A 144,179-nucleotide genomic window follows, 5' to 3' on the forward strand; every position below is an offset into this window, starting at 1 on the left:
CACACGGTAATGCTGGGACCTGTAGTTCTTCTACCACCCATAGGTGAGCTACAGAATCACATCCTCTGGTCATATTTGATACCCAATTAACCACAATACTCTGTAGAGCCTGGATCTGGTGTCAGAAAGGGCATAAGTTGATTCATAACTGAAATATGAAAGTGGACTGGTTTTATGCCCAGAGCTAATTAAGGGCTATTAGCTCTCCTCAAACCAGACCTGGAAATTAATGACGTCACGCTCCAGCCAGGCTTGACAGCGAGCTGATCTTTATCTTATAGGACAGGATGTGCTGGGCCTGGTATAGCCTTTATGACCTTTTATAGCCGGCCTCACAGAGTAGTGGTAATAAAAGTGTCCATCTATATCATACTTGACCGAGGCTTCAGGAAGATGAGAGTTCACTGTTCTTTTACATAGGCCAGAAGCATACAAGATGGCTACCCAGAGGAATAATGTATGTATGCCGGCACACCTCCCTCTTTTAAAAGGTTGCCTGGGGAAATGGCCACAAGCCTATTCTTCAGCAACCCAGCCGTCTCCGGCCGATTCTCCCTGCCGCGACAACCCGTCGGCATTTCCATGTAAACTACCTTTTCTGTGCTGCACGGTGAAGTTGTACTGCTGCAAAATCAGGCTCCATCTCAGCAGTTTCGCATTGTCTCCTGCGAGACGTGCCAACCAGCTGAGGGGATTGTGATCGGTGATCACTGTGAAATTGCGTCCATACAGGTAGTGTTGTAGCTTTTGCAGGGACCACACAATAGCTAAACACTCCTTCTCTATTGTGGAGTAGCTGGTCTCCCTGGCCAGTAACTTACGGCTCAGGTATAGTACAGGATGCTCCTCCCCGGCCTGGTTCACCTGACTCAGGACTGCACCCAGACCAAAGGCGGAAGCATCCGTGTGGACCACAAACTTCCGAGTGAAATCTGGGGCCTGAAGCACAGGAGAACTGGCTAGTGCATCCTTCAGGGCCTGGAAGCCTTGCTCGCATTCCGGCGTCCATGACACCATCCTGGGCAGCTTCTTCTTGGTCAAGTCTGTCAGAGGCTTGGCCAGGGTGCTATAGTTCGGGATGAACTTCCTATAGTACCCGGCCGTTCCCAAGAAAGACATGACCTGTTTCTTGGTGAGGGGTGTTGGCCATCTCGTAATGGCTTCCACCTTCTCTATTTCAGGCCTCAGTGTGCCTCCTCCTACTCTGTGGCCTAAGTAAGTGACCTCATTCATGTCCAGCTGGCACTTGCTAGGCTTAACAGTTAGTCCAGCCGCAGCAAGTTTGTCCAGTACTTGCGACAGGTGCACCAGGTGCTCCTTCCATGTGGGGCTATACACGGCAATGTCGCCTAAAGCACATTCTTCTAGTCCTTCCAGCAAGTCATTCACAAGCCTTTGAAAGGTGGCTGGCGCATTCTTCATCCCAAACGGCATTACAGTAAATTTGTGTAAGCCGAAAGGGGTGATGAAGGCCGACTTCTCCTGAGCCTCCGAGGTCAGGGGAATCTGCCAATACCCCCTGCTCAGGTCCATGATTGTCAGGTAGCTGGCTCCTGCCAACTTATCTAACAGTTCATCAATCCTGGGCATGGGGTAAGCATCCGAGGTTGTGATGGCATTCAGTTTCCGATAATCCACACAGAACCTGGTTGTCTGATCTTTCTTCGGGACCAGAACCACCGGTGAGGCCCAAGCACTGTGGGATTTCTGAATGACCCCGAGCTGCTTCATATCCTCGATCTCCCTCCTGAGGTCTGCCTGGACCTCCATTGAGACTCAGTAGGCGGACTGCTTTGTGGGAGCATGTGTACCTGTGTCCACATGATGGACTGCAAGGTGTGTTCTCCCGGGTCCTGTAAAAGTGTCACGGTGAGCCGTCAACACTTCTAAGAGCTGAGATCTCTGCTGGGACGAGAGTTGAGGGTTGAGGGTTAAGTCCACCTCCAACTCTCGAGTGTCAGCTAGCAGATCTAGTAGGGGGTCGGCCTCCTCCCTTTCGGGCAGGCTGCAAACCGGCATAACATGTGGCGTTCTCTCGTGATGCTCCTTGAGCATGTTGACGTGAAACGTCTTCTGTCTCCTACCTCCCTCTCCAAGGCCCACCACATAATTTACCTTACTCAGACGTTTGACAATGGGGTACGGCCCTTCCCATGCAGCTTGCAGTTTGTTTTGCCGCATCGGCAGCAGGACATAGACCTTCTGCCCCTCCTGGTAGATTCTCTCTCGGGCAGTGCGGTTATACCACTGCTTCTGTTTGCTTTGGGCCTGCACCATATTCTCCTGTACCAGACCTACAAGCGACTCCATTTTGTCTCGGAACCTGAGGACATAGTCTACTACAGAGACTTCCGTTCCGGCAACCTTGCCTTCCCAAGACTCTCTGATTAGGTCTAGGGGACCTCTTACTCGTCGACCATACAGGAGTTCGAAGGGCGAAAACCCGGTTGACTCCTGGGGAACCTCTCTGTAGGCAAATAGCAGGTGAGGTAGATATCGTTCCCAGTCCGTCCCTTGCGCCTCCACGAACGTCTTCAGCATCTGCTTCAACGTCCCGTTGAAGCGCTCACAGAGGCCGTTTGTTTGTGGGTGGTAAGGGCTGGCTACGATATGGTTCACCTGTATTTTCCTACAGAGTCCCTGCATTAGTTCAGACATGAACTGAGGTCCTTGGTCACTGAGAAGCTCAGCTGGGAACCCCACTCTCGTGAAGATCCCCAGCAGGGCGTCCGCAACCTTGTCCGCCCTAATGGAGGATAACGCCACTGCTTCTGGGTAGCGCGTCGCGTAATCCACCAGGGTTAATATGAACCGTTTACCCGAACTGCTGGGGATGGCCAGTGGACCAATCATGTCCACGGCCACCCTCCTGAAGGGTTCATCAATTATCGGTAAGGGATTCAATGGAGCTCGGTGACGGTCTCCTGCTTTGCCAACTCGCTGACAGGTGTCGCAGGACCTGCAGTACTTGGCGACATCTGCCCCGAGGCCAGGCCAGAAAAAATTCTGCATCACCCGGGACTTTGTTTTGGTTATTCCCAGGTGACCAGCTAAGGGGATCTCATGAGCCACTTGCAGTAATTGTTCCCTGAACTGCACAGGTACAATGAGCTGCCTCTTGAGTGGCCCCACCCTACTGTCACTGTGGGAGATGTCCTCCTTATACAGTTTCCCATTGTCCCAACACACTCGGTATTTGTCTCCCTCAGTGGGAGGGCTGGCAGCTAACCCTCTTAGCTGCTCCAAGGTAGGGTCATCTCGCAGGGCCTGCTCAAAGGCGGCACTACAAGTCCCAGCCAGCTGTCCTGTGGCGAACAGGGACAGTGGCTGAGGCTCTGACGCGGTTAAGTCCACGGGGTCCGAACCAGTGGAAGGGGACACTTCCACTTGCTCTTCCCCAATGGAGCGTTCCGCTGCGGCTTTTGCAGCCCTGTGAGTGACGGGCAACACAGGCACAATAATGTCATCACATTTAACATTTGCACAACTTGAATCAGTTAAACACATGTCAGCTACCTGTGTACATACACCCGCCATCCCCTCTACATCTCCTGTCGTAGGAGAACTGCTCCCACACACCCCACCTCCCACCTCCCGCGGTCCATCCCCAAGATTTTCTGATGTTACGCAAACATCCTTGCACAGTACCTCGGTATGTCCAGGGACCTCCATAGGGACGGGTGAGTCCTGTGTGCTTCCAGGGGGCACGTAGCACGAGACCAATCGTCCTAGGTCAGTGCCTAATAAAACATTTGTGGGGATCTCCGCAGAGACTCCCACCTCCCTTACTCCACTCCCAGCCCCCCAATCAAGGAAAACACGAGCTAGGGGAACATTAGGGCTCACCCCCCCAACTCCCGTGATGGTGAGGCTTTTGCCGGGAATAAGGTCTGCATCATCCACTAGTTCAGGCCGAACTAGTGTGACTTCGGCTCCTGTATCGCGGAAGCCTGTGGTGCACCGGTTGCCCACAGTAACCGACTGTAGGTTGTCTGCAGTGTGTCTTGCAGCTCCATTCACCAACAGCACATATGATGGGTTGCGGGCAAGCTTGCCAGGGGGTGCTGTCTTCTTCTCCGGGCACGAGTGGCTGAGGTGTCCTGGCTTGCCGCACGCATAGCACTTGCGCACGTCTGTCGGTGCTGGCTTGACCCCTTCGGGTCTTTGTGCAGGCCTGTGAAAGGGTCGCTGGACCGGAACCGACAAAGCTGGCCGTGAGGAAGAAGCAGATGAAGAGGTTCCTCCCAGGCGGGACAGAGTGTCTTTGAATGCCCGAGTGCTGGGCATGGCGACGTATTCATCGGCTAGCTCGGCCGCCTCCCGCGCACTCTTCGGCTTGTGCTCACATACATATTTTTGCACATCCGTGGGGCAATTTGAGATAAACTGTTCTCGGACCATCAGATCCGCCAGGGACTGCTTGGTGTCCTCTGTGAGGGGATCAGACCACTGTTGGAAGGTGGTCTGCAACTTGCCCAGATGGTCCGTAAAAGTATCTCCGGGCCCTCTCCGCAGGGACCGGAACCGTAAACGGTAAGTCTCTGGAGTCAGCTGGTACTTGACCAGAATAGCCTTTTTGATGACCGCGTAACTGGTACGCTCTGCTAATGGTAGTCCGACCAGGGCCTCCATAGCTTTGCCCTTCAGGGCGGACATTAGATGTCCCGCCCACTGCGGCTCTGGTACCTGGTACTGCCGGCATGAGGTTTCAAAAGCATGCAGGAAAAGATCAATGTCACAGTTCTCAGACTCCATCACAGGCAGTTTTGGCTTGACCATCAGGGATGGGCCTGTGGATGTAGCATGCCGGTCGGACCCCTGAAGCTGTACTCGGGCCATGTCCAGTTCATGCCTGCGGACAGCTTCCCGTTCTGCAGCCTCGCGCTCAGCCTTGCGCTCTGCCTGACGTGCCTCCAGCAGCCGAAATTATAAGTCCGGGTTACTGAGCATTAGTTGGTCCAGACCATTTTGGGATGGCATAGAGACAGAGTTATGTCCAGCTAGAGGACTGCAAGTCCCAGCAGGCTGTCCTCCTCCCAGTTCATCATCCTCATTCTGGAAGGGGTCACCTGGCTCAGGGGCCCCTGAGTGTCCTCCATTCTCTGAATCCTGCAGGGATGACTCTTGACTCCTCCGTGCACATAACTCCTGGATAAGGACAGTCTTATTTTTCCCATATACTTGGATGCCTTTGTGCTCACACAGAGCTGTGATATCAGACACGCTCAGGACGTCATAATTCACGGATTCGGACATTATTGCCAAATAAAAGATAGGACAGAAAACAAGAGAGAGGGGAGGGTACTGTCGTGAATTATTATTCTATCAAAACTAATGCACTGTGCTTCGTCTTCCAGAATTTTTCAATCCTTTAGTACAGAGTTATGGACATAACTTCATGCACTAATATTCTAAGCATACAGAATCCCGTAAGCTGCCACCAGAAAATGTCACGAACTATGGATGCGATCGCTCCGGATCCCACAGCTCTGACGTAGTGGTCTGTGACGGAGTCTGCGCACACACAGACCTCACGTGACCGGGGTATTACCATCCGGCTAACACCCCCCCACTACACTTCGGTAACTGCCACCACGTGGGTTCCCGGTCCACGAGCCGACTATCCGGGTCATTCACTATCACACAGATCAGTGGATGAACCGGATATCACTTACTGACCAACCGCTGTCAATCACCCCCAGCTACAATTCCTAAATGCAATTTAACTAACTACCTGGAAACGTCTCTTCAAAGGCAAGGTACGTTGTTCAGCAGCTTAGAATATGGAAGACTTGGCCACTTAGATTTTATAATCTTTAATAAGAGGTAAAAAGCAGTGCATACAAGTCTAATGAAAATGACTATAAATCCACAGAATAATAATAACAATATAAATAATCACGACAGTTCAAATGAAAGGGAAAAAGATGAAAGAATACTTAGTTTCTCTGGAGGCTTTCAGATGGTCGTTCATATGTCCTTTTTGAATCCTTGCAAACCCCGTTCAGTATGTATCAGGGGAGACCCTCAAAGTTCTTCTGATACAGGGATATGCCGTCAATGTCCAATTAAGTGTCTGGTGATGTTCCATGGGTCTCTCTCCTCTGTCCTTGTGCACAGATTTTTATGAACTCTGCCATGGGCAGGAGACTTACTCCTGTCAGCCAATGGCAGCAGAGTGACTGTGAAGCCTAGGGATTGGCCTCCAAGGGTTTTATGACCCCCATCAAAGTTCAGTTCCTACAATGAGGATTATACTTAAGCCTGTATCTCCCTGATACATCGGCATATTTTTTATACAGAATACATATTTGCGATCCTTATTTATTTACATACAGAATGAGACCACACACGGTAATGCTGGGACCTGTAGTTCTTCTACCACCCATAGGTGAGCTACAGAATCACATCCTCTGGTCATATTTGATACCCAATTAACCACAATACTCTGTAGAGCCTGGATCTGGTGTCAGAAAGGGCATAAGTTGATTCATAACTGAAATATGAAAGTGGACTGGTTTTATGCCCAGAGCTAATTAAGGGCTATTAGCTCTCCTCAAACCAGACCTGGAAATTAATGACGTCACGCTCCAGCCAGGCTTGACAGCGAGCTGATCTTTATCTTATAGGACAGGATGAGCTGGGCCTGGTATGGCCTTTATGACCTTTTATAGCCGGCCTCACAGAGTAGTGGTAATAAAAGTGTCCATCTATAACATACTTGACCCAGGCTTCAGGAAGATGAGAGTTCACTGTTCTTTTACATAGGCCAGAAGCATACAAAATGGCTACCCAGAGGAATTATGTATGTATGCCGGCACACCGGGTGTTTTCTTTGTCTAGGATGTGATGCATAAAGGCTCGGCTTCCATACATCCTGAGACGGAAGAAAGGTTTGAGATTAAGCATTATCTTACGTGGGATTCCTCCTGGGTGATTTATGTGTTATGGGGTCCCTGCAAATTACTGTAGGTGGGAGAAACTACCTGTGATATGGAAACCACTAGAAACAAGAGAAAGGATCTACCAGTATCCAAACATTTTGTAGATAAGGAACATAAAGAGCATGAATGGAGATTTAGGATATTGGATCAGGTGTTGATGCCCAAAAGAGGGGGTGATAGATCATCTATTTTGAAGAAAAATGAGTTAAGATGGATTTTCTGTCTAAATACATTAAAACCAAAAGGTCTGAATGTAGACTTCAGAGTTACAGCGGGCATAATCAATGGAGGTGCCCCTCGATATAGACCCTTGTCATTTCTTCATTCACGTCATTGTAAAAAGTGAATTATTGGTAATATATTTATTTAACTTTGATTTATTAGTATTTCTTCCAGTATTGAGGATACACATCGGTGGAGAGATTCCGTGGCTCACATAGCCAATAACTGAGCACCTTGCTGATCTATTCATGTCTTCCGCAGCAGATGGTGAATACATTTGTAAAACGTATGTGCAAGGGGTTAATATGTCCAAATCTGTCATATATGAGTTTTATATTTAATAAATGTGAAGTGCCTCCTGTTAATATCACTGTCTCCGGGAATATATAGGGAATAAAATGTGGCCAATATGTATAGGTAATGATCGAGTGTCTTTAGTACGATAGACCCGTGAGGGGTTAAATAGTTATATATAGTTATCCTGCAGGGATTATGGCCAGTGATTGTTAGGATATTATCTAGACATAAGTACACATAGATAAGAGTTTGCCCATAGATTTGCCCTTAGACAAGATGGCGCGCGGCATTGCTGAGTGCGTGGGGTGTTGGCGCATGCGCTCTGTGATGAGTGGGGTGCTGGCGTCCGCTTGCGTTGCATAGATCTGCCCTTAAGTAGGATAGTGTGACACAGTGATAAGCAGGTGGGGTATGGACGCATGCACAGTACGGGGAGCAGCACGCTGTGGCCCCCGAGCGGCGTGGTACAGATTGTGGGACTATATTTATAAGGTAATTCAATACTGGTTGTATGACCTGGATGTATTGTCTCTCTTTTAGTATATTTATAATGGCCAAGCGGTTTTTAATATATAATTAATTGGCACTTTTCAATATGAATTATACTCTGAACAAAACTATAAACGCAACACTTTCGGTTTTGCTCCCATTTTGCATGAGCTGAACCCAAAGATCTGAAACATTTTCTACAGACACAGAAGACCCATTACTCTCAGATATTGTCCACAATCTGTCTGAATCCGTGTCAGTGAGCACTTCTCCTTTGCCGAGATAATCCATCCCACCTCACAGGTGTGGCAGATCAAGGTGCTGATTAGACAGCATGAATATTGCACAGGTGTGCCTTATACTGCCCACAATAAAAGGCCACTCTGAAATGTGCAGTTTGGTCACACAGCACAATGCCACAGATGTCACAACGACTGCAGGAATGAGAGCAACGGAGCGGGGTGCAGCATAGCATAGTGTACCCTGACTTAGGGGGAAGTTGAAGGCAGGAAGGGGTTAATGTGTTATCTGGTAGGATGGAGGTGGGACTGGGTATTTGGGGGCTGAGGCACCTCCCACCGGCGTACAGTTTTATTCAGTGAAGTTTCAGGTTAGTCGCATCATGGCATCATTGGACGATTTATTTATGGCTGTGAGGGCAGCAGCAGAACGCCACGGTTCTGAATGGCTGCAGAATAGTCTGCGGGCGGCTTTAGAGGGTCCGGCTGGGCACCCAGCCGCGCCGCCAGTGAGAACTAGGGCCAGGAGGTCGGTGCCACCTGAGCGTTTGAGCCCGGAGGCGACCCCCCGGGTTCTGCGGCGCTTAAGGAGCCCCGTTAGGGACCCTCCTCTGCCGTCGGCTGGGGCTGAACCGGTTAATGCCAGCCGGCACAGCGGGAGGAATCCTGTGCAGCGCTGGGCACTTACGGGAAAAGGACACGCTATCCTGCGTTCTTCGTCCTCAGCACAACGTAGGGGGATGAGGTATGGTGCGGTGTTCCCCCTGCCAGCGTTTTCAGGGGAGGAGCGAGCCGGCGGACGGGCCTTACCTGTTCTGTCTGTGGGTAGCGTTCGGTCCGGGAGAGCGATGGAGCGTGCGGCCTCATCGATGGTCGGTGGGGGCCTTCTTGACAGCGCAGCTGCAGCGGGGGATCGCGTCGCAGCCTACATCCTCTACGAAGCGGGGAATAGCTAGCCGGTGGAGAGAGGCGGTATTGCAGGCCAAGGATCTTAGGTTTCTGTGCTGGCTGTGGATGCAGGCATTGCTCCGCCCACAGTGCAGCAGGGGGGGGAGACGGCAGTGGCACAGATCGATGCGGCTATCAGCTTTCAGGCTGAGGAGCTGGTGTTTCCGCGAAGTTTGGAAGACGGCGGGGATGCGCAATGTCAGCGGCCATCTGGAGGTGGGCCCAGTTTCCCTGACACGTCTGATTTGCAACCTGGCCAGGATGACGTTGGCCGGGGTTCCCTGTACTACCAGGCCTTGGAAGAAGGCGAAGTTAGCCAAGATGAAGGGGAGGCGGACGGCGGCCTTGAGGACGCGGCGGGAGCCGGTCCTTTCACATCATCGGCACAGAGCGGATCGCTGACAGGAGGATCTACGGAGCGTTCGGCGGCTGCTGGGAGGACACCCCAGGCACAGCCAGGTGAGCGATCTTCGTGTCAGCGACAGATATGTGTTAGGTCGTGGTTGGGGGGTGACTTGGGGGGGGTCTGGGTCTGAAGGGTTAGCGCAGGAGTTTTTGTCAGGTATGCTATCACTGGGCGCGCTTGGGTTCTGGTACTGGAGTGTCCCCGGCGGCGGTGTGGGCGCCTGCGCCAGTGGTGGGCACGGGAGTATGTGCTAGTATGGGTAACGTTGAGGGCACGCCGGCTGTCACGGCGGGTGCTTTGGCGGGTGAGGCGGCGGCGTGTGGGGGTACCAGAGTCAGGACGGGGGAAGACGTCAGGCTGGCGGACTATGCGAAAGGGGAAGTTTATGTCTGTTTTGAAGGGCCTCTGGGGGAGCTTTTGAAGGCTGAGGTTAGGGAAAAAATTTGTTGAGACATTCTCGTTGCTTCCGCTTGAAAAGTTTAATTTGGATAGGGGGAAGCCGGACAAAAGTAAAAAGGAGGAGGAGGAGAAGCGGCGGTATAGGTTGATTCCGCGGACATTTTTGAACTGGCTTCAGGCTTTCGCGATTTTTGCGAGTGTGGTGGGTGAGAAGGCGCCGGAGAATAGTTTGGCCTTATTTTGTTATATGGATGCGATTGTGGAGGTGTATAGGACATATGGTGGGGTGGCATGGCTCTGGTACGACAAACAGTTTAGACAGAGAAAAGCGGTGCGGTCGAGTATCAGGTGGGACCACAAGGACATCGGCCTATAGATGCAGCTGAAGTCAGCTCCAAAGGGTGTTAACCAGCCCTTTCGGCCCGGGGCCGGGGGTTCCTCGGTGTCAGAGTTCAATTGCGCGAATAGAAAGGGGTGCTGTTGGCAGTATAACGAGGGTTACTGTAAATACCTCGCCGATTGCCGGTTCAAGCATGAATGTTCAGGTTGCGGGGGGTCCCACAGCTTGTCGCTGCGCACAAAGGGGACGACTCCCGTGATGGTGGCAGAGATGGTACCGTGGCTAAAGACATACCCAAATAGGGAGGCTGCGGAGTTGTTGTTGAGGAGAAGATTGGGAAAGACGTTGCTGCGGGGAGGGTAGCGGGCCCGTTTATTGAATGTCCTTTGCAAGATTTGTGTGTTTCCCCGCTGGGGTTGGTTCCTAAGAAGGAGTCGGGCAAGTTTAGGCTTATTCATCACCTGTCTCTCCCCGCGGGGGGTTCGGTTAATGATGGTATCAGCGATGAGTTATGTTCAGTGTCGTACACATCTTTTCATGAGGCGGTTCGTTGGGTGCGTCGTTTTGGACAGGGGGCCTTGTTGGCAAAAATGGATATTGAGGCAGCGTTCCGTTTACTGCCCATTCATCCGGATCGTTTTCATTTACTTGGTTTTAAGTGGGAGGGGCAGTATTATGTTCATTGTTGCTTACCGATGGGATGCGCTATTTCGTGTTCATTGTTTGAAACATTTAGTTCTTTTTTGGAGAGGGTGGTGAAGCAGGAAGCGGGCTGGAATTCAGTGTTGCATTATCTCGATGATTTTTTGTTTTTGGGACCGGCTGGATCACGGGTTTGCTCGGTTTTGTTGTGAACGATGGAAAGAGTGGCGGCCAGGTTCGGCGTGCCGTTGGTGCCCGAGAAAACCGAAGGGCCTGCTACGACTGTCAAGTTTTTAGGTATTGTAACTGATAGTGTGGCAATGGAATGTTGATTACCGGACGAAAAAGTAGGGGATTTGTTGAGTGAGGTGGTTTTCCTGCGTAAGGCTAGAAAAGTGCAGCTTCGGCGGGTACAGTCCATCTTAGGAAAATAGAATTTTGCTTGTAGGATCTTGCTGATAGGTCGGGTTTTTTGTAGACGCTTGGCCATGGCTACTGCTGGGGACACGGTACCTTTTTTTTTTTTGTGGTTGTCAGCTGAAGTGAGGGCAGACTTGGAGGTCTGGGAGCGTTTTTTGGGCGAATTTAATGGTCATTTAGTATGGATGGAGGCGCCTGTTTCCAGTGTAGACTTAGAACTGTTTACTGATGCTTCGTGGTCGTGTGGTTATGGCGCGTTCTGTCAGGGGCAGTGGAGTGCGGGTCCCTAGCCTGAAGAGTGGAGGGTGGCAATTAGCCTTGTTGGAATTGTTCCTAATTGTTTTGGCAACAGAATTGTGGGGGACTTGCTTACAAATAAACGGGTGCGTTTTTGTTCCGATAATATGGGGGTGCAAGCAGTTAATAGTCAGTCTGCTAATTCCCCTCCAGTGTTGCGCCTGCTGCGCCACTTAGTTCTTAGGGGTTTGAGGTTGAACGCTTGTTTTGTGGCTGTGCATGTTCCTGGTGTTGATAATTCTATTGCTGACTCACTTTCTCGTTCTCAGTGGGATCGTTTTCGCAGGCTGGTGCCAGACGCGGATGCGAAGGGTCTGCCGCGGATGCGAAGGGTCTGCCTTGTCCTCAGTGGCTCTGGAGCATGGCCTTGGGGTCTCCTCAGATCTGATCGGGAGGTCCGTGAGTAGGGGTACATGGTCGGCTTATGCATCTGTGTGGACTCAGTGAGAGCGGTTAATTGATCAGGTGGGGGAGGATTTTCATTCATTGTTGTTGTATTATGTGGGGTTGTCTCTCAGTTCGGGTGTGTCTTTTTCTGTAGCCTCCAAAAGGGTAGCGGCTGTAGCTTTTTGGTTGCGGTTGCGGGGTTGGCCCGATGTGTCTAAGAGTTTTTTTGGTGCGCCAGGCCTTAAAAGGCTATCGTCATAGTGTTGTAAGACAGGACTCTCGCCGGCCAGTCTTGTTTGCTGTGTTGCAGAAGTTGTGGGAGCAAGCTAGTGTGGTGTGTTCATCGGCGTTTGAGGTGAGTCTGTTTAGAGCCGCTTTTTCTTTGGTGGCTAGTAGTCGGTTTGGTGGTGGCGGCTTGTTACGTGAGGACATTTCCTTTGGTTAAGTGGGGTTGCGGTGTGTATTGTGCAGGTCTAAGACTGACCAGGAGAGCAAGGGGGTGAGTATTGTGTTGCGCGCTTTGAGTGGGTCGGTCTTGTGTCCGAATAGGAGTGTGGAGGAATTTTTAAGGGTTAGGCCTTATGTTCCAGGTTAGTTATTGATGCATCGGGATGGATCGGCTTTGGCCAGTTTTTAATTCGTGGCGGTATTTAGAAAATGCCTGTCTGCCGCCGGATACCCGGCACAGGAGTTTGCATCTCATTCTTTCAGGATTGGTGCTGCGACTGAGGTGGCTAGATGGGGTTTGGGCGAGGAAGCTATCAAGCGTATAGGGAGTTGGGAATCGGCGTGTTATCGTTCGTATATTCGCCCTCACATGCTGTAATTCTGTATTGCGTTGTTCCAGTTGTTGGTGATATCCAGTTCAGCAAGTCTAATTGTTTTGTTGTAGGTTCATTACCGTGCTTGGCGTGGATTCTTGGACATTCTTATGTTCATTGGGGAGCGTTTTGGAAGGCAATTGGATTTCCGACCAGATGAATTGCAAGTGCGATGGATTGGTTTGCGGGGGCTCTTATGGGGAAGGGTGCTTCAGGAATTTCATGCTTCGGTTTCTTTTGACAGGGCACCGGATATTTTGGTGTTGCAGGTGGCCGGTAACGATTTAGGGGTTCGTAGTTCTAGAGAGGTGATTCGGGATATTAAACTGGACTTGTTGCGGTTATGGTGTGATTTCCCTGTGTTGTTGGTGGTGTGGTTGCAGGTGGTTGCTTGGAGAGCTTGGCGTTTCGCGCGGTCGGTGGACCGGATTAATAGGGCAAGGGCACAGCTAAATAAGGAAGTGGGGCGCTTTGTGCGGCGTCATGGTGGAATAGTGGTGCGCCATAGGGAATTGGAGGCTGCCTCGCCTCAGTTCCTGAGGGATGACGGGGTTCATCTCAACGATGTGGGTACTGACATGTGGGCTTTGGGGCTTCAGGAGGGCTTGGAGATGGCCCTGAGGGTGTGGCAGGACGCCCTTAGGTGAGGTGTCACCTTTGGTCGTTTGTGGCATGTTAATGGAGGGTCCTGGAAGGCAATGCAAGGCTTAATAGGCATGACAAGTTGGAGCATGCATCGGTAAGCTGGTGGATGGGGCCCCTGTTTGGGCAAAATGTGCCCACAGGGGTAGATGGAACGATAATTTGGAGGATGTGGTGCCCTTGGGTCGGTGTCCGCGGCCAAGGGTAAGGTGGTATTACAAGTGGAGGGGAAGAGTGAAGAATATGGCTTGCCTAGTTGCCTTCTAGGATCCTATTATTCTATTACTAGGTTCGGAATGTTGTTACATTTTGATATGTATTCTGTGTTCATTATTATTATTGGAAAAGTTGGTGAATATGTACTGTTTAAAAAATTGGGCCGTGAAGGCCTCTTTCTCCAAGAATGTATCCTTGTGTCTTAATTTGGGTAGAAGGGAGGGGTAAGTAGGAAGGTACTGAGGATGACTAAAGGGATCTTCCATCCTAGTAATTCATGTCTACCAGAGCTGTTGCCCGTTCAATGAATGTTCATTTCTCTACCATAAGACGTCTCCAAAGACGTTTCAGAGAATTTGGCAGTACATCCAACCGGCCTCACAACCACACCAGCCCAGGACCTCCACATCCAGCATGTTCACCTCCATCATCGTCTGAGACCAGCTACCTGGACAGCTACAGCAACAATCGGTTTGCATAACCAAAGAATTTCTGCACAAACTGTCAGAAACCTCATCTGCATGCTTGTCGTCCTCATCGGGGTCTGGACCTGACTGCAGTTCGTCGTCATAACCGACTTGAGTGGGCAAATATTCACATTCTATGGCGTCTGGCACGTTAGAGAGGCGTTCTGTTCACGGATGAGTCCCGGTTTTCAATGTTATGGGGGAGATGGCAGACAACGTGTGTGGCGTCGTGTGGATGGAGTGGCCCATGGTGGCGGTGGGGTTATGGTATGGGCAGGCGTATGTTATGGACAACGAACACAGGTGCATTTTATTGATGGCATTTTGAATGCACAGAGATACCGTGACGAGATCCTGAGGCCCATTGTTATGCCGTTCATCCACGACCATCGCCTCATGTTGCAGCATGATAATGCACGGCCCCATATTGCAAGGATCTGTACACAATTCCTGGAAGCTGAAAACATCCCAGTTCTTGCATGGCAGCATACTCACCGGACATGGCACCCATTAAGCATGTTTTAGGATGCTCTGGATCGGCGTATACGACAGCATGCTCCAGTTCCTGCCAATATCAGCAACTTCGCACAGAAGAGGAGCGGACCAACATTCCACAGGCCACAATCACCAACCTGATCAACTCTATGCGACGGAGATGTGTTGCACTGCGTGAGGCAAATGGTGGCCACACCAGACACTGACTGGTTTTCCGTGTCCCCCCCCCCCCCCCCCCCCCCAGTAAGGCAAAACTGTGCACATTTCAGAGTGGCCTTTTATTGTGGGCAGTCTAAGGCACACCTGTGCAATACTCATGCTGTCTAATTAGCACCTTGATATGCCACACCTGTGAGGTGCTATGGATTATCTCGGCAAAGGAGAAGTGCTCACTGACAGAGATTTAGACAGATTTGTGAACAATATTTGAGAGTAATTGGTCTTTTGTGAATGTAGAAAATGTTTCAGATCTTTGATTTCAGTTCATGCAAAATGGGAGCAAAACCAAAAGTGTTGCATTTATATTTTTGTTCAGTGTATATACATGGAGCCTCTATATACAGGGTCTATAGATACACATGAAGGTTATATATATATATATATATATACTCACCTAAAGAATTATTAGGAACACCTGTTCTATTTCTCATTAATGCAATTCTCTAGTCAACCAATCACATGGCAGTTGCTTCGATGCATTTAGGGGGGTGCTCCTGGTCAAGACAATCTCCTGAACTCCAAACTGAATGTCAGAATGGGAAAGAAAGGTGATTTAAGCAATTTTGAGCGTGGCATGGTTATTGGTGCCAGACGGGCCGGTCTGAGTATTTCACAATCTGCTCAGTTACTGGGATTTTCACGCACAACCATTTCTAGGGTTTACAAAGAATGGTGTGAAAAGGGAAAAACATCCAGTATGCGGCCGTCCTGTGGGCGAAAATGCCTTGTGGATGCTAGAGGTCAGAGGAGAATGGGCCGACTGATTCAAGCTGATAGAAGAGCAACGTTGGCTGAAATAACCACTCGTTACAACCGAGGTCTGCAGCAAAGCATTTGTGAAGCCACAACACGCACAACCTTGAGGCGGATGGTCTACAACAGCAGAAGACCCCACCGGGTACCACTCATCTCCACTACAAATGGGAAAAAGAGGCCACAATTTGCACGAGCTCACCAAAATTGGACTGTTCAAGACTGGAAAAATGGTTTTTTGAACATGACAATGAGTTCACTGTACTAAAATGGCCCCACAGTCACCAGATCTCAACCCAATAGAGCATCTTTGGGATGTGGTGGAACGGGAGCTTCGTGCCCTGGATGTGCATCCCTCAAATCTCCATCAACTGCAAGATGCTATCCTATCAATATGGGCCAACATTTCTAAAGAATTCTATCAGCACCTTGTGGAATCAATGCCACGTAGAATTAAGGCAGTTCTGAAGGCAAAAGGGGGTCCAACACCGTATTAGTATGGGGGCACTAATAATTCTTTAGGTGAGTGTATATATATATATTATGAGTAACAGTACGATCCAAAGTTTGGGAGGAATGGTAAGATCTGTAGTTTTAGATTTATGATACCATCGGTAATTTGGGAGTCATAGCATAATTCTTATTTTGGGAATCATTGTATGATGCGTAGTTTGAGGGGTATGATATGATCCGTAGTTTAGGAGTCATGTTTTGATCTGTAGTTTTGGAGTTATGGTACAATCTGTAGTTTTGGACACATGGTACGATCCATAGTTTGGGAATTACGGTATGGTACGATCTGTAGTTCAGGAGTCATGATGCGATCTGTCTTTTGGGAATCATGGTACGACCCGATTTAAGAATCATGGTGCGACCTGTAGTTTCGGACATATGGTACAATCCCTAGTTTGGCAGTCAACGTAAGATGAATAGTTTGGGAGTCATGGTACAATCCCTAGTTTGGGAGTCATGGTACAATCCCTAATTTGGGAGTCATGGTACAATCCGTAGTTTGGGAGTCATGGTACAATCCGTAGTTTGGGAGTCATGGTACAATCCCTAATTTTGGAGTCATGGTACAACCCGTAGTTTGGGAGTCATGGCACGATCTGTAGTTTGGGAGTGTTGGTATGATCCGTTGTTCAAGAGTCATGGTACAACCCGTAGTTTAGGAGTCATGATGCGTAATTGGTTGTCATGGTATGATCTGTAGTTTGGGAGTCATTGTACAATCCATAGTTTAGGAGTCATGGTACAATCTGTAGATTTAGACTCATAGTACAATCCGTAGTTTGGGACTTTTTTTTGGAGTCGTGGTACAATCTGTTGTTTGAGAGTCACAGTACAGTCTGTATTTTGGGAGTCATCTCATGATCCTTAGTTTGGAAGTCATTGTACGATCTGTAGCTTGGGAATCATGGTACGAGCCGTAGTTTGGGAGTTGTGGTATGATCCATAGTTTGGGGATCATGGGAAGATCCGTATTTTAACAATCATGGTGCGATCTGTAGTTTGGTAGTTATGGTACGATCCATAGTTTGGGAATCATAGTATGATCCGTATTTTAAGAGTCATGGTACGATCCATAATTTGTGAGTCATTATATATATGATCTGTAGTTTGTGAAGCACGGTGTGATCCGTAGTTTGTGAGGCACGGTGTGATCCGTAGTTTGTGAGGCACGGTGTGATCCGTAGTTTGAGAGACACGGTGTGATCCGTAGTTTGGGAGGCACGGTGTGATCCGTAGTTTGGGAGGCACGGTGTGATCCGTAGTTTGGGAGGCACGGTGTGATCCGTAGTTTGGGAGGCACGGTGTGATCCGTAGTTTGGGAGGCACGGTGTGATCCGTAGTTTGGGAGGCACGGTGTGATCCGTAGTTTGGGAGGCACGGTGTGATCCGTAGTTTGGGAGGCACGGTGTGATCCGTAGTTTGGGAGGCACGGTGTGATCCGTAGTTTGGGAGGCACGGTGTGATCCGTAGTTTGTGAGGCACGGTGTGATCCGTAGTTTGTGAGGCACGGTGTGATCCGTAGTTTGGGAGGCAAGGTGTGATCCGTAGTTTTGAAGGCACGGTGTGATCCGTAGTTTGAGAGGCACGGTGTGATCCGTAGTTTGGGAGGCACGATGTGATCCGTAGTTTGAGAGGCACGGTGTGATCCGTAATTTAGGAGGCACGGTGTGATCCGTAGTTTGGGAGGCATGAGACGGTCTGTAGTTTGGGAGGTACAGCAGAGTCTATCCTATTAATGTGTTCATGGTTGTGCTGCAAAAAATCCCCGACCTCCTCAAATGTAAGAAACACAACAGAATGAAAGTAATAATTTAATATTCAAAAGTAAAACAGCAATAAAGAAAAGAGATGTCACATAGAGAAAAGAGGAATGTCTCTCTGAGGAACCTGCAACGTGTACTTGTGACATCATAACTGTGGAATCTGACATCATATTCAAGGAACAAGACAACATCTGGTAGTGACATCAGAACCAAGGAACATGGCATCATCATCATCCCAGCTGAGAAGTGTGACCTCATTAGGTAGTGGCATCACAGTCAATAAATGTTATATCATGTAAACTAAAGAACATGGAAACATCTGCAACATAAAATCAGACAGTGACATCACCGCCTAGGAATGTGCCATCAACCTTGACATCACAGTGCAGGGATGTGACATTATCTGGTAATGACATCACAGGTACAGAATGTTACATAAAGTGACATCATATCCCAGGAACATTACAGCATCTGGTAGTGAAATCCCAAATCATCGACTAGTGACATCACAGCATGTTGTACGACATAACAGCTAAAAAAATTCTCTATGCCATGTTTATCACAACCTTACAATGATATCGTTTGTTTGTGACATGAGGAGTGAGAAGATGACATCACAGGCAGATTAACCCTCCACCATTGGGTCCTTCAGCTCCTCCAGTAACTCTGACGCCATCTTCCGCAGTTCTGAGTTGGCTGTATGGGACAGCTCCGTGATGCGGGGCAGGCATTGCTGGACTTCTTCCCATAACATGTGCAGAACATCCGGCTCAAGAACCAAGGACTGGATGAGACGCAGGGTGTGGAGACAGACTTCATTGTCAGGATCTAGGAGGAAGAGACAGGTCATTCCCAACCGAACACGTCTGACCTACTCTGTCTATAATGTAAGGAGCACAGAAGTAACGGATCTGGGAAGACAGGGATCCCATGGAGCAGAAGATACTCCACAGGGGTTCACTAACTCAATAAGAAAGAGTCAGCCCTTCTAATTGCAGTTCTTTCTGCATATTGTATTCCATGTCAGATATACAGTAATATGCCTGTGATGCAGCACTTGTAACACAACTAGTAGGGAGGAAGCCCTTCTTCAGGCTCAAAGGCAGAAAAAAGGCAAAGCACCTCGTAGAGCGGGGATGTTATGTGCGACATGGAATATGCAAAAAGATATCCCAGATATTGGATTTATGGGGTTTGATAAGCAATGGTGGTGGTCATCCTTTGGGAGGAATTGGGTCTGGAAGGGGGTAGTGGGTTGGGCAGATACCCTCCTGTTTATGTTCAATGGAATCATGAGAACTATAGTCTCTGCAGGAGGCTTGTTATGTGCAGGGTTATCCTGGTACCCTGTGCTGACGTCAGGATATACAGGGGTGCATGGACCTTGTGTCATGGAGAAGTTAGACTTAGGGTTAGTTGGCACTAGAACCTCTGTTGAGCATACTTGAATAAAGCACTTGAGATGAGATATAGCACTATTAGCTGTAATACTGTCTACCCATACACTACATATGGAGATAAGAGATCCTGCTCCCTAACTCTCAAATAGAAGCACCATATTGGACATTATAGAGAGGTACTGAGCAGTATAGATGTGAATAAAGCACTTGAGATGACATATAGCACTATTAGCTGTAATAACGTATCCCCATTGACTACATATGGAGAGAGTATATTCTGCTCCGTATTTCTCACTCAGAAGCTCTATATGGGACATAATAGAGAGGTACTGGGCAGTATAGATGTGACTAAAGCACTTGGGGTGAGATATAGCACTTACAATTAGCTGCAATAATGTCTCCCCTTAGGCTACAGAGAGAAAGTAGATCCTGCTTCCTCCGTACAGGACATTATAGGGAGGTAAATGGAGGGGTGGCCATGCTTGTGCCCTGTGGAAATAGCCTAGTGCACTCAATCTGCTTTTTTTGGAAGTTCCATAGAAAGAAATGGAGAGCACGCTACACATGTGCAGTCTGCTCTCCTTCCTTTTGTGGGCCCTGTTCTAGAGATAGGTGCAGGTCTCACCTCTGGGACCTGCACCTATCAGACATATCCTAGTGATATGCCACCAAAGTGCAAGATGGGCCAAGACCTTTAAGGATATGTTATTGTTAGAGGTTCTTGATTTGGGTCTCCTTGTAGTAAAGTTTTAGCAATAATCGAAGTATCTGTGACTGCTGTAGGGGTGCCGACTCCTCAACACCCACATCACGGCCACTCACTGACTACTCTTCCATGCTCTGTGAGGCTAAAGGGACATGTGTAGAACATTTCACTTTGCAGGGAATATGCTCTCTTTCTGCTACAAGTCATAGATGTCAGACTGCGCAGTGGCAATCTGCTGACGTCTCTGTCTAATGTTTTATTTTGTGGCGGTCTCTCTAAATTCCACTCTGGGAGGTATGTGGTGGGATGAATCCTGAAGACTGTGGGGGAAGGGGAATCGGCTGCAGCCTGCAAGAAAATTGCCTAAGGGGAGAAGATTTATACAAGTGCAAGAGAACACCCTGAAACATAAAAGGAAGTTACAGAGGACTCCCCAAGACGACCTGTCAGCAGAATGCTCCTCTTCTGTTATTCCACACAGAGGATGATAGAATTTTAAGCAGCTCAGTGGTTAACACTGTACGGGAGAATGGTGGCTCAGTGATCAGCACCGGTGGACAGCATAGTGACTCACTGGTTAGCACTGGGATCCTGTGTTCCAATCTGATCAAGGATAACATATTCACTGAGTTTCTATGTTCTCCCTCTGTTTGCGTGTGCGTTCCTCCCACAAAATGAGCTCCACTGGGGAAAGCGAGTGATGATGTCTGTACAGCGCTGTGGAATATGTCAGTGATATATAAGTGATGGGAATGTCTGTACAGCGCTGTGGAATATGTCAGTGATATATAAGTGATGAGAATGTCTGTACAGCGCTGTGGAATATGTCAGTGATATATAAGTGATGAGAATGTCTGTACAGCGCTGTGGGATATGTCAGTGATATATAAGTGATGAGAATGTCTGTACAGCGCTGTGGAATATGTCAGTGATATATAAGTGATGAGAATGTCTGTACAGCGCTGTGGAATATGTCAGTGATATATAAGTGATGAGAATGTCTGTGGAATATGTCAGTGATATATAAGGGATGAGAATGTCTGTACAGCACTGTGGAATATGTCAGGGATATATAAGGGATGAGAATGTCTGTACAGCGATGTGGAATATGTCAGTGATATATAAGTGATGAGAATGTCTGTACAGCGCTGTGGAATATGTCAGTGATATATAAGTGATGAGAATGTCTGTACAGCGCTGTGGAATATGTCAGTGATATATAAGTGATGAGAATGTCTGTCTGTACAGCGCTGTGGAATATGTCAGTGATATATAAGTGATGAGAATGTCTGTACAGCGCTGTGGAATATGTCAGTGATATATAAGTGATGAGAATGTCTGTACAGCGCTGTGGAATATGTCAGTGATATATAAGGGATGAGAATGTCTGTACAGCGCTGTGGAATATGTCAGTGATATATAAGTGATGAGAATGTCTGTACAGCGCTGTGGAATATGTCAGTGATATATAAGTGATGAGAATGTCTGTACAGCGCTGTGGAATATGTCAGTGATATATAAGGGATGAGAATGTCTGTACAGCGCTGTGGAATATGTCAGTGATATATAAGGGATGAGAATGTCTGTACAGCGATGTGGAATATGTCAGTGATATATAAGTGATGAGAATGTCTGTACAGCGCTGTGGAATATGTCAGTGATATATAAGTGATGAGAATGTCTGTACAGCGCTGTGGAATATGTCAGTGATATATAAGTGATGAGAATGTCTGTACAGCGCTGTGGAATATGTCAGTGATATATAAGTGATGAGAATGTCTGTACAGCGCTGTGGAATATGTCAGTGATATATAAGGGATGAGAATGTCTGTACAGCGCTGTGGAATATGTCAGTGATATATAAGGGATGAGAATGTCTGTACAGCGCTGTGGAATATGTCAGTGATATATAAGGGATGAGAATGTCTGTACAGCGCTGTGGAATATGTCAGTGATATATAAGGGATGAGAATGTCTGTACAGCGATGTGGGATATGTCAGTGATATAGAAGTGATGAGAATGTCTGTACAGCGCTGTGGAATATGTCAGTGATATATAAGTGATAAGAATGTCTGTACAGCGCTGTAGAGTATGTCAGTGACATATAAGTGGTAAGAATATCTGTACAGCGCTGTGGAGTATGTCAGTGATATGTGTAAGGCCGATTCATTGGCCTGTATTTGTGGGAGGGGCTTGGCTGCCTACTTCAACGGCCAGCGCCCCTCCCACCTTGTACGACGTCGCAGAGTTTCCTGCAAGCACGATCGTACCTGGAGGTTCAGTCGTCAGGCGGGGGTAAGAAGCTGCTTCAGCAGCATGCAGGATTCCTGTCCGGCCGGCGGGGTCGGCCCCCTAAGCAAGGGGGGGCTTACACTCACTGGAGCATTGTGCCAGAGTGCCGCTCGGCTCTCCACGTGGCATCGACTTCAGCCGGCGGGGGGCGGGGCCCATGATAGGAGGGCTCCCCCTTCCCCCGGTCTAAATGCGGCGCCCCACGCGGCATCGTTCAGGTACCGGCGGGGGGCGGGGCCCATGAGGAGTTAGGGGCTCCCCCTACGCCGGTTCTCAGAGCCAGGGGGCTGCGCTGCTCCCCACGTGGTAGGCGTGCCCAGCCGGCGGTGGGTCGGCCCCCTAGGCGAAGGGGGGGCACCCCCGCACTGGGCACTCTGCCAGGGAGCTGTGCGGCCCCCCACGCGGCAACATTCATTAACCGCTGGTGGGCGGGGCCCAGGATGAAATAAGGGCTCCCCCTACCCCAGTTCTCTATGCCAGGGGGCTGCGCTGCTCCCTACATGGTAGGCGTGCCCAGCCGGCGGTGGGTCGGCCCCTTAGGCGAAGTGGGGCACCCCCGCACTGGGCACTCTGCCAGGGAGCTGTGCGGCCCCCCAAGCGGCAACGTTCACTGACTGGTGGGGGCGGGGCCCATGATGAAATAGGGGCTCCCCCTACACCGGTTCTTTTGCCAGGGAGCTGCGCTGCTCCCCACGTGGTAGGCATGCCCAGTCGACGGCGGGTCGGCCCCTTAGGCGAAGGGGGGCACCCCCGCACTGGGCGCTCTGCCAGGGAGCCGCGGGAGCTCCCCACGTGGCACACGGGCCGTGTTGGTGAGGGGCGGGGGCCACGGTGTAGTAGAGGGCTGCCCCGGTTCACGATGCCAGGGAGCTACGCTGCTCCCCACGCGGTTATCGTGGAAGGGTGCGGGGGACGCCGTGGCCCCGTTCCTCACCTTCATTAAAGTCTGGCACGGGCCGCCGTGCCGTGTAGATAGGCAGGGATCCGTGACGATAACACCAGGCTCGGTCAAGGGGAGTAAATGTAGCTTCCTTCTGCCGGCCGTACATAGGGTTGCCAGCTCATGTTCCATCATTCATATCTTACTTATTCGTACGGTTCCTTACAACGCGTGCACAATCCAGGGTTGATGCTTTAATTGTTTTGCTTCTAGGTCCTAATTTTGTCTTGATTACATCCTGAGATTGTGGCTTGTCGGCAAGGTAGTAGGGGTACACGTTGGGGAGGGGGGAGGAGAGCACTCACTAGCGGGGTTGTGTCTCATGCACTGTCTCACGTCCAGGTTGTGCTGTTTTACAAGCTTTCCGCGGTGGTCAGTCCATAGATTTTCTGAGCGGGTAAGTGCACCATATTTCCTCTGTGTGTTACTTTCTGGGTGTCGGTTTCCTGGCCACTCCTTCACGGTCCTCCTGTGGTTAGTGTGCAGAGCTGCACGGGGGCGGGGCACTTTTCCAGGCACTATTGAAAAAAAAAAAAAGGGCAGGTTTACTGGTGCTGGTGGTCGCCCAGTTTAGCCGGTCAATTTACGTTACTGTTTCCACAGCTGTGATGTCACACGCATCGGATATCGTTGAGGCATCTATGGACGAGAATGTGGCAGGAATGTCCGAAGGGGGCAGTATACCGTCCCTGCGAGCATGGACTATCCCTAAGCTTATGTCGGAACTTACGAAGAGGGGTATCCCTTTCCCGGCTGCCGCCAGGAAGGCGGAATTATATCGGCTGTGGAAAGACTCTGTGGCGCCAAGTCAAGATGATCTCCCCATGACCACGGTGCAAACATCGCTCGCTCAGTTACATGTCATGCTGAACAGCCTAACATCAGCTGTCACTTCAATGCAAGCGAGGTTGGAGTCAGTCGAGTCTCGAGGCTCGGTCATTCCTGTTTCTCCCCCTGAGGTTCCGGTCGCCACCACCTCCGCTGCGGGGGAAACTCGTACTACCCTGGCCGTTCCCAATGTGTCTCCTGCTCATTTCGTTCCGGCCAACGTCAGGAAAGATATCTTAGAGGGTAGGGATGTTAACCTTGCTTCTTTACTGATAGCCTCCAGGGACTTGTCCGACAATAAAGTTATAGCTTGCAGGGAAGTCTCGGTTTTGCTGAGAGGCCGTGACCACAGGCTCAACCGCAAGTTGACCATCCCAGAGTTCGTCATGGCGTTCAGCCTTTTCAGAGATGTAATATGTTCTGTTAGGCCTGACAGGAGGGAGGAACTCGATCTGTACCTTTTTCGAGTTACAGAGTTGGGATATAAGTACGGAGGGTGTTCGTTTTACGATTACCATTGTTCTTTTGCAGCCAAAGCAGCGGCAGCGTTAACGCAATTTCAATTTGTTACAAATTGGTCCAACTTAGACACAGAATTGTTTTGCAGGCATTTTGCGGGTCTGAAAGCTCCCTCCTGTTCCGCTTGTCAGTCCATCTTCCACTCTACCGAGTGGTGCCATAAATCAGCCGCCAGTACGCCGTCCTACCCTTCCGGTTCGTCGGCCGGGCCACTCAATGTCTTCAGGGCACCTAGTTCAGTTGACAAGTTAGGCCGGCCCATTGTTCAGTTGGGTAGGGCCCAGATTTGTAATAATTATAACTTCGGATCTTGTAATTTTGGTCAATGCCGTCTGCTGCACATCTGAACCAATTGCTTTAGGGCCCATCCCAGAGTCGCATGCTCATTAAAATCAGTTAAAGCCTACATGAGTGTGGTCAATACCGATTGTTTACGGGGGTATTTGCAAGGTCATCATAATCCAGGGTTCGTGCAGTTTCTGATTTCAGGATTCTGCGGGGGCTTTCATACAGGGTTAATCATGACACCAGAATACACGTATAAGTGCAAGAACCTTCAGTCTGCCGAGAGGAATCCTGATTCTGTAGACAAACTAATAGAGTCCGAGTTGGGTAAGGGTTTCTTGATCGGTCCCTTCAAAGTGCCCCCCCTTTCAGCGGTGGAGAGTTAGTCCCGGTGGAGTGGTCACGGGCAAATTTAGCAAGAAGGAGAGACTTATCATCGACCTGTCAGCCCCACATGGTTCCCATGTCCCTAGTCTTAACGCCCTCATTCCTTCAGAGGAAGTGGGCATGAGGTATTCTTCTATTGACCAGGCCATCGCCATTATCACGCAGTTAGGACCCGGATCGATGTTGTCTAAGGCGGATATATCGGACTCCTTTAAGTTATTCCCATTATGCCAGCGCTCTGGCAGTGGCACGGCATTAAGTGGAAGGACCAATACTATTTTTCCACCAAACTCACCTTCGGTTCTAAGAGCAGCCCGTGGCTCTTTGATTAGTTGGCTCAGGCCCTCCATTGGGTTTTAGAACATAAGGTCCGCTGTGAATTTGTTGGGGAAGTTATTGAGGTGTTTCTCCCAGTTAGGTGTCCCGGTCTCCCCCAAGAAAGTAGAAGGCCCGTCCACAGTCATCACCTTCCTGGGCATCGAACTGGACTCGCAGGACATGTTAGCCAGGTTACCATCGGACAAACTAGTTAGAATTAGGGAAGTCATTCACAGGTTTTCTGTCACAACCGTGGTCACCAAGGCGGATTTACAGTCGCTACTGGGTATGTTGAATTTCGCCATGTGTATCATTCCGCAAGGCAGGTCGTTCATCTCCCGCTTGCTGGTGCTCCTGACCACGGCCCCGGAACAAGACAGCCCAGTGCGTCTGAATAGTCAGGCCTTAGCTGACCTTCACATGTGGGACCACTTTCTTTGCCAGTGGAACGGGGTGTCTTTGTTTATACCCGAGTTGTCTAGCCAATCCCCTGTAGTCTTTTCGGACGCGGCTGCTAGCTCAGGTTTTGCTGCTATTTTTGGCACCCACTGGGTCGCAGACGAATGGCCTGCTGAGGTGAGACAGATCCCAGGTTTCATACAAACCTCAGCGCTGTTCGAACTGTACCCCATTGTGGTGGCCGCCCACGTGTGGGGCAGTCGCTGGGTAAATCGCTCTGTTTTGTTCGTAACTGATAACGCTGCGGTGGTAGATATTTTAAATAGTGGGTTGTCTAAATCCTCTTATGTCATGTGTCTCTTGAGACGGTTAGTTCAACTCTCCCTACATTATCATTTCTGTGTCGCATAGTACGCATGTGCCAGGTCCGCAAAATGTGGCTGCTGACGCTTTATCGAGGGCTAATTTCTCCCTTTTCTTGCAGGTCATGCCAGAGGCAGATGTTGTGGGCGCTACCGTCCCCCCTCACGAGTCACTAATACTAGTGTGATCGGTCACCTAGAGACGGCCCACGCTTTACTAGCCAAGTCCCTTTCACCAAACACGACCAGGGCATATAACACCGGGTAGAGGGCGTTTTGCAGGTTTCAGGGGGAATGTCCTCAGGGAGAGTCCAGTTTTGTGGAGTATATCCTTGCTTTCATTGGCTACTGCCACTCGGAGCTCAAGCTGTCCCACAACACAGTGAAGTCATACTTGTCGGGGGTGCAGCATTTCCTCTCTGTCAGTCATCCTGAACGGGCATCAGTGTTTTCTATGCATGCTGTCAAAGCTACGTTGAGGGGTCTGAGCAGATGTGGATCCGGAGGCAAAGTGCGCAGACAAGCTGTTACTGGGCTCCTTTTCCGTAACCTGTCCGACATCCTGGATCCTTTCGGGGTTTTGCCCAGCCTGGTGCTCAAATCCGCTGTTTATTTAGCCTTCTATGGCTTCTTGAGACCTGGGGAGTTTACTTGTTCTCCTGGTAGTGGCAAGTTTCTCACAGTCGGCCAGTTGGTCCAGAGCGCCGAGGGTTACGTGCTACTACTCAGGACGTCCAAGACCTCGCAGATGGGTCCCCCAGTCCCAGTGTCCTATTTCCCCATGTCTCATCAATGGTGCCCTGTCACAGTCTTCCGTCAGTTGCAATCAGCATTAGCTGGGTTCGGGCCAGATAGTCCTCTATTGCCGTTCGGGGTGGTACCACTCGCTACTCATCAGTTCGTGTCCCACGTACGCTCCTTAGTGGCCAGTTTGGGCGGTGACCCAGCTGCGATCTCAGGACACTTATTTCGCATAGGTGCCGCATCCGCGGCCTCCAAGAATCAGGTACCAGCGCATGTCATCCAGAAGTTAGGGTGTTGGCGCTCCGCGTGTTTTAGCCGTTATATACCTCACCCCAAAACTGAGATGTCAATGGCTTTCCAAAGTTTGGTTTTGTGAGTTATGTTGTATTAAATTACTCCTGCTAATCAGTGTGTCTTTTGCCCTCTTTCAGGCGTCCCTACTACGGCGCGGTTGCGGCATAACTCTAACCGCTTAGGGGCAGGGTAATTAGGTAGGACGGGGTGCGTTCTCTTGGTTGCCACGACCACAAATAAGTGATGAGAATGTCTGTACAGCGCTGTGGAATATGTCAGTGATATATAAGTGATGGGAATGTTTGTACAGCGCTGTGGAATATGTCAGTGATATATAAGTGATGAGAATGTCTGTACAGCGCTGTGGAATATGTCAGTGATATATAAGTGATGAGAATGTCTGTACAGCGCTGTGGAATATGTCAGTGATATATAAGTGATGAGAATGTCTGTACAGCGCTGTGGAATATGTCAGTGATATATAAGTGATGAGAATGTCTGTACAGCGCTGTGGAATATGTCAGTGATATATAAGGGATGAGAATGTCTGTACAGCGCTGTGGAATATGTCAGTGATATATAAGGGATGAGAATGTCTGTACAGCGCTGTGGAATATGTCAGTGATATATAAGTGATAAGAATGTCTGTACAGCGCTGTGGAATATGTCAGTGATATATTAGTGATGAGAATGTCTGTACAGCGCTGTGGAATATGTCAGTGATATATAAGTGATGAGAATGTCTGTACAGCGCTGTGGAATATGTCAGTGATATATATGTGATGAGAATGTCTGTACAGCGCTGTGGAATATGTCAGTGATATATAAGTGATGAGAATGTCTGTACAGCGCTGTGTAATATGTCAGTGATATATAAGTGATGAGAATGTCTGTACAGCGCTGTGGAATATGTCAGTGATATACTGTATAAGTGATAAGAATGTCTGTACAGCGCTGTGGAATATGTCAGTGATATATAAGTGATGATAATGTCTGTACAGCGCTATGGAATATGTCAGTGATATATAAGTGATGAGAATGTCTGTACAGCGCTGTGGAATATGTCAGTGATATATAAGTGATGACAATGTCTGTACAGCGCTGTGAAATATGTCAGTGATATATAAGTGATGAGAATGTTTGTCCAGCGCTGTGGAATATGTCAGTGATATATAAGTGATGAGAATGTCTGTACAGCGCTGTGGAATATGTCAGTGATATATAAGTGATGAGAATGTCTGTACAATGCTGTGGAATATGCCAGTGATATATAAGGGATGAGAATGTCTGTACAGCGCTGTGGAATATGCCAGTGATATATAAGGGATGAGAATGTCTGTACAGCGCTGTGGAATATGTCAGTGATATATAAGGGATGAGAATGTCTGTACAGCGCTGTGGGATATGTCAGTGATATATAAGTGATGAGAATGTCTGTACAGCGCTGTGGAATATGTCAGTGATATATAAGTGATGAGAATGTCTGTACAGCGCTGTGGAATATGTCAGTGATATATAAGTGATGAGAATGTCTGTACAGCGCTGTGGAATATGTCAGTGATATATAAGTGATGAGAATGTCTGTACAGCGCTGTGGAATATGTCAGTGATATATAAGTGATGAGAATGTCTGTACAGCGCTGTGGAATATGTCAGTGATATATAAGTGATGAGAATTTCTGTCCAGCGCTGTGAAATATGCCAGTGATATATAAGGGATGAGAATGTCTGTACAGCGCTGTGGGATATGTCAGCGATATATAAGTGATGAGAATGTCTGTACAGCGCTGTGGAATATGTCAGCGATATATAAGTGATGAAAATTTCTGTACAGCGCTGTGGAATATGTCAGTGATATATAGTGATGATAATGTCTGTACAGCGCTGTGGAATATGTCAGTGATATATAGTGATGAGAATGTCTGTACAGCGCTGTGGAATATGTCAGTGATATATAAGTGATGAGAATGTCTGTACAGCGCTGTGGAATATGTCAGTGATATATAAGGGATGAGAATGTCTGGACAGCGCTGTGGAATATGTCAGTGATATATCAGTGATGAGAATGTCTGGACAGCGCTGTGGAATATGTCAGTGATATATAAGTGATGAGAATGTCTGTACAGCGCTGTGGAATATGTCAGTGATATATCAGTGATGAGAATGTCTGTACAGCGCTGTGGAATATGTCAGTGATATATAAGGGATGAGAATGTCTGTACAGCGCTGTGGAATATGTCAGTGATATATAAGTGATGAGAATGTCTGTACAGCGCTGTGGAATATGCCAGTGATATATAAGGGATGAGAATGTCTGTACAGCGCTGTGGGATATGTCAGCGATATATAAGTGATGAGAATGTCTGTACAGCGCTGTGGAATATGTCAGCGATATATAAGTGATGAAAATTTCTGCACAGCGCTGTGGAATATGTCAGTGATATATAGTGATGATAATGTCTGTACAGCGCTGTGGAATATGTCAGTGATATATAGTGATGAGAATGTCTGTACAGCGCTGTGGAATATGTCAGTGATATATAAGTGATGAGAATGTCTGTACAGCGCTGTGGAATATGTCAGCGATATATAAGGGATGAGAATGTCTGTACATTGCTGTGGAATATGTCAGTGATATATAAGGGATGAGAATGTCTGTCTGTACAGCGCTGTGGAATATGTCAGTGATATATAAGTGATGAGAATGTCTGTACAGCGCTGTGGAATATGTCAGTCATATATAAGTGATGAGAATGTCTGTACAGCGCTGTGGAATATGTCAGCGATATATAAGGGATGAGAATGTCTGTACATTGCTGTGGAATATGTCAGTGATATATAAGGGATGAGAATGTCTGTCTGTACAGCGCTGTGGAATATGTCAGTGATATATAAGTGATGAGAATGTCTGTACAGCGCTGTGGAATATGTCAGTGATATATAAGTGATGAGAATGTCTGTACAGCGCTGTGGAATATGTCAGCGATATATAAGGGATGAGAATGTCTGTACATTGCTGTGGAATATGTCAGTGATATATAAGGGATGAGAATGTCTGTCTGTACAGCGCTGTGGAATATGTCAGTGATATATAAGTGATGAGAATGTCTGTACAGCGCTGTGGAATATGTCAGTGATATATAAGTGATGAGAATGTCTGTACAGCGCTGTGGAATATGTCAGCGATATATAAGGGATGAGAATGTCTGTACATTGCTGTGGAATATGTCAGTGATATATAAGGGATGAGAATGTCTGTCTGTACAGCGCTGTGGAATATGTCAGTGATATATAAGTGATGAGAATGTCTGTACAGCGCTGTGGAATATGTCAGTCATATATAAGTGATGAGAATGTCTGTACAGCGCTGTGGAATATGTCAGTGATATATAAGTGATGAGAATGTCTGTACAGCGCTGTGGAATATGTCAGTGATATATAAGTGATGGGAATGTCTGTACAGCGCTGTGGAATATCTCAGTGATATATAAGGGATGAGAATGTCTGTACAGCGCTGTGGAATATCTCAGTGATATATAAGGGATGAGAATGTCTGTACAGCGCTGTGGAATATGTCAGCGATATATAAGTGATGAGAATGTCTGTACAGCGCTGTGGAATATGTCAGTGATATATAAGGGATGAGAATGTCTGTACAGAGCTGTGGAATATGTCAGTGATATATAAGTGATGAGAATGTCTGTACAGCGCTGTGGAATATGTCAGTGATATATACAGTGGGATGCGAAAGTTTGGACAACCTTGTTAATCGTCATGATTTTCCTGTATAAATCGTTGGTTGTTACGATAAATCTATCATATCGGAGACACACACAGTGATATTTGAGAAGTGAAATGAAGTTTATTGGATTTGCAGAAAGTGCTATAATTGTTTATACAGAATTAGGAAGGTGCATACATTTGGTCACTGTTGTTGTCATTTTGTTGATTCCAAAACCTTTAGAACTAATTATTGGAACTCAAATTGGCTTGGTAAGATCAGTGACCCCTGACCTACATACACAGGTGAATCCAATTATGAGAAAGAGTATTTAAGGGGGTCAATTGTAAGTTTCCCTCCTCTTTTAATTTTCTCTGAAGAGTAGCAACATGGGGGTCTCAAACCAAATCTCAAATGACCTGAAGACAAAGCTTGTTCACCATCATGGTTTAGGGGAAGGATACAGAAAGCCGTCTCAGAGATTTCACTGTCTGTCTCCACAGTTAGGAACATATTGAGGAGATGGAAGACCACAGGCTCAGTTCAAGTTACGGCTCGAAGTGGCAGACCAAGAAAAATCTCGGATAGACAGAAGCGACGAATGGTGAGAACAGTCAGAGTCAACCCACAGACCAGCACCAAAGACCTACAACATCATCTTGCTGCAGATGGAGTCACTGTGCATCGTTCAGCCATTCGGCGCACTTTACACAAGGAGATGCTCTATGGAGAGTGATGCAGAGGACGCCTTTTCTCCGCCCACAGCACAAAAAGTGCCGCCTGAGGTGGGCTAAAGCACATTTGGACAAGCCAGCTTCATTTTGGAATAAGGTGCTGTGGACTGATGAAACTAAAATTTAGTTATTTGGCCATAACAAGGGGCGTTATGCATGGAGGAAAAAGAACACGGCATTCCAATAAAAACACCTGCTACCTACAGTAAATATGGTGGTGGTTCCATCATGCTGTGGGGCTGTGGGGCCAGTCCAGGGACTGGGAATCTTGTCAAAGTAGAGGGACGCATGGATTCCACTCAGTATCAGCAGATTCTGGAGACCAATGTCCAGGAATCAGTGACAAGGGCTGGATCTTTCAACAAGACAACGACCCTAAACACTGCTCAAAATCCACTAAGGCATTTATGCAGAGGAACAAGTACAACGTTCTGGAATGGCCATCTCAGTTCCCAGACCTTAATATAATTGAAAATCTGTGGTGTGACTTAAAGAGAGCTGTCCATGCTCGGAAGCCATCAAACCTGAATGAACTAAAGATGTTTTGTAAAGAGGAAAAGTCCAAAATACCTTCAACCAGAATCCAGACTCTCATTGGAACCTACAGGAAGCGTTTAGAGGCTGGAATTTCTGCAAAAGGAGGATCTACTAAATATTGATTTCATTTTTTTTTATGGTGCCCAAATTTATGCACCTGCCTAATTTTGTTTGAACAATTATAGCACTTTCTGTAAATCCAAAAAACTTCATTTCACTTCTCAAATATCACTGTGTGTGTCTCCTATATGATATATTTAACTGACATTTTTTATCGTAACAACAAACGATTTATACAGGAAAATCATGACGATTAACAAGGTTGCCCAAACTTTCGCATCCCACTGTAAGTGATGAGAATGTCTGTACGCCTCTGTGGAATATGTCAGTGTGTCGGGATTCGAACCCGTGACCAGCCACATCCCAGGCGGTAGCCCTGCTTACTAGGCTACCGTCCTCTCTGGACATACCTCCCTGAAGCCTATTAGTTAACCTCAGTCTTGCCAAGCCTTGCTCATTACCCTTGATTCCCCACACCTGGTACTTCCCTATATAAGTCCAGCCCCTTGCACTCCAGTTTGCTGATTATTGAGCTCCTGAGCCTTGATCAAGCTTCTCCTCATCTGCTGCTCTTGCTACTGCTGGAAGTCCACTGCTGACCAGGAATTGCCTACCGACTACTCTTCTGCTTTGTCCCTACCTACTGAACTGCTACCACCGTTGCCATCTGCATTGTCTGACCACGCTTACTGCCGCCTGCCCTGACCCACCGCCTGCCTGCTGACTACTCTTCTGCTTTTTCCCTACCTACTGAACTGCTTCCACCGTTGCCATCTGGATTGTCTGACCACGCTTACTGCCGCCTGCCCTGACCTACCGACTACGCCTCTGCCAGACTTCCTGCACCTACTACCTGCCTGCGGTCCTTGCCACTGGGCTCCACTCCTACCTCCAGCAAGCGGTCCTCTGACTCAGGTGAGCCTGTAGGACTGTTACAGAATAATCAGCCACACTATGGAGTCCGCAATGGCCACTCTGCGTAAGCAGGTCTCCGAACTTCAAGAATTTGGTACTACATATCAGGAGAAATTTGCCCAGCTCCAAGGCGTAGTCCAAAGCCAGCAAAGGGAGATTATTGAACTACAGAGGCAACACCTGGACGTCCGCGGTGCGGCCGCAGACACCCGCATGCCACTCCCATCAAGATTCGGCGGCGACAGACGCCAGTATCGGGGGTTTCTAAACCAATGCCGCATCTATTTTCAGATGTACCCGGGCCCCTTCACCACCAAGAAAAAGAAGGTGCTATTCATGGTCAATCTCCTGACGGAAGAAGCATTAGCATGGGCATCACCTTACGTGGAGACTAACAGTCAGCTCCTGGACAACCTAAACAACTTCATCACCGCCATGAGCCAAGTCTTCGACGACCCCAACCGCTGTGCGACAGCTGAGGCGCGACTACATGGTCTGCGGCAAGGGAGACGCTCCGTCGCCAAATACACCGCCGAGTTTCGCCGTTGGGTCACGGACACCACCTGGAACCCAGCGGCACAGAGGAGCCAATTCCGGCGAGGCCTGTCAGAATTAATAAAGGACGAACTCGCCAGAGTTGAGGCCCCGGACGATCTGGATGACTTCATTCAGTTATGCATCTGGATAGATCAAATACTCTCCGAGAGGAAGAAAGAAAGACTCTGGTCCTCGGACCACAGACCCACTTACTCCTTCTCTTCCAACGCCCAGCGCGACCCCCAATCAGCAACTGAACCTATGCAGGTCGACGTTCTACGTAGGTCTCTATCCACAGCTGAGAAGGAGAGACGGCTGGCCGAAAACCTCTGCCTCTACTGTGGGGAGCCGGGTCATTTTGCCATCAAATGTCCTCATAAGATCCGAAAGACTATTGCCGTCACGGAACTAAAGGAGCAACCACAGACTCCAACCCCGCCAGCAGCCCCGGAAAATAACAACACGGCGGCTCATGGATCCCACTTCATCGTTCCCATCGTCATCGACATTGAGGGGCGCCAACTCCCCTGTTCAGCGATGTTAGACTCCGGGGCGGGAGGCAACTTCATGGACCTAACCTTCGCCCGCGAAAAGAACATTCCACAATCAAGGCAGCCCCCGTTGACCTGTGTAACGGATCCCCTTCCGTTAATGGACGCTTCCTAGCTTGCGCCGAGGACCACAAGCACCGCACTGGACACCACGACCACCGCAGACTCCACAACCGCCGTAGCTTAACTGGAGCCGCGCCGTCTTCCTTCCACCCTGAATGAACCTCCAGCATTCAGGACCGTGTGGGAAAGATCTCTCCTCCAGGGAATATGCAGAGCATAGCAATCCCCAGCGTGATACAGCAATTCCCTCCAATAACGAGACAAGGCTGCGTTTTGAAGGGTTAGAAAAACATGAACTGAACTGAACTCTTTATTGAGGGCTACCCGCCAGTATTTATGCAGGTCCCCACAATGCATCATGGTTTCCTCCTCTCTGCCCTGGAGACACCCGAAGAGTAATTCAATTATCTCTCAGGACAAAGGGAAATCACCAATACACATGTGGGAACAATAGGAGAGGAATCACCACCCAAATACACAAAATCCTCCCTTCTGTCTGGGATATAATTATGGATTAACATAACTATCACAGACAGTAAAAATACAGTTTTTAAACATACACTGTAACTTTAAAACCATACATTCCATCTCCATAAAAATTACATATTTAAACTCAGCATACATCAAACATAAACACTTCCAAAAATCACACAAATCCCTCCAGCGGATCAAAAGTTAAGTGGAAGTCCTTTATGACCGACCGCAAGCACAATTTCCTGCCCAAAACAGTTCCATAGATTTGGGCTGTGCGGTCGGTCAATTTCATGCAGAAAAACGACTAAGTCCCATCTTCGAACGGGACTTAGTCTCTGGAGCTGAAAGTTCAGTATGGAAGAAGGTAAGGGTCAGCGGTGTTCGTGTATTTGCGCATCCGATTTTAGTTCCACAGAATCTTTAGTATACACCGCTGACCGCGTTCGGACCTATTAACAGTCCAGACATGCAGCATAGTTCTGTTCTTGAAGGGTAATATGTCCCGGGGCCATAGTCGTAGGGCAGGAGGCTAGCCATAAGTTTTCTATAATGCCTAGTGGCAAATGGCAGTTTGTCACAACCTGGAAACCGTCGACGGATCCCCACTCTCCTCGGGGCCGGCCACTCATGAGACCACCGAACTACAACTCCACATAGAACCCAATCACCGCGAAAAGATCCACTTCTCGCTGATTGCTTCCCCGAAGTTCCCGGTGATCTTGGGCATCCCGTGGTTGGCCACCCACAACCCCTCGGTGGACTGGGAAACCCGCTGCATACGATTCCCGTCCGAGTTCTGCTCGCTAAATTGCTCCCACAAACCCGTCCTTCCACCCGAAGACACCACCATCTCAAAACTATCCGTCAAGGATCTGCTAGCCCCTCAATACAGCGAGTTCCAGGATGTCTGCGACAAGAAAAACGCAGAGAAGCTGCCACCACACCGACCCTACGACTGCCATATAGAACTGTTGCCCAGGGCCGAAATACCCTTTGGCAGTATCTACCCCCCTCTCAGAGCCTGAACTTAAGGCTCTGAAAGAGTACCTGGACGAGGACCGGAGGAAGGGGTTCATCCGGCCCTCTACCTCCCCAGCGGGAGCCCCCTTTTTCTTCGTAGTGAAAAAAGACTACTCCCTGCGTCCCTGCATAGACTACAGAAAGCTTAACAACATAACCGTAAAAAAACGGTACCCGCTCCCACTAATTTCAGAACTCCTCGAGAGACTCCGGGCAGCGAAGATCTTCGCTAAACTCGACCTTCAAGGGGCCTACAACCTCGTCCGAATCCGCCCTGGGGACGAATGGAAGACCGCCTTCCGGACACGTTATGGTCATTTCGAGTACCTGTTCATGCCTTTCGGACTCTGCAATGCTCCCGCCACCTTCCAGCACTTCATTAACAATGTCCTCAGGGACATGCTGGATCTGTTTGTAGTCGTTTACCTGGACGACATCTTGATCTTCTCTGAAGACCTCGAGCAGCACCGCGAACACGTCCGCAGGGTACTGCAGAGACTCCAACAGAACTCTCTCTATATCAAGCTAGAGAAATGCGAGTTTGAGCGAACCACCACTCAGTTCCTCGGATACATCATCTCCCCTGAGGGCCTAAGTATGGATCCGGGGAAGGTCCAATCTGTGATGAACTGGCCCGTTCCGAGAAACGAGAAGGAGATACAAAGATTCATTGGCTTCGCCAACTTCTATCGGAAGTTTATCCGGAACTTCTCCAAGGTCATAGCACCAATCACCCAACTCACCAAGAAGGCAGTCCCCTTCTCCTGGACACCTGAGGCCCAGGAAGCCTTTACTAAGTTGAAACTCCTCTTCACTTCTGCTCCAATCCTAATCCACCCGAACCCCGAGCTTCCATTTACAGTCGAAGTGGATGCATCAGACTCCGCGGTGGGGGCAGTTTTGTCACAACGGACAGGGGAGAGGATGCTATTACACCCGTGCACATATTTCTCCCGCCAGATGTCCCCCTCCGAGAAGAACTATGACATCGGGAACAAAGAACTACTGGCGATCAAGGATGCCTTCTCCGAGTGGAGACACCTGCTGGAGGGAGCCCCCAACCCCATAATCGTACTAACTGACCACAAGAACCTCGAGTTCATCCGCAGCGCTAAGAGACTCTCAGCCAGACAGGCCAGATGGAGCCTATTCTTTTCCCGCTTCAACTTTCTCATCACCTATTGCCCCGGATCAAAAAAACGGCAAGGCTGACGCCATCTCCAGAATGTTTTCCGAGCGCTCACATAGTAACAAGGGCCAAAATAACATCCTACCCGAGAGAAGGGTCGTAGGGGCCACCTACTCTAAAGAACTCCTGGGCACAATCAAAGAAGGATATGAAAATGACCCCTTCCTCTCCCACCCCACAGGGAATGTCAGCCTTACGTTTAAGAACGGTCATTGGTTTCATCAGGACCTACAACTATATGTACCAGAAATCGCACGGCTCGAAGTGCTCAAACTCAACCATGACTCCAAGGTGGCCGGCCATTTTGGCACAAGAAAGACCCAGGAGCTTCTCTCCCGCTCCTTCTGGTGGCCAACATACAAGGAGGACATCAAGAGGTACATCTCCTCGTGCACGGTCTGTGCCCGCAATAAGACTCCTCGTTCCTCTCCCGTTGGTCTGTTACAACCACTCCTGATTCCCTCCCGCCCCTGGGGCTCGATCTCCATGGACTTTGTGGTAGACCTTCCTCCTTCAAAAGGGATGAACACCATCCTGGTCGTGGTCGACCGTCTCACCAAGATGGCCCATTTCATCCCCTACAAAGGCCTACCCACCGCCAAACAGACGGCCGATCTTATTCTCAGAGAGGTCTTCAGGCTGCATGGGATCCCGGACGACGTGGTCTCCGACCGAGGCGTACAATTTGCCTCAAATTTCTGGAAGAACTTCTGCCTGGCGCTCGGGGTTAAAGTGAACCTGTCCTCTGCTTTCCACCCTCAGTCAAACCGGCAGACGGAGAGAACTAATCAGACCCTAGAGCAATACCTACGCTGTTTCAGCTCCCACCTGCAGGATGACTGGCTTGATCATCTCCCCACGGCCGAGTTCGCCTACAACAATGCTGAGCACAGCTCAACCAAGCACAGCCCCTTCTTTGCTAACACAGGCTAGCACCAGGTGTTCATTCCCCACCTACCCGTCGCCTCCACCCTCCCAGCAGTGGCCGAACGCCTAACAACCCTACAGGAGGCACAAAAGAACATTATAGACAACCTCCAGCTTGCCCAGAGGCGCTTTAAACAGGGAGCAGACAGACGTCGCAAACCCACCCCGGGCTTCCATGTGGGAGACAAGGTGTGGCTGTCCACCAGGAACCTCAGATTGAAGGTCCCCTCCAAAAAATTGGCCCAAAGATACATGGGTCCGTTCCGGATCACCGCACAAATCAACGAGGTCACGTTCCGGCTCGACCTTCCGGACTCCATTAGGGTGCACCCTGTCTTCCATTGCTCTCTCCTCAAGCCATACGTGGAGAACACCTTCACAGGCCACCACTCGCCCCCTCCACCACCCGTGAGGGTACAGGGTGAAGAAGAATACGTTGTCGCAAAGATTCTCGACTCCAGGATCCACCGGGGTAAAACTACAATACCTAATTGGGTGGGAGGGTTACCCTTCCGAGGATAACTCCTGGGAGCGAGAAGAAAATGTTCACGCCCCCAGACTGGTAAAAGAGTTCCACCAACGGCACCCCGGTAAGCCTGCCCCTGCGGTGCCCAGAGGTCACCTTGGAAGGGGGGGAGTACTGTCGGGATTCAAACCCGTGACCAGCCACATCCCAGGCGGTAGCCCTGCTTACTAGGCTACCGTCCTCTCTGGAAATTCCTCCCTCAAGCCTATTAGTTACCCTCAGTCTTGCCAAGCCTTGCTCATTACCCTTGATTCCCGACACCTGGTACTTCCCTATATAAGTCCAGCCCCTTGCACTCCAGTTGATTATTGAGCTCCTGAGCCTTGAGCAAGCTTCTCCTCATCTGCTGCTCTTGCTACTGCTGGAAGTCCACTGCTGACCAGGAATTGCCTACCGACTACTCTTCTGCTTTGTCCCTACCTACTGAACTGCTTCCACCGTTGCCATCCGAATTGTCTGACTACGACTACGCCTCTGCCAGACTTCCTGCACCTACTACCTGTCTGCGGTCCTTGCCACTGGGCTCCACTCCTACCTCCAGCCAGCGGTCCTCTGACTCAGGTGAGCCTGTAGGACTGTTACACAGTGATATATAAGTGATGAGAATGTCTGTACAGCCCTGTGGAATATGTCAGTGATATATAAGTGATGAGAATGTCTGTACAGCGTTGTGGGATATGTCAGTGATGTATAAGTGATGAGAATGTCTGTACAGCGCTGTGGAAAATGTCAGTGATATATAAGTGATAAGAATGTCTGTACAGCGCTGTGGAAAATGTCAGTGATATATAAGTGATAAGAATGTCTGTACAGCGCTGTGGAATATGTCAGTGATATATAAGGGATGAGAATGTCTGTACAGCGCTGTGGAATATGTCAGTGATATATAAGTGATGAGAATGTCTGTACAGCGCTGTGGAGTATGTCAGTGATATATAAGGGATGAGAATGTCTGTACAGCGCTGTGGAATATGTCAGTGATATATAAGGGATGAGAATGTCTGTACAGCGCTGTGGAATATGTCAGTGATATATAAGGGATGAGAATGTCTGTACAGCGCTGTGGAATATGTCAGTGATATATAAGTGATGAGAATGTCTGTACAGCGCTGTGGGATATGTCAGTGATATATAAGTGATGAGAATGTCTGTACAGCTCTGTGGAATATGTCAGTGATATATAAGTGATGAGAATGTCTGTACAGCGCTGTGGAATATGTCAGTGATATATAAGGGATGAGAATGTCTGTACAGCGCTGTGGAATATGTCAGTGATATATAAGTGATGAGAATGTCTGTACAGCGCTGTGGGATATGTCAGTGATATATAAGTGATGAGAATGTCTGTACAGCGCTGTGGAATATGTCAGTGATATATAAGTGATGAGAATGTCTGTACAGCGCTGTGGAATATGTCAGTGATATATAAGGGATGAGAATGTCTGTACAGCGCTGTGGAATATGTCAGTGATATATAAGGGATGAGAATGTCTGTACAGCGCTGTGGAATATGTCAGTGATATATAAGGGATGAGAATGTCTGTACAGCGCTGTGGGATATGTCAGTGATATATAAGTGATGAGAATGTCTGTCTGTACAGTGCTGTGGGATATGTCAGTGATATATAAGTGATGAGAATGTCTGTCTGTACAGTGCTGTGGAGTATCTCATCCGCAAGATATGGGGAACAGGCACGGATCAAAAGCCAAGAAAAGCACTGCCGTACAGGGAGCAAAGCACTCACCTACTGAGAGCGCTGCAGTACAGGGTATGGAGCTGTCACCTACTGAGAGCGCTGCAGTACAGGGTATGGAGCTGTCACCTACTGAGAGCGCTGCAGTACAGGGTATGGAGCTGTCACCTACTGAGAGCACTGCAGTACAGTGGATGGAGGTGTCACATAAAAATTAGAGCGCTGCAGTACAGTGGATGGAGGTGTCACATAAAAATGAGAGCGCTGCAGTACAGGGAACGGAGCTGTCACCTAATGACAGTGCTGCAGTACAGGGGACAAAGCTGACACATAAAAATGAGAGAGCTGCAGTACAGTGGATGGAGGTGTCACATAAAAATTAGAGCGCTGTAGTACAGGGGACAGAGCTTTCACTTCTAATGCGAGCGCTGCAGTACAGTGGACGGAGGTGTGTCACATAAAAATGAGAGCGCTGCAGTACAGGGGGCAGAGCTGTCACTTCTAATGAGAGCGCTGCAGTAAAGGGGGTGGAGCTGTCACTTCTAATGAGAGCGCTGCAGTACGGGGGGCGGAGCTGTCACTTCTCTAGAGAGAGCGCTGCAGTACAGGGGGCGGAGCTGTCACTTCTAATGAGAGCGCTGCAGTACAGGGGGCGGAGCTGTCACTTCTAATGAGAGCGCTGCAGTACAGGGGGCGGAGCTGTCACTTCTAATGAGAGCGCTGCAGTACAGGGGGCGGAGCTGTCACTTCTAATGAGAGCGCTGCAGTACAGGGGGCGGAGCTGTCACTTCTGATGAGAGCGCTGCAGTACAGGGGGCGGAGCTGTCAAACACCTGCCCTGACATGCCCCCTGCACACCGATTTTTTCCGCTCACCCGTCAGAAGCTGCTGAAGCTGAGACATAATTCCCGGATACCGACTCATCCACAGAAGACCGTCATGATGAATGGAGACATTGTAAAGAGACATCAGGATGAGACTGCAGAGAGACAGCAGAGATCAGCACCATATCCAGCAGTGACGTCCCTGGTATCTGCAGGCACTCACACTCTCAGCTGGCAGTGGCTCCCGGACCGGATCTCTCTGAGAAGCAGGATCCACTTCTCCATCAGATCTCTGCAGGAAGACATCAGGAAACTCCGTCCACAGGACACAGCAGCCACGTCTGGAAGGAAGAGAGAGGAAAGGTGAGGAATCAGCAGAAGATGTCCCCTCATACAAGACCCCCACCCCATGTCCTCCAAAGACAAGACTGTCTACATGGCGGGTGTGGACCTACTATACAGTACATTCTGACTGACTGCAGCCACCACTAGAGGGAGCTCACTACATACAGATTTTATTACAAGACCCGGAGGCTCGTATTGCTATTCTCCTTCTTTACTCTGACCAATAGCAGCAAAGACAAAAATATTGAAACATGTGATCAGCCCCTCCCCATAGTCTCCCTATAACAGGCCACACTTCCTGTAAATCCTCCTCTTTCTTTGCTGCTGACCGCAGAGATAAGTACCTATGATATATGTGGGATTATTATTACTATTATGTAGTTTTTTCCCCCCCCTTTTTTGGGTTATGGGATATACTGTTGTTTCAAGTTTGATTTACAGGCTCTCCCCTGTTTCTTGTGCCGTTTAACCCCTTGACACAGCTCTGGTGTCCCTGTTATTCAGGAGAACCCCCCTATATACCGATTATTTCCTTATGGGGTTATGTATCCCCTTCTGTCTGTCCTTTCCTAGTCGGTGATTGTCTTTTTTGGCTCTGACTGAGTTTTTCCTCAGTCCCTTCAATCTGCTTACTCCCCCACGGTCCCCCCTCCTCCCTCGGCTGTTTTCGCGCCGCGGCTCACCTCCTATCTTGCCGCGGGCTCTCCTGCTTGCTGCGCTTCGCTCCGCCCGAGATCTCGCGAGATCTCGGGCGCTTCCGCTTCCGGTTTCTCAGTGCGGCGCTCCGGAGTCTCGGCGACACTGCCTGCATCTGCTCCGGCTCCTGTGCATCGGCGGCCTCTGCTGCTCTCCGGCTCCTTCCTCTTAAGGTTTTTCAATCCCCACTTTAGCTTCTCCCTGGCTGGGGAAAATCCTCACCAGCGGAGCTCATAGGGTAGGATTCTATTTATAAATTAACCCTATCACTACCAATATCGAGGCAGGCTGTGTTATCATGCCTAATACAAGCCACAGTGGGCAAGGCCCTAGTGAGGAGGACATGCCTCAAGTTGATTTAACCCCTTCTGGGGAGGTTTGTGACACAGTGATGTCCCCTGTGGATCAATCCCTGGCTTTTCAAAACACATTATCAAATGTGATTGCTGCGGCTATGGGATCAATGACCTCAGTCATTTCCCAGTCCATTGCCCAGGCCCTTGCTACCCATCCAGCTGCCTCTCCCACCCCACAGCCCGCTACGGTTTCTAAACCAGCCGGGCCAGGGCCATCAGCCTCCAGAAAACGCATGACTGGTGACGATGTTTCCACCAATGTTGGCGCGCTAGGTCCGCGCAAAAGAGCCTGCACGCGTCAAGCAGAACGTACGCGAAACTGGAAATGTGCTAGAGCACAGCAGGATACAGCTTCCGACTCTGAAGTCGGTTCTGATGAGGAGGCTTTAGATGACGCCTATGAGGAGGCAGAGGACGACCCTTCTGGGGTCATAGATTCTAACCCCTTACCTGGGTGTAGCTCCATGGTTTCGGCAGCAGATGTTTTCCCTGCTTCGTTGACAGATCCCTCAGGGGAACCTCTGTTTGACCCGGATTCCCTCCACCACCCTCGGTCGGCGGAGTGGTTGCCAATGGATCACGTATCCAAATATTTGGAGGCCCGCGTGCGTTGCCCCCTCTCCAAAGAGGCGCGCAACAAACTTAGGGCAGAATGCCCCAGGCCCATAGTTCCCAACAGGGTTTGTGAGACTCCAGCGGTAGACCCCAAAATGACCCAATTCCTCACCAAATCTGGGTGGAATCCGAGGAAGGGTTTGGAGTCGGCTCTGCGCGCTTGTCAGGACAAGGTCCTGGACATATTTGGCCCCCTGGCAAAGATCTTCGACTTGGCCGAAGCTGCCAAGGCTGAGGGTAGGCAGGTAGACCCTCTAGAGCTGCGCGAGTGGGTGCAGCGCGCAATTTGCGTAGCAGGAAACGTGAACACGTCCCTGGCTATTGAACGGCGCAAGGCCATCCTTTTTAAAATTGAGCCAAAACTCTCCAACTTGGCGCTTACCGAAGCCGGTAAGGAGGCCCAGGGCTTGCTCTTTGGCGAGTCCTTTATCAAGGACTTAGGACGATTCGTCTGTGCTTTTACTGCACTCGACAAAGCCCAAAGTTCAATGAAACGGGTGTTTCATGGTAGGGTCTCTACCAGGGCCGGCAGTTTCAGGGGCCGCCTGTCCGGCCGTGCCCACTTTCAAGCCCGTGGTTCGGGCCGAGGCTCCTTCGCCCAGAGACCTGCATTCCAGGACCAAAGGCGAGAGACACCATCCTTTTTCCCTTCCCGGGGAGGATCCTGGAGACCTAGAGGATACAGAGGACACCCTGGTTCCAGACGTCCCTACGGTAAGACCAATGCCTCATGTCAATTCTTTAACTGTTTGCGTAGGGGGCAGACTCCGGCTCTTTTCTCAAGCTTGGTCACGTATCACCTCGGACCAATGGATTCTATCCACGGTCAGGGGTTTCCACATAGAGCTGACATCCTCTCATCTACCCATTACGCCCCCACACCCTGCAGTGCTGTCGGTAGAAAGCCGCTTACTGGTGGACTCAGAGTTATGAGATCTCTTCCGCAAAGGGGCCATAGAGCTGGCACCGGCATCCCCGGGTGCGATAATCAGCAACATCTTCTTGGTGGCGAAAAAAGGGGGCCAGCTGCGGCCCGTCATCAATTTACGCGCCCTCAACGCGTTCGTCAGGTACCGCCATTTCAAGATGGAAGGCATCCATCTACTTCGGGACCTCCTTCAGGTGGACGATTGGATGGTCAAGTTGGACCTGAAGGACGCTTATCTTACCGTCCCTGTCGAGGACGCGTCCAGGAACCTTCTATGCTTCTCTTGGAAGGACAGGATTTGGCGGTTTACTTGCCTCCCTTTCGGCCTCTCTTCAGCTCCATGGTGCTTCACCAAGCTGATGCGCCCGGCCATGGCCTGGTTACGCAGTCGGGGAGTTCGCCTCATCGTCTATCTGGACGACATCCTGATCATGGCACAGGACCATTCGGTGTTACTGAATCACCTTCGCTGGACAATGGATCTCCTGTCGGATCTGGGTTTCCTCCTCAATCAGGAGAAGTCCTGTCTCACTCCGGCGCGCAAGATGGAGTTCCTGGGGTTTCTGGTGGATTCCACAGCAGGAACTCTCAGCCTACCACCGGCCAAGGTCCGGTCCATACGGAAGGAATTGGGCAGAGCCAAGTCATCTTCCCAGATCCCTTTGCGCCAACTAGCAAGGATCATAGGCCTTCTGGCCTCATCCATTCAGGCGGTCTTCCCGGCCCCACTACATTACCGGGCTCTCCAACGACTGAAGATCTCCCACCTGCGGACGGGGGCTTCCTATGCGGATTGGATTTCCCTGGACGAGGAAACCAAGGAGGAGCTATCCTGGTGGATCCTCAATTTGCAGGCTTGGAATGGCAAGGCCATTTTCGGTCATCGTCCGGACTTCGTGGTAGATTCGGATGCCAGCCTGTCGGGCTGGGGTGCTCATTGCGAGGGGATCTCAACCGGAGGCGGTTGGTCAGCGGACGAAGCGGGATTCCACATCAATGCGCTGGAACTGTTGGCAGGTTCGTTTGCAATCAAGAGTTTCACGAGAGACACGGCCAAAGCCTGCATTCAACTTCGCATGGACAACGTGTCGGCAGTGCGTTACATCAATGGCATGGGCGGAACCCGTTCCACCATTCTATCTCGGTTGGCGAAGGATTTCTGGGACTACTGCCTGGACAAGGAGTTGATTGTCTTGGCAGAATATCTTCCAGGCGTCCAGAACTTTCGGGCGGACTGGAGCTCTCGATATCTCTCCGACTCCAGCGACTGGCAGTTAGATCCAGCGGTGTTCCGTTCCTTAACATCTCTGTGGGGTCCTTGCTGTATCGACCTGTTTGCCTCCCGCCTGAACACGCAGCTGCCACGTTTCTACAGTTGGCGCCCGGACCCGGAGGCCGAAGCGGTAGACGCGTTCCTACAGGATTGGTCCAGGGGCCTGCTGTACACATTTCCTCCTTTCCAGCTGATTCCCAGGACCCTGATTCAAGTACGCCGTCATGCAGCGGATCTGGTTCTTCTGGTCCCGTTTTGGAATTCCCAGTCGTGGTTTCCTCACCTTCTGGAGATGATGATAGAGACCCCGTGCCTGCTCCCGACATCTCAGACTCTCCTCCGAGGCCCGAATCACCAACCACACCCTCTTCTCCTGGACGGATCCCTCCGCCTGTTGGCATGTCGAATTTCAGGGGACCCTGGGAGGTCCCGGGAGTTTCGGGAACAGCTAGAGTCCTCTTGGAGAACGCTTGGGCCCCAGGAACCAGAAGATCTTACAGATCTGCCTGGGGATCTTGGGATCGCTGGTGCGTGGCTAGGGACTTGGATCCCGTTTCGGCACCTGTGACGGAGATTTTGCATTTCCTGTCTTCTCTTTTCGACCAGGGTAAGGCCTATCGCACGATCAGCCTTTTCAGATCGGCCATTTCTGCGTCCCATCAGGGATTTGATGGTACTCCCGCGGGCCAACATCCTTTGGTATGCCGTCTCTTGCGGGGCTCTCGGATGTCTCGTCCTCCTAGGCCTAGATTTTCTTCTACTTGGGACGTGTCTTGTGTCCTTTCCTTTTGTCTTCTTGGCCTCAGAATACAGACCTTTCCTTAAGGCAACTGTCGGCGAAGCTTGTCACTCTTTTCTGTCTAATTTCCTGCAAGCGGGTGTCCGACGTCCGGGCTTTGGATTATGATGCCCGCTCGTACACTCCGGAGGGGGTCTCTTTTGACATCTCTAGGAGGACCAAGACTCACATTCGTTCAGTCGCTTATCCTGCCTTCCCGGCCTCGCCTTCTCTTTGTCCGGTGGAATGCCTCAAGGAATATGAAGCTCGCACGTCACTTCATCGTTCGCGAGAATTTTCTCATCTCTTCCTCTCTACCATTCGTCCTTTTGCCCCAGTGACCACTCCCACGCTGGCTAGGTGGATGAAGTGGATCATGGAATTGGCGGGCGTGGACACTTCTATTTTTTCGGCGCATTCCGCTAGGGGGGCATCTGCTACCTCTTTGGCGGTTTCTGGCTCCAGACTGGAGGACATTTTAAAATTGGCGGACTGGTCCAGAGTATCCACGTTCAGGGAATTTTATTTTCGGCCAGGTCCTCACGTTTTTTCATCGATCATTGAGAATTTATCTTAAACTTTGAACTTGCAATACGAGCCTCCGGGTCTTGTAATAAAATCAGGTGATTTTCCTATTTCATGACGTAAAGTCATGATTTTATTAAAGACACGGAGGCGAGTATTGCCCACCCTATGGTCCCTCCCTATATGTATGTTTATTATTATGAAGGATGTTTTTTCCGAAAGATATTATTGATTTGTGGTCATAATGCATGTTGTTTTAACTCTATGAGTTTTTCCTGAGTAGGTTTGTCGCAACCAGTTGATTTTGGATACCATGTCCCTATTGGTTTCTATCATTCTCTGTTTTTTCACCTTTTCAGGTTGAGACCGGCCTGGTGTGCTGCATCCATTTGTTTACGTCGTCGACAGTTCGGTTCCAGACGATCGTTTGATATGGACAGGACGAGGAGCATCCTGCGGTGTTGTTCCAGTTTCGCTTCCGGACGGAAGGCGGTGGTTGTTCCTTGATGTTCTGGGACTCTTGGTTTTCCGGTTCAGTTGGAATTTCGGTTTCGTGTTACAAAGAAAGAGGAGGATTTACAGGAAGTGTGGCCTGTTATACTAGGACTATGGGGAGGGGCTGTTCAAATGTTTCAATATTTTTGTCTTTGCTGCTATTGGTCAGAGTAAAGAAGGAGAATAGCAATACTCGCCTCCGTGTCTTTAATAAAATCATGACTTTACGTCATGAAATAGGAAAATCACCTGATTATACAGCCACCACTAGAGGGAGCTCACTGCATACAGATTATACAGTCACCACTAGAGGGAGCTCACTACATACAGATTATACAGTCACCACTAGAGGGAGCTCACTACATACAGATTATACAGCCACCACTAGAGGGAGCTCGCTACATACAGATTATACATCCACCACTAGGGGGATCTCACTGCATACAGATTATACAGCCACCACTAGATGGAGCTCACTACATACAGATTATACAGCCACCACTAGAGGGAGCTCACTACATACAGATTATACAGCCACCACTAGAGGGAGCTCACTACATACAGATTATACAGCCACCACTAGAGGGAGCTCACTACATACAGATTATACAGCTACCACTAGAGGGAGCTCGCTACATACAGATTATACAGCCACCACTAGAGGGAGCTCACTACATACAGATTATACAGCCACCACTAGAGGGAGCTCACTACATACAGATTATACAGCCACCACTAGAGGGAGCTCACTACATACAGATTATACAGCCACCACTAGAGGGAGCTCACTACATACAGATTATACAGCCACCACTAGGGGGAGCTCACTACATACAGATTATATAGCCACCACTAGAGGGAGCTCACTACATACAGATTATACAGCCACCACTAGAGGGAGCTCACTACATACAGATTATACAGCCACCACTAGAGGGAGCTCACTACATACAGATTATACAGCCACCACTAGAGGGAGCTCACTACATACAGATTATACAGCTACCACTAGAGGGAGCTCACTACATACAGATTATACAGTCACCACTAGAGGGAGCTCACTACATACAGATTATACAGCCACCACTAGAGGGAGCTCACTACATACAGATTATACAGGCACCACTACAATGAGCTCACTACATACAGATTATACAGCCACCACTAGAGGGAGCTCACTACATACAGATTAAACAGCCACCACTACATACAGATTATACAGCCACCACTAGAGGGAGCTCACTATATACAGATTATACAGCCACCACTAGAGGGAGCTCACTACATACAGATTATACAGCCACCACTAGAGGGAGCTCACTACATACAGATTATACAGCCACCACTAGAGGGAGCTCACTACATACAGATTATACAGCTACCACTAGAGGGAGCTCGCTACATACAGATTATACAGCCACCACTAGAGGGAGCTCACTACATACAGATTATACAGCCACCACTACAGTGAGTTCACTACATACAGATTATACAGCCATCACTAGAGGGAGCTCACTACATACAGATTATACAGCCACCACTAGAGGGAGCTCACTACATACAGATTATACAGCCACCACTAGAGGGAGCTCACTACATACAGATTATACAGCCACCACTAGAGGGAGCTCACTACATACAGATTATACAGCTACCACTAGAGGGAGCTCGCTACATACAGATTATACAGCCACCACTAGAGGGAGCTCACTACATACAGATTATACAGCCACCACTACAGTGAGTTCACTACATACAGATTATACAGCCATCACTAGAGGGAGCTCACTACATACAGATTATACAGCCACCACTAGAGGGAGCTCACTACATACAGATCATACAGCCACCACTAGAGGGAGCTCACTACATACAGATTATACAGCCACCACTAGGGGGAGCTCACTACATACAGATTATACAGCCACCACTAGAGGGAGCTCACTACATACAGATTATACAGCCACCACTAGAGGGAGCTCACTACATACAGATTATACAGCCACCACTAGATGGAGCTCACTACATACAGATTATACAGTCACCACTAGAGGGAGCTCACTACATACAGATTATACAGTCACCACTAGAGGGAGCTCACTACATACAGATTATACAGTCACCACTAGAGGGAGCTCACTACATACAGATTATACAGCCACCACTAGAGGGAGCTCACTACATACAGATTATACAGCCACCACTAGAGGGAGCTCACTACATACAGATTATACAGTCACCACTAGAGGGAGCTCACTACATACAGATTATACAGTCACCACTAGAGGGAGCTCACTACATACAGATTATACAGCCACCACTAGAGGGAGCTCACTACATACAGATTATACAGCCACCACTAGAGGGAGCTCACTACATACAGATCATACAGCCACCACTAGAGGGAGCTCACTACATACAGATCATACAGCCACCACTAGGGGGAGCTCACTACATACAGATTATACAGTCACCACTAGAGGGAGCTCACTACATACAGATTATACAGCCACCACTAGAGAGAACTCACTATATACAGATTATGAGAAATAAGAAAAATAAGAAAAAACGTTACAATATACTGTAGTAAACTTAACCAAATCAAATAACAAAAAAAAAGTGACAAGGTGTTATATGCTCGACATTACATCACAAGAATAATAAAACTTTGTTGAATTGGGAGATGAGCCAGTTATGCCACTTAACTTTGAACTTGACTAGTTTATTGGAGGCTGAGGCGTGGATCATCTCATGGAGACAATTGTCATTAACAGAGTTCATAATTTTCATTAACAGGGAGGGTTTGGATTTTTCCAGTAGTGGGCAGTTTTCATTCTGGTTGCTATGACCAGATGAATTATGACTGTTCGGAAAGAATCTGGAAAGGAATCCAGATTAATAGAAAGTAGGGCTTTGTGCCATTGATAAGGAAATGGGAGTTTTACATATTTGAGTTAGGATTATGTTGATTGAACTCCATCCAGGTTTGCATTCCCACTGTATGTGCTCCATATCCGCTTCTGGTGACGAACATCTCTAGCAGACATGAGGGGATGAATGGTACTGTGGCGGAAATAACCTCGCCACTGGGTTTTGGAGGGGCCTCTTGCCTCAGGATTATGGCCCATACTAACTTTGAAGGAGAAGACAGACCGGCCGCACAGCCTAAATCTGTGGAACTGTTTTGGGCAGGAAAGCCATGCTTGCGGTCGGTCAAATGTGACTTCCATGGAATTCGGGAACCCCTGCTCGGATCTGGGTGATTTCTGGATTTGTTGTTCGCCCAGATCAGAGCTATCCAGGTATGTATAACTTATGGGGATATGTGGGGCTTTGGAGTGTTTTCTGTGTTTTGGGGAAAAATGTGTGTTTTCTGCCTGTGAGTGATTTAAATTAGCCCATTGTGTTTGGTAATTGTATCACAGGCAGAGCCCATTGTGTTTGGTACTTGTATCACAGGCAGAGCCCATTGTGTTTGGTAATTGTATCACAGGCAGAGTCCATTGTGTTTGGTAATTGTATCAAAGGCAGAGTCCATTGTGTTTGGTAATTGTATCACAGGCAGAGTCCATTGTGTTTGGTAATTGTATCACAGGCAGAGCCTATTGTGTTTGGTAATTGTATCACAGGCAGAGCCCATTGTGTTTGGTAATTGTATCACAGGCAGAGGGGGGGGGGGGGTTGTGTACAATTGCTAGGAATGTTTCCATACTGTAAATGCATGTGATTGGCTAATGTAAAAACTGTCTCAGTCTTCCACAAGGTCCCCAGGGGAGTGTCCCTTACTGGAAGACCTGTATAAAAGGCTGACATGTAGCCCTATTAAAGAGTTCCTGTTTTACCCTCAACATAGAGCTTCGTCTCATGTGTGTGGGGAAAAGGCTGCATCTACACTGGGGAATGCTATATACGCTGTATATTCCCCTGGCTATAATCGCTAAGCTCTTAAGAGCTTGTTCCTGCATCGCTCTCTGAAGTAAGCGAGGTTCACCCACTGGAGCCTGGAGCCTTGTCGTAGGTCCAGGGTGGGTAGGAAGCGGCGAGATCCCAACCAAGCTGCGGCGGTTCGTGGGGTCGGCAGTGCTGACGGTGTCAAGTGGAGTGCTTGGAGCCCTCGGGAAGCACTAGGAGCGTCCATCAACGGAGGTACCCAGTCGGGGTGCCAGGAAATCCGTTACAGGTACATTTTAGATAATCTAGTATAACACCATCTATAGAGAATTTTTCTGGAGTTTTCCAGATGGTTGACACATTTAGAAGAGGCACACATGATGGAGAATGCAGACTCCCATTGCTCTCGGGTTATACGATTGTTTGATGCTGTTTCCCATTTTCGAAGTAATGGAGACAATGGCGAGTCCAGTCTCCCCGTCATGATATAATAACTGAGAGATAAGGGTTTAATATTAACGGACGGGTTACATATCAATCTCATCATTTGGGAGGCATTCGTGTCATTAGTAAAAAGATCTCCCAGTTTTTTGATTCCCAGGTCAATCCAATTCTGAATGTACATTTCCCCATGACCGCTAGAGGGATATCAGAAAGGGTGATGTTGAGAAAGCTTAATTTAGTTGATAATAAGGTACACACTTCTGTGCCCTTGAGATCCCTCCTACAACCCAAGTGGAAATTGAAGTTGTTTTGTAAGGACATGGTGTACAAAAGCACCTGGGGGTCTGATACCCATTAGGTAGTTCTCAATCGAGATCCAGTGTTTGTTAGAATTGTTTATCCATAAGGATCTCATTTGCTCAAAAATACAAGCTCTATAGTATCTAATAACGGATGGGCCCCCCTTCGATATAGGTAAGTAGAGTATTTCTGCTTGGACTCTCGGTCTTTTATCCTGCCAGATGTTTTTTAGGAGTATTCTTTGGATTATAGGGATAGAGATTGATAAAGGATTTGTGGGATAATAAACATTTTCAGAGCTGAAATCCTCCCCATCCACGGGATTTCATGCTTTTTCATTTTATTCTTGAGTTCTGAGGTTAGGAGATTGCCAATTGTTGGGGTCAGTTGGATTCCTAAATATGTAACATATTCGGAATTCCAATTAAAGGAGAAACTAGCTTTCAATGAAATAAGGTCTGAATCTTTCAGGTCAAGATTAAGAACAGTGCCAATGTAATATTGTAACAGTATCAACTGTTGGCGACGTTCTTCTCCCCTAGTAAGATTGGCGCTGTAGAGCTGCTCCAGCGACTTCCAAGCCGAGTTGTGATTCCCAGTAGCTGTGCAGCTCTTACAAGAGCTAGTAGTGATATAGCTGTTCCTTACAACATGAGACGAGGCTGCGAGTTGAGGGTAAGAAGATTCACCTTTATTGGTGCCACACTTGGTCTTATATACAAGTCCCCATGCAAGGGGACCTCCCCTCTGGACCTGATGGAGAACTGGGTGACAAACACACAGACCAATGGAAATAACCACACAATCTGGGACACTCCCACACAATACCTCCCCTCTACCTGGGAGATGATTAGGTCAGAAACTGTATGTAACCCAATCATCTCCAGACAGTAAAACCCCATTGCTTATAAAAACTCCCGTACAGGACACACAATGCCTCCCCTCTGCCTGGGAGATAATTAGGTCAGAAACTGTATGTAACCCAATCATCTCAAGAGACAAACAGAGGGCTTCTGTTACATGGCTCCCTCTTAGTGGAACACGCTGGCAGACCAGGGCTGTCCAGTCTCTGTTATTCAGGGTTGAGATCAGTCTGCCGGGATAACCCATCCGCGTTGCCATTCTGTTTTCCGGGCCAGTACTGAATGGTAAAGTTGTATTGTTGGAGTCAATTTCTTTAAGGCCCACACCAGGGCTAAGCACCCTTTCTCCACCGCTGCGTAGCTGACCTCTCGGGGAAAAAGCTTTCTGCTAATGTAGCCGACAGGATGCTCTCCTCCATCTTCTCCCACCTGGCCCCCAGTCCAAACATGGAGGTGTTTGGGTCTCCCGAGTTGGTGAACTGGTCCGTTCAGTTCTAGCTTGTGCCCGGGTCGTCACAGGGTGTGCAGCTGCTGTAGAGGTGGGGACGTAGGCAGAAGTGAGGGGGCCCAAATCGTTGCCCAAAAGGACTTCGGCAGGTAAGTTATCCATTATGCCGACTTTTACTACACCGGATCCGGCTCCCCAGTCTAGGTGAACGCAGGCGGTAGGCAGGCAAAATACGAATCCCCCAGCCACTCGAACAGCTACGGGTTGGCCCGTATGCTTATGGGCTGGAACCAAGTGCCTCTGTACCAGTGTAAGGGTAGCGCCAGTGTCCCCTAATCCTTGGGCGACCTGTCCATCGAGTTTGACCTCTTGTTGGTGCTGCAGTCTATTATCCCCGGAATCAGCCTGAATAGGATTGACCTCATACAATACTCCCAGATATTCCTCAGGCTGAGTGTCCGTGTCCACGCAGTGGACAGCCGGAGTACGGGATGCAGCAGAGGTTGACACAGGGGGTGAGTTGTTCCAGGAACGTCGGGGAGGTCCAGCAAAACAAGGGGGGCCGGGCGGAACAGGGGCCCTAAACTCCGGTCGTGGAGAGAGTCTGGATACAAGGGGGACCCGGGTATCCGCTCGAGGATTAGGTCGGGATAACGCTAGGTCCAGTCGCCTGGAATCAGTATACTCATCGGCCAGGCGGGCCGCTTCTGTGAGGTCTCTTACCCAGTTGCTTAAGTCCTGTAGTAGATTATTGAAGAAATGCTTCAAGTGAAAAAGCTGTAGCACCTCCTCGGCAGATACAGCCTGGCATCCATGAATCCACTGGGTAGCGGTGCGGTGCAACCTGTTAGCCTATTCCATGTGGGTGTCACATCCCCGTTTTTTGGTATCTCGGAATTTCCACCAGTATGCCTCAGGAGTTATGGCATACTGTTTAAGTAAGGTGTATTTGATAAGGTGGTATTGTTTTACCTCGTCCTCTGGGACTGCTCTCCCGGATAGAATGGTAACCCAATCCTCTGGGGGTACACTGCCTGTCAAAGGCCACCAAATGGCAGTCAATCTTCCCCTCTGCCTCCCGGAACTGTTTAAATGCAGCAAATGGTACCTTTCAGTTTTCTGTGATGGCCGGAGTAAGGGCGACTGGGGGTGGCGCTGGAGGTCGCTGGGTAATAATTAGTTGCAGCTCGTATTCCATCCGTTCTCGTGCTTCCGCTGCTACCTGGTTGAAAATCTGTGCAAATCGTTCCTCCGAGGGGTCTAGCCCATAGATCGCCAACCGCTCCCTCACTATGCGAGTTGTTTCATCTCCAGACGGGGAAGGGGTTTCAGCCATAGCAGAATTCCAATCCAGCTGCTGTAACTCCGCAATCAGCTCACTCTTAGGTCGGTTGCGGGCAGTCCCTCCACGGCTTTCCAGTAGATTCTTGAGGGTCATCCTTTTTAGCTGTTCATATCGGCTTTCCCTTCGACCTGCAGAAGGACCATCCCACTGCTGCCACCAGTGTAACGGTATCAACCGTTGGCGACGTCCTTCTCCCCTGGTCAGTGTGGCGCTGTAGAGTTGCTCCAGTGAATTCCAAAGCCGAGTTGTGATTCCCAGTCACTGTGCAGCTCTTACAAGAGCTAGTAGTGATATAGCTGTTCCCTACAACACCAGACGAGGCTGCGAGTTGAGCGTAAGAAGATTCACCTTTAGTCTGGCACACACTTGGCCTTATATACAAGTCCCCATTCAAGGGGACCTCCCCTCTGGACCTGATGGAAAACTGGGTGACAAACACACAGACCAATGGAAATAACCACACAATCCGGGACACTCCCACACAATGCCTCCCCTCTACCTGGGAGATAATTAGGTCAGATACTGTATGTAACCCAATCATCTCCAGACAGTAAAGCCCCATTGTTTATAAAAACTCCCGTACAGGACACACAATGCCTCCCCTCTGCCTGGGAGATAATTAGGTCAGAAACTGTATGTAACCCAATCATCTCCAGACAGTAAAGCCCCATTGTTTATAAAAACTCCCGTACAGGACACACAATGCCTCCCCTCTGCCTGGGAGATAATTAGGTCAGAAACTGTATGTAACCCAATCATCTCCAGACAGTAAAGCCCCATTGTTTATAAAAACTCCCTTACAGGACACACAATGCCTCCCCTCTGCCTGGGAGATAATTAGGTCAGATACTGTATGTATAATCAAAATACAGCTAAATATATGTACAAGGTACACGTCCTAAAAATATGAGAAACAAAAATATTGAAAAGGACGCTAAAATGGAGCAAAATAATAATGGTTTTATTAGTGCTCATAGGAAGGGGGGTGAAACCTATATGAATCAAAATAAGACTGATCCGTCTATCCTGATTGGTCTAACCTCATGTGGATTCATTGACACTACCTAATGTATATATAGGAGGTCTATAGAAGGTATCATGAGGGGATAGTCGGACTGAAATATCTAAAAAACCGCCGCACTGACACACGGATATGATGCTCCGACCGGCAAGGTAATGCCGGTGTAATGTGCTGACGGAGATGGATACTGTGTGTGTATAATCCCTGGGGAACTGGGATTCCCAAAGTTATTCACAGGAATTGACACACACTGCAACCAAATGACTGACCAGTGACCACATGTCACTGAGCAGAGGCGGTTAGAGTGAGGAGCGGCTGTGCACTATGCCGACTCACAGACACTATCCACCAAGTAGGTGAGTTAACTACATAGACCACCGCTGATGCCGGCTACCAAACCGCACCGGCAGCAGCAGGTCTACACACACTGAGCTACGGCTCTACGCGTTTCTGTGCAAGTTGGTACATGCACGTCATCAGGAGCCAGGTAGCCACTACACCTAACTGCCTAACGCCGATAGCAGAGGTTTGAAATCGGCTTGCTAACAGTGTTTGTCACGCTGCACCGAATCCTGGTGTGGGAGACGGTGTACTGATAGTTGCATATAGTCTCGGCTCTGTACTGTCCGCGAAGCGGCCAGGCAGACGCCGTGATTTAAAGAGGAACACCACGCCCCCAAGAACACGCCTCCTGCCGGCAGCCAATCCGCCAGATCAAACAATTATATTGGGCTGGTCCACTGACGGCTATGGAGGAATGAGGATGCGTTCAGGGGGGGTCAGCGCAGCAGCGCTGTATCATAACAAAATAGCAGGGACATATCAGCGGCTTACTATATGACAGGCAGCAATATTAAAGGAGCAAAATCGGAAGCCCTAAAGGTAAGCAAGCAGTATCAAATAATGGTTAAAGTTATAGAGAATGACCGTACTGAACTGTATGGAGGATATCCATATACATATTATGATGAATAGTTAAAGTGAAGGTAATATTGCAGAAGATGACATATATTGATAAATATATGATGGATGTCCAAATGTATGTTGCAGTGAATCATCATCAACACATATCAATGGATGAACATGTCACCCTCTCACAATGACAGATCAATGCCAACATGTCTATCGACTAGATATCATCAAATAAAGGACGCACATAGTCAAATAAACGGAACATAGGAGATGGCATCATTTAGACCACGGCGGTTTTTAGATATTTCAGTCCGACTATCCCCTCATGATACCTCCTATAGACCTCCTATATATACATTAGGTAGTGTCAATGAATCCACATGAGGTTAGACCAATCAGGATAGACGGATCAGTCTTATTTTGATTCATATAGGTTTCACCCCCCTTCCTATGAGCACTAATAAAACCATTATTATTTTGCTCCATTTTAGCGTCCTTTTCAATATTTTTGTTTCTCATATTTTTAGGACGTGTACCTTGTACATATAATTAGCTGTATTTTGATTATCCTTAATTGTTCATTCTACCTAGGGAATGGCAGGTTTCTTGTCAGGCAGCATCAATACTGAGCAATGGACGGGTGACCCTGGAGAGGTTTTTTCTGAAAAGGAGATCACCTTCTCCTCTCAAGCAATCAGTATCTCCTCAGCTTTTAAGCAAGTGACCCGCATTTACAAAAATGTTGTCAGATCTTGGTGGGAGGTACAGTCCTTAGAGGTCTATCTGAAAAATAAAATTGTTCCCAGAGGTTTGCGTAATCCCATTATACCTGCCTTTCGGTTAAGATCTCCGGATTTTATAAAAAAGTGGGAAAAAGAATCTGTGGAATCTTCTCTGCGGCTGATGTTATTACTGTTAGAGGAAGAGAGAAAGGTTCTGACTTTGGCAGAAAATGAGCTAAAAGAGAACATTGAGACAGTTAAAAAATTCAATAGCCACTCTGACTTTGTCAAGAAGGAAGCCCTCCTTCAGTCATATATTGAAAAATCTACGGCCCAATTAAAAGAGAAAAAACATTCTCTCTTTAATAGAGATATTAAAGACTTTAGAGAGGGCAAAATCTTTGACTACAGTGTTAAGCACTCAGATGCCTTAGAGCTGGACACTGATGTTTCTTCTTCTGAGTGTGACACTGAACAGGAAACATCAGATAGAGTAAATTCCACTCAGTCATACAGGAGACAAGGTACAGGTAGAGGCGGAGGTAGAGGTAAGGGACGGAATAAGGGTAGAGGTGGGAACACTGGTGGAAGGGTTGGTTTTTTAGACAACACTCCCCCAGTGTCTCAGTACCTACTTCGGAACAAAAATTCCACAAACATCAGACCCTAGCTTTACCACAAGCGTCCTCTGCCAGTAATTTGGAAGAACTACAGGTTATCAACCTTTCACCTCGTCCCCTTACCCCTCTGGAAATACAAGTTCTTCGGAAGGGTTTATCATTTGTACCCATCCGCAGATTTGACCTATTTGGTTGGGTAAAGGACCTGCACCTCTTTGCTCGTAAGTTGAAGTGGCGTAAATTCTTTGCCACTCATGATCGACGCAAATGTGAGGAATTAGGGATAGATCCGTCAGATCTCCCTGAAGTGCAGATTTTGTCAGACCTATACTCTGAAGCCCTACGAAATCCCGGCGAGGGTCCTTTTACGGATTTACGACCTCCTTCCAAGAAAATGCCTCCACTAAATGATAACACACCCATTGACATTTTCGTGTCTGTGGTGACTAATAAGCTCCGTCAATTGGACATACCTAAGGGTAGTGCTGATAATTTGGGTTGGCCCGAAAGGGAGGCCCTTAGAAAACTGCAGATGGATACTGAATTGGTCATTAAACCATCTGATAAAGGTGGCAATATTGTGGTGATGGGACATGATAAATATCAGCAGATGTGTCTGAACATCCTTAGTGACCAATCCACATATAGGAAGCTTCCATCTGATCCATCTGAAGGGTTTAGACTCGAACTACGAGACATCTTAATGAAAGCGTTGGCGAACAAATTGATTAATAAAACGGAATTTGCTTTTATGCTTCCTGATTTTCCGGTTCTCGCCACTCTATATAGCCTACCGAAAGTACACAAAGGCCTTGAGCCTTTGAAAGGTAGGCCAATTGTCTCGGGTACAGGTAGTCTCACTGCTAACATCAGCACCTATGTGGATACTATTTTGAGACCTTTCGTAACCAGCCTGCCGTCCCATGTTAGGGATACCATGGATGTACTGGCAAGGCTCAATGGTATCCACTGTGATAAGGGTACTAAATTGGCCAGTTTAGATGTGGAGGCCCTCTACAGTTCGATTCCCCATCAATTGGGCTGTAGAGCGGTCCTCTCATTTCTCCAACAGAGGGGTGAACACCTGCTAGGCCATAATGCCTTTATCATGGAACTCCTTGAGTTCATATTGACGCGCAATGTGTTTTTGTTTGATGGTAAGATTTTCCACCAGCTCAGGGGAGTCGCAATGGGCAGTCCCTGTGCCCCTACTTTTGCGAATCTCTTCCTGGGCTGGTGGGAAAGGGAGCTGGTTTTTTCTGATGACATGGAGCATTTCGTTGGAGCTGTCCCCCTGTGGATCAGATACATAGATGATGTGCTGATCCTCTGGGGGGCCAGTTCCACTTTGTTCCATGAATTTGTGGCAGCTCTGAATAACAATGAGCTGGGTTTATTTTTCACCTCGGAAATAAATGAGAGTCAGATTTCATTCCTGGATTTGACCATTAAACTTAATACGTCTGGTGATATTGTAACCAGTATGTATAGAAAAACCACGGCTACAAATAGCCTACTCAGATGGGAGAGTGGTCATCCAAAAGCTCTCAAACGAGGGATTCCTAAGGGACAATATTTAAGGGCCCGCAGGAATTGTTCCCAGCTATCGGATTTCAGAAAAGCTGCTGGTGACCTTCAAGATAGATTTCTATCTCGAGGTTATCCTTCCCAATTACTCAAGGAAGCTTACCATCACTCTTTGAGTCTCAACAGAGATTCGCTAATATCTCCCAAATCAATTCCATCAGGGATGGAGAGTGTGCGGATCATCGGCACGTTTGATAGCGCTCATGATCAAGTGCGCAACGTGCTATCTGAATATTGGGACATCCTCAGATCCGATACGGATATTGGTCATCATATCCCGGACAAACCAGCAATTACCTTCCGTCGCAGCCAAAATTTGCGGGACATTTTGGTTCATAGTATGTACCAGAGTCCTAGACAACATACCTGGTTACATAATCCCATTTCGGGAATGTTTCCTTGTGGCTCTTGCAAGTTTTGTGGCTATATCAACAAGAACAAATCATTCTCTGGTTATGCATCTGACAGAACATTCTTCATTAGACCATTCGTGAATTGTAAAACTACTGGCGTGGTCTATTTGATGACATGTAAATGTAGCCTGAAATACGTTGGCAAAACGATACGGGAGCTAAGACGGCGGATAGGGGAACATGTATCTGATATCAACAAATGTCAGGACACACCTATCGCCCGCCATGTGGTTGAATGCCATAGCGGTAATGCTTCCGTTATCAAATTTCAGGGCATTGACACCGTGAAGAGATCACCGCGAGGCGGTGATTTGGACCGCATTCTTTTACAAAAGGAGGCACAATGGATTTTTAGGCTGGGTACCATCAAACCGTCGTGGTCTAAATGATGCCATCTCCTATGTTCCGTTTATTTGACTATGTGCGTCCTTTATTTGATGATATCTAGTCGATAGACATGTTGGCATTGATCTGTCATTGTGAGAGGGTGACATGTTCATCCATTGATATGTGTTGATGATGATTCACTGCAACATACATTTGGACATCCATCATATATTTATCAATATATGTCATCTTCTGCAATATTACCTTCACTTTAACTATTCATCATAATATGTATATGGATATCCTCCATACAGTTCAGTACGGTCATTCTCTATAACTTTAACCATTATTTGATACTGCTTGCTTACCTTTAGGGCTTCCGATTTTGCTCCTTTAATATTGCTGCCTGTCATATAGTAAGCCGCTGATATGTCCCTGCTATTTTGTTATGATACAGCGCTGCTGCGCTGACCCCCCCTGAACGCATCCTCATTCCTCCATAGCCGTCAGTGGACCAGCCCAATATAATTGTTTGATCTGGCGGATTGGCTGCCGGCAGGAGGCGTGTTCTTGGGGGCGTGGTGTTCCTCTTTAAATCACGGCGTCTGCCTGGCCGCTTTGCGGACAGTACAGAGCCGAGACTATATGCAACTATCAGTACACCGTCTCCCACACCAGGATTCGGTGCAGCGTGACAAACACTGTTAGCAAGCCGATTTCAAACCTCTGCTATCGGCGTTAGGCAGTTAGGTGTAGTGGCTACCTGGCTCCTGATGACGTGCATGTGCCAACTTGCACAGAAACGCGTAGAGCCGTAGCTCAGTGTGTGTAGACCTGCTGCTGCCGGTGCGGTTTGGTAGCCGGCATCAGCGGTGGTCTATGTAGTTAACTCACCTACTTGGTGGATAGTGTCTGTGAGTCGGCATAGTGCACAGCCGCTCCTCACTCTAACCGCCTCTGCTCAGTGACATGTGGTCACTGGTCAGTCATTTGGTTGCAGTGTGTGTCAATTCCTGTGAATAACTTTGGGAATCCCAGTTCCCCAGGGATTATACACACACAGTATCCATCTCTGTCAGCACATTACACCGGCATTACCTTGCCGGTCGGAGCATCATATCCGTGTGTCAGTGCGGCGGTTTTTAGATATTTCAGTCCGACTATCCCCTCATGATACCTTCTATAGACCTCCTATATATACATTAGGTAGTGTCAATGAATCCACATGAGGTTAGACCAATCAGGATAGACGGATCAGTCTTATTTTGATTCATATAGGTTTCACCCCCCTTCCTATGAGCACTAATAAAACCATTATTATTTTGCTCCATTTTAGCGTCCTTTTCAGATACTGTATGTAACCCAATCATCTCCAGACAGTAAAGCCCCATTGTTTATAAAAACTCCCGTACAGGACACACAATGCCTCCCCTCTGCCTGGGAGATAATTAGGTCAGAAACTGTATGTAACCCAATCATCTCCAGACAGTAAAGCCCCATTGTTTATAAAAACTCCCGTACAGGACACACAATGCCTCCCCTCTGCCTGGGAGATAATTAGGTCAGAAACTGTATGTAACCCAATCATCTCCAGACAGTAAAGCCCCATTGTTTATAAAAACTCCCGTACAGGACACACAATGCCTCCCCTCTGCCTGGGAGATAATTAGGTCAGAAACTGTATGTAACCCAATCATCTCCAGACAGTAAAGCCCCATTGTTTATAAAAACTCCCGTACAGGACACACAATGCCTCCCCTCTGCCTGGGAGATAATTAGGTCAGAAACTGTATGTAACCCAATCATCTCCAGACAGTAAAGCCCCATTGTTTATAAAAACTCCCGTACAGGACACACAATGCCTCCCCTCTGCCTGGGAGATAATTAGGTCAGAAACTGTATGTAACCCAATCATCTCAAGAGACAGACAGAGGGCTTCTGTTACAAATATTATCCGCGAACAGTCTCATTTTGTGATTCCTATTGCCAAACTTTATACCCGTAACCTGTGAATGAGCCCTGATACTTTCCGCTAAAGGTTCTATTAACGCAAAAATAATAGGAGAAATGGGGCACCCCTGTCTTGTTCCGTTATTAATTGGGAACGGGTTGGATATCATTCCATTAACAAAGAATTTAGCTGAGGGTTTCGAGTAGAGTGCCTATACTCCAAACTTCGACAATACTTCCTCCAAGGACCCCCAATGCACCCTATCGAGCGCCTTCTCATCACTTGACCTTGCCACAAAAATAAGGTCTATTATGCGTCTAGTACCATCTAATGTTTGTCCGGATTTAACAAAGTCATGATGGACCAGGGAGGAGATTAGGGGGGATAGTCTATTGTCCAATAGTTTAGAGTAAATTTTAAGATCAGTGTTCAAAAGAGCGACGGGTCGGAAATTCCCTGGTTGGTCAGGAGATTTTCCTGGTTTAGGGAGGGCCACTTTAGTGGCTTTGAGCATTTCAGGTGGTATACCACATTTCAGATGTGGAGAGAGTATTTTTTCAAAGGTTTTGAACTATTCGTTGGTTAACCCGCCTGGACCTGGAGATTTATTGTTTTTGGATGATTTGCTCATCTGTGATATTTCTGTAAGCTCAGTTGGCTTATTGGTCGGGAGACAGTTTAGGCAGCGAGATATCGGATAGGAATTTATTAATGAGGTCAGGGGTCGGTTGGGGCAGTGAGTTATTATCTTTGAGATTAAAGAAGTCAGACTAATAATCAGCAGACGTATTGGATATTCCTTGAGGGTTAATAATCTTTTCTTTGCGTGAATTATAGATAATCGTTAGTTTCTTTCTATTATGGGTGACTTTAATTTTATTGGCCAAGATCGTACTCGCTGTATTTCCTTGTGAGTAATATTTGGCCTTGGATTTCCTCAATTTCCTCGAAACCACTTTGAAAAAGTTGGTATAGTTCGAAATGTAAGTCTTTACGTTGGTTAAATGTAATTTGGTAGGGTTTTTTTGTGCATAGTTTTTCTAGGTCAGGGTTTCTATGGAGTCGTGTGAGGGGTTGATTTTTTATGGGACGACTTGTAGCTTTCATTGGTGTCATTTTAGAGTAAATTACACTTTTTGATCGCTTGTTATTAAGTTTTTTCAATGGCAACTATAATTAGCAATTCTTTTTTTTATATACCGGTATATTTTTTACAGCGTTCCCCGTAGGGGATAATTTACATGATATTTATGTAGTCCGGGTCGTTACGGACGCGGTAATACCAAACATATGGGGGAGATTATTTTTTTTCATTGAACAGCATATATTTTTTTTACTTACATTTTTTTATTTAATAAATGTTTTTTTTTTCTTTTTACCACTTGCTAGTCCCACAAGGGGACTATAACCGACACATTCTGATTGATTTTAACCCTTAGGGTACTGGAGGTTTTCATTTTTCTTCCCTATCTTCCTGAAGCCATAACTTTTTTTATTTTTCCGGTCACATAGCTGTGTGGGGGCTTATTTTTTGTTGGACAGGCTGTACTTTCTAATGCCACCATTTAAAATGGCATAAAAATGTAGTGTGAAGCGGGGAAAAAAAATCCAAATGGGGTGGAATTTGAAAAAAACGCAATTCCTCCACCGTTTTACGGGTTTTGTTCCCATGGCGTTCCATTTGCGGCAAAACAGACCCGTGCCCTTTATTCTCTGGGTCAGTGTGATGACAACGATACCCCACATGTGTAGGTTTTTATGTCTAAACACCACTTTGGAGTGTGTGACTTTTTAATCACATTTTATTACATTTTGTTTGGGTAAGAGAAGCGATGAAAAAATGGCAAATTGGGTATTTTTACGCTTTTTTCCGTTACACAATTTGCCATATTGGAAAAATATTTTTATTTTTAAATAGTACGGGTGCTTTCAGTCTCAGTGATACCCGGGATGTTTATATTTTTGTTATATATGTAAGTATTTTTTTTATAATACGGAAAGGGGGGTGATTTAAACTTTTAGATTTTTTTTATGTTTTATATATTTTTTTAAAGTTTTTTTTACTTTTTGGCAGTGATTTTGAAGCTGGTACTTGAGCCTACAAAATAATTTTTTATTATTTTTTAATTCTGAACAATCATGGATTTTTTAAATGGATTTATTACTGAGAATTGCTCATTTCTTATGTTGACCTGCCACCTGGTGGCCAAAATTAGAATTGCATCTTAAACGCCCTAAGCCTCTTCAGCGAGGCTGAGTGTATTGAAATCAATTATCGCCATCCTCACTGGCCGCAGACGATGCCTGTAAGAAGCCTGGAAGTGTGAGCTTCTGGGTTTTTCACCCTTTAGATGCCGTGATCTCACTTGATCATGGCATCTAAAGGCTTTAATAACTGCGATCGGCATTAATGCCATTCGAGGTAATTAGCCGCGGGTCTCTGTTGTTTGAAACAGAGGAGACCCGCCGGCCATGACGTCCACTGCACTTGCGAGCGGGCGCCATGTTTTCCTATCGCTCCAGTGCATTGCATTTTAATGTCAGTGCTGGAAACTACTCAAGGCAGGCTTAGGGCCTACATCAGACCCCATTCAGCCTTTACATGCATCAGCACCCCACGATCGCATTTGCGGAGTGCCGATGGGAGGCAGAGGGAGTCCGTTCCCTCTGTCAGCGCTTTACATGTGAAGGGCGCCATTGCCCGTAGCATGTAAAGTGTTAAACATCCCTTATTGTCACTCTTGCCGGTCCAGGCTGTTAGAGCAGGACTGCGGTTGTCATGCGAGAACCGGGGCCCCGTTCCCCGCTGCACAGGGGACCTGTGCAGTGCTTAGACTGGGCCGCCATGAAAAAGCGGCGGCCCAGCCTGAGGCCCCATATGGGTGGTCACTAAGGGGTTAAGAAAAATCAAAAATCAAAATAATCGAAATAATAAATAAAAAATAAATTGCCCCGCTAGACAAAATGACTACGCGTTTCGGAGCCCGGGCTCCCTCCTCAGTAGCCGTGAATACCGTAGTCATGTAATGACATTTTTGGATGGTTTTATAATCCAAAAGTAATCGATAAAACACAAACTACTTTAAGGAAAAACATAAAAAAACATCATCCTCACGCATCCAGGCTTGGTTCATTTTGACAAAAGAGATGTTTTGGGCACTGGCGGAAGACAACTTGATCCGTTTAGGGGCCCCCATGCCCCATCATGCTGAAAACCCTCTCCAAGAGGACATTGGAGGCCGGGCAAGAGATAGAGAGCGGGCTGTGCCTGCCCAGAAATCCATGGGCTCAGGGAACTCAGTAGCCAGATAGGAGAGTCCAGGTAGGACTGAACCTTGGTGTTGAGGCGGTAGGTCTTACATTTATTTAAAGGGGTTGTCCACTTTATTTACATTGATGACCTATCCCCAGGATAGGTCAATATCAGATCGTCGGGGGTCCGATGGCGAGCAGGTATACAATGAAGGGAAGGAAGTGCTCGAACGAGCGCCAAAATCGGCTCCCTGATGATCTGATATTGATGACCCATCCTGTGGAGAGGTCATCAATATAAATAAAGCGGACAACCCCTTTAATGTCTGAGGGGGCTTCCAGTATGCATGTTGGTCGGTGGGTTCTGACCTCCACCAGAGGACTCATCCTGTTATTAGGCCTACTTCTTCATACTATAAGACCTGACCACCAAGCTGACAAGAATTCTCCTCACCTTCATGATAGGTGACGACTGCTCCTTCTATACATTTCCAATAATACATTTTTATGGCAGGTCAAAAGTCTCACGTCGGTGGGGTAGGGGTGGTGCACTGCAGTGACCTGTCATGAGTCCACAATGGGAAGATTTCAGTGGATTTCTCTTCCGGGGAAGTGTTATATTTAGTGGTGGGTTTGGGATATGTTTGACAAACATGATCTCCACATTAACGTTTCTAGATGATAAACTGAAATTAATGGGCTTAGGTTTGACCATGGTGTGTCCAGGGTCAGTCAGACCCCTGCACTTACTTGTGATGGTACCCGCCAGACCAAGGACAAAGCGACTTTCTTCTGTGTCTTCATTCTGATCGACTGCAAAGGACTCCACAAACCTGCTCACAGTCTGCCCGGCCAAGCTGAAGAACTCGGCGGTCGTATCCTGCCAGAAAAAAAGACATAACTAGAGAGGAGAACGGGTACCAAGAGAGGATACTAACCACCATACTACCTATAGGTATGTGGGATGACTATCCCCTTACGTGTCCCCACCCTTAACTCACTTACTGAAGTCCTGGTTTAAATTAGCCCTCAGAACCCGTATAGTCATAGTTCCTGGACCACTTACTCCTCTAAGTGATCATCCTGATTTACCTCCAGGACTTCAGGGTTCATTTTCTCATCCGTCTCCAGGCAGAGGCATAGTCAGAATACGGGACGTGTGGACTATCTCTGGCCTTCACCTCCTGCAGACCCCTCTGACCCTTTTCCACAGTCATTAGTTCTTTGGTTTCATTATTTTCCAGCTTGGAATGCCCTCTCCTCCGCTGCACCTAGTTCGCAACTCAGTGGTGAACTGACCCAATGTGAGAAGCTATATCTACCTCCGCTCCTAGACATGCTATATCCATGATGTACAAAATCACGCGAACCGAGGAGCTAGGGGACAGGCGATCGGCACCATAGACTCAGCCCCAGATACATGTCTACATGGCAAAGGGAACTGGGCTCTGGTCTATCTGCAGATCCGTGTAAGGCGACTTTCACACTAGCATTTTTCTGGATCCGGCAGGGTTCAGCAAAAACGCTTCCGTTACGGATAATACAACCGCATGCATCTGTCATGAACGGATCCGGTTGTGTTATCTGTAAAATAGCCAAGACGGATCCGTCATGAACTCCACTGAAGGTCAATGGGAGACGGATCCGTTTTCTATTGTGTCCGAGAAAACGGATCCGTCCCCATTGACTTACATTGTGTGCCAGGACGGATCCGTCTTTCTCCGCCCCACATGCTTGCAGTATTATTCTGTCCACGATGGGAGAGCAACCAATCCGAACAGAATTCATTCTGGGGACTCTGTTTCGTTCAGTTTTGTCCCCATTGACCCTATGACGGATCTCAATAGCGGAAAGGGAAAGCACAGATGTGAAAGTAACCTACAGTTGCAAGAAGAAGCATGTGAACCCTTTGGAATGATATGGATTTCTGCACAAATTGGTCATAAAATGTGATCTGATCTTCATCTAAGACACAACAATAGACAATCACAGTCGGCTTAAACTAATAACACACAAAGAGTTAAATGTTACCATGTTTTTATTGAACACACCATGTAAACATTCACAGTGCAGGTGGAAAAAGTATGTGAACCCTTGGATTTAATAACTGGTTGAACCTCCTTTGGCAGCAATAACTTCCACCAAACGTTTCCTGTAGTTGCAGATCAGACACAACGGTCAGGAGTAATTCTTCACCATTCCTCTTTACAGAACGGTTTCAGTTCAGCAATATTCTTGGGATGTCTGGTGTGAATCGCTTTCTTGAGGTCATGCCACAGCATCTCCATCGGGTTGAGGTCAGGACTCTGACTGGGCCACTCCAGAAGGCGGATTTTCTTCTGTTTAAAGGGATTCTGTTGTTGATTCACTTCTATGCTTTGGGTCGTTGTCCTGTTGCAACACCCATCTTCTGTTGAGCTTCAGCTGGTGGACAGATGGCCTTAAGTTCTCCTGCAAAATGTCTTGATAAACTTGGGAATTCATTTTTCCTTCAATGATAGCAATCCGTCCAGGCCCTGACGCAGCAAAGCAGCCCCAAACCATGATGCCCCCACCACCATACTTCACAGTTGGGATGAGGTGTGACAAACTGCCATTTGCCACTGGGCATTGTAGAGGACTTATGGCTAGCCTCCTGCCCTACGACTATGGCCCCGGGACATGTTGCCCTTCAGGAACAGTGTGACAGAACTGTGCCGCATGTCTGGACTGTTGGTGGGACCGAACGCGGTCAGCGGTGTATGCTGGGGATTCTGTGGAGCTGGAATCGTATGCGCGGATACACGAACGCCGCTGACCCTTACCTTCTTCCATACTGAACTTTCAGCTCCGTTCGAAGATGGGACTTAGTCGTTTTTCTGCATGAAATTGACCGACCGCACAGCCCAAATTTATGGAACTGTTTTGGGCAGGAAATTGTGCTTGCGGTCGGTCATAAAGGACTTCCACTAAACTTTTGATCCGCTGGAGGGATTTGTGTGATTTTTGGAAGTGGTTATATTTGATGTATACTGAGTTTAAATATGTAATTTTTATGGAGATGGAATGTATGGTTTTAAAGTTACAGTGTATGTTTAAAAACTGTATTTTTACTGTCTGTGATAGTTATGTTAATCCATAATTATATTTCAGACAGAAGGGAGGATTTTGTGTATTCGGGTGGGGATTCCTATCCTATTGTTCCCACATGTGTATTGGTGATCTCCCTTTGTCCTGGGAGATAATTGAATTGCACTTCAGGTGTCTCCAGGGCAGAGAGGAGGAAACCATGATGCATTGTGGGGACCTGCATAAATACGGGCGGGTAGCCCTCAATAAAGTGTGTTCAGTTCATGTTTTTCTAACCCTTCAAAACGCAGCCTCGTCTCGTTATTGGAGGGAATTGCTGTATCACGCTGGGGATTGCTATGCTCTGCATATTCCCTGGAGGAGAGATCTTACCCACACGGTCCTGAATGCTGGAGGTTCATTCAGGGTGGAAGGAAGACGGCGCGGCTCCAGTTAAGCTACGGCGGTTGTGGAGTCTGCGGTGCTTGTGGTGTCCAGTGCGGTGCTTGTGGTCCTCGGCGCAAGCTAGGAAGCGTCCATTAAAGGAAGCGGATCCGTTACATGGGGTTTTGAGGTTGGTGTGCTGTGCCTCTTTTTCTCCACACATAATGTTGTGTGTTTCTTCCAAACAACTCAACTTTGGTCTCATCTGTCCACAGAATATTTTGCCAGTACTGCTGTGGAACATCCAGGGGCTCTTGTGCAAACTGTAAACGTGCAGCAATGTTTTTTTGGACAGCAGTGGCTTCCTCTGTGGTATCCTCCCATGAAATCCATTCTTGTTTAGTGTTTTATGTATTGTAGATTTGCTAACAGGGATGTTGGCATATGCCAGAGACTTCTGTAAGTCTTTAGCTGACACTCTAGGATTCTTCTTCACCTCATTGAGCAGTCTGCGCTGTGCTCTTACAGTCATCTTTACAGGACGGCCACTCCTAGGGAGAGTAGCAGCAGTGCTGAACGTCCTCCATTTATAGACAATTTGTCTTACCGTGGACTGATGAACAGCAAGGCTTTTGGAGATACTTTTATAACCCTTTCCAGCTTTATACAAGTCAACAATTCTTAATCGTAGGTCTTCTGAGAGCTCTTTTGTGCGAGGCATCATTCACATCAGGCAATGCTTCTTGTGAAAAGCAAACCCAGAACTGGTGTGTGTTTTTTATAGGGCAGGGCAGCTGTAACCAACACCTCCAATCTCATCTCATTGATTGGACTCCAGTTGGCTGACACTTAGCTCTTGGAGATGTCATTAGTCTAGGGGTTCACATACTTTTTCCACCTGCACTGTGAATGTTTACATGGTGTGTTCAATAAAAAAATGGTAACATTTAACTCTTTGTGTGTTATTAGTTTAAGCAGACTGTGATTGTCTATTGTTGTGACTTAGATGAAGATCAGATCACATTTTATGACCAATTTGTGTAGAAATCCATATCATTCCAAAGGGTTCACATACTTTTTCTTGCAACTGTAACTCACAAGTTATCAGGGTCATGTGGCTGTCGCACGAGGTGGTGCAGAGCCCTCACTACCAAACACTTGCTCAGCAGTAGGGACGATGCTTCACATTGGGAGTGGCTCCTCTATGGCAAGAGATGTTCTCCATACATGACTCTCTTCTCTGGGCTTCTGTATCTGCCTCACCTGAGATCGCTTGGTTGTCTATGTTCTCTGGACCCATTTCCAAGATCAAAAGAAGGGATTCTCCGATTTTTTTTATTTAGCAATGAGACAAATTATCCCTTCTAGATGGAGATCAAATGAGACCTTGCATACAATGTCCTGGGCAGCGGATGTGATCAGACGTATGGGGGAGCTCAGAGCCGAAGACCAGAACTCCACTTCAGCCTTCACCCAGCTTTGGTCTTCAGATACGACGCTCCCCAGTGTTCTCTGTAGGGCACACAAAGGGTAGTCTCCCTTCTCCAGATCCATAACATGGTTACGGTACTCCTTTCCACCCCTTCCCTCACTCCACCCTTTTGTCCAGTCCTTGTCAGATTTGTTCTTTGTTTTTTTTATTTGACCTACATATAACGCCATATTGTATTGGCTCTATAACTCATCTTTACTACATTGCGTTTTTTTTTATATACCTACCTTTGTATTATGTCTTTGCTGTAGATCACATGCTGGAATTTCACTGATGTGCTCAATAAAAACTGTTTGAGCCCATAATCATCGATGGTGGAGCTTCTACCATTTCTAGTAGTGGTGGTCCACATCTCCCGGAAATCTACCATGTCCAGCTCCAACTGCCCACATTCCCTCTCTGCACCCAAAAGACATCTGAGACAAGGGTGTCCTCTGCTCTCCACTACTCACCATTCCTAGGATGCTCCTTACTGTCTCCTCCCTGTTAGAGACTCCCCACAACAATGTGCAGAGCGCAGACCCCATCTCAGAGCAGAAGTCAACCTGCTGGACATTCTGTTCTCGGAGCTCAGTCACCTGGAGAAGCAGAGACAGATTCTCCTGCACAAATAAGGAGAGCAATGTAAGCCGTGCAGTCCACAAGTGCCCACCGCCACCACCAAACCACACGGAATCCATCCCTGCTACTGCTCACACCAGCTGCACACCCCGACATACACGCTACATGGCCTGCCACACCTGACACCTCCTCCTGACATACGCTCCATGTTCTGCCACACCTGACACCTCCTTCCGATACACACCCCACACCTGACACCACCTTCCAATACACACCCCACACTTGACACCTCCTTCTAATACACACCACACACCTGACACCTCCTTCCAATACACACCCCACACCTGACACCTCCTCCTGACACACACTCCATGTCCTGCCACACCTGACACCTCCTCCTGACACACGCTGCATGTTCTGCCACACCTGACACCTCCTCCTGACACATGCTCCATGTCCTGCCACACCTGACACCTCCTCCTGACACACCCTCCATGTCCTGCCACACCTGACACCTCCTCCTGACACACGCTGCATGTTCTGCCACACCTGACACCTCCTCCTGACACACGCTCCATGTCCTGCCACACCTGACACCTCCTCCTGACACACGCTCCATGTCCTGCCACACCTGACACCTCCTCCTGACACACGCTCCATGTCCTGCCACACCTGACACCTCCTCCTGACACACGCTGCATGTTCTGCCACACCTGACACCTCCTCCTGACACACGCTGCATGTTCTGCCACACCTGACACCTCCTCCTGACACACGCTGCATGTTCTGCCACACCTGACACCTCCTCCTGACACACGCTCCATGTCCTGCCACACCTGACACCTCCTCCTGACACACGCTGCATGTTCTGCCACACCTGACACCTCCTCCTGACACACGCTCCATGTCCTGCCACACCTGACACCTCCTCCTGACACACGCTGCATGTTCTGCCACACCTGACACCTCCTCCTGACACACACTGCATGTTCTGCCACACCTGACACCTCCTCCTGACACATGCTCCATGTTCTGCCACACCTGACACCTCCTCCTGACACACGCTGCATGTTCTGCCACACCTGACACCTCCTCCTGACACATGCTCCATGTTCTGCCACACCTGACACCTCCTCCTGACACACGCTCCATGTCCTGCCACACCTGACACCTCCTCCTGACACACGCTGCATGTTCTGCCACACCTGACACCTCCTCCTGACACACGCTGCATGTTCTGCCACACCTGACACCTCCTCCTGACACATGCTCCATGTTCTGCCACACCTGACACCTCCTCCTGACACACGCTCCATGTCCTGCCACACCTGACACCTCCTCCTGACACACGCTCCATGTCCTGCCACACCTGACACCTCCTCCTGACACACGCTGCATGTTCTGCCACACCTGACACCTCCTCCTGACACACGCTGCATGTTCTGCCACACCTGACACCTCCTCCTGACACATGCTCCATGTTCTGCCACACCTGACACCTCCTCCTGACACACGCTCCATGTCCTGCCACACCTGACACCTCCTCCTGACACACGCTGCATGTTCTGCCACACCTGACACCTCCTCCTGACACACGCTCCATGTCCTGCCACACCTGACACCTCCTCCTGACACACGCTGCATGTTCTGCCACACCTGACACCTCCTCCTGACACATGCTCCATGTTCTGCCACACCTGACACCTCCTCCTGACACACGCTCCATGTCCTGCCACACCTGACACCTCCTCCTGACACACGCTGCATGTCCTGCCACACCTGACACACGCTCCATGGCCTGCCACACCTGACACCTCCTCCTGACACACGCTGCATGTTCTGCCACACCTGACACCTCCTCCTGACACACGCTCCATGTTCTGCCACACCTGACACCTCCTCCTGACACACGCTCCATGTTCTGCCACACCTGACACCTCCTCCTGACACACGCTCCATGTTCTGCCACACCTGACACCTCCTCCTGACACACGCTCCATGTCCTGCCACACCTGACACCTCCTCCTGACACACGCTGCATGTTCTGCCACACCTGACACCTCCTCCTGACACACGCTGCATGTTCTGCCACACCTGACACCTCCTCCTGACACACGCTCCATGTCCTGCCACACCTGACACCTCCTCCTGACACACGCTCCATGTTCTGCCACACCTGACACCTCCTCCTGACACACGCTGCATGTTCTGCCACACCTGACACCTCCTCCTGACACACGCTGCATGTTCTGCCACACCTGACACCTCCTCCTGACACACGCTCCATGTCCTGCCACACCTGACACCTCCTCCTGACACACGCTGCATGTTCTGCCACACCTGACACCTCCTCCTGACACACGCTGCATGTTCTGCCACACCTGACACCTCCTCCTGACACACGCTCCATGTCCTGCCACACCTGACACCTCCTCCTGACACACGCTCCATGTCCTGCCACACCTGACACCTCCTCCTGACACACGCTGCATGTTCTGCCACACCTGACACCTCCTCCTGACACACGCTGCATGTTCTGCCACACCTGACACCTCCTCCTGACACACGCTCCATGTCCTGCCACACCTGACACCTCCTCCTGACACACGCTGCATGTTCTGCCACACCTGACACCTCCTCCTGACACATGTTCCATGTTCTGCCACACCTGACACCTCCTCCTGACACACGCTCCATGTCCTGCCACACCTGACACCTCCTCCTGACACACGCTCCATGTCCTGCCACACCTGACACCTCCTCCTGACACACGCTCCATGTTCTGCCACACCTGACACCTCCTCCTGACACACGCTCCATGTTCTGCCACACCTGACACCTCCTCCTGACACACGCTCCATGTTCTGCCACACCTGACACCTCCTCCTGACACACGCTCCATGTCCTGCCACACCTGACACCTCCTCCTGACACACGCTGCATGTTCTGCCACACCTGACACCTCCTCCTGACACACGCTGCATGTTCTGCCACACCTGACACCTCCTCCTGACACACGCTGCATGTTCTGCCACACCTGACACCTCCTCCTGACACACGCTCCATGTCCTGCCACACCTGACACCTCCTCCTGACACACGCTGCATGTTCTGCCACACCTGACACCTCCTCCTGACACACGCTGCATGTTCTGCCACACCTGACACCTCCTCCTGACACACGCTGCATGTTCTGCCACACCTGACACCTCCTTCCAATACACACCCCACACCTGACACCTCCTTCCAATACACACCGCACACCTGACACCTCCTTCCAATACACACCCCACACCTGACACCTCCTTCCAATACACACCCCACACCTGACACCTCCTCCTGACACACACTCCATGTCCTGCCACACCTGACACCTCCTTCCAATACACACTGCACACCTGACACCTCCTTCCAATACACACCCCATACCTGACACCTCCTTCCGATACACACCCCACACCTGACACCTCCTTCCAATACACACCCCACACCTGACACCTCCTCCTGACACACGCTGCATGTTCTGCCACACCTGACACCTCCTCCTGACACACGCTGCATGTTCTGCCACACCTGACACCTCCTCCTGACACACGCTGCATGTTCTGCCACACCTGACACCTCCTCCTGACACACGCTCCATGTCCTGCCACACCTGACACCTCCTTCCAATACACACCCCACACCTGACACCTCCTCCTGACACACGCTCCATGTCCTGCCACACCTGACACCTCCTTCCAATACACACCCCACACCTGACACCTCCTTCCAATACACACCGCACACCTGACACCTCCTTCCAATACACACCCCACACCTGACACCTCCTTCCAATACACACCCCACACCTGACACCTCCTTCCAATACACACCGCACACCTGACACCTCCTTCCAATACACACCGCACACCTGACACCTCCTTCCAATACACACCGCACACCTGACACCTCCTTCCAATACACACCCCACACCTGACACCTCCTTCCAATACACACCCCACACCTGACACCTCCTTCCACTACACACCCCACACCTGACACCTCCTCCTGACACACACTCCATGTCCTGCCACACCTGACACCTCCTTCCAATACACACTGCACACCTGACACCTCCTTCCAATACACACTGCACACCTGACACCTCCTTCCAATACACACCCCACACCTGACACCTCCTTCCAATACACACCCCACACCTGACACCTCCTTCCAATACACACCCCACACCTGACACCTCCTCCTGACACACACTCCATGTCCTGCCACACCTGACACCTCCTTCCAATACACACTGCACACCTGACACCTCCTTCCAATACACACTGCACACCTGACACCTCCTTCCAATACACACTGCACACCTGACACCTCCTTCCAATACACACATCACACCTGACACCTCCTTCCGATACACACCCCACACCTGACACCTCCTTCCACTACACACCGCACACTTGAAACCTCCTTCCGATACACACCGCACACCTGACACCTCCTTCCAATACACACCGCACCTGACACCTCCTTCCACTTCACACCGCACACCTGACACCTCCTTCCAATACACACCGCACACCTGACACCTCCTTCCAATACACACCGCACACCTGACACCTCCTTCCAATACACACCCCACACCTGACACCTCCTTCCGATACACACCGCACACCTGACACCTCCTTCCAATACACACCGCACACCTGACACCTCCTTCCAATACACACCGCACACCTGACACCTCCTTCCAATACACACCGCACCTGACACCTCCTTCCGATACACACCCCACACCTGACACCTCCTTCCGATACACACCGCACACCTGACACCACCTTCCAATACACACCCCACACCTGACACCTCCTTCCAATACACACCCCACACCTGACACCTCCTTCCACTACACACCGCACACCTGAAACCTCCTTCCAATACACACTGCACACCTGACACCTCCTTCCAATACACACCCCACACCTGACACCTCCTTCCAATACACACCCCACACCTGACACCTCCTTCCACTACACACCGCACACCTGACACCTCCTTCCAATACACACCACACACCTGACACCTCCTTCCGATACACACCGCACACCTGACACCTCCTTCCAATACACACCGCACACCTGACACCTCCTTCCAATACACACCCCACACCTGACACCTCCTTCCAATACACACTGCACACCTGACACCTCCTTCCAATACACACTGCACACCTGACACCTCCTTCCAATACACACTGCACACCTGACACCTCCTTCCAATACACACCCCATACCTGATACCTCCTTCCGATACACACCCCACACCTGACACCTCCTTCCAATACACACCCCACACCTGACACCTCCTTCCACTACACACCCCACACCTGACACCTCCTCCTGACACACGCTGCATGTTCTGCCACACCTGACACCTCCTCCTGACACACGCTGCATGTTCTGCCACACCTGACACCTCCTCCTGACACACGCTCCATGTCCTGCCACACCTGACACCTCCTTCCAATACACACCCCACACCTGACACCTCCTTCCAATACACACCCCACACCTGACACCTCCTTCCAATACACACCGCACACCTGACACCTCCTTCCAATACACACCCCATACCTGACACCTCCTTCCAATACACACCGCACACCTGACACCTCCTTCCAATACACACCCCACACCTGACACCTCCTTCCAATACACACCCCACACCTGACACCTCCTTCCAATACACACCCCACACCTGACACCTCCTTCCAATACACACCCCACACCTGACACCTCCTCCTGACACACACTCCATGTCCTGCCACACCTGACACCTCCTTCCAATACACACTGCACACCTGACACCTCCTTCCAATACACACCGCACACCTGACACCTCCTTCCAATACACACCCCACACCTGACACCTCCTTCCAATACACACCCCACACCTGACACCTCCTTCCAATACACACCCCACACCTGACACCTCCTCCTGACACACACTCCATGTCCTGCCACACCTGACACCTCCTTCCAATACACACTGCACACCTGACACCTCCTTCCAATACACACTGCACACCTGACACCTCCTTCCAATACACACTGCACACCTGACACCTCCTTCCAATACACACATCACACCTGACACCTCCTTCCGATACACACCCCACACCTGACACCTCCTTCCACTACACACCGCACACTTGAAACCTCCTTCCGATACACACCGCACACCTGACACCTCCTTCCAATACACACCGCACCTGACACCTCCTTCCGATACACACCCCACACCTGACACCTCCTTCCGATACACACCGCACACCTGACACCACCTTCCAATACACACCCCACACCTGACACCTCCTTCCAATACACACCCCACACCTGACACCTCCTTCCACTACACACCGCACACCTGACACCTCCTTCCAATACACACTGCACACCTGACACCTCCTTCCAATACACACCGCACACCTGACACCTCCTTCCAATACACACCTGACACCTCCTTCCGATACACACCCCACACCTGACACCTCCTTCCACTACACACCGCACACTTGAAACCTCCTTCCGATACACACCGCACACCTGACACCTCCTTCCAATACACACCGCACCTGACACCTCCTTCCGATACACACCGCACACCTGACACCTCCTTCCAATACACAACTCACACCTGACACCTCCTTCCGATACACACCTGACACCTCCTTCCGATACACACCGCACACCTGACACCTCCTTCCAATACACAACTCACACCTGACACCTCCTTCCGATACACACCTGACACCTCCTTCCAATACACAACTCACACCTGACACCTCCTTCCGATACACACCTGACACCTCCTTCCAATACACACCCCACACCTGATACCTCCTTCCAATACACACCCCACACCTGACACCTCCTTCCAATACACACCGCACAGCTGACACCTCCTTCCAATACACACCGCACAGCTGACACCTCCTTCCAATACACACCCCATACCTGACACCTCCTTCCAATACACACCGCACACCTGACACCTCCTTCCGATACACACCGCACACCTGACACCTCCTTCCAATACACACCGCACACCTGACACCTCCTTCCAATACACACCGCACACCTGACACCTCCTTCCACTACACACCGCACAGCTGACACCTCCTTCCAATACACACCCCACACCTGACACCTCCTTCCAATACACACCGCACAGCTGACACCTCCTTCCACTTCACACCGCACACCTGACACCTCCTTCCAATACACACCCCACACCTGACACCTCCTTCCAATACACACCGCACACCTGACACCTCCTTCCAATACACACCCCACACCTGACACCTCCTTCCAATACACACCCCACACCTGACACCTCCTCCTGACACACACTCCATGTCCTGCCACACCTGACACCTCCTTCCAATACACACTGCACACCTGACACCTCCTTCCAATACACACCGCACACCTGACACCTCCTTCCAATACACACCCCACACCTGACACCTCCTTCCAATACACACCCCACACCTGACACCTCCTTCCAATACACACCCCACACCTGACACCTCCTCCTGACACACACTCCATGTCCTGCCACACCTGACACCTCCTTCCAATACACACCGCACACCTGACACCTCCTTCCAATACACACTGCACACCTGACACCTCCTTCCAATACACACTGCACACCTGACACCTCCTTCCAATACACACATCACACCTGACACCTCCTTCCGATACACACCCCACACCTGACACCTCCTTCCACTACACACCGCACACTTGAAACCTCCTTCCGATACACACCGCACACCTGACACCTCCTTCCAATACACACCGCACCTGACACCTCCTTCCGATACACACCCCACACCTGACACCTCCTTCCGATACACACCGCACACCTGACACCTCCTTCCAATACACACCCCACACCTGACACCTCCTTCCAATACACACCCCACACCTGACACCTCCTTCCACTACACACCGCACACCTGACACCTCCTTCCAATACACACCGCACACCTGACACCTCCTTCCAATACACACCGCACACCTGACACCTCCTTCCAATACACACCTGACACCTCCTTCCGATACACACCCCACACCTGACACCTCCTTCCACTACACACCGCACACTTGAAACCTCCTTCCGATACACACCGCACACCTGACACCTCCTTCCAATACACACCGCACCTGACACCTCCTTCCGATACACACCGCACACCTGACACCTCCTTCCAATACACAACTCACACCTGACACCTCCTTCCGATACACACCTGACACCTCCTTCCGATACACACCGCACACCTGACACCTCCTTCCAATACACAACTCACACCTGACACCTCCTTCCGATACACACCTGACACCTCCTTCCAATACACAACTCACACCTGACACCTCCTTCCGATACACACCTGACACCTCCTTCCAATACACACCCCACACCTGACACCTCCTTCCAATACACACCCCACACCTGACACCTCCTTCCAATACACACCGCACAGCTGACACCTCCTTCCAATACACACCGCACAGCTGACACCTCCTTCCAATACACACCGCACACCTGACACCTCCTTCCGATACACACCGCACACCTGACACCTCCTTCCAATACACACCGCACACCTGACACCTCCTTCCAATACACACCGCACACCTGACACCTCCTTCCACTACACACCGCACACCTGACACCTCCTTCCAATACACACCCCACACCTGACACCTCCTTCCAATACACACCGCACAGCTGACACCTCCTTCCACTTCACACCGCACACCTGACACCTCCTTCCAATACACACCCCACACCTGACACCTCCTTCCAATACACACCGCACACCTGACACCTCCTTCCAATACACACCCCACACCTGACACCTCCTTCCAATACACACCCCACACCTGACACCTCCTCCTGACACACACTCCATGTCCTGCCACACCTGACACCTCCTTCCAATACACACTGCACACCTGACACCTCCTTCCAATACACACCGCACACCTGACACCTCCTTCCAATACACACCCCACACCTGACACCTCCTTCCAATACACACCCCACACCTGACACCTCCTTCCAATACACACCCCACACCTGACACCTCCTCCTGACACACACTCCATGTCCTGCCACACCTGACACCTCCTTCCAATACACACTGCACACCTGACACCTCCTTCCAATACACACTGCACACCTGACACCTCCTTCCAATACACACTGCACACCTGACACCTCCTTCCAATACACACATCACACCTGACACCTCCTTCCGATACACACCCCACACCTGACACCTCCTTCCACTACACACCGCACACTTGAAACCTCCTTCCGATACACACCGCACACCTGACACCTCCTTCCAATACACACCGCACCTGACACCTCCTTCCGATACACACCCCACACCTGACACCTCCTTCCGATACACACCGCACACCTGACACCACCTTCCAATACACACCCCACACCTGACACCTCCTTCCAATACACACCCCACACCTGACACCTCCTTCCACTACACACCGCACACCTGAAACCTCCTTCCAATACACACTGCACACCTGACACCTCCTTCCAATACACACCGCACACCTGACACCTCCTCCTGACACACACCGCACACCTGACACCTCCTTCCAATACACACCTGACACCTCCTTCCGATACACACCCCACACCTGACACCTCCTTCCACTACACACCGCACACTTGAAACCTCCTTCCGATACACACCGCACACCTGACACCTCCTTCCAATACACACCGCACAGCTGACACCTCCTTCCACTTCACACCGCACACCTGACACCTCCTTCCAATACACACTGCACACCTGACACCTCCTTCCAATACACACTGCACACCTGACACCTCCTTCCAATACACACTGCACACCTGACACCTCCTTCCAATACACACATCACACCTGACACCTCCTTCCGATACACACCCCACACCTGACACCTCCTTCCACTACACACCGCACACTTGAAACCTCCTTCCGATACACACCGCACACCTGACACCTCCTTCCAATACACACCGCACCTGACACCTCCTTCCGATACACACCCCACACCTGACACCTCCTTCCGATACACACCGCACACCTGACACCACCTTCCAATACACACCCCACACCTGACACCTCCTTCCAATACACACCCCACACCTGACACCTCCTTCCACTACACACCGCACACCTGAAACCTCCTTCCAATACACACTGCACACCTGACACCTCCTTCCAATACACACCGCACACCTGACACCTCCTTCCAATACACACCTGACACCTCCTTCCGATACACACCCCACACCTGACACCTCCTTCCACTACACACCGCACACTTGAAACCTCCTTCCGATACACACCGCACACCTGACACCTCCTTCCAATACACACCGCACCTGACACCTCCTTCCGATACACACCGCACACCTGACACCTCCTTCCAATACACAACTCACACCTGACACCTCCTTCCGATACACACCTGACACCTCCTTCCGATACACACCGCACACCTGACACCTCCTTCCAATACACAACTCACACCTGACACCTCCTTCCGATACACACCTGACACCTCCTTCCAATACACAACTCACACCTGACACCTCCTTCCGATACACACCTGACACCTCCTTCCAATACACACCCCACACCTGACACCTCCTTCCAATACACACCCCACACCTGACACCTCCTTCCAATACACACCGCACAGCTGACACCTCCTTCCAATACACACCGCACAGCTGACACCTCCTTCCAATACACACCGCACACCTGACACCTCCTTCCGATACACACCGCACACCTGACACCTCCTTCCAATACACACCGCACACCTGACACCTCCTTCCAATACACACCGCACACCTGACACCTCCTTCCACTACACACCGCACAGCTGACACCTCCTTCCAATACACACCCCACACCTGACACCTCCTTCCAATACACACCGCACAGCTGACACCTCCTTCCACTTCACACCGCACACCTGACACCTCCTTCCAATACACACCCCACACCTGACACCTCCTTCCAATACACACCGCACACCTGACACCTCCTTCCAATACACACCCCACACCTGACACCTCCTTCCAATACACACCCCACACCTGACACCTCCTCCTGACACACACTCCATGTCCTGCCACACCTGACACCTCCTTCCAATACACACTGCACACCTGACACCTCCTTCCAATACACACCGCACACCTGACACCTCCTTCCAATACACACCCCACACCTGACACCTCCTTCCAATACACACCCCACACCTGACACCTCCTTCCAATACACACCCCACACCTGACACCTCCTCCTGACACACACTCCATGTCCTGCCACACCTGACACCTCCTTCCAATACACACTGCACACCTGACACCTCCTTCCAATACACACTGCACACCTGACACCTCCTTCCAATACACACTGCACACCTGACACCTCCTTCCAATACACACATCACACCTGACACCTCCTTCCGATACACACCCCACACCTGACACCTCCTTCCACTACACACCGCACACTTGAAACCTCCTTCCGATACACACCGCACACCTGACACCTCCTTCCAATACACACCGCACCTGACACCTCCTTCCGATACACACCCCACACCTGACACCTCCTTCCGATACACACCGCACACCTGACACCACCTTCCAATACACACCCCACACCTGACACCTCCTTCCAATACACACCCCACACCTGACACCTCCTTCCACTACACACCGCACACCTGAAACCTCCTTCCAATACACACTGCACACCTGACACCTCCTTCCAATACACACCGCACACCTGACACCTCCTTCCAATACACACTGCACACCTGACACCTCCTCCTGACACACACCGCACACCTGACACCTCCTTCCAATACACACCTGACACCTCCTTCCGATACACACCCCACACCTGACACCTCCTTCCACTACACACCGCACACTTGAAACCTCCTTCCGATACACACCGCACACCTGACACCTCCTTCCAATACACACCGCACCTGACACCTCCTTCCGATACACACCGCACACCTGACACCTCCTTCCAATACACAACTCACACCTGACACCTCCTTCCGATACACACCGCACACCTGACACCTCCTTCCAATACACAACTCACACCTGACACCTCCTTCCGATACACACCTGACACCTCCTTCCAATACACAACTCACACCTGACACCTCCTTCCGATACACACCTGACACCTCCTTCCAATACACACCCCACACCTGATACCTCCTTCCAATACACACCCCACACCTGACACCTCCTTCCAATACACACCGCACAGCTGACACCTCCTTCCAATACACACCGCACAGCTGACACCTCCTTCCAATACACACCGCACACCTGACACCACCTTCCGATACACACCGCACACCTGACACCTCCTTCCAATACACACTGCACACCTGACACCTCCTTCCAATACACACCGCACACCTGACACCTCCTTCCACTACACACCGCACAGCTGACACCTCCTTCCAATACACACCCCACACCTGACACCTCCTTCCAATACACACCGCACAGCTGACACCTCCTTCCACTTCACACCGCACACCTGACACCTCCTTCCAATACACACCGCACAGCTGACACCTCCTTCCAATACACACCGCACACCTGACACCTCCTTCCAATACACACCGCACACCTGACACCTCCTTCCAATACACACCGCACAGCTGACACCTCCTTCCACTTCACACCGCACACCTGACACCTCCTTCCAATACACACCCCACACCTGACACCTCCTTCCGATACACACCGCACACCTGACACCACCTTCCGATACACACCGCACACCTGACACCACCTTCCAATACACACCGCACAGCTGACACCTCCTTCCAATACACACCGCACAGCTGACACCTCCTTCCACTTCACACCGCACACCTGACACCTCCTTCCGATACACACCGCACAGCTGACACCTCCTTCCAATACACACCGCACACCTGACACCTCCTTCCAATACACACCGCACAGCTGACACCTCCTTCCACTTCACACCGCACACCTGACACCTCCTTCCAATACACACCCCACACCTGACACCACCTTCCGATACACACCCCACACCTGACACCACCTTCCACTACACACTGCACACCTGACACCTCCTTCCGATACACACCCCACACCTCCTTCCGATACACACCTGACACCAGCTGGACATCCTGAAATACACGCTCCATGTCTGACCACACATTGACCACCTGATACCAGTTGCATTTTCTACAACACCACTTCCACCTCCACATCTGACACTGTTGACAGCTTTGTCACAGGTTAATCATGTGAAATATTCTGTTGAGGGTCTTTACTTACTTCTTTGGCTCTTAAACATTCATTCTGAGTCGCCTGTAATCGGGCCTGGATATGTTCACAGTCCTGTTCTCTCTCCTCCAAAGCTAAGGATAGAACCACAAAGTAAACAAAACCAAGGGGTCAGTGCAGCAGTGGAAGAAGAACAAGGCAGGCAGCAAAATGGCAAAGCACCAAAACAGTACCAGGTCACAGTAGAAGACCTACTACATACCCGAACCAGAAGACAGACAGAAGACCAGCACCATAGATAGAGATAAGACTCCACCACAACACAAAAATGTGGGAAGGAACCCCTGTCCTCAATACCACAGACACAAAAACAAAACAACTCCCACCTTGTGACAGTACACCCTGTAACACCACTGAGCCGGGACCCAACCACCACTAAGTGAGTGTCTACCCACCACAAGGGTCATGACCACTGCGAGAGTACACCCCACCGCCAGAGTCAGGACTCAATCTCCACTGAGAGAGCACACCCTCCACCACAACAGAGTCAGGACATACCAGCCACATAGACACAGCTCCGTGGCCTCTCGCCTCTCTATCTCTGCTATCATACAAGGATAGTAGTACTCCCCTATGTGGCATGTCTCCACCTTATTCATGGAATAGACTGATGAATTTCAGACTATTTGGAGACCACAAATGAAGGCACAAATGCTGCTGCTCCACATGATGCCACAGCCCACAACTGGGCTTATTACTTTCCTTCCTGATTTCCAGCCCTCATCACTGCACTGGGGATTTCTGAAGATAAACCACTGGGGCAGAGCAGTGATGGCGGCTGCTGTCAGTTCTGTGTAGTGTGTGAGGAGATTGCCTCTGAAGAATGTCCACACTGTATTTCACCATCATATTATCTACTGGAGACATGCAAATGGCATAGTATATGGAGCAGGACATTTGAGGCTGCTGTACAAGGAGAAGATGGAGGTCACCTCCACCCACTGTACCCCCTCCAGCCAATTTTCCAGTATAAGGAGAAGCTGGAGGTCACTCACTGCTCTCATCCACCTCCACCCATTGTACACTCCCCAGTAGATCCTCCAGTAGAAGGAGAAGCTGGAGGTCACTCACCACTCTAAGCCACTGTACACTCTCCAGCAGATCCTCCAGTAGAAGGAGAAGCTGGAGGTCACACCACTTTCATCCACCTCCACCCACTGTACACTCTCCAGCAGATCCTCCAGTAGGAGAAGCTGGAGGTCACACTGCTCTCAGCCACCTCCACCCACTGTACACTCTCCAGCAGATCCTACAGTAGGAGAAGCTGGAGGTCACTCACCACTCTCAGACATTGTACACTCTCCAGTAGATCCTTCAGTAGAAGGAGAAGCTGGAGGTCACTCACCGCTCTCAGCCACTGTACACTCTCCAGCAGATCCTCCAGTAGAAGGAGAAGCTGGAGGTCACTCACCGCTCTCAGCCACCTCCACCCACTGTACACTCTCCAGCAGATTCTACAGTAGGAGAAGCTGGAGGTCACTCACCACTCTCAGCCACCTCCACCCACTGTACACTTTCCAGCAGATCCTACAGTAGAAGGAGAAGCTGGAGGTCACACTGCTCTCAGCCACCTCCACCCACTGTACACTCTCCAGCAGATCCTACAGTAGGAGAAGCTGGAGGTCACTCACCACTCTCAGCCACCTCCACCCACTGTACACTTTCCAGCAGATCCTACAGTAGAAGGAGAAGCTGAAGGTCACTCACCGCTCTCAGACATTGTACACTCTCCAGTAGATCCTTCAGTAGAAGGAGAAGCTGGAGGTCACTCACCGCTCTCAGCCACTGTACACTCTCCAGCAGATCCTCCAGTAGAAGGAGAAGCTGGAGGTCACTCACCGCTCTCAGCCACCTCCACCCACTGTACACTCTCCAGCAGATCCTACAGTAGGAGAAGCTGGAGGTCACTCACCACTCTCAGCCACCTCCACCCACTGTACACTTTCCAGCAGATCCTCCAGTAGAAGGAGAAGCTGGAGGTCACTCACCGCTCTCAGCCACTGTACACTCTCCAGCAGATCCTCCAGTAGAAGGAGAAGCTGGAGGTCACTCACCGCTCTCAGCCACTGTACACTCTCCAGCAGATCCTCCAGTAGAAGGAGAAGCTGGAGGTCACTCACCGCTCTCAGCCACCTCCACCTGGTTCACACCCTCCAGCAGATCCTCCAGTATAATAAGCTGGAGATTACTCACCGCTCTCAGCCACCTCCAGCCGCTGTACACTCTCCAGCAGATCTTGATTAAGGATCTTGGGCAGAAACTCCTTCATCTGCATCACTTCCGTGGTCAGACGCTCTAAGTCCCGCCTTCTGATTAATAAAAACTCTGACTCCAAGGGTCCAGACATCACTAACATCAGCCAAACAAACCTGTGAGGATAATTATAGGCAGGATAATACCTGAATTACATCAAGATATGCAGACTATTAGAATACATAGCTCAGCTCATGATAGAGGTCAATGTATCACACATGATAGGCTTAGATACATAGCTCAGCTAATGACAAAGTACAGAGTATCACACAACATGCTTACCCACACGGGTCAGCTCATGATGGAGACGTAGTCCTGTGTAGCTCAGTGTAGGGTATTCCATATTTTTGGCTTTTATACACCAGCTAGGCAGACCGGAGATGATGGGAGTAAGGGGTTTCCATTATCAGTTCTGAATAGGGCAAAACCCCAAGGGCTTTGGATGTGTGTGGAGGAAAGGTTTCATTACAGGAAGGGTTATACCTGGGAACAATCCAGGGCTTTGGCTATATGTGAAAGTATGATTTTATGTTGTGGATTCTCTAAGCTGCATATAGGCCAACATAGGCTAGACTGAGGTGCACAGTCTATGGAATCGCCTGGTCTGCCCCCTCAAACCTTGCAAGGGGGGGGGGGGGGTCAACTTACTGAAAGAGGATTCCCATCTTTCAGTCCCCAGATCTGTCGCTGCTTGGTGCTGGCCATGCTGACAGGCATGGTTTGGAATGAAGACAAGTGTTGTCACAAACAGATCAATCTGAATGTTACAGGTCAGAGGATAACCCAGGAACACAGTAAGGTGATAGCCAGAAGTCAGAACCAGGAGTAGAACAACAGGTACCAGGCAAACATGGCAAAGGACCAGGCAGTAGTGTAGCCAGGAAAAAGGCCACAGCCAGGATCAGAGCCAGTAGTTGAAATGCTTATAGCCATATACAAACTGGATTCCAAAAAAGTTGGGACACTAAACAAATTGTGAATAAAAACTGAATGCAATGATGTGGAGATGGCAAATGTCAATATTTTATTTGTAATAGAACGTAGATGACAGATCAAACGTTTAATCTGAGTAAATGTATTATTTTAAAGGAAAACTACGTTGATTCCAATTTTCCCGGTGTCAACAAATCCCAAAAAAGTTGGGACAAGTAGCAATAAGAGGCTGGAAAAAGTAAATTTGAGCATAACGAAGAGCTGGAAGACCAATTAACACTAATTAGGTCAATTGGCAACATGATTGGGAATAAAAAGAGCTTCTCAGAGTGGCAGTGTCTCTCAGAAGCCAAGATGGGTAGAGGATCACCAATTCCCACAATGTTGCGCAGAAAGATAGTGGAGCAATATCAGAAAGGTGTTACCCAGCGAAAAAGTGCAAAGACTTTGCATCTATCATCATCAACTGTGCATAACATCATCCGAAGATTCAGAGAATCTGGAACAATCTCTGTGCGTAAGGGTCAAGGCAGTAAAACCATACTGGATGCCCGTGATCTCCGGGCCCTTAAACGACCCTGCACCACGAACAGGAATGCTACTGTAAAGGAAATCACAGAATGGGCTCAGGAATACTTCCAGAAACCATTGTCAGTGAACACAATCCACCGTGCCATCCACCGTTGCCAGCTGAAACTCTACAGTGCAAAGAAGAAGCCATTTCTAAGCAAGATCCACAAGCTCAGGCGTTTTCACTGGGCCAGGGATCATTTAAAATGGAGTGTGGCAAAATGGAAGACTGTTCTGTGGTCAGACGAGTCACGATTCAAAGTTCTTTTTGGAAATCTGGGACGCCATGTCATCCAGACCAAAGAGGACAAGGACAACCCAAGTTGTTATCAACGCTCAGTTCAGAAGCCTGCATCTCTGATGGTATGGGGTTGCATGAGTGCGTGTGGCATGGGCAGCTTGCATGTCTGGAAAGGCACCATTAATGCAGAAAAATGTATTCAGGTTCTAGAACAACATCTGCTCCCATCCAGACGTCATCTCTTTCAGGGAAGACCCTGCATTTCTCAACAAGATAATGCCAGACCACATTCTGCATCAATCACAGCATCATGGCTGCGTAGGAGAAGGATCCGGGCACTGAAATGGCCGGTCTGCAGTCCAGATCTTTCACCTATAGAGAACATTTGGCGCATCATAAAGAGGAAGGTGCAACAAAGAAGGCCCAAGACGATTGAACAGTTAGAGGCCTGTATTAGACAAGAATGGGAGAGCATTCCTATTTCTAAACTTGAGAAACTGGTCTCCTCGGTCCACAGACGTCTGTTGAGTGTTGTAAGAAGAAGGGGAGATGCCACACAGTGGGGAAAATGGCCTTGTCCCAACTTTTTGGGGATTTGTTGACACCATGAAATTCTGATTCAACATATTTTTCCCTTAAAATTGTACATTTTCTCAGTTTAAACTTTTGTTCCGTGATTTATGTTCTATTCTAAATAAAATATTAGAAGTTGGCACCTCCACATCATTGCATTCAGTTTTTATCACGATTTGTATAGTGTCCCAACTTTTTTGGAATCCGGTTTGTACATGGACAAGAGCAAGACTCTCAATCACCAAGCAGTATTGCATATAAAGGCCCCTTTAAGGGATCGGCATAATCCTCTGGTGCCAATAGCCTTGGAAACCTGACAATGAGATATAGAAACAGAAATCTGGAGAGAAGTTGCCAGAAGTGTCTTGGTTACTCAGTATCTGGAAGGGCCCAATGAAACATGGTGCAAACTTATAGGACAGAACTCTAAATTGGTTGTTCTTTCTGGAAAGCTAGACTCGATCCTCTGGAACAGTTTTGGGACCTGGTGTCAGTGTCTATAAGCCATACGGCTAATGGTTTCCCGTTTAAGGTCAAATATAAAATATAACATTTATTAAGTATTCTTTAAAATGAACGGGAAGATAGAAAAGAAAAGGTATCTAAAATTAAAGTGCTCTAGTGCTTGGTGACAGTGTACACTTCTTTTGTTAATGGTTACTGCTTTTATTTGCAGTCTTTCCCATAGTGTGTCTCAGTCCTGAGGAGTAGATCCTATTATGTTTCCCTCCTCCGGTCTAATAGGATTGTGACGAGATGTGAACTCTCTGTCAGCCCTGCACCGGGGTGAATGGAGTACGTATAACTCTATCCCTAAGTTCCTCATTAAGGACTGAGTATAACTGTTCAAATCGGTTAGCCCAGTGTCTGCAGCGCACCAGGGGCCGATCACCATGCACTCTACACTAATCTAAAACCTAAACTTGCAGCTCCCCCGACATGTTTCACCACGGATGTGGCGTCTTCAGGGGCAATGGAGCTACTATCAACAAGACCGCCCTGCAAATCGGCCTTTATATATCGTCTGGGTGGTTCTTTCCCTTCCCTTATTGCCAATGAATTGCCGGCGATCGATTGATAGTCACTTGATTTGGCCAATTAGAATCTATTTGATTGCCTGTCAGTCACGGATTCGCCAGTATTTGTGACGAGTATATACCTAGGTGTGGACTTGTAATTTTTGTTCCGCCTACCTTTTCGGGTTCCGATGCGTGTCCAGCTGGGATGATTTCTCCGTACCGATGCTAAGTCTAGGCGCATGCGCTCAACTCTCCACATCGCTTCCTTCCAGATACTAAGTCTGGGCGCATGCGCTCCAATCTTCATATCGCTTCCTCACGATTTCTCCCTACTGCGCATGCCCACACACTTAGTTAATAAGTCTCTAGAAATACACGATCAAAGTATCAATGCGCATGCGTCCACACTCAGAAATCCTTGACATCTATTTCTACTTTCGGCTTCTTCTTTCAATTACAAGTCGGGACGCATGCGTCTATACTCTAATAGTATTTGGTGAGTGGTTCCTTCTGCGCATATTCAGCCACTTAGGCTCGCAATTGTCAAAACTCTCCCAAATCCATACTCAGATATACTTTGTATCCCCTTTCTTAGAGATTTCCAGTACATACTTCCCATCTCATATATTCCCCTTCCGATCCCCTCAACCCATAATTATCTCCACATATATTTGATGGATTTAGAGATTTATTATACTTGTTCTCCCTTTTATTCTCATATGGAGTTAAAATAACTCCAAAATATGGATGGAGACTCATACAGGTTTACCTGAATATGGGAGAGGGGGAAAAAAGAAGGAGGAAGAGAAAAGGGGAAGGGGGGGGATAATGAGATGTTTTGTGTTCCATAAGGAGTTCAAAGAACATCCTCTTCTGGATGAATATTATTGCTGCTATTTCTATTATATTTTATATTCTACAGGAGAAATTCGCCCACTCTATTTAAAGAGACATACTCCTATACAACTTTATAGAGTATAACCACATATGGTCCCAGTCCTAACTCAGACCTATTTGATATATATTTTTTATTTTATAAGTTGCCTATATATATTTTATATTTTATAATTTTCTATATATCGGTTATTTAATTACTGGAAATCCTATGTGTGACACCAACCTAGATGATAATTGGCCTTACTTCCTTTCTAAAATTCTTCCTTTTATTCCTTGTATTTTAATTTATTTGAATATATATCTATATACTGAAGTATATTAGGTTTCCTTTTTATATACAAGTATAGTTTATGCTAGATGAATGCTGCGAATGAAAAGCCTTCATTCAGTCCATAAGGACTCATAGTGTTTAGTCTATCAATTCACCGGGCTTCCGATTGTCACAATTTTTTGTCTAGATTCCCTCCTCTTGGTCCCATGGATATTTTTTCTATTCCCCAGAATCTTAATATAGAACTCTGGTTCCCATGTATATATTTAACGTGTCTTGCCAGAGGGGTATCTTTATCTGTTTCAATAGTACTTAAGTGGCCTGAGATCCGGCGTCTCAGCTCTTGTATGGTTTTACCCACATACAGTTTTGGGCAGGAAGCTATATAAATAACTCCTTGTGTTCTACATGTTATTAGTTGTCTAATTTCATATTCCTTTTTGTCTCCAGGGTTCATGAATTTCTTGATGCGAGGTATGTATTTACAAAAGGAGCAGCTCCCATATGGTGATGATCCCTTGTATTTTTCCTTTTTCCCTATAGGTTGGATCTTATCTTCTCCCAGGTGACTATGCACCAACTGGTCCTTGAGATTCGGACCTCTCCTGTATGTTATAGATGGTTATGGGGTAAGAACCATCCCTAGGTCTCTGTCAGATCGTATTATGTGCCAATATTTTTTAATTATACGGCATATCTCATCATTGTATCCATCGTAAGTACCAATACACCTGATCACTTCACTTTTTTTGTGAATTGTTGTTTTCAATAATTCTTCCCTATTCAGGCTTTTAGCTCTATTATAAGCCTTCTTTAGGGGTCTGGTCGGGTAACCTCTCTTCTTAAACCTCTGAAATAGTTGTTCACTCTCTCTATCAAAGGAGATTTCATCCGAGCAGTTCCTACGTGCCCGCAAGTATTGGCCAGTAGGTATCCCTCTTTTCAGGGGGGGTGGGTGCCAGCTGCTCCAATGCAAATAACTGTTAGTTGCCGTCGCTTTTCTATGAACCTCTGTAAAAAGATGACCCTCTTCTGATTTTTTTATTTTGAGATCAAGGAATATTATTTCTTCATTCTGAACCTCAAAGGTGTATCTCATCCCTATATCATTGTTGTTCAGTCTCTGAGTGAATTCCTGAAACAATACGTGACCGCCATCCCATAATATGAGAATGTCGTCAATATATCTGCCCCAGAATAAAATGTGGCAGACATATGACGACATCTCATCTGTGAAAACAAAATTATTTTCCCACCACCCTAAAAATAAATTTGCATACGTCGGGGCACATGACGTCCCCATCGCAGTCCCATTTATTTGGTGATAGTAGTGTTCCTGAAACATAAAGTTTGGAGCACAATTACTTTATGTTTCAGGAACACTACTATCACCAAATAAATGGGACTGCGATGGGGACGTCATGTGCCCCGACGTATGCAAATTTATTTTTAGGGTGGTGGGGAAATAATTTTGTTTTCACAGATGAGATGTCGTCATATGTCTGCCACATTTTATTCTGGGGCAGATATATTGACGACATTCTCATATTATGGGATGGCGGTCACGTATTGTTTCAGGAATTCACTCAGAGACTGAACAACAATGATATAGGGATGAGATACACCTTTGAGGTTCAGAATGAAGAAATAATATTCCTTGATCTCAAAATAAAAAAATCAGAAGAGGGTCATCTTTTTACAGAGGTTCATAGAAAAGCGACGGCAACTAACAGTTATTTGCATTGGAGCAGCTGGCACCCACCCCCCCTGAAAAGAGGGATACCTACTGGCCAATACTTGCGGGCACGTAGGAACTGCTCGGATGAAATCTCCTTTGATAGAGAGAGTGAACAACTATTTCAGAGGTTTAAGAAGAGAGGTTACCCGACCAGACCCCTAAAGAAGGCTTATAATAGAGCTAAAAGCCTGAATAGGGAAGAATTATTGAAAACAACAATTCACAAAAAAAGTGAAGTGATCAGGTGTATTGGTACTTACGATGGATACAATGATGAGATATGCCGTATAATTAAAAAATATTGGCACATAATACGATCTGACAGAGACCTAGGGATGGTTCTTATCCCATAACCATCTATAACATACAGGAGAGGTCCGAATCTCAAGGACCAGTTGGTCCATAGTCACCTGGGAGAAGATAAGATCCAACCTATAGGGAAAAAGGAAAAATACAAGGGATCATCACCATGTGGGAGCTGCTCCTTTTGTAAATACATACCTCGCATCAAGAAATTCATGAACCCTGGAGACAAAAAGGAATATGAAATTAGACAACTAATAACATGTAGAACACAAGGAGTTATTTATATAGCTTCCTGCCCAAAACTGTATGTGGGTAAAACCATACAAGAGCTGAGACGCCGGATCTCAGGCCACTTAAGTACTATTGAAACAGATAAAGATACCCCTCTGGCAAGACACGTTAAATATATACATGGGAACCAGAGTTCTATATTAAGATTCTGGGGAATAGAAAAAATATCCATGGGACCAAGAGGAGGGAATCTAGACAAAAAATTGTTCCAATCGGAAGCCCGGTGGATTGATAGACTAAACACTATGAGTCCTTATGGACTGAATGAAGGCTTTTCATTCGCAGCATTCATCTAGCATAAACTATACTTGTATATAAAAAGGAAACCTAATATACTTCAGTATATAGATATATATTCAAATAAATTAAAATACAAGGAATAAAAGGAAGAATTTTAGAAAGGAAGTAAGGCCAATTATCATCTAGGTTGGTGTCACACATAGGATTTCCAGTAATTAAATAACCGATATATAGAAAATTATAAAATATAAAATATATATAGGCAACTTATAAAATAAAAAATATATATCAAATAGGTCTGAGTTAGGACTGGGACCATATGTGGTTATACTCTATAAAGTTGTATAGGAGTATGTCTCTTTAAATAGAGTGGGCGAATTTCTCCTGTAGAATATAAAATATAATAGAAATAGCAGCAATAATATTCATCCAGAAGAGGATGTTCTTTGAACTCCTTATGGAACACAAAACATCTCATTATCCCCCCCTTCCCCTTTTCTCTTCCTCCTTCTTTTTTCCCCCTCTCCCATATTCAGGTAAACCTGTATGAGTCTCCATCCATATTTTGGAGTTATTTTAACTCCATATGAGAATAAAAGGGAGAACAAGTATAATAAATCTCTAAATCCATCAAATATATGTGGAGATAATTATGGGTTGAGGGGATCGGAAGGGGAATATATGAGATGGGAAGTATGTACTGGAAATCTCTAAGAAAGGGGATACAAAGTATATCTGAGTATGGATTTGGGAGAGTTTTGACAATTGCGAGCCTAAGTGGCTGAATATGCGCAGAAGGAACCACTCACTAAATACTATTAGAGTATAGACGCATGCGTCCCGAATTGTAATTGAAAGAAGAAGCCGAAAGTAGAAATAGATGTCAAGGATTTCTGAGTGTGGACGCATGCGCATTGATACTTTGATCGTGTATTTCTAGAGACTTATTAACTAAGTGTGTGGGCATGCGCAGTAGGGAGAAATCGTGAGGAAGCGATATGAAGATTGGAGCGCATGCGCCCAGACTTAGTATCTGGAAGGAAGCGATGTGGAGAGTTGAGCGCATGCGCCTAGACTTAGCATCGGTACGGAGAAATCATCCCAGCTGGACACGCATCGGAACCCGGAAAGGTAGGCGGAACAAAAATTACAAGTCCACACCTAGGTATATACTCGTCACAAATAGTGGCGAATCCGTGACTGACAGGCAATCAAATAGATTGTAATTGGCCAAATCAAGTGACTATCAATCGATCGCCGGCAATTCATTGGCAATAAGGGAAGGGAAAGAACCACCCAGACGATATATAAAGGCCGAATCACAGGGCGGTCTTGTTGATAGTAGCTCCATTGCCCCTGAAGACGCCACATCCGTGGTGAAACATGTCGGGGGAGCTGCAAGTTTAGCTTTTAGATTAGTGTAGAGTGCATGGTGATCGGCCCCTGGTGCGCTGCAGACACTGGGCTAACCGATTTGAACAGTTATACTCAGTCCTTAATGAGGAACTTAGGGATAGAGTTATACGTACTCCATTCACCCCGGTGCAGGGCTGACAGAGAGTTCACATCTCGTCACAATCCTATTAGACCGGAGGAGGGAAACACAATAGGATCTACTCCTCAGGACTGAGACACACTATGGGAAAGACTGCAAATAAAAGCAGTAACCATTAACAAAAGAAGTGTATACTGTCACCAAGCACTAGAGCACTTTAATTTTAGATACCTTTTCTTTTCTATCTTCCCGTTCATTTTAAAGAATACCTAATAAATGTTATATTTTATATTTGACCTTAAACGGGAAACCATTAGCCGTATGGCTTATAGACACTGACACCAGGTCCCAAAACTGTTCCAGAGGATCGAGTCTAGCTTTCCAGAAAGAACAACCAATTTAGAGTTCTGTCCTATAAGTTTGCACCATGTTTCATTGGGCCCTTCCAGATACTGAGTAACCAAGACACTTCTGGCAACTTCTCTCCAGATTTCTGTTTCTATATCTCATTGTCAGGTTTCCAAGGCTATTGGCACCAGAGGATTATGCCGATCCCTTAAAGGGGCCTTTATATGCAATACTGCTTGGTGATTGAGAGTCTTGCTCTTGTCCATGTACAAACCGGATTCCAAAAAAGTTGGGACACTATACAAATCGTGATAAAAACTGAATGCAATGATGTGGAGGTGCCAACTTCTAATATTTTATTTAGAATAGAACATAAATCACGGAACAAAAGTTTAAACTGAGAAAATGTACAATTTTAAGGGAAAAATATGTTGAATCAGAATTTCATGGTGTCAACAAATCCCCAAAAAGTTGGGACAAGGCCATTTTCCCCACTGTGTGGCATCTCCCTTCTTCTTACAACACTCAACAGACGTCTGTGGACCGAGGAGACCAGTTTCTCAAGTTTAGAAATAGGAATGCTCTCCCATTCTTGTCTAATACAGGCCTCTAACTGTTCAATCGTCTTGGGCCTTCTTTGTTGCACCTTCCTCTTTATGATGCGCCAAATGTTCTCTATAGGTGACAGATCTGGACTGCAGACTGGCCATTTCAGTGCCCGGATCCTTCTCCTACGCAGCCATGATGCTGTGATTGATGCAGAATGTGGTCTGGCATTATCTTGTTGAGAAATGCAGGGTCTTCCCTGAAAGAGATGACGTCTGGATGGGAGCAGATGTTGTTCTAGAACCTGAATACATTTTTCTGCATTAATGGTGCCTTTCCAGACATGCAAGCTGCCCATGCCACACGCACTCATGCAACCCCATACCATCAGAGATGCAGGCTTCTGAACTGAGCGTTGATAACAACTTGGGTTGTCCTTGTCCTCTTTGGTCCGGATGACATGGCGTCCCAGATTTCCAAAAAGAACTTTGAATCGTGACTCGTCTGACCACAGAACAGTCTTCCATTTTGCCACACTCCATTTTAAATGATCCATGGCCCAGTGAAAACACCTGAGCTTGTGGATCTTGCTTAGAAATGGCTTCTTCTTTGCACTGTAGAGTTTCAGCTGGCAACGGTGGATGGCACGGTGGATTGTGTTCACTGACAATGGTTTCTGGAAGTATTCCTGAGCCCATTCTGTGATTTCCTTTACAGTAGCATTCCTGTTCGTGGTGCAGGGTCGTTTAAGGGCCCGGAGATCACGGGCATCCAGTATGGTTTTACTGCCTTGACCCTTACGCACAGAGATTGTTCCAGATTCTCTGAATCTTCGGATGATGTTATGCACAGTTGATGATGATAGATGCAAAGTCTTTGCACTTTTTCGCTGGGTAACACCTTTCTGATATTGCTCCACTATCTTTCTGCGCAACATTGTGGGAATTGGTGATCCTCTACCCATCTTGGCTTCTGAGAGACACTGCCACTCTGAGAAGCTCTTTTTATTCCCAATCATGTTGCCAATTGACCTAATTAGTGTTAATTGGTCTTCCAGCTCTTCGTTATGCTCAAATTTACTTTTTCCAGCCTCTTATTGCTACTTGTCCCAACTTTTTTGGGATTTGTTGACACCGGGAAAATTGGAATCAACGTAGTTTTCCTTTAAAATAATACATTTACTCAGATTAAACGTTTGATCTGTCATCTACGTTCTATTACAAATAAAATATTGACATTTGCCATCTCCACATCATTGCATTCAGTTTTTATTCACAATTTGTTTAGTGTCCCAACTTTTTTGGAATCCAGTTTGTATATGGCTATAAGCATTTCAACTACTGGCTCTGATCCTGGCTGTGGCCTTTTTCCTGGCTACACTACTGCCTGGTCCTTTGCCATGTTTGCCTGGTACCTGTTGTTCTACTCCTGGTTCTGACTTCTGGCTATCACCTTACTGTGTTCCTGGGTTATCCTCTGACCTGTAACATTCAGATTGATCTGTTTGTGACAACACTTGTCTTCATTCCAAACCATGCCTGTCAGCATGGCCAGCACCAAGCAGCGACAGATCTGGGGACTGAAAGATGGGAATCCTCTTTCAGTAAGTTGACCCCCCCCCCCCCTTGCAAGGTTTGAGGGGGCAGACCAGGCGATTCCATAGACTGTGCACCTCAGTCTAGCCTATGTTGGCCTATATGCAGCTTAGAGAATCCACAACATAAAATCATACTTTCACATATAGCCAAAGCCCTGGATTGTTCCCAGGTATAACCCTTCCTGTAATGAAACCTTTTCCTCCACACACATCCAAAGCCCTTGGGGTTTTGCCCTATTCAGAACTGATAATGGAAACCCCTTACTCCCATCATCTCCGGTCTGCCTAGCTGGTGTATAAAAGCCAAAAATATGGAATACCCTACACTGAGCTACACAGGACTACGTCTCCATCATGAGCTGACCCGTGTGGGTAAGCATGTTGTGTGATACTCTGTACTTTGTCATTAGCTGAGCTATGTATCTAAGCCTATCATGTGTGATACATTGACCTCTATCATGAGCTGAGCTATGTATTCTAATAGTCTGCATATCTTGATGTAATTCAGGTATTATCCTGCCTATAATTATCCTCACAGGTTTGTTTGGCTGATGTTAGTGATGTCTGGACCCTTGGAGTCAGAGTTTTTATTAATCAGAAGGCGGGACTTAGAGCGTCTGACCACGGAAGTGATGCAGATGAAGGAGTTTCTGCCCAAGATCCTTAATCAAGATCTGCTGGAGAGTGTACAGCGGCTGGAGGTGGCTGAGAGCGGTGAGTAATCTCCAGCTTATTATACTGGAGGATCTGCTGGAGGGTGTGAACCAGGTGGAGGTGGCTGAGAGCGGTGAGTGACCTCCAGCTTCTCCTTCTACTGGAGGATCTGCTGGAGAGTGTACAGTGGCTGAGAGCGGTGAGTGACCTCCAGCTTCTCCTTCTACTGGAGGATCTGCTGGAGAGTGTACAGTGGCTGAGAGCGGTGAGTGACCTCCAGCTTCTCCTTCTACTGGAGGATCTGCTGGAAAGTGTACAGTGGGTGGAGGTGGCTGAGAGTGGTGAGTGACCTCCAGCTTCTCCTACTGTAGGATCTGCTGGAGAGTGTACAGTGGGTGGAGGTGGCTGAGAGCGGTGAGTGACCTCCAGCTTCTCCTTCTACTGGAGGATCTGCTGGAGAGTGTACAGTGGCTGAGAGCGGTGAGTGACCTCCAGCTTCTCCTTCTACTGAAGGATCTACTGGAGAGTGTACAATGTCTGAGAGCGGTGAGTGACCTTCAGCTTCTCCTTCTACTGTAGGATCTGCTGGAAAGTGTACAGTGGGTGGAGGTGGCTGAGAGTGGTGAGTGACCTCCAGCTTCTCCTACTGTAGGATCTGCTGGAGAGTGTACAGTGGGTGGAGGTGGCTGAGAGCAGTGTGACCTCCAGCTTCTCCTTCTACTGTAGGATCTGCTGGAAAGTGTACAGTGGGTGGAGGTGGCTGAGAGTGGTGAGTGACCTCCAGCTTCTCCTACTGTAGAATCTGCTGGAGAGTGTACAGTGGGTGGAGGTGGCTGAGAGCGGTGAGTGACCTCCAGCTTCTCCTTCTACTGGAGGATCTGCTGGAGAGTGTACAGTGGCTGAGAGCGGTGAGTGACCTCCAGCTTCTCCTTCTACTGAAGGATCTACTGGAGAGTGTACAATGTCTGAGAGTGGTGAGTGACCTCCAGCTTCTCCTACTGTAGGATCTGCTGGAGAGTGTACAGTGGGTGGAGGTGGCTGAGAGCAGTGTGACCTCCAGCTTCTCCTACTGGAGGATCTGCTGGAGAGTGTACAGTGGGTGGAGGTGGATGAAAGTGGTGTGACCTCCAGCTTCTCCTTCTACTGGAGGATCTGCTGGAGAGTGTACAGTGGCTTAGAGTGGTGAGTGACCTCCAGCTTCTCCTTCTACTGGAGGATCTACTGGGGAGTGTACAATGGGTGGAGGTGGATGAGAGCAGTGAGTGACCTCCAGCTTCTCCTTATACTGGAAAATTGGCTGGAGGGGGTACAGTGGGTGGAGGTGACCTCCATCTTCTCCTTGTACAGCAGCCTCAAATGTCCTGCTCCATATACTATGCCATTTGCATGTCTCCAGTAGATAATATGATGGTGAAATACAGTGTGGACATTCTTCAGAGGCAATCTCCTCACACACTACACAGAACTGACAGCAGCCGCCATCACTGCTCTGCCCCAGTGGTTTATCTTCAGAAATCCCCAGTGCAGTGATGAGGGCTGGAAATCAGGAAGGAAAGTAATAAGCCCAGTTGTGGGCTGTGGCATCATGTGGAGCAGCAGCATTTGTGCCTTCATTTGTGGTCTCCAAATAGTCTGAAATTCATCAGTCTATTCCATGAATAAGGTGGAGACATGCCACATAGGGGAGTACTACTATCCTTGTATGATAGCAGAGATAGAGAGGCGAGAGGCCACGGAGCTGTGTCTATGTGGCTGGTATGTCCTGACTCTGTTGTGGTGGAGGGTGTGCTCTCTCAGTGGAGATTGAGTCCTGACTCTGGCGGTGGGGTGTACTCTCGCAGTGGTCATGACCCTTGTGGTGGGTAGACACTCACTTAGTGGTGGTTGGGTCCCGGCTCAGTGGTGTTACAGGGTGTACTGTCACAAGGTGGGAGTTGTTTTGTTTTTGTGTCTGTGGTATTGAGGACAGGGGTTCCTTCCCACATTTTTGTGTTGTGGTGGAGTCTTATCTCTATCTATGGTGCTGGTCTTCTGTCTGTCTTCTGGTTCGGGTATGTAGTAGGTCTTCTACTGTGACCTGGTACTGTTTTGGTGCTTTGCCATTTTGCTGCCTGCCTTGTTCTTCTTCCACTGCTGCACTGACCCCTTGGTTTTGTTTACTTTGTGGTTCTATCCTTAGCTTTGGAGGAGAGAGAACAGGACTGTGAACATATCCAGGCCCGATTACAGGCGACTCAGAATGAATGTTTAAGAGCCAAAGAAGTAAGTAAAGACCCTCAACAGAATATTTCACATGATTAACCTGTGACAAAGCTGTCAACAGTGTCAGATGTGGAGGTGGAAGTGGTGTTGTAGAAAATGCAACTGGTATCAGGTGGTCAATGTGTGGTCAGACATGGAGCGTGTATTTCAGGATGTCCAGCTGGTGTCAGGTGTGTATCGGAAGGAGGTGTGGGGTGTGTATCGGAAGGAGGTGTCAGGTGTGCAGTGTGTAGTGGAAGGTGGTGTCAGGTGTGGGGTGTGTATCGGAAGGTGGTGTCAGGTGTGGGGTGTGTATTGGAAGGAGGTGTCAGGTGTGCGGTGTGAAGTGGAAGGAGGTGTCAGCTGTGCGGTGTGTATTGGAAGGAGGTGTCAGGTGTGCGGTGTGTATTGGAAGGAGGTGTCAGCTGTGCGGTGTGTATCGGAAGGAGGTGTCAGGTGTGCGGTGTGAAGTGGAAGGAGGTGTCAGCTGTGCGGTGTGTATTGGAAGGAGGTGTCAGCTGTGCGGTGTGTATTGGAAGGTGGTGTCAGGTGTGCGGTGTGTATCGGAAGGTGGTGTCAGGTGTGCGGTGTGTATCGGAAGGAGGTGTCAGGTGTGGGGTGTGTATTGGAAGGAGGTGTCAGGTGTGCGGTGTGAAGTGGAAGGAGGTGTCAGCTGTGCGGTGTGTATTGGAAGGAGGTGTCAGGTGTGCGGTGTGTATTGGAAGGAGGTGTCAGGTGTGCGGTGTGTATTGGAAGGAGGTGTCAGCTGTGCGGTGTGTATTGGAAGGAGGTGTCAGGTGTGCGGTGTGAAGTGGAAGGAGGTGTCAGCTGTGCGGTGTGTATTGGAAGGAGGTGTCAGGTGTGGGGTGTGTATTGGAAGGAGGTGTCAGCTGTGCGGTGTGTAGTGGAAGGAGGTGTCAGGTGTGCGGTGTGTATTGGAAGGAGGTGTCAGGTGTGCGGTGTGTATTGGAAGGAGGTGTCAGGTGTGCGGTGTGTATCGGAAGGAGGTGTCAGGTGTGCGGTGTGTATTGGAAGGAGGTGTCAGCTGTGCGGTGTGTATTGGAAGGAGGTGTCAGCTGTGCGGTGTGTATTGGAAGGAGGTGTCAGGTGTGGGGTGTGTATTGGAAGGAGGTGTCAGGTGTGGGGTGTGTATTGGAAGGAGGTGTCAGGTGTGTATCGGAAGGAGGTGTCAGGTGTGAGTTGTGTATTGGAAGGAGGTGTCAGGTGTGTATCGGAAGGAGGTGTCAGGTGTGAGTTGTGTATTGGAAGGAGGTGTCAGGTGTGGGTGTGTATCGGAAGGAGTGTCAGGTGTGAGTTGTGTATTGGAAGGAGGTGTCAGGTGTGCGGTGTGTATCGGAAGGAGGTGTCAGGTGCGGTGTGTATTGGAAGGAGGTGTCAGGTGTGCGGTGTGTATCGGAAGGAGGTTTCAAGTGTGCGGTGTGTAGTGGAAGGAGGTGTCAGGTGTGGGGTGTGTATCGGAAGGAGGTGTCAGGTGTGGGGTGTGTATTGGAAGGAGGTGTCAGGTGTGGGGTGTGTATCGGAAGGAGGTGTCAGGTGTGCAGTGTGTATTGGAAGGAGGTGTCAGGTGTGCGGTGTGTATTGGAAGGAGGTGTCAGGTGTGCAGTGTGTATTGGAAGGAGGTTTCAGGTGTGCGGTGTGTAGTGGAAGGAGGTGTCAGGTGTGGGGTGTGTATGGAAGGAGGTGTCAGGTGTGGGGTGTGTATTGGAAGGTGGTGTCAGGTGTGCGGTGTGTATCGGAAGGAGGTGTCAGGTGTGGGGTGTGTATTGGAAGGAGGTGTCAGGTGTGCGGTGTGTATCGGAAGGAGGTTTCAAGTGTGCGGTGTGTAGTGGAAGGAGGTGTCAGGTGTGGGGTGTGTATCGGAAGGAGGTGTCAGGTGTGATGTGTGTATTGGAAGGAGGTGTCAGGTGTGCAGTGTGTATTGGAAGGAGGTGTCAGGTGTGCAGTGTGTATTGGAAGGAGGTGTCAGGTGTGTATTGGAAGGAGGTGTCAGGTGTGGCAGGACATGGAGTGTGTGTCAGGAGGAGGTGTCAGGTGTGGGGTGTGTATTGGAAGGAGGTGTCAGGTGTGGGGTGTGTATTGGAAGGAGGTGTCAGGTGTGGGGTGTGTATTGGAAGGAGGTGTCAGGTGTGCGGTGTGTATTGGAAGGAGGTGTCAGGTGTGCAGTGTGTATTGGAAGGAGGTGTCAGGTGTGGCAGGACATGGAGTGTGTGTCAGGAGGAGGTGTCAGGTGTGGGGTGTGTATTGGAAGGAGGTGTCAGGTGTGGGGTGTGTATTGGAAGGAGGTGTCAGGTGTGGGGTGTGTATTGGAAGGAGGTGTCAGGTGTGGGGTGTGTATTGGAAGGAGGTGTCAGGTGTGTATTGGAAGGAGGTGTCAGGTGTGCGGTGTGTATTGGAAGGAGGTGTCAGGTGTGGGGTGTGTATTGGAAGGAGGTGTCAGGTGTGCGGTGTGTATTGGAAGGAGGTGTCAGGTGTGGGGTGTGTATTGGAAGGAGGTGTCAGGTGTGGGGTGTGTATTGGAAGGAGGTGTCAGGTGTGTATCGGAAGGAGGTGTCAGGTGTGCGGTGTGTAGTGGAAGGAGGTGTCAGGTGTGGGGTGTGTAGTGGAAGGAGGTGTCAGGTGTGGGGTGTGTATTGGAAGGAGGTGTCAGGTGTGGGGTGTGTATTGGAAGGAGGTATCAGGTGTGGGGTGTGTATTGGAAGGAGGTGTCAGTGTGTATTGGAAGGAGGTGTCAGGTGTGCAGTGTGTATTGGAAGGAGGTGTCAGGTGTGTATTGGAAGGAGGTGTCAGGTGTGGGGTGTGTATTGGAAGGAGGTGTCAGGTGTGGTGTGTATTGGAAGGAGGTGTCATGTGTATGTGATTAGGTGTCAGGTGCGGTGTGTATTGGAAGGAGGTGTCAGGTGTGCGGTGTGTATCGGAAGGAGGTGTCAGGTGCGGTGTGTATTGGAAGGAGGTGTCAGGTGTGCGGTGTGTATGGAAGGAGGTTCAAGTGTGCGGTGTGTATGGAAGGAGGTGTCAGGTGTGGGGTTGTATCGGAAGGAGGTGTCAGGTGTGTATTGGAAGGAGGTGTCAGGTGTGCGTGTGTATTGGAAGGAGGTGTCAGGTGTGCAGTGTGTATGGAAGGAGGTTTCAGGTGTGCGGTGTGTAGTGGAAGGAGGTGTCAGGTGTGGGGTGTGTATTGGAAGGAGGTGTCAGGTGTGGGGTGTGTATTGGAAGGTGGTGTCAGGTGTGCGGTGTGTATCGGAAGGAGGTGTCAGGTGCGGTGTGTATCGGAAGGAGGTGTCAGGTGCGGTGTGTATTGGAAGGAGGTGTCAGGTGTGCGGTGTGTATCGGAAGGAGGTTTCAAGTGTGCGGTGTGTAGTGGAAGGAGGTGTCAGGTGTGGGGTGTGTATCGGAAGGAGGTGTCAGGTGTGATGTGTGTATTGGAAGGAGGTGTCAGGTGTGCAGTGTGTATTGGAAGGAGGTGTCAGGTGTGCAGTGTGTATTGGAAGGAGGTGTCAGGTGTGCAGTGTGTATTGGAAGGAGGTGTCAGGTGTGCGGTGTGTAGTGGAAGGAGGTGTCAGCTGTGCGGTGTGTATTGGAAGGAGGTGTCAGGTGTGGGTGTGTATCGGAAGGAGGTTTCAGTGTGGGGTGTAGTGGAAGGAGGTGTCAGGTGTGGGGTGTGTATTGGAAGGAGGTGTCAGGTGTGTATTGGAAGGAGGTGTCAGGTGTGCGGTGTGTGTCAGGAGGAGGTGTCAGGTGTGCGGTGTGTATTGGAAGGAGGTGTCAGGTGTGCAGTGTGTATTGGAAGGAGGTTTCAGGTGTGCGGTGTGTAGTGGAAGGAGGTGTCAGGTGTGGGGTGTATTGGAAGGAGGTGTCAGGTGTGGGGTGTGTATTGGAAGGTGGTGTCAGGTGTGCGGTGTGTATCGGAAGGAGGTGTCAGGTGTGGGGTGTGTATTGGAAGGAGGTGTCAGGTGCGGTGTGTATTGGAAGGAGGTGTCAGGTGTGCGGTGTGTATCGGAAGGAGGTTTCAAGTGTGCGGTGTGTAGTGGAAGGAGGTGTCAGGTGTGGGGTGTGTATCGGAAGGAGGTGTCAGGTGTGATGTGTGATTGGAAGGAGGTGTCAGGTGGGAGTGTGTGTATTGGAAGGAGGTGTCAGGTGAGCAGTGTGTATTGGAAGGTGGTGTCAGGTGTGCAGTGTGTATTGGAAGGAGGTGTCAGGTGTGGCAGGACATGGAGTGTGTGTCAGGAGGAGGTGTCAGGTGTGGGGTGTGTATTGGAAGGAGGTGTCAGGTGTGGGGTGTGTATTGGAAGGAGGTGTCAGGTGTGGGGTGTGTATTGGAGGAGGTGTCAGGTGTGCGGTGTGTATTGGAAGGAGGTGTCAGGTGTGTATTGGAAGGAGGTGTCAGGTGTGGCAGGACATGGAGTGTGTGTCAGGAGGAGGTGTCAGGTGTGGGGTGTGTATTGGAAGGAGGTGTCAGGTGTGGGGTGTGTATTGGAAGGAGGTGTGTCAGGTGTGCGGTGTGTATTGAAGGAGGGGTCAGGTATGGGGTGTGTATTGGAAGGAGGTGTCAGGTGTGCGGTGTAGAAGTGGAAGGAGGTGTCAGCTGTGCGGTGTGTATTGGAAGGGAGGTGTCAGGTGTGGGGTGTGTATTGGAAGGAGGTGTCAGCTGTGCGGTGTGTAGGGAAGGAGGTGTCAGGTGTGCGGTGTGTATTGGAAGGAGGTGTCAGGTGTGTATTGGAAGGAGGTGTCAGGTGTGCGGTGTGTATCGGAAGGAGGTGTCAGGTGTGCGGTGTGTATTGGAAGGAGGTGTCAGCTGTGCGGTGTGTATTGGAAGGAGGTGTCAGCTGTGCGGTGTGTCAGGAGGAGGTGTCAGGTGTGGGGTGTGTATTGGAAGGAGGTATCAGGTGTGGGGTGTGTATTGGAAGGAGGTGTCAGGTGTGTATCGGAAGGAGGTGTCAGGTGTGAGTTGTGTATTGGAAGGAGGTGTCAGGTGTGAGTTGTGTATTGGAAGGAGGTGTCAGGTGTGCGGTGTGTATCGGAAGGAGGTGTCAGGTGTGTATCGGAAGGAGGTGTCAGGTGTGAGTTGTGTATTGGAAGGAGGTGTCAGGTGTGCGGTGTGTATCGGAAGGAGGTGTCAGGTGCGGTGTGTATTGGAAGGAGGTGTCAGGTGTGCGGTGTGTATCGGAAGGAGGTTTCAAGTGTGCGGTGTGTAGTGGAAGGAGGTGTCAGGTGTGGGGTGTGTATCGGAAGGAGGTGTCAGGTGTGTATTGGAAGGAGGTGTCAGGTGTGCGGTGTGTATTGGAAGGAGGTGTCAGGTGTGCAGTGTGTATTGGAAGGAGGATTCAGGTGTGCGGTGTGTAGTGGAAGGAGGTGTCAGGTGTGGGGTGTGTATTGGAAGGAGGTGTCAGGTGTGGGGTGTGTATTGGAAGGTGGTGTCAGGTGTGCGGTGTGTATCGGAAGGAGGTGTCAGGTGTGGGGTGTGTATCGGAAGGAGGTGTCAGGTGCGGTGTGTATTGGAAGGAGGTGTCAGGTGTGCGGTGTGTATCGGAGGAGGTTTCAAGTGTGCGGTGTGTAGTGGCAGGAGGTGTCAGGTGTGGGGGGTGTGTATCGGAAGGAGGTGTCAGGTGTGATGTGTGTATTGGAAGGAGGTGTCAGGTGTGCAGTGTGTATTGGAAGGAGGTGTCAGGTGTGCAGTGTTATTGGAAGGAGGTGTCAGGTGTGGCAGAACATGCAGTGTGTATTGGAAGGAGGTGTCAGGTGTGGCAGGACATGGAGTGTGTGTCAGGAGGAGGTGTCAGGTGTGGGGTGTGTATTGGAAGGAGGTGTCAGGTGTGGGGTGTGTATTGAAGGAGGTGTCAGGTGCGGTGTGTATTGGAAGGAGGTGTCAGGTGTGCGGTGTGTATTGGAAGGAGGTGTCAGGTGTGCAGTGTGTATTGGAAGGAGGTGTCAGGTGTGGCAGGACATGGAGTGTGTGTCAGGAGGAGGTGTCAGGTGTGGGGTGTGTATTGGAAGGAGGTGTCAGGTGTGGGGTGTGTATTGGAAGGAGGTGTCAGGTGTGCGGTGTGTATTGGAAGGAGGTGTCAGGTATGGGGTGTGTGTTGGGAGGGAGGTGTCAGGTGCGGTTAGTGAAGTGGAAGGAGGTGTCAGCAGTGCGGTGTGTAATTGAAGGAGGTGTCAGGTGTGGGGTGTGTATTGGAAGGTGTCAGCTGTGCGGTGTGTAGTGGAAGGAGGTGTCAGGTGTGCGGTGTGTATTGGAAGGAGGTGTCAGGTGTGCGGTTGTATTGGAAGGAGGTGTCAGGTGTGCGGTGTGTATCGGAAGGAGGTGTCAGGTGTGCGGTGTGTATTGGAAGGAGGTGTCAGGTGTGGGGTGTGTATTGGAAGGAGGTGTCAGCTGTGCGGTGTGTATTGGAAGGAGGTGTCAGCTGTGCGGTGTATTGGAAGGAGGTGTCAGGTGTGGGGTGTGTATTGGAGGAGGTATCAGGTGTGGGGTGTGTATTGGAAGGAGGTGTCAGGTGTGTATCGGAAGGAGGTGTCAGGTGTGCAGTGTGTATTGGAAGGAGGTGTCAGGTGTGTATCGGAAGGAGGTGTCAGGTGTGAGTTGTGTATTGGAAGGAGGTGTCAGGTGTGCGGTGTGTATCGGAAGGAGGTGTCAGGTGTGTATCGGAAGGAGGTGTCAGGTGTGAGTTGTGTATTGGAAGGAGGTGTCAGGTGTGCGGTGTGTATCGGAAGGAGGTGTCAGGTGCGGTGTGTATTGGAAGGAGGTGTCAGGTGTGCGGTGTGTATCGGAAGGAGGTTTCAAGTGTGCGGTGTGTAGTGGAAGGAGGTGTCAGGTGTGGGGTGTGTATCGGAAGGAGGTGTCAGGTGTGTATTGGAAGGAGGTGTCAGGTGTGCGGTGTGTATTGGAAGGAGGTGTCAGGTGTGCAGTGTGTATTGGAAGGAGGTTTCAGGTGTGCGGTGTGTAGTGGAAGGAGGTGTCAGGTGTGGGGTGTGTATTGGAAGGAGGTGTCAGGTGTGGGGTGTGTATTGGAAGGTGGTGTCAGGTGTGCGGTTGATCGGAAGGAGGTGTCAGGTGTGGGGTGTGTATCGGAAGGAGGTGTCAGGTGCGGTGTGTATTGGAAGGAGGTTGTCAGGTGTGCGGTGTGTATCGGAAGGAGGTTTCAAGTGCGGGTGTAGTGGAAGGAGGTGGTCAGGTGTGGGGTGTGTATCGGAAGGAGGTGTCAGGTGCGGTGTGTATTGGAAGGAGGTGTCAGGTGTGCAGTGTGTATTGGAAGGAGGTGTCAGGTGTGCAGTGTGTATTGGAAGGAGGTGTCAGGTGTGCAGTGTGTATTGGAAGGAGGTGTCAGGTGTGGCAGGACATGGAGTGTGTGTCAGGAGGAGGTGTCAGGTGTGGGGTGTGTATTGGAAGGAGGTGTCAGGTGTGGGGTGTGTATTGGAAGGAGGTGTCAGGTGTGGGGTGTGTATTGGAAGGAGGTGTCAGGTGTGCGGTGTGTATTGGAAGGAGGTGTCAGGTGTGCAGTGTGTATTGGAAGGAGGTGTCAGGTGTGGCAGGACATGGAGTGTGTGTCAGGAGGAGGTGTCAGGTGTGGGGTGTGTATTGGAAGGAGGTGTCAGGTGTGGGGTGTGTATTGGAAGGAGGTGTCAGGTGTGGGGTGTGTATTGGAAGGAGGTGTCAGGTGTGGGGTGTGTATTGGAAGGAGGTGTCAGGTGTGCGGTGTGTATTGGAAGGAGGTGTCAGGTATGGGGTGTGTATTGGAAGGAGGTGTCAGGTGTGCGGTGTGTATTGGAAGGAGGTGTCAGGTGTGGGGTGTGTATTGGAAGGAGGTGTCAGGTGTGGGGTGTGTATTGGAAGGAGGTGTCAGGTGTGGCAGGACATGGAGCGTGTGTCAGGAGGAGGTGTCAGGTGTGGCAGAACATGCAGCGTGTGTCAGGAGGAGGTGTCAGGTGTGGCAGAACATGCAGCGTGTGTCAGGAGGAGGTGTCAGGTGTGGGGTGTGTAGTGGAAGGAGGTGTCAGGTGTGGGGTGTGTATTGGAAGGAGGTGTCAGGTGTGGGGTGTGTATCGGAAGGAGGTATCAGGTATGGGGTGTGTATTGGAAGGAGGTGTCAGGTGTGCAGTGTGTATTGGAAGGAGGTGTCAGGTGTGCAGTGTGTATTGGAAGGAGGTGTCAGGTGTGCAGTGTGTATTGGAAGGAGGTGTCAGGTGTGGGGTGTGTATTGGAAGGAGGTGTCAGGTGTGCGGTGTGTATTGGAAGGAGGTGTCAGGTGTGCGGTGTGTATCGGAAGGAGGTGTCAGGTGTGTGGTGTGTATTGGAAGGAGGTGTCAGGTGTGCGGTGTGTAGTGGAAGGAGGTGTCAGGTGTGGGGTGTGTATTGGAAGGAGGTGTCAGGTGTGGGGTGTGTATTGGAAGGAGGTGTCAGGTGTGCAGTGTGTATTGGAAGGAGGTTTCAGGTGTGCGGTGTGTAGTGGAAGGAGGTGTCAGGTGTGGGGTGTGTATTGGAAGGAGGTGTCAGGTGTGGGGTGTGTATTGGAAGGTGGTGTCAGGTGTGCGGTGTGTATCGGAAGGAGGTGTCAGGTGTGGGGTGTGTATCGGAAGGAGGTGTCAGGTGCGGTGTGTATTGGAAGGAGGTGTCAGGTGTGCGGTGTGTATTGGAAGGAGGTGTCAGGTGTGCGGTGTGTATTGGAAGGAGGTGTCAGGTGTGCGGTGTGTATCGGAAGGAGGTGTCAGGTGTGGGGTGTGTATTGGAAGGAGGTGTCAGGTGTGCGGTGTGTATTGGAAGGAGGTGTCAGGTGTGCGGTGTGTATTGGAAGGAGGTGTCAGGTGTGCGGTGTGAAGTGGAAGGAGGTGTCAGGTGCGGTGTGTATTGGAAGGAGGTGTCAGGTGTGCGGTGTGTATCGGAAGGAGGTTTCAAGTGTGCGGTGTGTAGTGGAAGGAGGTGTCAGGTGTGGGGTGTGTATCGGAAGGAGGTGTCAGGTGTGATGTGTGTATTGGAAGGAGGTGTCAGGTGTGCAGTGTGTATTGGAAGGAGGTGTCAGGTGTGCAGTGTGTATTGGAAGGAGGTGTCAGGTGTGCAGTGTGTATTGGAAGGAGGTGTCAGGTGTGGCAGGACATGGAGTGTGTGTCAGGAGGAGGTGTCAGGTGTGGGGTGTGTATTGGAAGGAGGTGTCAGGTGTGGGGTGTGTATTGGAAGGAGGTGTCAGGTGTGGGGTGTGTATTGGAAGGAGGTGTCAGGTGTGCAGTGTGTATTGGAAGGAGGTGTCAGGTGTGCAGTGTGTATTGGAAGGAGGTGTCAGGTGTGGCAGGACATGGAGTGTGTGTCAGGAGGAGGTGTCAGGTGTGGGGTGTGTAGTGGAAGGAGGTGTCAGGTGTGGGGTGTGTATTGGAAGGAGGTGTCAGGTGTGGGGTGTGTATTGGAAGGAGGTGTCAGGTGTGCGGTGTGTATTGGAAGGAGGTGTCAGGTGTGGGGTGTGTATTGGAAGGAGGTGTCAGGTGTGCGGTGTGTATTGGAAGGAGGTGTCAGGTGTGGGGTGTGTATTGGAAGGAGGTGTCAGGTGTGGGGTGTGTATTGGAAGGAGGTGTCAGGTGTGCGGTGTGTATTGGAAGGAGGTGTCAGGTGTGGGGTGTGTATTGGAAGGAGGTGTCAGGTGTGGCAGGACATGGAGCGTGTGTCAGGAGGAGGTGTCAGGTGTGGGGTGTGTATTGGAAGGAGGTGTCAGGTGTGGCAGGACATGGAGCGTGTGTCAGGAGGAGGTGTCAGGTGTGGCAGAACATGCAGCGTGTGTCAGGAGGAGGTGTCAGGTGTGGCAGAACATGCAGCGTGTGTCAGGAGGAGGTGTCAGGTGTGGCAGAACATGCAGCGTGTGTCAGGAGGAGGTGTCAGGTGTGGGGTGTGTATTGGAAGGAGGTGTCAGGTGTGGGGTGTGTATCGGAAGGAGGTATCAGGTATGGGGTGTGTATTGGAAGGAGGTGTCAGGTGTGCAGTGTGTATTGGAAGGAGGTGTCAGGTGTGGCAGGACATGGAGTGTGTGTCAGGAGGAGGTGTCAGGTGTGGGGTGTGTATTGGAAGGAGGTGTCAGGTGTGGGGTGTGTATTGGAAGGAGGTGTCAGGTGTGCGGTGTGTATTGGAAGGAGGTGTCAGGTGTGTGGTGTGTATTGGAAGGAGGTGTCAGGTGTGGCAGAACATGCAGCGTGTGTCAGGAGGAGGTGTCAGGTGTGGCAGAACATGCAGCGTGTGTCAGGAGGAGGTGTCAGGTGTGGCAGAACATGCAGCGTGTGTCAGGAGGAGGTGTCAGGTGTGGCAGGACATGGAGCGTGTGTCAGGAGGAGGTGTCAGGTGTGGCAGAACATGCAGCGTGTGTCAGGAGGAGGTGTCAGGTGTGGCAGAACATGCAGCGTGTGTCAGGAGGAGGTGTCAGGTGTGGCAGAACATGCAGCGTGTGTCAGGAGGAGGTGTCAGGTGTGGCAGGACATGGAGCGTGTGTCAGGAGGAGGTGTCAGGTGTGGCAGAACATGGAGCGTGTGTCAGGAGGAGGTGTCAGGTGTGGCAGAACATGGAGCGTGTGTCAGGAGGAGGTGTCAGGTGTGGCAGAACATGGAGCGTGTGTCAGGAGGAGGTGTCAGGTGTGGCAGGACATGGAGCGTGTGTCAGGAGGAGGTGTCAGGTGTGGCAGGACATGGAGCGTGTGTCAGGAGGAGGTGTCAGGTGTGGCAGAACATGGAACATGTGTCAGGAGGAGGTGTCAGGTGTGGCAGAACATGCAGCGTGTGTCAGGAGGAGGTGTCAGGTGTGGCAGGACATGGAGCGTGTGTCAGGAGGAGGTGTCAGGTGTGGCAGAACATGCAGCGTGTGTCAGGAGGAGGTGTCAGGTGTGGCAGAACATGCAGCGTGTGTCAGGAGGAGGTGTCAGGTGTGGCAGGACATGGAGCGTGTGTCAGGAGGAGGTGTCAGGTGTGGCAGGACATGGAGCGTGTGTCAGGAGGAGGTGTCAGGTGTGGCAGAACATGCAGCGTGTGTCAGGAGGAGGTGTCAGGTGTGGCAGAACATGCAGCGTGTGTCAGGAGGAGGTGTCAGGTGTGGCAGGACATGGAGCGTGTGTCAGGAGGAGGTGTCAGGTGTGGCAGAACATGCAGCGTGTGTCAGGAGGAGGTGTCAGGTGTGGCAGAACATGCAGCGTGTGTCAGGAGGAGGTGTCAGGTGTGGCAGAACATGGAGCGTGTGTCAGGAGGAGGTGTCAGGTGTGGCAGGACATGGAGCGTGTGTCAGGAGGAGGTGTCAGGTGTGGCAGAACATGCAGCGTGTGTCAGGAGGAGGTGTCAGGTGTGGCAGAACATGCAGCGTGTGTCAGGAGGAGGTGTCAGGTGTGGCAGGACATGGAGCGTGTGTCAGGAGGAGGTGTCAGGTGTGGCAGAACATGGAGCGTGTGTCAGGAGGAGGTGTCAGGTGTGGCAGAACATGGAGCGTGTGTCAGGAGGAGGTGTCAGGTGTGGCAGAACATGGAGCGTGTGTCAGGAGGAGGTGTCAGGTGTGGCAGAACATGCAGCGTGTGTCAGGAGGAGGTGTCAGGTGTGGCAGGCAATGGAGCGGTTGTCAGGTGTGGCAGGACATGCAGCGTGTGTCAGGAGGAGGTGTCAGGTGTGGCAGGACATGGAGCGTGTGTCAGGAGGAGGTGTCAGGTGTGGCAGAACATGGAGCATGTGTCAGGAGGAGGTGGTCAGTGTGGCAGAACATGCAGCGTGTGTCAGGAGGAGGTGTCAGGTGTGGCAGGACATGGAGCGTGTGTCAGGAGGAGGTGTCAGGTGTGGCAGGAACATGCAGCGTGTGTCAGGAGGAGGTGTCAGGTGTGGCAGGACATGGAGCGTGTGTCAGGAGGAGGTGTCAGGTGTGGCAGAACATGGAGCATGTGTCAGGAGGAGGTGTCAGGTGTGGCAGAACATGCAGCGTGTGTCAGGAGGAGGTGTCAGGTGTGGCAGAACATGCAGCGTGTGTCAGGAGGAGGTGTCAGGTGTGGCAGGACATGGAGCGTGTGTCAGGAGGAGGTGTCAGGTGTGGCAGGACATGGAGCGTGTGTCAGGAGGAGGTGTCAGGTGTGGCAGAACATGGAGCATGTGTCAGGAGGAGGTGTCAGGTGTGGCAGAACATGCAGCGTGTGTCAGGAGGAGGTGTCAGGTGTGGCAGAACATGCAGCGTGTGTCAGGAGGAGGTGTCAGGTGTGCAGGACATGGAGCGTGTGTCAGGAGGAGGTGTCAGGTGTGGCAGAACATGGAGCATGTGTCAGGAGGAGGTGTCAGGTGTGGCAGAACATGCAGCGTGTGTCAGGAGGAGGTGTCAGGTGTGGCAGAACATGGAGCATGTTGTCAGGAGGAGGTGTCAGGTGTGGCAGAACATGCAGTGTGTGTCAGGAGGAGGTGTCAGGTGTGGGGTGTGTCAGGAGGAGGTGTCAGGTGTGGCAGGACATGGAGCGTGTGTCAGGAGGAGGTGTCAGGTGTGGCAGAACATGCAGCGTGTGTCAGGAGGAGGTGTCAGGTGTGGCAGGACATGGAGCGTGTGTCAGGAGGAGGTGTCAGGTGTGGCAGAACATGCAGCGTGTGTCAGGAGGAGGTGTCAGGTGTGGCAGAACATGCAGCGTGTGTCAGGAGGAGGTGTCAGTGTGGCAGAACATGCAGCGTGTGTACAGGAGGAGTGTCAGTGTGGGCAGGACAGGAGCGTGTGTCAGGAGGAGGTGTCAGGTGTGGCAGACATGGAGCGTGTGTCAGGAGGAGGTGTCAGGTGTGGCAGGACATGCAGCGTGTGTCAGGAGGAGGTGTCAGGTGTGGCAGACATGGAGCGTGTGTCAGGAGGAGGTGTCAGGTGTGGCAGGACTGGAGCGTGTGTCAGGAGGAGGTGTCAGGTGTGGCAGGACATGGAGCGTGTGTCAGGAGGAGGTGTCAGGTGTGGCAGAACATGCAGCGTGTGTCAGGAGGAGGTGTCAGGTGTGGCAGGACATGGAGGGTGTGTCAGGAGGAGGTGTCAGGTGTGGCAGGACATGGAGCATGTGTCAGGAGGAGGTGTCAGGTGTGGCAGAACATGCAGCGTGTGTCAGGAGGAGGTGTCAGGTGTGGCAGGACATGGAGTGTGTGTCAGGAGGAGGTGTCAGGTGTGGGGTGTGTATTGGAAGGAGGTGTCAGGTGTGCGGTGTGTATTGGAAGGAGGTGTCAAGTGTGGGGTGTGTATTGGAAGGTGGTGTCAGGTGTGGGGTGTGTATCGGAAGGAGGTGTCAGGTGTGGCAGAACATGGAGCGTGTGTCAGGAGGAGGTGTCAGGTGTGGCAGGCCATGGAGCGTGTATGTCGGGGTGTGCAGCTGGTGTGAGCAGTAGCAGGGATGGATTCCGTGTGGTTTGGTGGTGGCGGTGGGCACTTGTGGACTGCACGGCTACATTGCTCTCCTTATTTGTGCAGGAGAATCTGTCTCTGCTTCTCCAGGTGACTGAGCTCCGAGAACAGAATGTCCAGCAGGTTGACTTCTGCTCTGAGATGGGGTCTGCGCTCTGCACATTGTTGTGGGGAGTCTCTAACAGGGAGGAGACAGTAAGGAGCATCCTAGGAATGGTGAGTAGTGGAGAGCAGAGGACACCCTTGTCTCAGATGTCTTTTGGGTGCAGAGAGGGAATGTGGGCAGTTGGAGCTGGACATGGTAGATTTCCGGGAGATGTGGACCACCACTACTAGAAATGGTAGAAGCTCCACCATCGATGATTATGGGCTCAAACAGTTTTTATTGAGCACATCAGTGAAATTCCAGCATGTGATCTACAGCAAAGACATAATACAAAGGTAGGTATATAAAAAAAAACGCAATGTAGTAAAGATGAGTTATAGAGCCAATACAATATGGCGTTATATGTAGGTCAAATAAAAAAAACAAAGAACAAATCTGACAAGGACTGGACAAAAGGGTGGAGTGAGGGAAGGGGTGGAAAGGAGTACCGTAACCATGTTATGGATCTGGAGAAGGGAGACTACCCTTTGTGTGCCCTACAGAGAACACTGGGGAGCGTCGTATCTGAAGACCAAAGCTGGGTGAAGGCTGAAGTGGAGTTCTGGTCTTCGGCTCTGAGCTCCCCCATACGTCTGATCACATCCGCTGCCCAGGACATTGTATGCAAGGTCTCATTTGATCTCCATCTAGAAGGGATAATTTGTCTCATTGCTAAATAAAAAAAATCGGAGAATCCCTTCTTTTGATCTTGGAAATGGGTCCAGAGAACATAGACAACCAAGCGATCTCAGGTGAGGCAGATACAGAAGCCCAGAGAAGAGAGTCATGTATGGAGAACATCTCTTGCCATAGAGGAGCCACTCCCAATGTGAAGCATCGTCCCTACTGCTGAGCAAGTGTTTGGTAGTGAGGGCTCTGCACCACCTCGTGCGACAGCCACATGACCCTGATAACTTGTGAGTTACAGTTGCAAGAAAAAGTATGTGAACCCTTTGGAATGATATGGATTTCTACACAAATTGGTAAAATGTGATCTGATCTTCATCTAAGTCACAACAATAGACAATCACAGTCTGCTTAAACTAATAACACACAAAGATTAAATGTTACCATTTTTTTATTGAACACACCATGTAAACATTCACAGTGCAGGTGAAAAAGTATGTGAACCCCTAGACTAATGACATCTCCAAGAGCTAAGTGTCAGCCAACTGGAGTCCAATCAATGAGATGAGATTGGGGTGTTGTTACATCTGCCCTGCCCTATAAAAAACACACACCAGTTCTGGGTTTGCTTTTCACAAGAAGCATTGCCTGATGTGAATGATGCCTCGCACAAAAGAGCTCTCAGAAGACCTACGATTAAGAATTGTTGACTTGTATAAAGCTGGAAAGGGTTATAAAAGTATCTCCAAAGCCTTGCTGTTCATCAGTCCACGGTAAGACAAATTGTCTATAAATGGAGGACGTTCAGCACTGCTGCTACTCTCCCTAGGAGTGGCCGTCCTGTAAAGATGACTGTAAGAGCACAGCGCAGACTGCTCAATGAGGTGAAGAAGAATCCTAGAGTGTCAGCTAAAGACTTACAAAAGTCTCTGGCATATGCAACATCCCTGTTAGCGAATCTACGATACATAAAACACTAAACAAGAATGGATTTCATGGGAGGATACCACAGAGGAAGCCACTGCTGTCCAAAAAAACATTGCTGCACGTTTACAGTTTGCACAAGAGCCCCTGGATGTTCCACAGCAGTACTGGCAAAATATTCTGTGGACAGATGAACCAAAGTGAGTTGTTTGAAGAAACACAACATTATGTGTAAAAGAACAGCACACCAATCCCATGTAACGGATCCGCTTCCTTTAATGGACGCTTCCTAGCTTGCGCCGAGGACCACAAGCACCGCACTGGACACACAAGCACCGCAGACTCCACAACCGCCGTAGCTTAACTGGAGCGCGCCGTCTTCCTTCCACCCTGAATGAACCTCCAGCATTCAGGACCGTGTGGGTAAGATCTCTCCTCCAGGGAATATGCAGAGCATAGCAATCCCCAGCGTGATACAGCAATTCCCTCCAATAACGAGACGAGGCTGCGTTTTGAAGGGTTAGAAAAACATGAACTGAACACACTTTATTGAGGGCTACCCGCCCGTATTTATGCAGGTCCCCACAATGCATCATGGTTTCCTCCTCTCTGCCCTGGAGACACCTGAAGTGCAATTCAATTATCTCCCAGGACAAAGGGAGATCACCAATACACATGTGGGAACAATAGGATAGGAATCCCCACCCGAATACACAAAATCCTCCCTTCTGTCTGAAATATAATTATGGATTAACATAACTATCACAGACAGTAAAAATACAGTTTTTAAACATACACTGTAACTTTAAAACCATACATTCCATCTCCATAAAAATTACATATTTAAACTCAGTATACATCAAATATAACCACTTCCAAAAATCACACAAATCCCTCCAGCGGATCAAAAGTTTAGTGGAAGTCCTTTATGACCGACCGCAAGCACAATTTCCTGCCCAAAACAGTTCCATAAATTTGGGCTGTGCGGTCGGTCAATTTCATGCAGAAAAACGACTAAGTCCCATCTTCGAACGGAGCTGAAAGTTCAGTATGGAAGAAGGTAAGGGTCAGCGGCGTTCGTGTATCCGCGCATACGATTCCAGCTCCACAGAATCCCCAGCATACACCGCTGACCGCGTTCGGTCCCACCAACAGTCCAGACATGCGGCACAGTTCTGTCACACTGTTCCTGAAGGGCAACATGTCCCGGGGCCATAGTCGTAGGGCAGGAGGCTAGCCATAAGTCCTCTACAATGCCCAGTGGCAAATGGCAGTTTGTCACACCTCATCCCAACTGTGAAGTATGGTGGTGGGGGCATCATGGTTTGGGGCTGCTTTGCTGCGTCAGGGCCTGGACGGATTGCTATCATTGAAGGAAAAATGAATTCCCAAGTTTATCAAGACATTTTGCAGGAGAACTTAAGGCCATCTGTCCACCAGCTGAAGCTCAACAGAAGATGGGTGTTGCAACAGGACAACGACCCAAAGCATAGAAGTGAATCAACAACAGAATCCCTTTAAACAGAAGAAAATCCGCCTTCTGGAGTGGCCCAGTCAGAGTCCTGACCTCAACCCGATGGAGATGCTGTGGCATGACCTCAAGAAAGCGATTCACACCAGACATCCCAAGAATATTGCTGAACTGAAACCGTTCTGTAAAGAGGAATGGTGAAGAATTACTCCTGACCGTTGTGTCTGATCTGCAACTACAGGAAACGTTTGGTGGAAGTTATTGCTGCCAAAGGAGGTTCAACCAGTTATTAAATCCAAGGGTTCACATACTTTTTCCACCTGCACTGTGAATGTTTACATGGTGTGTTCAATAAAAACATGGTAACATTTAACTCTTTGTGTGTTATTAGTTTAAGCCGACTGTGATTGTCTATTGTTGTGTCTTAGATGAAGATCAGATCACATTTTATGACCAATTTGTGCAGAAATCCATATCATTCCAAAGGGTTCACATGCTTCTTCTTGCAACTGTAGGTTACTTTCACATCTGTGCTTTCCCTTTCCGCTATTGAGATCCGTCATAGGGTCAATGGGGACAAAACTGAACGAAACAGAGTCCCCAGAATGAATTCTGTTCGGATTGGTTGCTCTCCCATCGTGGACAGAATAATACTGCAAGCATGTGGGGCGGAGAAAGACGGATCCGTCCTGGCACACAATGTAAGTCAATGGGGACGGATCCGTTTTCTCGGACACAATAGAAAACGGATCCGTCTCCCATTGACCTTCAGTGGAGTTCATGACGGATCCGTCTTGGCTATTTTACAGATAACACAACCGGATCCGTTCATGACAGATGCATGCGGTTGTATTATCCGTAACGGAAGCGTTTTTGCTGAACCCTGCCGGATCCAGAAAAATGCTAGTGTGAAAGTCGCCTTACACGGATCTGCAGATAGACCAGAGCCCAGTTCCCTTTGCCATGTAGACATGTATCTGGGGCTGAGTCTATGGTGCCGATCGCCTGTCCCCTAGCTCCTCGGTTCGCGTGATTTTGTACATCATGGATATAGCATGTCTAGGAGCGGAGGTAGATATAGCTTCTCACATTGGGTCAGTTCACCACTGAGTTGCGAACTAGGTGCAGCGGAGGAGAGGGCATTCCAAGCTGGAAAATAATGAAACCAAAGAACTAATGACTGTGGAAAAGGGTCAGAGGGGTCTGCAGGAGGTGAAGGCCAGAGATAGTCCACACGTCCCGTATTCTGACTATGCCTCTGCCTGGAGACGGATGAGAAAATGAACCCTGAAGTCCTGGAGGTAAATCAGGATGATCACTTAGAGGAGTAAGTGGTCCAGGAACTATGACTATACGGGTTCTGAGGGCTAATTTAAACCAGGACTTCAGTAAGTGAGTTAAGGGTGGGGACACGTAAGGGGATAGTCATCCCACATACCTATAGGTAGTATGGTGGTTAGTATCCTCTCTTGGTACCCGTTCTCCTCTCTAGTTATGTCTTTTTTTCTGGCAGGATACGACCGCCGAGTTCTTCAGCTTGGCCGGGCAGACTGTGAGCAGGTTTGTGGAGTCCTTTGCAGTCGATCAGAATGAAGACACAGAAGAAAGTCGCTTTGTCCTTGGTCTGGCGGGTACCATCACAAGTGAGTGCAGGGGTCTGACTGACCCTGGACACACCATGGTCAAACCTAAGCCCATTAATTTCAGTTTATCATCTAGAAACGTTAATGTGGAGATCATGTTTGTCAAACATATCCCAAACCCACCACTAAATATAACACTTCCCCGGAAGAGAAATCCACTGAAATCTTCCCATTGTGGACTCATGACAGGTCACTGCAGTGCACCACCCTACCCCACCGACGTGAGACTTTTGACCTGCCATAAAAATGTATTATTGGAAATGTATAGAAGGAGCAGTCGTCACCTATCATGAAGGTGAGGAGAATTCTTGTCAGCTTGGTGGTCAGGTCTTATAGTATGAAGAAGTAGGCCTAATAACAGGATGAGTCCTCTGGTGGAGGTCAGAACCCACCGACCAACATGCATACTGGAAGCCCCCTCAGACATTAAAGGGGTTGTCCGCTTTATTTATATTGATGACCTCTCCACAGGATGGGTCATCAATATCAGATCATCAGGGAGCCGATTTTGGCGCTCGTTCGAGCACTTCCTTCCCTTCATTGTATACCTGCTCGCCATCGGACCCCCGACGATCTGATATTGACCTATCCTGGGGATAGGTCATCAATGTAAATAAAGTGGACAACCCCTTTAAATAAATGTAAGACCTACCGCCTCAACACCAAGGTTAAGTCCTACCTGGACTCTCCTATCTGGCTACTGAGTTCCCTGAGCCCATGGATTTCTGGGCAGGCACAGCCCGCTCTCTATCTCTTGCCCGGCCTCCAATGTCCTCTTGGAGAGGGTTTTCAGCATGATGGGGCATGGGGGCCCCTAAACGGATCAAGTTGTCTTCCGCCAGTGCCCAAAACATCTCTTTTGTCAAAATGAACCAAGCCTGGATGCGTGAGGATGATGTTTTTTTATGTTTTTCCTTAAAGTAGTTTGTGTTTTATCGATTACTTTTGGATTATAAAACCATCCAAAAATGTCATTACATGACTACGGTATTCACGGCTACTGAGGAGGGAGCCCGGGCTCCGAAACGCGTAGTCATTTTGTCTAGCGGGGCAATTTATTTTTTATTTATTATTTCGATTATTTTGATTTTTGATTTTTCTTAACCCCTTAGTGACCACCCATATGGGGCCTCAGGCTGGGCCGCCGCTTTTCATGGCGGCCCAGTCTAAGCACTGCACAGGTCCCCTGTGCAGCGGGGAACGGGGCCCCGGTTCTCGCATGACAACCGCAGTCCTGCTCTAACAGCCTGGACCGGCAAGAGTGACAATAAGGGATGTTTAACACTTTACATGCTACGGGCAATGGCGCCCTTCACATGTAAAGCGCTGACAGAGGGAACGGACTCCCTCTGCCTCCCATCGGCACTCCGCAAATGCGATCGTGGGGTGCTGATGCATGTAAAGGCTGAATGGGGTCTGATGTAGGCCCTAAGCCTGCCTTGAGTAGTTTCCAGCACTGACATTAAAATGCAATGCACTGGAGCGATAGGAAAACATGGCGCCCGCTCGCAAGTGCAGTGGACGTCATGGCCGGCGGGTCTCCTCTGTTTCAAACAACAGAGACCCGCGGCTAATTACCTCGAATGGCATTAATGCCGATCGCAGTTATTAAAGCCTTTAGATGCCATGATCAAGTGAGATCACGGCATCTAAAGGGTGAAAAACCCAGAAGCTCACACTTCCAGGCTTCTTACAGGCATCGTCTGCGGCCAGTGAGGATGGCGATAATTGATTTCAATACACTCAGCCTCGCTGAAGAGGCTTAGGGCGTTTAAGATGCAATTCTAATTTTGGCCACCAGGTGGCAGGTCAACATAAGAAATGAGCAATTCTCAGTAATAAATCCATTTAAAAAATCCATGATTGTTCAGAATTAAAAAATAATAAAAAATTATTTTGTAGGCTCAAGTACCAGCTTCAAAATCACTGCCAAAAAGTAAAAAAAACTTTAAAAAAATATATAAAACATAAAAAAAATCTAAAAGTTTAAATCACCCCCCTTTCCGTATTATAAAAAAAATACTTACATATATAACAAAAATATAAACATCCCGGGTATCACTGAGACTGAAAGCACCCGTACTATTTAAAAATAAAAATATTTTTCCAATATGGCAAATTGTGTAACGGAAAAAAGCGTAAAAATACCCAATTTGCCATTTTTTCATCGCTTCTCTTACCCAAACAAAATGTAATAAAATGTGATTAAAAAGTCACACACTCCAAAGTGGTGTTTAGACATAAAAACCTACACATGTGGGTATCGTTGTCATCACACTGACCCAGAGAATAAAGGGCACGGGTCTGTTTTGCCGCAAATGGAACGCCATGGGAACAAAACCCGTAAAACGGTGGAGGAATTGCGTTTTTTTCAAATTCCACCCCATTTGGATTTTTTTTCCCCGCTTCACACTACATTTTTATGCCATTTTAAATGGTGGCATTAGAAAGTACAGCCTGTCCAACAAAAAATAAGCCCCCACACAGCTATGTGACCGGAAAAATAAAAAAAGTTATGGCTTCAGGAAGATAGGGAAGAAAAATGAAAACCTCCAGTACCCTAAGGGTTAAAATCAATCAGAATGTGTCGGTTATAGTCCCCTTGTGGGACTAGCAAGTGGTAAAAAGAAAAAAAAAACATTTATTAAATAAAAAAATGTAAGTAAAAAAAATATATGCTGTTCAATGAAAAAAAATAATCTCCCCCATATGTTTGGTATTACCGCGTCCGTAACGACCCGGACTACATAAATATCATGTAAATTATCCCCTACGGGGAACGCTGTAAAAAATATACCGGTATATAAAAAAAAGAATTGCTAATTATAGTTGCCATTGAAAAAACTTAATAACAAGCGATCAAAAAGTGTAATTTACTCTAAAATGACACCAATGAAAGCTACAAGTCGTCCCATAAAAAATCAACCCCTCACACGACTCCATAGAAACCCTGACCTAGAAAAACTATGCACAAAAAAACCCTACCAAATTACATTTAACCAACGTAAAGACTTACATTTCGAACTATACCAACTTTTTCAAAGTGGTTTCGAGGAAATTGAGGAAATCCAAGGCCAAATATTACTCACAAGGAAATACAGCGAGTACGATCTTGGCCAATAAAATTAAAGTCACCCATAATAGAAAGAAACTAACGATTATCTATAATTCACGCAAAGAAAAGATTATTAACCCTCAAGGAATATCCAATACGTCTGCTGATTATTAGTCTGACTTCTTTAATCTCAAAGATAATAACTCACTGCCCCAACCGACCCCTGACCTCATTAATAAATTCCTATCCGATATCTCGCTGCCTAAACTGTCTCCCGACCAATAAGCCAACTGAGCTTACAGAAATATCACAGATGAGCAAATCATCCAAAAACAATAAATCTCCAGGTCCAGGCGGGTTAACCAACGAATAGTTCAAAACCTTTGAAAAAATACTCTCTCCACATCTGAAATGTGGTATACCACCTGAAATGCTCAAAGCCACTAAAGTGGCCCTCCCTAAACCAGGAAAATCTCCTGACCAACCAGGGAATTTCCGACCCGTCGCTCTTTTGAACACTGATCTTAAAATTTACTCTAAACTATTGGACAATAGACTATCCCCCCTAATCTCCTCCTGGTCCATCATGACTTTGTTAAATCCGGACAAACATTAGATGGTACTAGACGCATAATAGACCTTATTTTTGTGGCAAGGTCAAGTGATGAGAAGGCGCTCGATAGGGTGCATTGGGGGTCCTTGGAGGAAGTATTGTCGAAGTTTGGAGTATAGGCACTCTACTCGAAACCCTCAGCTAAATTCTTTGTTAATGGAATGATATCCAACCCGTTCCCAATTAATAACGGAACAAGACAGGGGTGCCCCATTTCTCCTATTATTTTTGCGTTAATAGAACCTTTAGCGGAAAGTATCAGGGCTCATTCACAGGTTACGGGTATAAAGTTTGGCAATAGGAATCACAAAATGAGACTGTTCGCGGATAATATTTGTAACAGAAGCCCTCTGTCTCTTGAGATGATTGGGTTACATACAGTTTCTGACCTAATTATCTCCCAGGCAGAGGGGAGGCATTGTGTGTCCTGTACGGGAGTTTTTATAAACAATGGGGCTTTACTGTCTGGAGATGATTGGGTTACATACAGTTTCTGACCTAATTATCTCCCAGGCAGGGGGAGGCATTGTGTGTCCTGTACGGGAGTTTTTATAAACAATGGGGCTTTACTGTCTGGAGATGATTGGGTTACATACAGTTTCTGACCTAATTATTCTCCCAGGCAGAGGGAGGCATTGTGTGTCCTGTACGGGAGTTTTTATAAACAATGGGGCTTTACTGTCTGGAGATGATTGGGTTACATACAGTTTCTGACCTAATTATCTCCCAGGCAGAGGGGAGGCATTGTGTGTCCTGTACGGGAGTTTTTATAAACAATGGGGCTTTACTGTCTGGAGATGATTGGGTTACATACAGTTTCTGACCTAATTATCTCCCAGGCAGAGGGGAGGCATTGTGTGTCCTGTACGGGAGTTTTTATAAACAATGGGGCTTTACTGTCTGGAGATGATTGGGTTACATACAGTATCTGAAAAGGACGCTAAAATGGAGCAAAATAATAATGGTTTTATTAGTGCTCATAGGAAGGGGGGGTGAAACCTATATGAATCAAAATAAGACTGATCCGTCTATCCTGATTGGTCTAACCTCATGTGGATTCATTGACACTACCTAATGTATATATAGGAGGTCTATAGAAGGTATCATGAGGGGATAGTCGGACTGAAATATCTAAAAACCGCCGCACTGACACACGGATATGATGCTCCGACCGGCAAGGTAATGCCGGTGTAATGTGCTGACAGAGATGGATACTGTGTGTGTATAATCCCTGGGGAACTGGGATTCCCAAAGTTATTCACAGGAATTGACACACACTGCAACCAAATGACTGACCAGTGACCACATGTCACTGAGCAGAGGCGGTTAGAGTGAGGAGCGGCTGTGCACTATGCCGACTCACAGACACTATCCACCAAGTAGGTGAGTTAACTACATAGACCCACCGCTGATGCCGGCTACCAAACCGCACCGGCAGCAGCAGGTCTACACACACTGAGCTACGGCTCTACGCGTTTCTGTGCAAGTTGGCACATGCACGTCATCAGGAGCCAGGTAGCCACTACACCTAACTGCCTAACGCCGATAGCAGAGGTTTGAAATCGGCTTGCTAACAGTGTTTGTCACGCTGCACCGAATCCTGGTGTGGGAGACGGTGTACTGATAGTTGCATATAGTCTCGGCTCTGTACTGTCCGCAAAGCGGCCAGGCAGACGCCGTGATTTAAAGAGGAACACCACGCCCCCAAGAACACGCCTCCTGCCGGCAGCCAATCCGCCAGATCAAACAATTATATTGGGCTGGTCCACTGACGGCTATGGAGGAATGAGGATGCGTTCAGGGGGGGTCAGCGCAGCAGCGCTGTATCATAACAAAATAGCAGGGACATATCAGCGGCTTACTATATGACAGGCAGCAATATTAAAGGAGCAAAATCGGAAGCCCTAAAGGTAAGCAAGCAGTATCAAATAATGGTTAAAGTTATAGAGAATGACCGTACTGAACTGTATGGAGGATATCCATATACATATTATGATGAATAGTTAAAGTGAAGGTAATATTGCAGAAGATGACATATATTGATAAATATATGATGGATGTCCAAATGTATGTTGCAGTGAATCATCATCAACACATATCAATGGATGAACATGTCACCCTCTCACAATGACAGATCAATGCCAACATGTCTATCGACTAGATATCATCAAATAAAGGACGCACATAGTCAAATAAACGGAACATAGGAGATGGCATCATTTAGACCACGACGGTTTGATGGTACCCAGCCTAAAAATCCATTGTGCCTCCTTTTGTAAAAGAATGCGGTCCAAATCACCGCCTCGCGGTGATCTCTTCACGGTGTCAATGCCCTGAAATTTGATAACGGAAGCATTACCGCTATGGCATTCAACCACATGGCGGGCGATAGGTGTGTCCTGACATTTGTTGATATCAGATACATGTTCCCCTATCCGCCGTCTTAGCTCCCGTATCGTTTTGCCAACGTATTTCAGGCTACATTTACATGTCATCAAATAGACCACGCCAGTAGTTTTACAATTCACGAATGGTCTAATGAAGAATGTTCTGTCAGATGCATAACCAGAGAATGATTTGTTCTTGTTGATATAGCCACAAAACTTGCAAGAGCCACAAGGAAACATTCCCGAAATGGGATTATGTAACCAGGTATGTTGTCTAGGACTCTGGTACATACTATGAACCAAAATGTCCCGCAAATTTTGGCTGCGACGGAAGGTAATTGCTGGTTTGTCCGGGATATGATGACCAATATCCGTATCGGATCTGAGGATGTCCCAATATTCAGATAGCACGTTGCGCACTTGATCATGAGCGCTATCAAACGTGCCGATGATCCGCACACTCTCCATCCCTGATGGAATTGATTTGGGAGATATTAGCGAATCTCTGTTGAGACTCAAAGAGTGATGGTAAGCTTCCTTGAGTAATTGGGAAGGATAACCTCGAGATAGAAATCTATCTTGAAGGTCACCAGCAGCTTTTCTGAAATCCGATAGCTGGGAACAATTCCTGCGGGCCCTTAAATATTGTCCCTTAGGAATCCCTCGTTTGAGAGCTTTTGGATGACCACTCTCCCATCTGAGTAGGCTATTTGTAGCCGTGGTTTTTCTATACATACTGGTTACAATATCACCAGACGTATTAAGTTTAATGGTCAAATCCAGGAATGAAATCTGACTCTCATTTATTTCCGAGGTGAAAAATAAACCCAGCTCATTGTTATTCAGAGCTGCCACAAATTCATGGAACAAAGTGGAACTGGCCCCCCAGAGGATCAGCACATCATCTATGTATCTGATCCACAGGGGGACAGCTCCAACGAAATGCTCCATGTCATCAGAAAAAACCAGCTCCCTTTCCCACCAGCCCAGGAAGAGATTCGCAAAAGTAGGGGCACAGGGACTGCCCATTGCGACTCCCCTGAGCTGGTGGAAAATCTTACCATCAAACAAAAACACATTGCGCGTCAATATGAACTCAAGGAGTTCCATGATAAAGGCATTATGGCCTAGCAGGTGTTCACCCCTCTGTTGGAGAAATGAGAGGACCGCTCTACAGCCCAATTGATGGGGAATCGAACTGTAGAGGGCCTCCACATCTAAACTGGCCAATTTAGTACCCTTATCACAGTGGATACCATTGAGCCTTGCCAGTACATCCATGGTATCCCTAACATGGGACGGCAGGCTGGTTACGAAAGGTCTCAAAATAGTATCCACATAGGTGCTGATGTTAGCAGTGAGACTACCTGTACCCGAGACAATTGGCCTACCTTTCAAAGGCTCAAGGCCTTTGTGTACTTTCGGTAGGCTATATAGAGTGGCGAGAACCGGAAAATCAGGAAGCATAAAAGCAAATTCCGTTTTATTAATCAATTTGTTCGCCAACGCTTTCATTAAGATGTCTCGTAGTTCGAGTCTAAACCCTTCAGATGGATCAGATGGAAGCTTCCTATATGTGGATTGGTCACTAAGGATGTTCAGACACATCTGCTGATATTTATCATGTCCCATCACCACAATATTGCCACCTTTATCAGATGGTTTAATGACCAATTCAGTATCCATCTGCAGTTTTCTAAGGGCCTCCCTTTCGGGCCAACCCAAATTATCAGCACTACCCTTAGGTATGTCCAATTGACGGAGCTTATTAGTCACCACAGACACGAAAATGTCAATGGGTGTGTTATCATTTAGTGGAGGCATTTTCTTGGAAGGAGGTCGTAAATCCGTAAAAGGACCCTCGCCGGGATTTCGTAGGGCTTCAGAGTATAGGTCTGACAAAATCTGCACTTCAGGGAGATCTGACGGATCTATCCCTAATTCCTCACATTTGCGTCGATCATGAGTGGCAAAGAATTTACGCCACTTCAACTTACGAGCAAAGAGGTGCAGGTCCTTTACCCAACCAAATAGGTCAAATCTGCGGATGGGTACAAATGATAAACCCTTCCGAAGAACTTGTATTTCCAGAGGGGTAAGGGGACGAGGTGAAAGGTTGATAACCTGTAGTTCTTCCAAATTACTGGCAGAGGACGCTTGTGGTAAAGCTAGGGTCTGATGTTTGTGGAATTTTTGTTCCGAAGTAGGTACTGAGACACTGGGGGAGTGTTGTCTAAAAAACCAACCCTTCCACCAGTGTTCCCACCTCTACCCTTATTCCGTCCCTTACCTCTACCTCCGCCTCTACCTGTACCTTGTCTCCTGTATGACTGAGTGGAATTTACTCTATCTGATGTTTCCTGTTCAGTGTCACACTCAGAAGAAGAAACATCAGTGTCCAGCTCTAAGGCATCTGAGTGCTTAACACTGTAGTCAAAGATTTTGCCCTCTCTAAAGTCTTTAATATCTCTATTAAAGAGAGAATGTTTTTTCTCTTTTAATTGGGCCGTAGATTTTTCAATATATGACTGAAGGAGGGCTTCCTTCTTGACAAAGTCAGAGTGGCTATTGAATTTTTTAACTGTCTCAATGTTCTCTTTTAGCTCATTTTCTGCCAAAGTCAGAACCTTTCTCTCTTCCTCTAACAGTAATAACATCAGCCGCAGAGAAGATTCCACAGATTCTTTTTCCCACTTTTTTATAAAATCCGGAGATCTTAACCGAAAGGCAGGTATAATGGGATTACGCAAACCTCTGGGAACAATTTTATTTTTCAGATAGACCTCTAAGGACTGTACCTCCCACCAAGATCTGACAACATTTTTGTAAATGCGGGTCACTTGCTTAAAAGCTGAGGAGATACTGATTGCTTGAGAGGAGAAGGTGATCTCCTTTTCAGAAAAAACCTCTCCAGGGTCACCCGTCCATTGCTCAGTATTGATGCTGCCTGACAAGAAACCTGCCATTCCCTAGGTAGAATGAACAATTAAGGATAATCAAAATACAGCTAATTATATGTACAAGGTACACGTCCTAAAAATATGAGAAACAAAAATATTGAAAAGGACGCTAAAATGGAGCAAAATAATAATGGTTTTATTAGTGCTCATAGGAAGGGGGGTGAAACCTATATGAATCAAAATAAGACTGATCCGTCTATCCTGATTGGTCTAACCTCATGTGGATTCATTGACACTACCTAATGTATATATAGGAGGTCTATAGGAGGTATCATGAGGGGATAGTCGGACTGAAATATCTAAAAACCGCCGTGGTCTAAATGATGCCATCTCCTATGTTCCGTTTATTTGACTATGTGCGTCCTTTATTTGATGATATCTAGTCGATAGACATGTTGGCATTGATCTGTCATTGTGAGAGGGTGACATGTTCATCCATTGATATGTGTTGATGATGATTCACTGCAACATACATTTGGACATCCATCATATATTTATCAATATATGTCATCTTCTGCAATATTACCTTCACTTTAACTATTCATCATAATATGTATATGGATATCCTCCATACAGTTCAGTACGGTCATTCTCTATAACTTTAACCATTATTTGATACTGCTTGCTTACCTTTAGGGCTTCCGATTTTGCTCCTTTAATATTGCTGCCTGTCATATAGTAAGCCGCTGATATGTCCCTGCTATTTTGTTATGATACAGCGCTGCTGCGCTGACCCCCCCTGAACGCATCCTCATTCCTCCATAGCCGTCAGTGGACCAGCCCAATATAATTGTTTGATCTGGCGGATTGGCTGCCGGCAGGAGGCGTGTTCTTGGGGGCGTGGTGTTCCTCTTTAAATCACGGCGTCTGCCTGGCCGCTTCGCGGACAGTACAGAGCCGAGACTATATGCAACTATCAGTACACCGTCTCCCACACCAGGATTCGGTGCAGCGTGACAAACACTGTTAGCAAGCCGATTTCAAACCTCTGCTATCGGCGTTAGGCAGTTAGGTGTAGTGGCTACCTGGCTCCTGATGACGTGCATGTACCAACTTGCACAGAAACGCGTAGAGCCGTAGCTCAGTGTGTGTAGACCTGCTGCTGCCGGTGCGGTTTGGTAGCCGGCAGCAGCGGTGGTCTATGTAGTTAACTCACCTACTTGGTGGATAGTGTCTGTGAGTCGGCATAGTGCACAGCCGCTCCTCACTCTAACCGCCTCTGCTCAGTGACATGTGGTCACTGGTCAGTCATTTGGTTGCAGTGTGTGTCAATTCCTGTGAATAACTTTGGGAATCCCAGTTCCCCAGGGATTATACACACACAGTATCCATCTCCGTCAGCACATTACACCGGCATTACCTTGCCGGTCGGAGCATCATATCCGTGTGTCAGTGCGGCGGTTTTTAGATATTTCAGTCCGACTATCCCCTCATGATACCTTCTATAGACCTCCTATATATACATTAGGTAGTGTCAATGAATCCACATGAGGTTAGACCAATCAGGATAGACGGATCAGTCTTATTTTGATTCATATAGGTTTCACCCCCCTTCCTATGAGCACTAATAAAACCATTATTATTTTGCTCCATTTTAGCGTCCTTTTCAATATTTTTGTTTCTCATATTTTTAGGACGTGTACCTTGTACATATATTTAGCTGTATTTTGATTATACATACAGTATCTGACCTAATTATCTCCCAGGCAGAGGGGAGGCATTGTGTGTCCTGTAAGGGAGTTTTTATAAACAATGGGGCTTTACTGTCTGGAGATGATTGGGTTACATACAGTTTCTGACCTAATTATCTCCCAGGCAGAGGGGAGGCATTGTGTGTCCTGTACGGGAGTTTTTATAAACAATGGGGCTTTACTGTCTGGAGATGATTGGGTTACATACAGTTTCTGACCTAATTATCTCCCAGGCAGAGGGGAGGCATTGTGTGTCCTGTACGGGAGTTTTTATAAACAATGGGGCTTTACTGTCTGGAGATGATTGGGTTACATACAGTATCTGACCTAATTATCTCCCAGGTAGAGGGGAGGCATTGTGTGGGAGTGTCCCGGATTGTGTGGTTATTTCCATTGGTCTGTGTGTTTGTCACCCAGTTTTCCATCAGGTCCAGAGGGGAGGTCCCCTTGAATGGGGACTTGTATATAAGGCCAAGTGTGTGCCAGACTAAAGGTGAATCTTCTTACGCTCAACTCGCAGCCTCGTCTGGTGTTGTAGGGAACAGCTATATCACTACTAGCTCTTGTAAGAGCTGCACAGTGACTGGGAATCACAACTCGGCTTTGGAATTCACTGGAGCAACTCTACAGCGCCACACTGACCAGGGGAGAAGGACGTCGCCAACGGTTGATACCGTTACACTGGTGGCAGCAGTGGGATGGTCCTTCTGCAGGTCGAAGGGAAAGCCGATATGAACAGCTAAAAAGGATGACCCTCAAGAATCTACTGGAAAGCCGTGGAGGGACTGCCCGCAACCGACCTAAGAGTGAGCTGATTGCGGAGTTACAGCAGCTGGATTGGAATTCTGCTATGGCTGAAACCCCTTCCCCGTCTGGAGATGAAACAACTCGCATAGTGAGGGAGCGGTTGGCGATCTATGGGCTAGACCCCTCGGAGGAACGATTTGCACAGATTTTCAACCAGGTAGCAGCGGAAGCACGAGAACGGATGGAATACGAGCTGCAACTAATTATTACCCAGCGACCTCCAGCGCCACCCCCAGTCGCCCTTACTCCGGCCATCACAGAAAACTGAAAGGTACCATTTGCTGCATTTAAACAGTTCCGGGAGGCAGAGGGGAAGATTGACTGCCATTTGGTGGCCTTTGACAGGCAGTGTACCCCCAGAGGATTGGGTTACCATTCTATCCGGGAGAGCAGTCCCAGAGGACGAGGTAAAACAATACCACCTTATCAAATACACCTTACTTAAACAGTATGCCATAACTCCTGAGGCATACTGGTGGAAATTCCGAGATACCAAAAAACGGGGATGTGACACCCACATGGAATAGGCTAACAGGTTGCACCGCACCGCTACCCAGTGGATTCATGGATGCCAGGCTGTATCTGCCGAGGAGGTGCTACAGCTTTTTCACTTGAAGCATTTCTTCAATAATCTACTACAGGACTTAAGCAACTGGGTAAGAGACCTCACAGAAGCGGCCCGCCTGGCCGATGAGTATACTGATTCCAGGCGACTGGACCTAGCGTTATCCCGACCTAATCCTCGAGCGGATACCCGGGTCCCCCTTGTATCCAGACTCTCTCCACGACCGGAGTTTAGGGCCCCTGTTCCGCCCGGCCCCCCTTGTTTTGCTGGACCTCCCCGACGTTCCTGGAACAACTCACCCCCTGTGTCAACCTCTGCTGCATCCCGTACTCCGGCTGTCCACTGCGTGGACACGGACACTCAGCCTGAGGAATATCTGGGAGTATTGTATGAGGTCAATCCTATTCAGGCTGATTCCGGGGATAATAGACTGCAGCACCAACAAGAGGTCAAACTCGATGGACAGGTCGCCCAAGGATTAGGGGACACTGGCGCTACCCTTACACTGGTACAGAGGCACTTGGTTCCAGCCCATAAGCATACGGGCCAACCCGTAGCTGTTCGAGTGGCTGGGGGATTCGTATTTTGCCTGCCTACCGCCTGCGTTCACCTAGACTGGGGAGCCGGATCCGGTGTAGTAAAAGTCGGCATAATGGATAACTTACCTGCCGAAGTCCTTTTGGGCAACGATTTGGGCCCCCTCACTTCTGCCTACGTCCCCACCTCTACAGCAGCTGCACACCCTGTGACGACCCGGGCACAAGCTAGAACTGAACGGACCAGTTCACCAACTCGGGAGACCCAAACACCTCCATGTTTGGACTGGGGGCCAGGTGGGAGAAGATGGAGGAGAGCATCCTGTCGGCTACATTAGCAGAAAGCTTTTTCCCCGAGAGGTCAGCTACGCAGCGGTGGAGAAAGGGTGCTTAGCCCTGGTGTGGGCCTTAAAGAAATTGACTCCAACAATACAACTTTACCATTCAGTACTGGCCCGGAAAACAGAATGGCAACGCGGATGGGTTATCCCGGCAGACTGATCTCAACCCTGAATAACAGAGACTGGACAGCCCTGGTCTGCCAGCGTGTTCCACTAAGAGGGAGCCATGTAACAGAAGCCCTCTGTTTGTCTCTTGAGATGATTGGGTTACATACAGTTTCTGACCTAATTATCTCCCAGGCAGAGGGGAGGCATTGTGTGTCCTGTACGGGAGTTTTTATAAGCAATGGGGTTTTACTGTCTGGAGATGATTGGGTTACATACAGTTTCTGACCTAATCATCTCCCAGGTAGAGGGGAGGTATTGTGTGGGAGTGTCCCAGATTGTGTGGTTATTTCCATTGGTCTGTGTGTTTGTCACCCAGTTCTCCATCAGGTCCAGAGGGGAGGTCCCCTTGCATGGGGACTTGTATATAAGACCAAGTGTGGCACCAATAAAGGTGAATCTTCTTACCCTCAACTCGCAGCCTCGTCTCATGTTGTAAGGAACAGCTATATCACTACTAGCTCTTGTAAGAGCTGCACAGCTACTGGGAATCACAACTCGGCTTGGAAGTCGCTGGAGCAGCTCTACAGCGCCAATCTTACTAGGGGAGAAGAACGTCGCCAACAGTTGATACTGTTACAATATTACATTGGCACTGTTCTTAATCTTGACCTGAAAGATTCAGACCTTATTTCATTGAAAGCTAGTTTCTCCTTTAATTGGAATTCCGAATATGTTACATATTTAGGAATCCAACTGACCCCAACAATTGGCAATCTCCTAACCTCAGAACTCAAGAATAAAATGAAAAAGCATGAAATCCCGTGGATGGGGAGGATTTCAGCTCTGAAAATGTTTATTATCCCACAAATCCTTTATCAATCTCTATCCCTATAATCCAAAGAATACTCCTAAAAAACATCTGGCAGGATAAAAGACCGAGAGTCCAAGCAGAAATACTCTACTTACCTATATCGAAGGGGGGCCCATCCGTTATTAGATACTATAGAGCTTGTATTTTTGAGCAAATGAGATCCTTATGGATAAACAATTCTAACAAACACTGGATCTCGATTGAGAACTACCTAATGGGTATCAGACCCCCAGGTGCTTTTGTACACCATGTCCTTACAAAACAACTTCAATTTCCACTTGGGTTGTAGGAGGGATCTCAAGGGCACAGAAGTGTGTACCTTATTATCAACTAAATTAAGCTTTCTCAACATCACCCTTTCTGATATCCCTCTAGCGGTCATGGGGAAATGTACATTCAGAATTGGATTGACCTGGGAATCAAAAAACTGGGAGATCTTTTTACTAATGACACGAATGCCTCCCAAATGATGAGATTGATATGTAACCCGTCCGTTAATATTAAACCCTTATCTCTCAGTTATTATATCATGACGGGGAGACTGGACTCGCCATTGTCTCCATTACTTCGAAAATGGGAAACAGCATCAAACAATCGTATAACCCGAGAGCAATGGGAGTCTGCATTCTCCATCATGTGTGCCTCTTCTAAATGTGTCAACCATCTGGAAAACTCCAGAAAAATTCTCTATAGATGGTGTTATACTAGATTATCTAAAATGTACCTGTAACGGATTTCCTGGCACCCCGACTGGGTACCTCCGTTGATGGACGCTCCTAGTGCTTCCCGAGGGCTCCAAGCACTCCACTTGACACCGTCAGCACTGCCGACCCCACGAACCGCCGCAGCTTGGTTGGGATCTCGCCGCTTCCTACCCACCCTGGACCTACGACAAGGCTCCAGGCTCCAGTGGGTGAACCTCGCTTACTTCAGAGAGCGATGCAGGAACAAGCTCTTAAGAGCTTAGCGATTATAGCCAGGGGAATATACAGCGTATATAGCATTCCCCAGTGTAGATGCAGCCTTTTCCCCACACACATGAGACGAAGCTCTATGTTGAGGGTAAAACAGGAACTCTTTAATAGGGCTACATGTCAGCCTTTTATACAGGTCTTCCAGTAAGGGACACTCCCCTGGGGACCTTGTGGAAGACTGAGACAGTTTTTACATTAGCCAATCACATGCATTTACAGTATGGAAACATTCCTAGCAATTGTACACACCCCCCCCCCCCCCCTCTGCCTGTGATACAATTACCAAACACAATGGGCTCTGCCTGTGATACAATTACCAAACACAATAGGCTCTGCCTGTGATACAATTACCAAACACAATGGACTCTGCCTGTGATACAATTACCAAACACAATGGACTCTGCCTTTGATACAATTACCAAACACAATGGACTCTGCCTGTGATACAATTACCAAACACAATGGGCTCTGCCTGTGATACAAGTACCAAACACAATGGGCTCTGCCTGTGATACAATTACCAAACACAATGGGCTAATTTAAATCACTCACAGGCAGAAAACACACATTTTTCCCCAAAACACAGAAAACACTCCAAAGCCCCACATATCCCCATAAGTTATACATACCTGGATAGCTCTGATCTGGGCGAACAACAAATCCAGAAATCACCCAGATCCGAGCAGGGGTTCCCGAATTCCATGGAAGTCACATTTGACCGACCGCAAGCATGGCTTTCCTGCCCAAAACAGTTCCACAGATTTAGGCTGTGCGGCCGGTCTGTCTTCTCCTTCAAAGTTAGTATGGGCCATAATCCTGAGGCAAGAGGCCCCTCCAAAACCCAGTGGCGAGGTTATTTCCGCCACAGTACCATTCATCCCTCATGTCTGCTAGAGATGTTCGTCACCAGAAGCGGATATGGAGCACATACAGTGGGAATGCAAACCTGGATGGAGTTCAATCAACATAATCCTAACTCAAATATGTAAAACTCCCATTTCCTTATCAATGGCACAAAGCCCTACTTTCTATTAATCTGGATTCCTTTCCAGATTCTTTCCGAACAGTCATAATTCATCTGGTCATAGCAACCAGAATGAAAACTGCCCACTACTGGAAAAATCCAAACCCTCCCTGTTAATGAAAATTATGAACTCTGTTAATGACAATTGTCTCCATGAGATGATCCACGCCTCAGCCTCCAATAAACTAGTCAAGTTCAAAGTTAAGTGGCATAACTGGCTCATCTCCCAATTCAACAAAGTTTTATTATTCTTGTGATGTAATGTCGAGCATATAACACCTTGTCACTTTTTTTTTGTTATTTGATTTGGTTAAGTTTACTACAGTATATTGTAACGTTTTTTCTTATTTTTCTTATTTCTCATAATCTGTATATAGTGAGTTCTCTCTAGTGGTGGCTGTATAATCTGTATGTAGTGAGCTCCCTCTAGTGGTGACTGTATAATCTGTATGTAGTGAGCTCCCCCTAGTGGTGGCTGTATGATCTGTATGTAGTGAGCTCCCTCTAGTGGTGGCTGTATGATCTGTATGTAGTGAGCTCCCTCTAGTGGTGGCTGTATAATCTGTATGTAGTGAGCTCCCTCTAGTGGTGGCTGTATAATCTGTATGTAGTGAGCTCCCTCTAGTGGTGACTGTATAATCTGTATGTAGTGAGCTCCCTCTAGTGGTGACTGTATAATCTGTATGTAGTGAGCTCCCTCTAGTGGTGGCTGTATAATCTGTATGTAGTGAGCTCCCTCTAGTGGTGGCTGTATAATCTGTATGTAGTGAGCTCCCTCTAGTGGTGACTGTATAATCTGTATGTAGTGAGCTCCCTCTAGTGGTGACTGTATAATCTGTATGTAGTGAGCTCCCTCTAGTGGTGACTGTATAATCTGTATGTAGTGAGCTCCATCTAGTGGTGGCTGTATAATCTGTATGTAGTGAGCTCCCTCTAGTGGTGGCTGTATAATCTGTATGTAGTGAGCTCCCTCTAGTGGTGGCTGTATAATCTGTATGTAGTGAGGCTCCCCCTAGTGGTGGCTGTATAATCTGTATGTAGTGAGCTCCCTCTAGTGGTGGCTGTATGATCTGTATGTAGTGAGCTCCCTCTAGTGGTGGCTGTGTAATCTGTATGTAGTGAGCTCCCTCTATTGATGGCTGTATAATCTGTATGTAGTGAACTCACTGTAGTGTGGCTGTATAATCTGTATGTAGTGAGCTCCCTCTAGTGGTGGCTGTATAATCTGTATGTAGCGAGCTCCCTCTAGTGGTAGCTGTATAATCTGTATGTAGTGAGCTCCCTCTAGTGGTGGCTGTATAATCTGTATGTAGTGAGCTCCCTCTAGTGGTGGCTGTATAATCTGTATGTAGTGAGCTCCCTCTAGTGGTGGCTGTATAATCTGTATGTAGTGAGCTCCCTCTAGTGATGGCTGTATAATCTGTATGTAGTGAACTCACTGTAGTGGTGGCTGTATAATCTGTATGTAGTGAGCTCCCTCTAGTGGTGGCTGTATAATCTGTATGTAGTGAGCTCCCTCTAGTGGTAGCTGTATAATCTGTATGTAGTGAGCTCCCTCTAGTGGTGGCTGTATAATCTGTATGTAGTGAGCTCCCTCTAGTGGTGGCTGTATAATCTGTATGTAGTGAGCTCCCTCTAGTGGTGGCTGTATAATCTGTATATAGTGAGCTCCCTCTAGTGGTGGCTGTATAATCTGTATGTAGTGGTGGCTGTTTAATCTGTATGTAGTGAGCTCCCTCTAGTGGTGGCTGTATAATCTGTATGTAGTGAGCTCATTGTAGTGGTGCCTGTATAATCTGTATGTAGTGAGCTCCCTCTAGTGGTGGCTGTATAATCTGTATGTAGTGAGCTCCCTCTAGTGGTGACTGTATAATCTGTATGTAGTGAGCTCCCTCTAGTGGTAGCTGTATAATCTGTATGTAGTGAGCTCCCTCTAGTGGTGGCTGTATAATCTGTATGTAGTGAGCTCCCTCTAGTGGTGGCTGTATAATCTGTATGTAGTGAGCTCCCTCTAGTGGTGGCTGTATAATCTGTATGTAGTGAGCTCCCTCTAGTGGTGGCTATATAATCTGTATGTAGTGAGCTCCCCCTAGTGGTGGCTGTATAATCTGTATGTAGTGAGCTCCCTCTAGTGGTGGCTGTATAATCTGTATGTAGTGAGCTCCCTCTAGTGGTGGCTGTATAATCTGTATGTAGTGAGCTCCCTCTAGTGGTGGCTGTATAATCTGTATGTAGTGAGCTCCCTCTAGTGGTGGCTGTATAATCTGTATGTAGCGAGCTCCCTCTAGTGGTAGCTGTATAATCTGTATGTAGTGAGCTCCCTCTAGTGGTGGCTGTATAATCTGTATGTAGTGAGCTCCCTCTAGTGGTGGCTGTATAATCTGTATGTAGTGAGCTCCCTCTAGTGGTGGCTGTATAATCTGTATGTAGTGAGCTCCATCTAGTGGTGGCTGTATAATCTGTATGCAGTGAGATCCCCCTAGTGGTGGATGTATAATCTGTATGTAGCGAGCTCCCTCTAGTGGTGGCTGTATAATCTGTATGTAGTGAGCTCCCTCTAGTGGTGACTGTATAATCTGTATGTAGTGAGCTCCCTCTAGTGGTGACTGTATAATCTGTATGCAGTGAGCTCCCTCTAGTGGTGGCTGTATAATCAGGTGATTTTCCTATTTCATGACGTAAAGTCATGATTTTATTAAAGACACGGAGGCGAGTATTGCTATTCTCCTTCTTTACTCTGACCAATAGCAGCAAAGACAAAAATATTGAAACATTTGAACAGCCCCTCCCCATAGTCCTAGTATAACAGGCCACACTTCCTGTAAATCCTCCTCTTTCTTTGTAACACGAAACCGAAATTCCAACTGAACCGGAAAAACCAAGAGTCCCAGAACATCAGGAACAACCACCGCCTTCCGTCCGGAAGCGAAACTGGAACAACACCGCAGGATGCTCCTCGTCCTGTCCATATCAAACGATCGTCTGGAACCGAACTGTCGACGACGTAACAAATGGATGCAGCACACCAGGCCGGTCTCAACCTGAAAAGGTGAAAAAACAGAGAATGATAGAAACCAATAGGGACATGGTATCCAAAATCAACTGGTTGCGACAAACCTACTCAGGAAAAACTCATAGAGTTAAAACAACATGCATTATGACCACAAATCAATAATATCTTTCGGAAAAACATCCTTCATAATAATAAACATACATATAGGGAGGGACCATAGGGTGGGCAATACTCGCCTCCGTGTCTTTAATAAAATCATGACTTTACGTCATGAAATAGGAAAATCACCTGATTTTATTACAAGACCCGGAGGCTCGTATTGCAAGTTCAAAGTTTAAGATAAATTCTCAATGATCGATGAAAAACGTGAGGACCTGGCCGAAAATAAAATTCCCTGAACGTGGATACTCTGGACCAGTCCGCCAATTTTAAAATGTCCTCCAGTCTGGCGCCAGAAACCGCCAAAGAGGTAGCAGATGCCCCCCTAGCGGAATGCGCCGAAAAAATAGAAGTGTCCACGCCCGCCAATTCCATGATCCACTTCATCCACCTAGCCAGCGTGGGAGTGGTCACTGGGGCAAAAGGACGAATGGTAGAGAGGAAGAGATGAGAAAATTCTCGCGAACGATGAAGTGACGTGCGAGCTTCATATTCCTTGAGGCATTCCACCGGACAAGAGAAGGCGAGGCCGGGAAGCAGGATAAGCGACTGAACGAATGTGAGTCTTGGTCCTCCTAGAGATGTCAAAAGAGACCCCCTCCGGAGTGTACGAGCGGGCATCATAATCCAAAGCCCGGACGTCGGACACCCGCTTGCAGGAAATTAGACAGAAAAGAGTGACAAGCTTCGCCGACAGTTGCCTTAAGGAAAGGTCTGTATTCTGAGGCCAAGAAGACAAAAAGGAAAGGACACAAGACACGTCCCAAGTAGAAGAAAATCTAGGCCTAGGAGGACGAGACATCCGAGAGCCCCGCAAGAGACGGCATACCAAAGGATGTTGGCCCGCGGGAGTACCATCAAATCCCTGATGGGACGCAGAAATGGCCGATCTGAAAAGGCTGATCGTGCGATAGGCCTTACCCTGGTCGAAAAGAGAAGACAGGAAATGCAAAATCTCCGTCACAGGTGCCGAAACGGGATCCAAGTCCCTAGCCACGCACCAGCGATCCCAAGATCCCCAGGCAGATCTGTAAGATCTTCTGGTTCCTGGGGCCCAAGCGTTCTCCAAGAGGACTCTAGCTGTTCCCGAAACTCCCGGGACCTCCCAGGGTCCCCTGAAATTCGACATGCCAACAGGCGCAGGGATCCGTCCAGGAGAAGAGGGTGTGGTTGGTGATTCGGACCTCGGAGGAGAGTCTGAGATGTCGGGAGCAGGCACGGGGTCTCTATCATCATCTCCAGAAGGTGAGGAAACCACGACTGGGAATTCCAAAACGGGACCAGAAGAACCAGATCCGCTGCATGACGGCGTACTTGAATCAGGGTCCTGGGAATCAGCTGGAAAGGAGGAAATGCGTACAGCAGGCCCCTGGACCAATCCTGTAGGAACGCGTCACCGCTTCGGCCTCCGGGTCCGGGCGCCAACTGTAGAAACGTGGCAGCTGCGTGTTCAGGCGGGAGGCAAACAGGTCGATACAGCAAGGACCCCACAGAGATGTTAAGGAACGGAACACCGCTGGATCTAACTGCCAGTCGCTGGAGTCGGAGAGATATCGAGAGCTCCATCCGCCCGAAAGTTCTGGACGCCTGGAAGATATTCTGCCAAGACAATCAACTCCTTGTCCAGGCAGTAGTCCCAGAAATCCTTCGCCAACCGAGATAGAATGGTGGAACGGGTTCCGCCCATGCCATTGATGTAACGCACTGCCGACACGTTGTCCATGCGAAGTTGAATGCAGGCTTTGGCCGTGTCTCTCGTGAAACTCTTGATTGCAAACGAACCTGCCAACAGTTCCAGCGCATTGATGTGGAATCCCGCTTCGTCCGCTGACCAGCCGCCTCCGGTTGAGATCCCCTCGCAATGAGCACCCCAGCCCGACAGGCTGGCATCCGAATCTACCACGAAGTCCGGACGATGACCGAAAATGGCCTTGCCATTCCAAGCCTGCAAATTGAGGATCCACCAGGATAGCTCCTCCTTGGTTTCCTCGTCCAGGGAAATCCAATCCGCATAGGAAGCCCCCGTCCGCAGGTGGGAGATCTTCAGTCGTTGGAGAGCCCGGTAATGTAGTGGGGCCGGGAAGACCGCCTGAATGGATGAGGCAGAAGGCCTATGATCCTTGCTAGTTGGCGCAAAGGGATCTGGGAAGATGACTTGGCTCTGCCAATTCCTTCCGTATGGACCGGACCTTGGCCGGTGGTAGGCTGAGAGTTCCTGCGTGGAATCCACCAGAAACCCCAGGAACTCCATCTTGCGCGCCGGAGTGAGACAGGACTTCTCCTGATTGAGGAGGAAACCCAGATCCGACAGGAGATCCATTGTCCAGCGAAGGTGATTCAGTAACACCGAATGGTCCTGTGCCATGATCAGGATGTCGTCCAGATAGACGATGAGGCGAACTCCCCGACTGCGCACCAGGCCATGGCCGGGCGCATCAGCTTGGTGAAGCACCATGGAGCTGAAGAGAGGCCGAAAGGGAGGCAAGTAAACCGCCAAATCCTGTCCTTCCAAGAGAAGCATAGAAGGTTCCTGGACGCGTCCTCGACAGGGACGGTAAGATAAGCGTCCTTCAGGTCCAACTTGACCATCCAATCGCCCACCTGAAGGAGGTCCCGAAGTAGATGGATGCCTTCCATCTTGAAATGGCGGTACCTGACGAACGCGTTGAGGGCGCGTAAATTGATGACGGGCCGCAGCTGGCCCCCTTTTTTCGCCACCAAGAAGATGTTGCTGATTATCGCACCCGGGGATGCCGGTGCCAGCTCTATGGCCCCTTTGCGGAAGAGATCTGATAACTCTGAGTCCACCAGTAAGCGGCTTTCTACCGACAGCACTGCAGGGTGTGGGGCGGAATGGGTAGATGAGAGGACGTCAGCTCTATGTGGAAACCCCTGACCGTGGATAGAATCCATTGGTCCGAGGTGATACGTGACCAAGCTGAGAAAAGAGCCGGAGTCTGCCCCCTACGCAAACAGTTAAAGAATTGACATGAGGCATTGGTCTTACCGTAGGGACGTCTGGAACCAGGGTGTCCTCTGTATCCTCTAGGTCTCCAGGATCCTCCCCGGGAAGGGAAAAAGGATGGTGTCTCTCGCCTTTGGTCCTGGAATGCAGGTCTCTGGGCGAAGGAGCCTCGGCCCGAACCACGGGCTTGAAATGGGCACGGCCGGACAGGCGGCCCCTGAAACTGCCGGCCCTGGTAGAGACCCTACCATGAAACACCCGTTTCATTGAACTTTGGGCTTTGTCGAGTGCAGTAAAAGCACCGACGAATCGTCCTAAGTCCTTGATAAAGGACTCGCCAAAGAGCAGGCCCTGGGCCTCCTTACCGGCTTCGGTAAGCGCCAAGTTGGAGAGTTTTGGCTCAATTTTAAAAAGGATGGCCTTGCGCCGTTCAATAGCCAGGGACGTGTTCACGTTTCCTGCTACGCAAATTGCGCGCTGCACCCACTCGCGCAGCTCTAGAGGGTCTACCTGCCTACCCTCAGCCTTGGCAGCTTCGGCCAAGTCGAAGATCTTTGCCAGGGGGCCAAATATGTCCAGGACCTTGTCCTGACAAGCGCGCAGGCCGACTCCAAACCCTTCCTCGGATTCCACCCAGATTTGGTGAGGAATTGGGTCATTTTGGGGTCTACCGCTGGAGTCTCACAAACCCTGTTGGGAACTATGGGCCTGGGGCATTCTGCCCTAAGTTTGTTGCGCGCCTCTTTGGAGAGGGGGCAACGCACGCGGGCCTCCAAATATTTGGATACATGATCCATTGGCAACCACTCCGCCGACCGAGGGTGGTGGAGGGAATCCGGGTCAAACAGAGGTTCCCCTGAGGGATCTGTCAACGAAGCAGGGAAAACATCTGCTGCCGAAACCATGGAGCTACACCCAGGTAAGGGGTTAGAATCTATGACCCCAGAAGGGTCGTCCTCTGCCTCCTCATAGGCGTCATCTAAAGCCTCCTCATCAGAACCGACTTCAGAGTCGGAAGCTGTATCCTGCTGTGCTCTAGCACATTTCCAGTTTCGCGTACGTTCTGCCTGACGCGTACAGGCTCTTTTGCGCGGACCTAGCGCGCCAACATTGGTGGAAACATCGTCACCAGTCATGCGTTTTCTGGAGGCTGATGGCCCTGGCCCGGCTGGTTTAGAAACCGTAGCGGGCTGTGGGGTGGGAGAGGCAGCTGGATGGGTAGCAAGGGCCTGGGCAATGGACTGGGAAATGACTGAGGTCATTGATCCCATAGCCGCAGCAATCACATTGATAATGTGTTTTGAAAAACCAGGGATTGATCCACAGGGGACATCACTGTGTCACAAACCTCCCCAGAAGGGGTTAAATCAACTTGAGGCATGTCCTCCTCATAGGGCCTTGCCCACTGTGGCTTGTATTAGGCATGATAACACAGCCTGCCTCATATTGGTAGTGATAGGGTTAATTTATAAATAGAATCCTACCCTATGAGCTCCGCTGGTGAGGATTTTCCCCAGCCAGGGAGAAGCTAAAGTGGGGATTGAAAAACCTTAAGAGGAAGGAGCCGGAGAGCAGCAGAGGCCGCCGATGCACAGGAGCCGGAGCAGATGCAGGCAGTGTCGCCGAGACTCCGGAGCGCCGCACTGAGAAACCGGAAGCGGAAGCGCCCGAGATCTCGCGAGATCTCGGGCGGAGCGAAGCGCAGCAAGCAGGAGAGCCGGCGGCAAGATCAGAGGTGAGCCGCGGCGCGAAAACAGCCGAGGGAGGAGGGGGGACCGTGGGGGAGAGCAGATTGAAGGGACTGAGGAAAAACTCAGTCAGAGCAAAAAAGACAATCACCAACTAGGAAGGACAGACAGAAGGGGATACATAACCCCATAAGGAGATAATCGGTATATAGGGGGGTTCTCCTGAATAACAGGGACACCAGAGCTGTGTCAAGGGAAACGGCACAAGAAACAGGGGAGAGCCTGTAAATCAAACTGAAACAACAGTATATCCCATAACCCAAAAAAGGGGGGAAAAAACTACATAATAGTAATAATAATCCCACATATATCATAGGTACTTATCTCTGCGGTCAGCAGCAAAGAAAGAGGAGGATTTACAGGAAGTGTGGCCTGTTATACTAGGACTATGGGGAGGGGCTGTTCAAATGTTTCAATATTTTTGTCTTTGCTGCTATTGGTCAGAGTAAAGAAGGAGAATAGCAATACGAGCCTCCGGGTCTTGTAATAAATCTGTATGTAGTGAGCTCCCTCTAGTGGTGGCTGCAGTCAGTCAGAATGTACTGTATAGTAGGTCCACACCCGCCATGTAGACAGTCTTGTCTTTGGAGGACATGGGGTGGGGGTCTTGTATGAGGGGACATCTTCTGCTGATTCCTCACCTTTCCTCTCTCTTCCTTCCAGACGTGGCTGCTGTGTCCTGTGGACGGAGTTTCCTGATGTCTTCCTGCAGAGATCTGATGGAGAAGTGGATCCTGCTTCTCAGAGAGATCCGGTCCGGGAGCCACTGCCAGCTGAGAGTGTGAGTGCCTGCAGATACCAGGGACGTCACTGCTGGATATGGTGCTGATCTCTGCTGTCTCTCTGCAGTCTCATCCTGATGTCTCTTTACAATGTCTCCATTCATCATGACGGTCTTCTGTGGATGAGTCGGTATCCGGGAATTATGTCTCAGCTTCAGCAGCTTCTGACGGGTGAGCGGAAAAAATCGGTGTGCAGGGGGCATGTCAGGGCAGGTGTTTGACAGCTCCGCCCCCTGTACTGCAGCGCTCTCATCAGAAGTGACAGCTCCGCCCCCTGTACTGCAGCGCTCTCATTAGAAGTGACAGCTCCGCCCCCTGTACTGCAGCGCTCTCATTAGAAGTGACAGCTCCGCCCCCTGTACTGCAGCGCTCTCATTAGAAGTGACAGCTCCGCCCCCTGTACTGCAGCGCTCTCATTAGAAGTGACAGCTCCGCCCCCTGTACTGCAGCGCTCTCTCTAGAGAAGTGACAGCTCCGCCCCCCGTACTGCAGCGCTCTCATTAGAAGTGACAGCTCCACCCCCTTTACTGCAGCGCTCTCATTAGAAGTGACAGCTCTGCCCCCTGTACTGCAGCGCTCTCATTTTTATGTGACACACCTCCGTCCACTGTACTGCAGCGCTCGCATTAGAAGTGAAAGCTCTGTCCCCTGTACTACAGCGCTCTAATTTTTATGTGACACCTCCATCCACTGTACTGCAGCTCTCTCATTTTTATGTGTCAGCTTTGTCCCCTGTACTGCAGCACTGTCATTAGGTGACAGCTCCGTTCCCTGTACTGCAGCGCTCTCATTTTTATGTGACACCTCCATCCACTGTACTGCAGCGCTCTAATTTTTATGTGACACCTCCATCCACTGTACTGCAGTGCTCTCAGTAGGTGACAGCTCCATACCCTGTACTGCAGCGCTCTCAGTAGGTGACAGCTCCATACCCTGTACTGCAGCGCTCTCAGTAGGTGACAGCTCC

The 144,179-nt window shown here is 48.7% G+C and overlaps 2 protein-coding genes across 2 annotated transcripts; one reads left to right on the forward strand and one right to left on the reverse strand.

Moving 5' to 3' along the window:
- Nucleotides 1–18,049: 18,049 nt before the first annotated feature.
- On the reverse strand, nucleotides 18,050–86,571 carry LOC120984668 (heat shock factor 2-binding protein-like). The gene is made up of 7 exons (XM_040413422.1): nucleotides 86,418–86,571; nucleotides 84,216–84,298; nucleotides 70,650–70,799; nucleotides 66,024–66,153; nucleotides 41,390–41,507; nucleotides 41,218–41,321; nucleotides 18,050–18,747 (listed from the first exon to the last, which is right to left on the reverse strand). The coding sequence occupies exons 1-7, from the start codon at nucleotides 86,569–86,571 to the stop codon at nucleotides 18,545–18,547; spliced, it is 942 nt and encodes a 313-aa protein (XP_040269356.1). The 3' UTR covers nucleotides 18,050–18,544.
- An 11,531-nt stretch (nucleotides 86,572–98,102) lies between these two features.
- On the forward strand, nucleotides 98,103–143,493 carry LOC120984666 (heat shock factor 2-binding protein-like). Its single transcript, XM_040413421.1, has 6 exons — nucleotides 98,103–98,256; nucleotides 100,376–100,458; nucleotides 113,870–114,019; nucleotides 118,484–118,613; nucleotides 143,094–143,211; nucleotides 143,280–143,493. Exons 1-6 carry the CDS (start codon nucleotides 98,103–98,105, stop codon nucleotides 143,431–143,433), a joined length of 789 nt encoding a protein of 262 aa, XP_040269355.1. The 3' UTR covers nucleotides 143,434–143,493.
- Nucleotides 143,494–144,179: the final 686 nt, after the last annotated feature.

The sequence above is a fragment of the Bufo bufo genome, unplaced genomic scaffold (assembly GCF_905171765.1).
Source record: "Bufo bufo unplaced genomic scaffold, aBufBuf1.1, whole genome shotgun sequence".
In the NCBI taxonomy this organism is placed as follows: Eukaryota; Metazoa; Chordata; class Amphibia; order Anura; family Bufonidae; genus Bufo; species Bufo bufo.

What these genes read in the sequence shown, in the direction of transcription:
- LOC120984668 (XM_040413422.1), bottom strand. Translation starts at nt 86,571, where the DNA reads ATGTCTGGACCCTTGGAGTCAGAGTTTTTATTAATCAGAAGGCGGGAC. An exon ending in AATGTTTAAGAGCCAAAGAA is followed by an intron (nt 70,800 to 84,215) that starts GTAAGTAAAGAC and finishes TTATTTGTGCAG; the next exon opens with GAGAATCTGTCTCTGCTTCT. An exon ending in AGCCACTGCCAGCTGAGAGT is followed by an intron (nt 41,322 to 41,389) that starts GTGAGTGCCTGC and finishes GTCTCTCTGCAG; the next exon opens with TCTCATCCTGATGTCTCTTT.
- LOC120984666 (XM_040413421.1), top strand. Translation starts at nt 98,103, where the DNA reads ATGTCTGGACCCTTGGAGTCAGAGTTTTTATTAATCAGAAGGCGGGAC. An exon ending in TAAGGAGCATCCTAGGAATG is followed by an intron (nt 114,020 to 118,483) that starts GTGAGTAGTGGA and finishes TTTTTCTGGCAG; the next exon opens with GATACGACCGCCGAGTTCTT. An exon ending in AGCCACTGCCAGCTGAGAGT is followed by an intron (nt 143,212 to 143,279) that starts GTGAGTGCCTGC and finishes GTCTCTCTGCAG; the next exon opens with TCTCATCCTGATGTCTCTTT.